Consider the following 138,748-nt stretch of genomic DNA (forward strand, 5'->3'; position numbering starts at 1 on the left):
CTGGCTCAGCTCAGGCTGCCTCCTGCCCTGATTACCCGTGACCTGGGCTCCTTCCAGGGGCACGCGTGGCCTCCTGTTGCCGGGTCTGTTGGCCACACCCCAGGCCTCTTGGCTGCCCCCTGGACGGTGGTGTTGGACGCTGTTGGTCCCTTCCTCTCGCAGCACCTTTGGATTCCCTGAGATGACCCAGGGCCTCCTCTGTCTCCATCATCTTTGCAAACGGTCCCCCCACCGCATCACGTTTCCCTCTGGCCCACGTTTCCTGGATGATATTCTCCATCTCACGTACGCAGTTGCTTCCCGACGTCTGAGGCTCATTCTGAAAGGTCAGGGCGAGGTCAGGATGAGAGGTCAGGGCAAGGTCAGGATGAAAGGTTCAGGGCGAGGTCAGGATGAAAGGTCAGGGCAAGGTCAGGCATGTCGGGACATGTCCCGGCAGAGGGCGCTGTAGACAAGCCCCAGAGACGGGCTGGCAACCAAGCTGACCAATCAGGAGCCAACACGAAGCCCTCGCCGTCCAATCAGGAACTGACACGGAGCCCTTGGACACCAATCACCGCTGAGCCCGCGTTTTCTTCCTTATATGGGAGGCCTGGCCCGGACTATAAAACCCTTCCCTACCCTCACAGACTCCGCAGACTCCCTTTACCCCGCAGACTCCCTTTGCTTCGCAGACCCCCCCTCGCTTCCTTGGTTACCGGCCCCCGGGAGTTCTGCCCGAGAGTGACCGCCCAATAAAAGGCCCTGATCAACGGTCCAGAGGGGTGGCTCCTTCTTCCCGCGGCGTTTCTTACACATTCTGCACCTGCCGCTGCCCGTCAGGTCGCTTCCTGGACGTCCCAGAGAACTCGAAGTGGCTGGAATGGTCACCTCAGCCTCAAAACCTGCCCTTCCTTCTTTCTGCTCCAATCCGGAAAAACAGACCAGAAACCTTAGGACTGGCTCTTCCGGAGGCAGGCGTGGCAGAGGGGCTGGCCAAGGGGCAGATACTTGTATCACAGGAAATAAAAAGCCCAAGAGATGGGTTCCAAGGCAGCACGGAGGCGACAGACGGGAAGACTCAGTGAAGCGGGAGACGGACACTAGGAACTGTCCCTTCTGGACAACGAGAGAGAAAGCAGACGGGAAAAGAGCGAGCAGTGTCTGGAGCTGCTCTGGGACCCACGGAACTGTAATGAGAAGCCTGACATCCATCGGGCTTCCAGGTGGCTCGGGGGTGGGGAATCCACCTGCTAAGGCAGGAGCTGCTGGTTCAATCCCTGGGTCGGGAAGATCCCCTATGGCAGCCCGCTCCAGCGTTCCTGCCTGGAGAATCCCACAGACAGAGGAGCCTGGCGGGCTACAGCCCATGGGGTCGCCAAGAGTCGGACACGACTGAGTGACTAAACCGCAGCAAGAGTCGCGTCATCGGAGTCCCAGAGAGAGAGGAGAGAAGACGCCGGGGCTGAAGAGAGTCGAGGCTGAAATGCACCGGACTCGCCAGGAGACAAAAGGCTCACATCCAAGCAGCAGAGCAAAGTCCAGCCCGCAGAGACCCAAGCTAGGGCCCGCGCTCACCAAACCCTAAGAACTAAAGGCAAGAGGCCTGCCAGCAGCGAGAGGGAAGCGAGGTGCTGCGTGTAAGAGAAACAGCCCGCGGGACAGCGGATAGCTCCCGATTCCACGAGGACAGAGGAGGGTGGACAACCGCTTTCAAGCGCTGAAAGAAAAGAACTGTGAACCAGAACCTGACTTCCAGCAAACACACCCTTCAGGAGCGAAGGAGAATCAAGACATTTTCAAATCAAGGGATGTTAATCGAATTTTTTTTTCCCCAGAAGACCTATCCTCAAAGAATTGCTAAAGGGAGTCCTCTAAACAGAAACAAAATGATTAAAAAAAAATGATCCTTGGACTACCAGGAAGGAATAAAGAATATGGTGAGCAAGAATGTGAGGGAATAAAATAGGCTTTACTTTTCCTCTTGAGTTTTCTAAATTCCATCTGACGAGCAAAGCAAAAATTATAACAATCTGATGTGGTTCTCAATGTATGTAGAGGAAATATTTGACAATTGTAGTATAAATGGGGGAGAGTGAATGGATATAAGGAGATACTAGGTTTTTATATTTCACTGAAACTGGTAAATGACATCAGCCTTGATCTCTGTGTGCGAGTGTGTACGTCTGTGTGTGTGTATACATGTATATCCAGTCTTGGAGCAGCCGCTGAAAGTTTATACGGAGACACTCAAACACAGTATAGACAAGTAAAAATAGAACTGTAAAAAGATCCTGTTCCAGTAACCCACAGGAGGGCACGAAAAAAGACAATGAAACGAAAAACAGCGATAATGGGAAACGAGTTACCAGTCCTCACAGTGAATGTCCTAAACATGCCGATTAGGAAGCAGAGATTAGCAGCCTTTTTGCTGTTGTTGTTGTCGGCCACGTGGCATTTGGGATATTAATTCCCTGACCGGGGTTAGAACCGGCACCAGCTGCATCGGAAGGGCAGAACCTTGCCATGGGACCACCAATGAGACAGTGACAGGCTTCATTTTCCTGGGCTCCAAAAATCACTGCAGATGGTGACTGCAGCCATGAAATTAAAAGATGCTTGCTCCTTGCAAGAAAAGTTATGACAAACCTAGACAGCGTATTAAAAAGCAGAGACATTACTTTGCTGACAAGGGTCCGTATAGGCAAAGCTTTAGTTTCCCCATAGTCATGTACAGGTATGAGAGTTGGATCATAAAGGAAGCTGAGCCCAAAGAATTAATTCTTTCAAACTGTGGTGTTGGAGAAGATCCTCGAGAGTCCCTTGGACTGCAAGGAGATCCAACCAGTCAGTCCTAAAGGATATCAACCTTGAATATTCATCTGGGGGGCTGATGATGAAGCTCCAGTACTTTGGCCACCTAATACAAAGAGCCGACTCGTTTGAAAAGACCGTGGTGCTGGGAAAGATTGAGGGCAGGAGGAGAAGGGGACGACAGAGGATGAGCTGGTTGGATGGCATTGCTGACTCAATGGACGTGAGTTTGAGCAGACGCCAGCATAGGGGGACAGGGAGGCCTGTGTGCTGCCATCCATGGGGTCGCAGAGTCGGACACGACTGAGCAAGTGAACAACAACAACAAGCGGGGAAGTTTCCAGAAAGACTGATTTTGAAATGACTCAACTCTGTTGCCTGTAAGAAACTCACTTAAAATGTGAAGACAGTCTACATGGAAAATCCCAAGAAAGCTACAAACAAACAGCAACAAACACCTCCTGAATCTAGTGAGCGAGCCCAGCAAGGCCAAAGGATGCAGAATCAACATCCAAAAATCAGTTGCATTTCCAATCACTGGAAGTGAACCCACAGAAACCAAAATTTAAAATACATTTAACTTTAACTTCACGACATCTACAATTATTTGAGAAAAGAAAGGTGTGAATTTGACAAAACATGTACAAACTCATATACTGAGAGCCATACCGCACTGAGCGAGGCGAAAGGCCTGCAGAAATGGAGGGGCAGTCCACGTTCCTGGATTGAAAGAATCAGCACCGCAGAAGTACCAACCCTCAGGAAGCTGGCATGCATGTTTAACAGAGTTCCTATCAGAGTCCTGCCAAGAGTTTTCACAGGCATGGACAAGATTGTTCAAGAATGTACATCGGAAGGTAAAGGAACTTATCTTCAGCTTAAGAACTTTTAAATAAGCCTAAGGTGGGAGGAACCCATTTCAAGACTTAAGGAATCAATAGATACAATATTGATGACTGGGAGGTGCTGATAAAGAAATAGACGCAGACCCATGGGCCAGAATAGAGAATTCAGAAATAGATCTAACGGGTTTGGCAAAGGACACAAAGCAATTCAAGGCTTGTGGGGGAGGCAGCCTATTCTGCAGATTGTGCTGGAGCAGTTGGACAACAGAAAAAAGAACGAAAGCACTGGTCTTAATCTCACACCTTATACAACAGTTAGCCCAGACTAGATGAGAGGCTGAGATGGGAAACAGAAAGGGAAAAGCAGGAGAAAGCCTTCAGGTGGGGCACTTGGCAAAGCACTTTTAGACTTGACTCCGAAAGCACATCCCATAAATAAAACACTCAGGAACTGTATTTTATAAACATGAAAACTTTAACTTTGTAAAAGACCATGTTAACGGTTCAAAAGGCAAGCCACAAGTGAAAATATTTGCAGATCACATATCCAACAAAGGATTAGTGTCTAAAATATATAAAGAACTCTCAGGACTCAACAGTAAAAACAAAAAGTCCAATTAGAAAACGGCCAAAAGCCATGGAGGAGCATTTCAATAAACTGGGTATATAGATGGCAACTAAGTATATGAAAGGCAATCGGCAACGTGAGTCATTCGTTATTATCGTTTAGTGACTAATTCACATCTGACTCTTTGTGACCCCGTGGACTGTAGCCTGTCAGGCTCCTCTGTCCACGGGATTCTCCAGGCAAGAACGCTGGGGTGGGTTGCCATGCCCTCCTCCAGGGGATCTTCCTGACCCAGGGATTGAACCCGCGTCTCCTGCTTCGGCGGGTGGATTCCTCACCACTGAGCCACCTGGTAGGCCCACCATGAGCCATCAGACAGATGCAGATTAAAACCTAATGAGATACTACTGCGTATCTAACTGGCAAAACAGAAGCGAAAAATAGAGAGACCCTGCATGCTGACGGAGGGTGCTGAGAGACTGGCTCTCTAGCGTGCTTCTGGTGGGAATAAGAAATGGCACAACCATGTCTGCTCTGAAACACATTTCGGAGCAATCGCTTACAAAACCCAACAGGCAACTTCCACAGGGCCCAGGAGTGTAACTCCCATTTATCCCAGAGAAGGAAAGATTTACATTCATGCATGAATATTTACAGAAGTTTCATTCATAGCAGCCAGACACTGAAGCAACCCAGATGCCGTTCATGCGGAACAATGCGGTCTGTCCGTCCCGTCGGATCCTGCACAGCAACCTGGAAATGCTGAAAGACAAGTGAATCCTAAGAGGTTACACGCTGTGAGATTCAACTGATAAAACTCCTTGAAATCACAAAGTTTTACAGCTGGAGAATGTCGTAAAGTGGCTGCCAGGGCTTATGGAGGGAATCGGGACAGGAGAGAAGAGGGTGTCACCACAGGGACCTTTGTGGGGCTGGAAGGCTATGAGGTTTGTCAACATCCACTTCCCCCTTGCGCTGCTGCCCTAGAGTTTTGCAAGACTTTCTCACTGGAACAAAGGGTGCGCACCATCTCTCTATTATTTCTGAATCGAATCTATGTTAATGTAGTTGAATACGAGTCTATAACCTTCTCAGAGTAAAAAGTTTAACTAAAAAAGCCGATAGAGAACGGCGCAATCTCACCCATCCCCCAGAGCCCCACCCTCCCGACCACCTCCCACGGCCTCATTTCTGTTGGTAAGCGAGCTGGGAGAAGCTAGTAGAGAACAGAGCATTTTTATCTTTCTTAAGTTTTGACTGTCCCGGGCCCTGGTTGCTGCGTGGGCTTTCTTCTGTCGTGGTGAGCGGGCTTCTCATTGAAGCGGCTTCTCTTGTTGCAGGGCAACACGGGTACACGGGCACATGGGCACGTGGGCTTCAGTAGTTGTGATACCCAGGCTCAGAAGTTTTGGTTCCCAGGCTCCAGGCGCAGGCTCAGTAGCTGTGGCGCATGGGCTTAGCAGCTTAGATGTGGGATCTTCCTAGCCCAGGAAGGTGAACTCTTCCACGGAGCCGCCTGGGAAGCCCTCCCCAAGCTCTGAACCCCCATTTCCACTGGAGTTCTGTGAACAACTGTTCCCCAGACTTCCACACTGTGTATGTAGAGTCCTGAAATGCTGGTAGCCCAGCTGGTGAAGAATCCGCCTGTGACGCAGGAGACCCCGCTTTAGTCCTGGGTCGGGAAGACCTGCTGGAGAGGGGCAGGCCACCCACTGCACCATTCTTGGCCTGCCCTGGTGGCTCGGCTGGGAAAGCATCCGCCTGCAATGCAGGAGACCCGGTTTGATCGCTGGGTTGGGAAATCCCCTGGAGAAGGGAAAGGCTACACACTCTAGTATTCTGGCCTGGAGAATCCCATGGGCAGAGGAGTCTGATGGGCTGCAGTCCACGGGGTCAGAGTTGGACTCAACTGAGCGACTTTCACTTGACTTCACATTAAAGGGGGCTTGGTGTGCTTTGGGGTCCCCCAAAACGTCCCTCGGGCCCCAGCCTGGCTCTGGGATGAATTCCAGTCCAGGTACCAGCCATGTGGCCAGCTCCTGGCTCCCTGCTTGGACTCGGCCGCCTCCAGAACTGGCCTTGCCTGGGGCCTGTCGCTTGGCCAGCCCCCTCCGTCAGAGGCCTGCGGCCTGCCACCAGGCAGGGCTCACACCCCAGCTGTTGTCTGCTTTAAGTTAGCTCGTAGGCCTTAAGCAGCCGGGGCCTCCCCACACACGGGCCATGTGACTCTGGAGGACAGTGGCTCTTTTCAACACTGCTGTGGTGTCAACTTGTTTGTGACCGAGGGAAGGATGCGGGGGAGGTCACTGTGAGAAGGGCACACCTGACTGTCCTGGGGGCAGAGGTCCTGTCCTGGGCGGCCAGTGAGGAGACCAAGGCTCCCAGGGCGAGTGTCGGAGCTGGCGCTGGGCCCAGAGGGATCTAGGCTCTGGTCCAGCTGCCCCCACCCCACCCCCACCCGCCTCGTGGACAGCTGCACCCAAGGGTGTTCAGACTGTCCCTGGCCTGCGCCTGACCCTGAGGCTTTGTGTGTCCCCCAGGGAGGGTCTCTGGGGCCAGGCCTGCCCTTTTTGGCCTGGCCCCCACCTCCTGGAAATTGTGCAGAAGTCCCCCCACCGCGCCCCAGCTTTTCATGTGTGTCTGGGTGTGTGGGGTGTGTGTGTCTGTGTCCGAGTCTCTCTGTGTTCCTTTTCATGCGTGTTGCGTGGGTTTGTGTGTCCATCTGCGTGTCCTGAGTGTGTACGCGGTGTCCACGTGTGTGATTCCGGAGGGGGGACGCCCGGGCGCCTGTGTCGCCCCTGCATGCGTGTCTGTGCGGCGGGTGTGCGCGCGAGGTGTGTGCGCGCGTGGGTGTGGCGTGCCCTCCCGCAGCGCGGCTGTTCGGGGCGCGCCAGTCCCCCGGGCGCCACCCCGGGGCGCGGCCGGCGGGGAGGAGCGCGCGGCGAGCGGGCCGGCCGCACACGTGGGCCCGGCGCCGCCTCCCGCGGCCCACCCCCGGCCGCCCCCGCCGGGAGGGAGCCGGGATAAGTGGCGGCGCGGACGCCGCGCCCTGTCTCCGGAGCGGCGGCGCGCAGCTCTCGGTCCCGGCTGCAGACGAGGACTCGGCGCCCGTGGCCCGGTAACTGCCCGAGTCCCCGCCCCGAGCCGTCCCTGTCCCCCGGGGGCGGCCGCCCCGCGTCCCGCGGTCCCCGCGGCCCCGCGCTCGGCGTGGGCTCCCGCGCCCCTGTGCGCGTGTGCACGAGCGCGCGCGTGTCTGCGTGTGCCCGGCGCGTGCGCCCCGCTCCCTGGCGGCGGCCCCGAACCAACTTGTCGCCGCCGTCAACTCCGTGTCCGCGTGTCCGTCCCCCGCAGGCAGCCCTGCCGGCCGGGCTGCGCTCCTGGCGCCGGCGGACGCGGGCAGGCGGCAAAGTTTTTTGGGGGAGCCTGGCTGACTTTCCTGGGGGACCCGCGCTCGTGCGTGTCCGGGGGTGGGGATCTGGTCGCGCGGAGCTGGTGCCCTGGCTGCCTCCCGGGAGCCCTTCTCCCAGCCGCAGGGGTTTGTTTAGGGAGAGTGATGGGGGGCCGGTGCTGGGTGGCTCCGCCCGCTCACGGGGGGCAGCCCTGGGCTCCGCGCTCCTAAAGCCAGGCGGGATCCGGGGCCGGGCGCTGGCTGGGAAGCTGGGGAAGCGTGGGGGGCGCCCCCCGCCTAGATGAGGGGGCTGCCCGGGCTGGTCTGGCCCTGACGCTCGGGGCTGTGTGCTGGCGGACCGCAGGAGGACGGACGTGATGCAGACAGGTTTGTGGCGGCACCTTTAGAATTTCGGGCAGAAGGAATTAACCAGAGCGTCATCCACCCCGTGACCGCGCCCCTGTGAAACTTCCTTGGGGGTTTTCGCATGGATGGGTGTTTTGCAGCTGGGTCTTTATGCCCACAGGGCTGACTGTCATCTCCACTTGATTACAGCTAAAATAGTCCTTAAGATGAAGTTTCCTGGAATGATTTAAAATAAACACAGATGGGAGGGGGGGAGAAAGCTGTAATGAGGCACTTAAAGTGAGCATTTTTCTTAAGAACAAATGGGGTTTTCAGTATTAAATATATGTATCTGTAAAATTTTTGAAATGGAAGGGTTTTGTTTTTTTTTTAAAAAAAGCAAACTGCTTTAAAAAAACGTTAGTGACTCTGAACAAGGTCTCCCTCCTGCTGTCTGTGTGCTCTGCCGTCTCTCTGACCTTGCACCATTCCCTGCTTCCTTCCCAGCACCTGAAGATCCTTTCAGAATGCCAGAGGAACGTTCCCCCAGGCTGACCCCACAGAACGTCCCCTACCAGGACCTCCCTCACCTGGTCAACGCGGACGGACAGCACCTCTTCTGCCGGTACTGGAAACCCTCAGGCGCGCCCAGGTCAGTCTGCCCCCCGCCCGCCCCCAGGGGCATCAGGGGTCCTGCCCCCTCCCCCTGCCTATGCAGCTCCTGTGAGGCCACTTTCTCCACGGCCTACTTCTCACGCCGTTTGAACACTGAGCCCAGCAGGCTAACAGAGCTGAGGGCTTACGCTTCATCTTTTTTAAAATTAAGAAGCAGGAGCTCCATTTCGAATATGACAAGTCGGATGTGAGTTCTGCCGTATGGCGTTTTTCACAGGACTTTATTTTTTGTGCTGGAGTAGATTTCCTGTTGTGCAGACATGCCTTTAAAATCCAACCCAACAGTGACCGAAAACCACCTGATCAGATAAAATCAAAATGATGTGTATATATAGTAACTTTTGTTCTCTGTCCGGTTTGACTGTGAGCCTCAGAGGGTGTGATTCGTGTGTCAGAGAAGGAAGGGGGTCTGCCTGTCTCCTGATGTCTTGCTAGCTCAGTTGCTTGGTACATTTCCCGTCAGGGATTATGTCTTGCTGTTAGAAACAGGCGTTGGGACGACACACAGTTAGACAGCTGGTCTTCTGCCACTTCCCTCCACTCGCATGAAACGGGGAAAACCCTGCTTGTTTGTGTTGTTCAGGGAAGGAAAGGATTTGGGGTAGCCAGCTGGCCTAGCGACCAGTGAACGTCTCCTGTTCCGCACACATGTTACCTGCTCCAACAGGCCTCTGGTCCCCGGAGGCCCACGTGCGGTGTGGGGTGTGGGCTGGGTTGCAAGATTCTGTCTCCTCACTGTTACCCAACCCAAGCACAGGTTTGAAATTCCTCCTCTGGCTTGAGCAAGGCGTGTATAGTCCAGGTAGCTCACATTCAAGACGCGAAAAGCAACAAGAAAGCAGAGACGTGAACTGTGAAGACCTGCTTTAGAGTCACAGCTTCAGGGCAGCTGGATAAACTGCTGTCAGTGGGCGGTTAATAGTCCTGAGGTCTGGCGCTGTCTTTCTTAAAGCTCTCCGGAGGAGAGCGCTGGACGGGGCGCGGGTGGGTGTTGATGGGGCGGGCGAGGTCGGCAGGCGGCCGCAGGCTCCCTCTGGCTCACAGCGGCCCACTGTGGCTTTAACTTCTAACCACCCTGCGGTGCACTGCGCGTTTATTAGCTCAGTGTGCACGAAGACAGCGAGACTGCGAGCCTCAGACTTTGGGGGCTTCCTTCGTGGAGGGGGAGGCTGTCCTCACTGGAGGTCAGCGGGGCAGAGAGCCCTCAGGCTTCCGACGGGGCGGGGCCGCCCTTCCTTGCACTGTGCTGGCCTCCTGGTCTCCACCCCAGTGGCCTTGGGCCCACTTCCTTGCTTTGGCTCCAGTTAGCATCGGACACCCGCCCCCCACCTCCGCCAGTTGTGTTTAAATCTCTTGGGGTCAGTGTTTATCTCCTGCTGGGAATGAGAATGGGGTGGGTGGGGGCCGCACTGGGGTTCCGGGCTTTGCCAGAGAGGGCCCCCCACCCGCCTGCTCGTCTCCCCCCTCTCAGATGGTGCAGGTTCGTGAGCTTCCTTGGGGGGCAGCCCCCCCCCCCGGGTCGGAGGACCTTTAAAACCCATCCCCGCCAGTCCTGACCCCTCGGGAGGTCCTGGAGGCCCGGCGGTGACAGACGCTGCTGCACCCTGGGGGCCCGGAGGGATCAGGCCAGGCCGAGTGGGGTGGGCCGGGGCGGCCTCAGGACAGAGTCTGTGCCCGCTGGTGGGGCCGCGTCTCTGCGCCTGGGCTCAGCTGCTGTGTCAGACTGACCGCCCTGCCCTCCTGCGGGTGGGCCACAGGCCTGCTGCTTCCGGAGCGGAGCGGCCCGCTGGGCTCAGCCTGCCCCTCCAGGGAGCACCCTCCAGGGTCTTACCCCGGGGTAGCTCAGAGTCTTCTGTGCTCCTATCCTCGGGGAAAATACCACCAAATGTCCCTTCTCTCAGCTCCTTTTTACAAATGTTTTTACAAATGTCCCAGGGAGGCCCTAGGGACCTCAGAAGCCCCTGCCTTATAGACGGTGCCTGATAGAGGGGTCTTAGTCATCTTGAGTCCGAGGCTGAAAGCCCGCTTCTTGGTCACGCCAAGGCAGGTTTGTGCTTGTCTGGTGCAGAGCTTTGCGGTGACGATGGATACTGACCGTCCTTAGGTTGCAGCGGAACGGGCTCCCGTGAGGTGGGTCTCGGGCCTGCTCTGGTCTCTGCACTGGTCCTTCAGATGTGATCTCAGGTTTATCTTCCAATCAGCCCGCGAGGCAGGTGCTGCCCTTGTGAACCCTTTCAGAAGCTGGTCCAGCTGCATTTTGTCCACATTCCTCTGGTTCCAGTGAGCGCAACAAGACGTCCGTCCAAGGACTGTCTTCCTGAAAAATTCTTGCGTGTTTTTGTTAGGATGAAGGTCACTCCTTAGGGAAAGGAGTGATAGGATCTTTCATTGTGATTGTGCTCAGCAGTGTCCCCGTGGACGGTAGCTTTCCGGGCTCCTCTGGCCATTTCCTCTTCCAGGGGGTCTTCCCTACCCAGGGATTAGACCCACGTCTCCTTTCTTAACCACTGAGCCACTTGGGAAGCCAACAGGATCATTATTCTCCCTAATTCTTTGCTGGCAGTAGGGTAAAATGTGATCTGTTCTGAAACCCCAAATCTTCTGTGCCCCTGGGGACTGGCTGCCTTGTCGAGACTGGGAACTGTGGGATTTTTGAAACCCTGGCTCTGCGGCGGGGTTTCCCTGGCGGTGTTCTCGGGGTCACGGAGCCGGCCGGGCGGGACGTGAGCTGCTCCGCCACGGCTCTCGTGCGCTGGGATGGCGTTTCACTCCTTTGGCTTCAGATCACCACTCAGCCCGCCTGAAGGACAGCTTTGAATTTCCTTCTGAAGTGACTCAGCCGTCCTGGCCCCCGAGGATGGCTGACAGGTCAGCAGCGTCGGGGCCCCAGCGGTCTGACACTGCAGTGCCTGGTTGGATGGCTTGGCTCCAAGGAAGTCCTCCCTTGGTTCTGCCAGCTGAGGAGGGCTGTAGGGACGTGTGATCACATGGCTGCAGACCTCGGGGTGTTCAGGGCCCAGTGTGGACGCGTCACACCCGTCTGCCTGGGCCTGACCGGGCAGTCTGAAGCAGACCCTTGTGGGATAAAGGCTTGGATCCCCTGTGTCTTCCCTCCGAGCAGGGGCTTCATCGTGCCCAGCCTGCGCTCCGTCTCTGGGGAGCCCCCAGCCCCAACACGTGGAGCCAAGCAGGCTCTCTTCCTGTCGGCTCATTGTTGCGACAGCTGGGGTCCCCGGGGGCCACTTCAAAGAGCGCCATTCCTCTGCTGGCCGGGGGCCTGGTGCAGACACCCGGGTGCCCCCCCACCTTGAAACAGCTCCAGATCCGGGTCCCCTCCAGGGGCCCCTCAGCCTGGGACCCTGAGGCCCCTTTCCCCTTCCTGCCTTCTCGAGGGGGTGGCCTTCCTCTGAAGGAGGGTGGCACGGTGTCCTTTCTGGAGCCTCACTGTGGGCTCAGAGCCTTGGCCGCTGCTGGTGGGCCTGGAGTCCACAAGCCGAGGCCTCTACCTTCTCCCTCTCCGACGTGCCCTGCTCTGCCCTCGGTCACGCTGACCACGTCTCCACGAGACCCTCGGCGTCTGCCTTGGGAGTTGCGGCCAGAGCCGTCTCAGGACGCTTCCTCCCACCTATGCAAATTTACCTGAAGAAGAAGCAGCTCTTGCCGGGAGCTGGGATATATTTAAAGGCTGGAGAACACCCTCCCTTCCTGCCGCCCTCGTACCGTCCTCCCATCAGCCACCAGCCCCTTGGGTCTGGCGCCTGGGGCTCTGGAGACGGAGCTCCTCCGGGCCAGCCAGGTGCAGGCATGGAGTGCGGAGCCTCTGCCACCCGGCCGGACCCCACTGCCCTCTGAGGCCCCGTTCCCCTGGGTCAGCTCATCCCCGTCCTCCCCTCTGCCCCCGGTCTGCTCTCCGGGTTGTGTGCCCCCCGCGTAGGGTGTGGGCACCGTGCTCTGGGTGGTGCTCCCCGGGGTTCTGTGTGTCTGGGGGGTCTGCCTCCCTGGGGCCCCTGCTGCTCCCGGTCCCTTGCAGCCCTGCTCCCTGAACTCCTACCGCCCGTGTGACTAGGCCTGACGCATCGCTGCCTTGGGTTGGCATGTCTCCGGGGCCAACCAGATCCCACCCCTTGTTTCCAGTCGCTCAGTCGTGTCTGACCCCATGGGCTGCAGCGCGCCAGGCCTCCCTGTCCATCGCCAACTCCTGGCGTTTACTCAGACTCATCAAGTCGGTGATGCCATCCACCATCTCATCCTCTGTCGTCCCCTTCTCCTCCTGCCTTTAATCTTTTCCAGCAGCAGGGTCTTTTCTAATGAGTCAGCTCTTCGCATCAGGTGGCCAAAGTACTGGGGTTTCAGCTTCAGCATCCATCCTTCCAGTGAACACGCAGGGCTGATTTCCCTTAGGATGGACTGGCTGGATCTCTGTGCAGTCAAGGGTGTCCTATCCCTTAGGCTCCACCCCTTACTTGTCCCCGAAAGTGGCCCTAGGGGCCCAGTTCTGGGTGCATCCTCTCTTCCCACTCAGCTGTGGTCACACTCCCGCCCAACAAGCCAGTCAGGAGTCACTGGTTTACTGATGCCGGGGAGCTGGCACCAGGGTGGGGAGACAGTGGTGACGATCTCTGCATCTGAGGAAGAGGGAGTGGTCACCATACGAAGGGGAGGTACCTCGAGACCAGGGGGAGGGTGGTTCCCTGGTGGCTCAGTGGTCAAGAATCCACCTGTGATGCCAGAGACCTGGGTTCCGTCCCTGGGTCGGGAAGATCCCCTGGAGGAGGGAATGGCAACCCACTCCAGTAGTTTTGCCTAGAGAGCCCCATGGACAGAGGAGCCTGGCGGGCTGCAGTCCATGGAGTTGCTAAGAGTCAGACAGGACTGAGCGACTCTACAACACTAACCTAGAGACGGGACAGCTGCCAGGCACGGTGCGAATTAGAAAAAGGGCTGCGTGGGGTCGGCACGGCCCCTCAGCTGGGAGGTTTGGTGAGCAGAGCGCAGGCTCCCATTCACCCTTCCAGCCAGCACCCTTGAGCGGTCTTGCTCCGGTGAGAAGGATGTGCAGGGCCGGGAACCACGGGAAGCTGGAGACGGGGAGAGGCCAGGCCCTGGGGTCCTGCTGGCTATGGGCAGGCTATGGGCGTGAGTTTGCGCCTTGGTGGGTGGGCAGCCATGGACCGCCTTCAGGCCCAAAAGTCGCGCAGTCGGGCTTGTGGCTTGAGCTCAGCTGGCAGGAGGTGTTCGCCGTGATGCAGGGTGCCGGCGAAGGGGGTGAGTCAGCTCCTCGAGGTGCTGGGGTCGGAGCTTGCCAGGTGGTGATGGAGGGTTCCCAGGGGTCTCCCCGGGTGCACGGGGAACGTGGGGTCCCCTGCATAGCACACCTTCAGCTCACTCTCCTCCAGAGACGCCGGGGCTGCTCTCTGATGGTGAGGACCTGTGGACCACCAGGCTGTGGGACCTCCCGCTGGAGCATCCCCGAGAAGCCAGTAAGCAAGCAGGGACCAGCGGGGCGGCCGGCAAACCTCCCCAGTGAGATACCGACGCGGGGGGCGGTCAGTTTCCTGAAGGCCAGAGAGGAATCCTGTCTCCCTTTGTCTCCCCACCACAAGAATCAGAAAGGGCCTTAGACTTCTCTGAGTGGGCTCCTGATATTTCCACCTAAGCGCGGAGCCCGTGGTCCTTACTCTGTGTTGTACGGCAGCGACATGGCTTTTAGTCCCAGCTCTGCCTTCCAGGCCTACCTCAGCTTTCTCTCGCCTATTTTAAGAATTTCCCAAAGTTCCTTCCTCGTGGATGGAGCCGCCGGTCCTCCTCCTGGTGTCTCCGCCTTTGTTGCAGCAAACTGCCTGATGTTTAAATAGGGCATCTCTTCTGGGTTTTTTTTTTTTAAGACTCTTCGAATAGCAAAGATCTTTTGATGGCGAGAGGACACTGCTGTTCTTGCAGCATTCTCGCAGTTGGTTTTTCCAACAGCTTCGTTTAGGCATAATTTTTTCCACTTGCTATAAGCATGTTCTGTGGATACAAGTCGGGCTTTGTTTTTCAGCGGAGTTGAGGGAAAAAAAAATTGCAAAATAAGCCGCTCCCTGAAAGGCGGCCATTGTCCACCGTTGTGCGTTGCTCAGCACCTTTTAGGTAGAGATGCCCATCCGGGCGCACTTTGTCCCCGAGCGCCAACGAGACGGCGCTCCTCCTGCCAACGGCCCTTCGCGTGTGACTCTGCTGAGATTACAGTGTGACCCTTGTCCCACATTTAGGGTCAGCCAAGTCTTCCGCTGGGGGGTGGTGCTTTCGTTTCACCCATGCCTGCTCGCTGGGGTGGAGGTGGGGAGGCGGATTCAGTTCAGTCCAGTCGCTCAGTCCTGTCCGACTCTTTGCGACCCCATGGACCACAGCACGCCAGGCCTCCCTGTCCATCACCAACTCCTGGAGCTTGCTCAAACTCATGTCCATGGAGTCGGTGATGCCATCTGACCGTCTCATCTTCTGCAGCCCCCTTCACCTGCCTTCAGTCTTTCCCAGCATCAGGGTCTTTGCCAATGAGTCAGTTCTTCACATCAGGTGGCCAAAGGACTGGAGTTTCAGCTTTAGCATCAGTCCTTCCAGTGAATATTCAGGACTGATTTCCTTTAGGATGGACTGGTTGGCTGCCTTACCTTCTGCAAAAAGGTTCAGAGGAGCTCTTACCGTGGAGCCGCCGCTTTGTCAGCGTAGGGAAGGAAGAGGGCAGGAGGGTGGCCAGGAGGGCAGCAGGAGAGCGCGGGTTCGGGATCTGCATCCTCAGGGGGCGTCAGGGTGAAGGGGAGCTGGGCCTTCCTCTCCTTGAGCAGAGTCCTCAGAAGGCTCCGCGGGCAGGATGGACACAGCGAAGGGACCCCTGCGCCCTTCAGGGTCTCAGGTCTGGGCTCGTGGGCACGGCCCCTGGAAAGCGGGTCTCAGAGGAAAGCTGACCGGAGGAGGGCCTGGGTCTCTGAGCTCTGAGAGTGCTTCTCAGCCCTGCTTTCAGGCCCCTGGTGCACACGTGTGTCCCTGGCCCTGAGATCCGGGCCGCCCTTGGCGGGAGCTCAGAACCGTGTCTCCCCCCGGGGACCCAGGTGTCTGAGCATGTGGCTGGCAGGGCTGAGCACGAGGGGACCTTCAGAGGTGGCAGCTCTCCCCAGCCGTCGGGGCTTCCCGGGGGTGGTGGAGGCTTTAGGGGGTGGGCTCTGTGGACCTCGGAGAGCCACGGGACCTGAACGTCCCCCCTTTCTCGGAAAGCACGGTGGGCTACCCGCTCCCCAGCCCCTCAGGGTGGGGGCAGTCCGGGACCCCAAGGCTCAGTGCCAGCTGCGTCACCTGTAGTGGGGAGACGACATCAGAGGGTGAGCACGCCCCTGGGGGCTGGCACGGGCCGCAGGGGCATCCCCAGGGCTGGCATCCTTCGGCCCCGTGCCTCCCCGCTGTGGGTTAGACCCCGGGGCGGCTTTCCCAGGAGGCGTCCACAGACCTCCTGCTGGGGGCCGGGCTCTCAGAGGGCCTCAGAGGGCACGGCCTTTAGGCGTTCTAGGTGCTCCGCTATGTTTATGCTGTTCAATCCCTCGTCCCTCAGGGGAGACTGGTGTCTTGGGGCCACACAGCAGGGCGGTGCCGTGGACAGTGGCGGGCCTTGGCAATGGTAGACCAAATGGCAGGCCTTGGAGGTAGAACCCGCCTGAGTCACACGGTTGGGGTGGGGCTGGAGGCTGTCCCTGGACCCGAGAGCCATTCTTCTCGTGGTTAAACAGGGGCCCCTTTCCCCTGGGTGGTCGTAGCGTCAGACGCCGGGCGTCTGTGGGGTCAGTGCCTGGCACAGTTTCGAGATCTGAGCGTGTGGGTCGTCTTGGGCTCCCCCACTGCCCACCCAGTCGGCTCCTCCACCGTGCTCACTCCACCCTGCCCGCCAGCATCAGTCACAGGCACCTCCCTGACGTCCGTCTTGACCTCCCTCCGCGTGGCGCAGGCTGTGTGCTTTCCCCAGCCTCCGGGCTAATTACTTAGCAGTTAGAGCCGTCGCTGTGAGATTTCAGACACCGAGAAAGCATCCATTCTGCGGGTGCTTGATTTACAAAGTCGTGGGGGAAGCCGCTGGTGGTGCAGTTCTTTCTGAGATAACATGCAGTTAGCAAACTTGATGCTTCCATTAATGTCACGTGAAAACCTCTGTGCCCATGTTGGAGGTGGGACCCTTGACCCGCTGGAGGACCGGGACCCTTAGGGAGGGGGCCTGGGGGTCAGCGCGCCCAGGCCCACCGGTTCTCAGCCCCGTCGGCAGCGGCCTCAGCGCTTGGCGTCTGTTTTCTTTCCGGGCCCCGACGGCGTGCTCGGGTGTGTGGAGGTGCTGGCCCCTGGGCTGGGCTTGAGTTGCGAGGGCTGCCCTGGCCCCTGGCGTGTCTGCAGGGGCAGCGTGTCCGGAGGCCTCTGGTTGGCAGCCCGTGCTGGGCCCCGTGGGCGTCTCTGTGTGCCTCTGGTCAGCTGCTCCCCCGCAGGGCAGGCAGCCGGCTGGGGCTTGCTGGCCTCGAGTGTCTGCTCCTGGCAGGCTCTTGGTCTGTTCTTCCCCACGTCCCCTGGGGCATCAGGGTGGCAGTGTTTCAAGGGCAATGAGAGAGCAACAACACGCTTTCCAAGTCTCTGCTTGGGTCAAGTTTGCAAGTGCTCCGCGGGCAGAGTGAGTCAGCCCAGAGGCGGTGGAGGCCTGTCCACGGAGCAAGGTCGGGGGAGGAGGTTTCGTGGCTATTTTTGACTCCGTCGCTGGGAAGGGACTTTTGTGCCGAGAGCTGGGACACCAGGGTTGGAATTTTGTTTCTGCCTCTGAGTGGCTCTAGATAAGATGGCATCCGGTAGGCTTTCCAGCAGGTTCCCAGAGTTTGCGATTTTATATAACTCTGGGCCAGTTTGCATCTCACGCTGGCGACACAACCTGTGAGCTTCTCCAGGGCAGAGCTCAAGCTTCATATTATCCCGGCTTCCTCAGCTCTCGCCCTGGTAGAGTTTCATGTCCAGCACAAACCAAGAGATCCAAACACGTGTGTTGAATGAATGCGTGAACTTCCTGTGTTTATAAGGTAAGACAGTTTGGCGGGGTGAGCCTCAAAAGTCCCTGCGGCATGGTTTTCTAGGAAAGGAACAGCATTTCCACCGAGTGTAGACCAGAGGGGCTTAGTCTTTGTGCAGGAATCAGGGCACCTACCATTCGGAAGCAGCAGTGAAGGGAGTTAGCGACAGCTAAGAAGAGAATATTCCCTACAGGCAGCCAGTCCCCTGGACTACTAGGTGGCTGTGTCTTAACCATTTTAACTTTGAAGTAAAGTTTGGAAACACACCCGTGAGCGGGCCTGCAGGACAGCAGAGAGTGTTTTCTGTGCTCGGGCAGAAGTCAGCACGGGCGCCAGAATCCGGGGTGGGGTCCGCTTCCTCTGACCGTGCGGGCGACGCGGCAGGTGTTAAGTGAGCTGCAGGTTGGAAAGCGATGGGGGTCCTCCGAGCGGCCTGAGGACTCGGGGTCCGCTTGACCGCAGACCCCCGATCGCGTGAGCTCTCTCTGAGCTTCTTGTGCGTGCCGGGCCTCATTCTGGTTTGGAGACCCCGAGGTGGTTCAGCAGCCCCTCTGCCTTGGAAGACCGCTCCCCTCACGTGGCAGGGAGACGGCGCCAAGCCCCGTGGCAGTTTGCTCGTGAGGGTCATGCATTGAGGAGGTGGGGAGGGGGCGGTCCAGGGACAAGTTTAGGTGACTTAAACCGAGCCTTGGAGGTGTCGAAGGGGACTGGAGGAGCCGCTTCCACACGGGCACGGAGGCATGTTCTGAAAACAACAGGGAGTCTTTTCGGCCTGACGTCCGCCGTTCACGGCGGGAGGTGCGTTTGGAAGGGCTGGTCCGAGAGCTGGGATCTGAATGGCCGTCGTGTTAGTCTGCACAAAGCGCCACAGACCCGCTGGCTTAAACAGCAGAACGGTCCTTTGCCCCGGGACCGAGGAGCCGGCGGGTTGGCGTCTGGTGAGAGCGGCTCGCGTGTCCAGTGACGTCTCTGCTGTCCCCCTGCCGACAGGGCGGACGCTCCCCGGGACGCGCGTCCTGACTTTTCAGAGAAGCTTGTGCTTCTTTGTGGTTTCATGGCAGACGCCCCAGCTCGTCTGAAGTCGCTGTGGGCTCGGCCCTTGCCTTGGTGTCCCCTGTCTTAAGACCACCTGCTGTCAGCAAGCCGCACTGGCCGACTGGCCTGAGGCAGGTTCAGACGTGAGCGTGGGCAGTGCCGGGGGTGAAGTCTGCCCGTGCCCTGCAGACCCAGCAGGTGCCCGCCTTCCTTCCTAACTTTTGTCCCTGGGGTACCACTCGTGGTTGCCTTTAATCAGGCGTGAATGTCCCCTTTCCCAGCGCTGTTTGCAGGAGCGGCAAGTAATGGTCTGTTAGTAAAAGACCGTTGGAACAAGCGTCTTCGCGGCAAACGGTGCTGCAACAGTTGGGTGTGTGCGCGCGCTCAGTTGCTTCGGTCGTGGCCAGCTCTTTGCAGCCCCGTGGACTGGAGCCCGCCAGGCTCCTCTGTCCACGGGGTTCTCCAGGCAAGAACACTGCAGTGTCGCCATGCCCTCCTCCAGGGGATCTTCCCGACCCAGGGGTCGAGCCTGGGTCTCTCATGCCTCCTGCACTAGCAGGCGGGCTCTTTACCACCAGCGCCCCGTGGGAGGCCCCGGCACAGTTGGGTATCTGCGTACAAGAGGATGGAGTTGGCCTCTTCCTCACACCGTGTACGAAAGTGAACTAAAGGACCTAGACGTGGAAGCAGCAACTGTGAAACTCTTAGAGGAGAACACAGGAGTGACTCCACCACCTTGGATTTGACCGTGGTTCTCAGATGTGACCCCAAAAGGGCAAGCAGCAAAAGAAAGAAAATGACTTAGTGGACTTCACCAGAATGAAAACCTTTTGTGCTTTAAAGTACACTTTGAAGAAGACGAAAAAACAGATCACAGAATGGGAGAAAATGCTTGCAAAACATCTGTGTGATAAGGGAATTGTATCTGAGGCATGAGAAGAATGCTTGTAATTCAGTGATAGAAAGATAGCCTCCCTGAAAAAATGGGCAAGGGGCTTGAAGAACATTTCCCCAGATAAGGTGTGCTGACGGCTAAAGAGCGTGTGAGAAGATGCTCAGCATCAGCTGTCATCGGGGAGATGAGGACATGTCAAAGCCACGATGAGGTGCCGCTTCCCAGCCACTCGGATGGCCGTGTGATAAGGACAGCGCTGAGCTGGTGGGGATGTGAAGTCTGGACCCTTGGGGCCTGCTGAGGGGATTTACAGTAGTGGAGCCGCTTTGGAAAACAGGCTGACAGTTTGGTTAAAGGTTAAACACTGTTACCTTATGACCCCACAATTCCATCCCTAGGTACGTGTCGAAAGCAACTGGGGACTAACAGGTCATACTAGCATATTCGAAACAGGTAAACAGGGGCCTGTGTTGTGGCGTCAGGAACTGTGGCCGATGTCTTCTCATCACCCACCGTGGAAAAGAGCCTGAAAAGGCACAGGCGTCACTGAACCGCTTTGCTGTGCGCCTGAAGCACTGTGGATGGGTGGCACTTCGGTTTTTTAAAACATTGGAAACGTGTCCACACACTTGCACACAAACACTCCTGACAGTGTTATTCCTAATGGTCAAAATGTGGGGACGAGCTGGATGTCCGTCCCTGGTGACTGGATGAATAGAGTGTGGCGAGTCCACACGGGGAATATTCGGCCATGGAAAGGAAGGGGATGCTGGTGCGTTGATGAACCCGCAACAGTTACGCTGCAAGAAGGTGGCGGGTTAATACGATTCCATTTTCATGAAGTGTCCAGCCTAGGCCAGTCTTCGGAGACAGAAGGCGCGTTCACGGTGGCCGTGAGCTGGGGTGGAGGTTGGGACAGCGAAGAGTAGGGGTTTGTTTTCAGGGTGACGGAGATGGTCTAAAATTGATTACGAGGTTGGTTGTACTACTCTGTAAACATGTGAAAACCACTGAATTGTATACTTTGACAGAGCAGATTATATTATCTGTGAATTATGTCCCGTGACAGCTCTTACCAAAAAAACGCAAGTACCTAAGAAAGCGAGTTAAGCGGTGTCAGGCAGACATTTTTAATGATGTTTACCCAAAAGCCTGATGACCCAGAGTTGCTCAGGGTATGTTGGCACAAGGGGGAAACAGTGTGGAACGGTGATCTCAGCCATATTAAAAAGACAGTGACGGGAAGGAGGTTGGAAACACGACTATAAAAACAGAATGCGAGTCCTCGAGCCCCGCGCCGCCTTCGGAAAGGCCCGCGCTCAGCCTCGCACCTCGCTGGGCTCCTCCTGGGCTTCACCTGCTGGAGCCTCACAGCGTCACGTGGGGCTGACGTCGCGCTCGCTGCTTCACTGACGGGGGAGCTGGCCCCAGAGAGTCGGGTGCTAATGGACGCGCAGCCGGGGTCTGAACGCGCGTCTCTGTGCTCTACAGGCACTGCTCTCTCCAGCACCCAGCTCTGCCCTGTAAACACGTACAGAGCCATCTGAAGCGCCCGTCTGTGTGCACAGGTGCCTTGTAAACGCCCCCGACGGATGGGAAGACTGAGGCTCGGCAAGGGGCTCCGACCAGGGGCCTGGATGGCGCGACAGGAGTGGAGAGAGCCCACGGTGCCCGGTCCCTCCCCTCCACCCACGTCCAGCTGCAGCGGCGGCTCTGACGACGCACGCCTGGCTGGAGCTGCCTCGCGGGGTCTCAGCAGAGCTCCGAGGCCTGAGCTCTGTCCCCGCAGAGCGGTGAGCCTGCCCCCTAAGCTCGTCTCTGTGCTCCTTCCCTCTCCTGCATTCTCAATAGATTCCCAATTGTTGATTGCCATCCGCTTGGCATTTCACCGCCCAGAAGGACTTGGAGCCATCTGCAGACTTGGAAAGTTCATGCTGTTCTCCTTCCAGGGAAAGAAAAAAAAAAAAAGACTGTTACATAAGATGGATTCAAGCACATTCTTACAGGAAGGTTGGAGCCACTTGTCAGGCCGCAGGCCCCCTGCCCTCTCCCCCCGCCGTTGCACCATCCAGGTGCAAAGTCACACGCTACTCTCAGAACCGTGCTTCCTCGCAGAGCCGTTAAGAAGGATCCCAGTGTTGCCCCGACGTCCATGGACAGCTCCAGGCGCCCCTTCGGGCCTGAGGAGAGGTTCCTCCTAGAGAACGTGCAGGCCTTCCTCTCAGGGTGTGTGCTGGTCGCCCTGCTCTCTGTCCTCCCAGCAGGGAGGGGGTCATCTCCGGGGCAGGCACCCCCGTGCACCCTCCCCACCTCCCCCAGCATCCCTCCAGCGGTAGCCGTCTCTTCTGCAGCCTCCAGGCTCTCCCCTGCTCGCTCCGCTTGGGTCTTTGAATTTTGTTGAAAATAAAACGTGCTGTCTTCCCACGAGCATGTCCATGGTACGACGCTGAGAAATGAAGGGAAAGTAGGGAGCTCGGACGACTGATGCCCCTCTGGACGGTCCTTGGTGACCTCGCAGACTCTGAGGAATTGGAAACAGCCGTGCGGATAGATGGTTAGTCCCCGGCTCTGCAAATGGGGGGACAGAGGAGCTGGGACCGTTCGCTCCCTCGCAGGGACAGGGTGGCTGGGGCAGGACCCGGAGGTCTGAGCCGAATGAGAGGCGAAGGCCCACCCGCAAGGAGCCAGGCGGGCGAGGCAGTGAGGGACGGGTGAGGGGTGGCACAGGGCGTTGGCTAACCCTGCCCGCCCGGCTCTGAGCCGAGGTGACCTTGGCCTGGTCTGGACGGAAGCCTGATGTCCGGGGAGGAGGCGGCGTCCGCCCACCTGCCGTCCACACCCTCCTGCTCTCGGCCACTCTCTCGCTGGCCTCCCTGGCAACGGGGCTTCCTGTTATAAGAGCGCCTGACGTGTGTCTGCCTGCGCGGGCTTCCTCCGGTTGCAGAGGCCACTCCGTGGCTGCGGTGTGCAGGCTTCTCCGTGAAGAGCCTTCCCTTGCTGCCTACCGCCAGCTCCAGAGCACGAGGGCCCGTAGCTGGGTGCACAGGCTTATGCTCCGTGGCGTGAGGCATCTTGCTGGGTCGCGGATCAGACCCCCATCTCCGCACTGGCAGCCGGGTTCTTTACCGCTGAGCCGCCAGGGAGGCCCACGCCGGGGCTTTCTGCCTCCTCATCCCCCAGGACCGCTTGGAGGTTGGCCTCCTAACTGACCACCTCTTACGGGGGTCACCTCTGTGTGCGGCCTCGCTCCTCTGGGTGGTCTCCAGACGTCCGGTGGTGAGAGCGGGGCCCGGTGCCCCCCGGAGCCCGGGGAGCCGCACTCCAGTCCCGTGCAGGCCGCCTGTGTGCCGTCGGCCGCAGCGCCGACTTGAGAGTCCCGTCTTTGCTGTTCCCTTGGACTAGACCTTCTTTTTCACTGCACGTCCGTTTTGGGCAGGAAGTTTATTCTAACTCGGGGGCTGGAAAGCTAGCCTGAGATGCCCTCAGCACACGGGGAGCATGGGGCACAGGAACACCCCCTGGCTGTGTCTCAGCTCCGGCTCCTCTCGGCCCAGAAACCGGAGCCGGCTTGTGCTGGGGAGCGGTTTCAGACAGACCGGCACCTCGCCGAGGCCTCCCTACCCACCCAGAGGACGCGATGGGGGGGATTAGGCGACCCTGACGGCCCGGTGTCCATCACTTACTGCCGGGCCGCCAGCGTTGGGCCCAGGCGCCCATCTGTGTGGGAGCCCGTGAGACGGGAGTGCTTGCCCTGTGATGTGCCGCACCGCGTGGTGAGCGCTGAGGTTTTTCCCGTCCCTTCCAGGGACCAGTGGTCTGGCCTCTGCAGTGTGAACACGCCTGCGATCACAAGTCCTCCCCGCGGCCCGCTGCCCGACGAGAGCCCGCCGCCGCTCTGTCCTTTGCGGGACAGGACACCAGAGCCCTGCGCCCCAACGGCGCCTCTGCTGCTGTGTGTCCAGCTGAGGCCCTGGGAGGCGGTGGAGGCCGGAGCACTGCCTGGGCACCGACCGGGGGCCTCCGGCAGGTGGCGGCCCGCTGCTGGGACCCAGAGCCCACGCGGGTCCTTCTCTGTGCAGAGAGAAGACCTGGGCTTGGGACGGAGCCCAGAGCTCTCCCGAGAGAAGCCGGTCCGTCACCCCAACCCCTGGCCTAGGTTCTCCACATCACAGCCCCTGGCGCAGCTGTGATGCTCGCCATTAAGGGACCATCCTGAACATCAGGCCGCGTGCTTCTGCGGGCAGGCTGTTAGTGATTTCCCTGAGGGCCGGTTCCAAACACTGATCCGGACGCCAGCCCCCTGAGGAGCCCTTCGGTGTGAGGACCTTTTCAGGGTGGCAGGCGGGCGGTGGCCGCAAGGAGACACCGCTGAAGACATCGCACTGTTGGTGTCAATGAAGGGCCGTGTTCTCCTGGCTGCTTATGGTACAGACTGCTTTGCCGTGGAACATAAACCACTCCCCGAGGCCACACCCCGGAAGTGTAGGAAATTCTTTTCAGGAAGGAGCTGTCTGACGTTGAAGGAGTGATAATTTCCACGTGCGTTTCCAGCTTGGTTTATGGGAGGCAGGTATGCGCCTCTCATCCCTGGAGTTCTCGTGTGTTCTTCACGTCCAGCAGATCCTGGGGGCCTGGTCAAGCATGGCCCGGGTCTCCAGACCCCTCTGTTCATCATATCTTGAGCACAAGGACTGCAGCGGCTCAGTGCCTCTGGCAGCATCTGGTGCTGTTTGCATTTGGGGTCTTCCCTGGTGGCTTAGATGGTAAAGCGTCCGCCTGCAATGCGGGAGACCCAGGTTCAGTCCCTGGGTCGGGAAGATGACCTGGAGAAGGAAAGAGCAACCCACTCCAGCACTCTTGCCTGGAAAATCCCATGGGCGGAGGAGCCTGGAAGGCTGCAGTCCATGGGGTCGCTGAGGGTCGGACACGACTGAGCGACTTCCCTTTCACTTTTCACTTTCACACATTGGAGAAGGAAATGGCAACCCACTCCAGTGTTCTTGCCTAGAGGATACCGGGGACAGGGGAGCCTGGTGGGCTGCCGTCTATGGGGTCGCACAGAGTCGGACATGACTGAAGCGACTTAGCAGCAGCAGCAGCTAGTACTCTTGCCTGGAAAATCCCATGGACGGAGGAGCCTGGCAGGCTACAGTGCCCGCGGTAGCGACGCCCTGCCTGACAGACTCTCTAAACAGCGCTTATTTGTCTGGCTGCCGCGCCCCGGCTCTTTGCTGCGTCGGGCGGTCCTCTCTCTGGCTGTGGCATTCGCGCTTACTCGCTCCGCCGCGTGTGGGATCTTAGGTCCCCAGCCAGGGGTCAAACCCGCGTCCCCTGCAGTGCAAGGCCGGCTCAAGCGCTGGAGCACGGGGGAGGTGCCCTGACTATCTCCTCCGGTTGTTGCGGCTGCTGCTTCCCAGCCTTGCTGAGACGGCGTTGATGTGCGACGCTGCATGAGCGTAACAAGGTGTGCAGCTTAATGAAATCACGTGGAGTCTGAAATGAGTATCACAGGAGCTCGTGTCTCATAAGATGAGGAAAGCGGGGGGGCTTCTCCCCTTCTGATGGGAACTCTGAGGCTCTGTGCTCGTCACAGCTCTCCAGCAGCGGTCACTATGCGCCATGCCGGACATGGCGCCCCAGGACTTGACTTCTGCTCGGGAGTTTGAGTTCATGCCTCTTGGCCTTCTTCCACCCCTCCCAGCCCCGTCCTTGGTGACTGCAAATCTGACGCCTTGTTTTAAGAGTGTCTTTCGTCTTGCTCTCCTCCTGATTTTGGGGTCCGCGTCCGAGTGACGCCGCGCGTTGCCCTCTGTCTGAGACTCACTCATGCGGCATAATGCCCTCAGGCACCCGTGTTGCTGCCAGTGGTAGAACCCCCCCACTTCTCGCGGCCGAGTCCTCGTCCGCCGCACGTGCACACCACGCCTTGATCCCTGTATCTGTGGGTGGACACTTCGGTCGCTCCTGTAACGTGGTGACTGTCAACAGTGCTGCCGTGAACAGGGGGGTGGTGCAGATATCTCGGGAATAGAGTCTTTTCATTTCCTTTGGACACGCTCTCAGAAGTGAAAGTGCGGATCCCGCGGCAGCTTTAGTTTTAACCTTTTCAGGAACCTCCATACTGTTCTCCACAGTGGCAGCAGCAGTGTAGAAAGGCCACCTCTCGCCACGGCCTCGCCAGCGTCTGCTGTTTGTGGACTCCTTGGTGGTCGCCCTGCGTGAGGCGGCGCCTCAGGATGGCTTTGATGTGCATGTCCCTGATGGCTCGTGGTGCTGGCCATCTTTTCACATGCCTGTTGCCCATTTGCGTGCCTTCTTTGGAGAATCCTGACCCCATCCTCAGCCTGTGTCTAGAGGGCCTGGGGCTTCAGGAAGCAATTCCACGCTGCGGGGGCGGGGGTGGCACGGCATCCCTTGCCCCCCTGCCCTGACCGTCCTCTCCACGGCGCTTCACGTGGCCTGGCGTGTATTCACGTACTGATTGTTCTGGCCTCGGCCAGGGACGCGGGGCTCCACCAGGGTAGGGACTTTGTCTAATTCAGGTGTGTGCTCAGAGCCTGAGCCAGACCCCGAGCTCGTCAGCCTCTGTCACTGACGGAACCGGTGGCTGAGAGAGGGGTGAGCTCCGGGCTGGGGCAGGCGGCCCTGCGGCAGGCGTGCGCCACGCCGTGCGGCCGGTGGGGCCAGAGCAGCCTCCCAGGAGAGATGCGTCTGTGTCTATGTCTCTCTCTGTCTGCATGTAGACGGATAAAGGGTGGGGGGATAGATGGATGCATGCATGCGAGCTCACTCCTGTCTGACTCTGGCCCCGTGGACTGCAGCCCACAGGCTCCTCTGTCCATGGGATTCTCCAGGCAAGAACACTGAAGTGGGTTGCCATGCCCTCCTCCAGGGGATCTTCCCAACCCCGGGACGGAACCTGAGCCTTCAGCAGGCGGATTCTCTACCACTGAGCCACCTGGGAAGGCCAGATAAATAGATACGATAGGGTGAGCAGCGTTTTCCTTTTTCTTTTTTGAGAAAGCAGGTGCTCTTAGAAACTCGCTGGAGCCTTGCAGCATCCGTCCTCAGCACTGCAGGTCTCGCCGCCCTGCTTGTTAGGAGCTCGCCTTAGCATGGACGTGAGGGCAGAAACATCAGCTGTGGCAGAAAGACAGTGGTGAACCGCACGGGACTCACCTAGCATCTGCTTCCTGCTGCAAAGGATGACCGACGGGGCCCGGCTGGGTCATGCGGCAGGAGGGCCCCCCACCACCAGCTTTGTGGGGCGCACTCTGTGTCGGCCTCACTGCTGGCCCTGTATCGTCCCTGCTTCCTAGGAAAGGCAACGGGCTTCAGCAGCTGGCCCACGGCACAGTTAAGGAACCACAGAGGTGGGTCTGCACCCACACCCTCTGGCCCCTGCCTAGGTGACGGGCTCGTCCGTGAGGGTCCACGGTCGTTACGGTCCAGCCTGAGCTTTGTGGATGAGAAACCCCGCAGCGTGGTGCTCACGTGAGACGTATGTCTGGGTCTGTCTCCATCACCTGTCCAGGGGTCCACACGGTCAGGCGGGGGCCCAGCCCCTTCTGCCTTGTTGTTCCCCACCCCAAGGGCTGGTCCAGTGACCACAGCCAGGTCCTTGGTGTCCGCGCTCCAGGGCGTGGGAAGGGGGAAGAAAGAGCCAGCGCAAGGCGGGTATTGTGGAGGCCACACACAGCAGCTGTGTCCGTGCCTGCGGTCACGTGGCCACGCCTCGTTGCGGGATGCGGGCTCTGTGGCCTCCGCCTGGCGGCCGTGTGTGCAGGTGAGGCTCCCGGGAGCGGAGGTGAGCCTGGGGCCGAGCAGGGAGGTGCTGTCTGCCTGTCACTATGCTGTGATCGTTTGTCCATCCCACAGCGACTGTTGACCTGTCTGGGGGCTGCCAAGAAGCCCGGTGACGTGGCTGGGAGAGGCGCTGTTGGCTGTGAAACGGGGACGAGCCCAGGGGGCCGGGCCACAGTTGCTCATGCCCGCTGCTCCCATACGTTTGCCCCACTGCCCCCAAGACAGGGCGTGAGGCAGGGAGCTGCAGAGAGGGTGGGTGGGCTCACCTGGGCGGGGCTGGAGCCAGGAGCGGGAGCTGGGCCCCGGGACCCCGGCGGGAGGGGCAGGACTCCGGTTCGAGGCCGCTGGGGACCATGTCTACTCCTGCCTTTTCTGATGGCGAGTGTGGCCTCAGCCCCTCCCAGCTTGGTTTAGTCATCTGTACGTTACGGGGCTCCTGGGCAGGGCCCGCCGGGGTAGCAGGTCCGGTTTGGGGTGGTGGATGCTCCCAGCTGTGTCTCGCATCCCTCCAGCCGCTTTGGGCCCTGGACCCTGACGGTTCGTTCTGTGTGTTGGATGGTCCGAGCTGGGCCTGCCTGCCCCCCACCCTTGTGGGAACTCTGCTGCCCCTCGTCCTGAGTCTTGTTACCTGTGACCCCAAGCTGCCTCCCTGCTCCCTGGCTCAGCTGGGTCATCCAGGGTCTTGGCCGACCTGACCATCTGCACCCTCCTGAGACCTCCGTGGCCGGATCGCTCTGTGGGAGCCTGAGCACAGAGCCTCAGGACAGGCAAGGGTGCGGAGCGCGCGCCGGACGGCCTCGCAGGGAGGGAGGGGCCCCCGAGGTGCGGGGCTGAGAGCGAGTCAGCTGCCCGAGCATCGCGGGGACAACTCTTGGCGTCAGCAGGACGGGAAGCTGCACAGATTGGAGTGGGAGGGGCTGGGGGCAGGGTGTGGAGCTGAGAGGCTGCTGTGATCCTTGGGTCTGGGGTAGCGGGGGCTGGGGGCGGCAGCAGAAGCCTGCAGAGGACGCACGTGAGTGGTGTGGCCTTCCGGGGGGCGGGCCCCGGGCTCCGTGTCCAGAAGCTTCAGGCAGGGCCGCAGTGGTGGGCCCAGGGCTGCCCGCGACGCGGCTGGAGGCTCAGAGCCGGCAAGGAGCCCTGCCTGTCTTCTCACGGACAGCCTCACGTCCCACCCGAAACCAGAGTGCCGTCTGCCGGGAGGAGTTTGCGGTTTTCCTGCAAACCCCGTGAACCCACCAACCCGCTGAGCAGCCTGGTGTCTGCTGGGCGAGGTTCCGGGTGATGGAGGCTGGGAGGTATCACTTAACTGCCTGAAAAGCAAAGCAGCAGCTTTTCCCAGCCCAGCGTGACCAGGGCCTGTCACACAACCACGCCTGTGGTGGGCGAGGCCGCCCTACTGATGATCAGGAGAAGGGGAATAAAGGCCACAATGAGGTTCCCTCTCCCAGCTGTTCAGATGGCGGGTCTGAAGGCCACGCGGGCAGAGGAGGGCTGAGCGCTGTCGGTGAGAAGGTAAACCAGTCCTGCCTGGTGGAGCTGACGGTCCTCACCCGCGGGCGGTGACTCTGCCACCAGACAGGGACCCCCTGGCCCGTAAGCGCCAGGAGCCTCACATGACAACCGCCAGGGCAGGACTCGCCGCGTCCCCGAGTGGAGCCCGTCCAGACGTCTGTCCGCAGGGGACTCTGTGCCGTGTTGGTGAACACTGCCACACACAGCCACGTGGGTGAAGCCCCACAGCTCCAAAGCCAAAGAAACGACTCAGAAAGACTGTGAGGACGGGTCTGTTTGATACGAGTTCGGACGTACTCGGAACAGACTGGCGTTTACGCAGCACTCACGTGGCTAAGTGCCGAAGAGAAGGAACCAAGGTGCTCGCGGCAGTGAGGGCAGGGCGCCCCGGGGCTGGAGGCATGCGCTCCCGCCCAGCACCCCGTCTGCGTGCCCACCCTGCCGTGGCTGCCCACCCACCCAGGGCGGCCCACGGCGAGGGGCCACACTGACCTCGGCACGCCCTGCGCTGAGGCTGGCGTCGGCAGAGGACCAGGCTGGGAGCTCTCAGGAGGCTCTCCTGGGCACATGCTGCTGTTCTCGCTCAGGCGTGTCCGACTCTTTTTGGCCACATGGGCTTCGGCACGCCAGGCCTCCCCGTCCATCACCATCTCCCAGAGCTCACTCAAACTCACGTCCATCGAGTCAGTGATGGCGTCCAACCACCTCATCCTCTGTCGTCCCCTTCTCCTGCCCTCAATCTTTCCCAGCATCAGGGTCTTTAAATGAGTCAACTCTTCGCATGAGGTGGCCAAAGCATTGGAGTTTCAGCTTCAGCATCAGTCCTTCCAATGAACACCCAGGACTCATCTCCTTTAGGATGGACTGGTTGGATCTCCTTGCAGTCCAAGGGACTCTCAAGAGTCTTCTCCAACACCACAGTTCAAAAGCATCCATTCTTCGGCACTCAGCTTTCTTTATGGTCCAACTCTCACATCCATACGTGACCACAGGAAAAACCATAGCCTTGACCAGACGGACCTTTGTCGGCAAAGTAATGTCTCTGCTTTAATCTGCTGTCTAGATTGGTCATAGCTGTTCTTCAAGGAGCAAGCGTCTTTTAATTTCATGGCTGCAGTCACCATCTGCAGTGATTTTGGAGCCCCAAAACTAAAGCTTGTCCCTGTTTCCGTTTTCCCTCCTACTTGCCAGGAAGCGCAAGGACCTTCTTTCTGTATTGTCACTGTTACTTTGTTCTGCAGGCTGGCGCATTTCAGGATACCGGCGGCATTCAGCATAAATGCCATCCTAGGCGTGTGAGTGAGGAGTGAAGACGGTCGCGGTGAAAAGGATGGTGCGGGTCTCATTCCTTCTGCCCTGGCTCTGCTCTCAGAGGGCTTCCGGCTCAGAGAATGGCCGTGTGCTGAGCCAGACCAGATCAAGGCTCGGGAGGCCGGGGGGCAGGCCCACTGTGGGCCGAGGCAGTCCTGTGCGCCGGGGACGCTTGTCTTTGCCTGCAGATGTCACAGCCGTGGGCTGGGGAAGAGCCTCGGCCCTGCTCCGAGGGGCCTGGTCTTCCTGGGGATGGCCACATGGGGTGGGGGGCAGCGGGAAGCCAGCCAGCAGAAGCCGGCAGAGACCCAGGAGTGCAGTGCACCAGCTGGTCCGGCCCCCTCTGCTTGCAGCTGGTTGCTGCTGAACTGCTTTTGCGCGTTTGTATAGAAACACACCTTCGCTGTGGCCTGTGGTTTCCTTGTGGACGGCTTGCATCATCCCTGCTCAGGGAGGCCTGTGCTGCGTGGGGCTCAGGGCTGGTAGACCAGGTGTCCCGTGACACCTCCCTGCCAGGGCCCCATGGGCCTCTGTGTGTGGCCATCTTGAGGGCTGTGTGACAGCTTCCCTTTGGTGGCCCAGGAGTCAAGGAGGCCTGTGCTCAGACTGGAGCTGCCATGTCCCTGCCACGTCCATGTCCCCCACCTGCTAGACGCCCAGAGGGCGTGAGGCCACGCACGGTTTCTCCTTGAAGCTCGCTGGTGAAGGGCCAGCTGTGGTCCCGAGTGCCTGAGCCTCGATGCCCCACATGCAGGTGACCTTGTCCTGGGGCGGGGGGTGGAGCTGGGGGTGGAAGCGGATCAGAACCAGCCTTTTCTGACCCGCCGCCACAGAGCTGGGGGTGGAAGCGGACCAGAACCAGCCTTTTCTGACCCGCCGCCACAGAGCTGGGGGTGGAAGCGGACCAGAACCAGCCTCTTCTAGCCTGCCGCGCAGCGTGGACGCAGTGTGAGCCCGCAGTGTGGGGCTGGGAAGGCTCAGGCCTCCTGGGCTGGCGGCGTGTGCTCTGCGTGCAGCAGGCGTGTCCCCTGCACCGTTTCTGGGGCGCCTCCTGGTGCGGGGGTTCTGCTTGGGTGTTCCGTCCGCCCACCCACAGCAGCTCCGAAGTAGGCGGTGCTGGCTCGCTCCTACCGTGGGAAACTCCTGCTGGAAAGAGGTCAGTGAGGAAGGGCCTCAGATGAAACATTAGGCGTGGTTACAGTTATAAAGTGTGATTACAGTTGTAAGCTGTAGTTATAAGTTCATAATTAAAGTATAAGTAATGACAAACTGAATTTAATGTCTATGGAGAGGGAAAGCATGGAAGGAAATACCGTGTCCCTGACGGTAGCCCTGGGTGGAGGGATTCGCGTGGGTTTTATTTTTCCTGATGCCTGCTGCGTTTTCCCGAATGAGCCGTGTCCCTCTTTCAGGCTCTCGTGGGTGAGGTGTGGGCCTGAGTGCTTCCCGAGTCATCCCGGTGGCGGTTGGTGGCCTGCTTTGTCACCTCGTAAATTCAGGAGCCTTAGCTACCGTCCCCCCAGGGGTCCTGGTGGCCCCGGGGGCAGTTCTGTGCCCACCGCTGTAGGATCCGGGCAGACCCTCAGTCACCTCTCAGTCCCTCAAACCAGACGCATCTGACCTTCAAAAGGACGAGCGCGAGGTGAAAATCGCCAGAAATTCAAGAGTTCTAGCAGTCCCACCGAAGGACATGGTTCTGAGGACTCAAGAAAACATCTTATTAGGAGACACTTGCTGCAAGAACTTTAGAAACTTTCCGATAACTTCAACAGGATTTCAGAAGACTTACCTATAGAATGTTCTGTAAAGTAAGAACAGGCCCTTCCAAGGAGGGATGGGTCCCTGAGATCCAGAGCCTAGCGGCCTAGCGGCACAGTGCAGAGCCTAGCACACAGGCTCTCAAGGCGTGCCAATCTTTGAAGTTTTTAGACAGAATTATATTTGTGTTTGGCCTCCCTGGTGGCTCAGAGAGTAAAGAGTCTCACTGCAATATGGGAGACCTGGGTTCAATCCCTGTGTCGGGAAGATCCCCTGGAGGAGGGCACGGCAACCCGCTGCAGTGTTCTCGCCTGGAGACTCCCATGGACAGAGGAGCCTGGAGGGCTACAGTCCACGAGGTCGCAAAGAGTCGGACGGGACTGAGCGACCGACGCTTCACTCACTCCGCGTTTGTGTCGTAACCTGCACACACAGCCCTGGTTTCTCTGATATCTCAGTGCTGTTGGCTTGTGAAGAGTTAGCTCAGCGGGCTTTTGAAACCATCCACGTTGTGCAAGTCTGCCAGGCCAGGCCTTCCCCTTCCGGTGGACACACGGGTTGCAGGCGGAGACGCGTAGGGGCCGGGGCAGACCCCAGCCGAGGTGCAGGGTGGCCGTCGTCCTGCTCGGCACCTGCTTCCGCTCTGACTGCCTTACCTGTGCGGTGGGAGCGCCTGTGGTTAGCCTGCTGGAGCCAGGGGGGGTGAAAGTGCATTCCTGGCGCAGGGGGCCCTGGTTGCCTGTGTAAAAACCCAGATACACAGACCCGAAGGCGAGGCGGTGTCTGGGCTTATCCTTCCCAGCACACGCACCTTGGCGTGTTCTCAGCTGACTTGATCTGCCCAGTCCTGATGCAGGCTTCCCGGGGACAGAAAGCCACACGCCATGGGCCAGGCACTTGGAGAACACAGTCGCTTACTTCTCACGATGCCCCCGTGAGGCCGGATGGGTCTTCCTCTTTTACCCCTGCCTACCTGAATGGCACCCCACTCCAGCACTCTTGCCTGGAAAATCCCATGGATGAAAGAGCCTGGTAGGCTGCAGTCCATGAGGTCGCTAAGAGTCGGGCACGACTGAGCGACTTCACTTTCACTTTTCACTTTAATGCATTGGAGCAGGAAATGGCAACCCACTCCAGTGTTCTTGCCTGGAGAATCCCAGGGACGGGGGAGCCTGGTGGGCTGCCGTCTATGGGGTCGGACATGACTGAAGCGACTTAGCAGCAGTAGCACCTGAGTCCAGGAGTGACTTCCTCAGATGCCAGAGGTGGGGTCTGAACCCAGGGAGAACCGACTTTTAAAGCACGCCCCTTTTTGGCGACTTTTTTTGTGCCCCTTTGCATCAAGTCTTAAGATGTTTGTGGGCCGTCGCGTGTTGTCAAGGTGAATGAATCGGTTGTTTCATTCAAGTGCCTTAAAGCCAGATCCACGGTTCTCGGTCTCCTTAGAGAGAGAGGCGTGGGCTTGGACCCACACGTGGCCCCGGGCACGATGCCTGAGAAAGGTCGGGGACCTTCCTCCCTCCCGTGGGGACGAAGCATCAGCGACCGGAGCCACTTGCAGAATTTCCGGGCAAGGGAGGCAGACGGTCCAGCCTCGGAGTTCACAGGTGGGATGAGTGGCCCCAGGGTGTCCGGGAGTCGGTGGCCAAGGAGGTTTTTGAGCAGGACGAGGCGCCCTCGCTCAGCAGATCGGAGTCTGTCCACATCTGCCAGCCAGGGCAGTTCGGGGATGGGGGTGCGGACGTGGCCGCCTGCCGCTGTGTGGGGTGATTGGCGTGGACGTGAGCCGTGGCGTCACGGGGGGCGCTGCAGGGTGTGAACCAGGCAGGCGGGCCAGGCGGCTGTGTGTGGGGATGAACCTGGAACGGGTCTGCCCTTGTAGATGCCGCGCGAGCAGGCTCCTGACGAGGGCCGCAGAGCATGGGGCGTGGGGGAGCCCAGGGGTCTCTGCTCGGCCGTCCTCTGTTTCGGGGCGCCTCTCAGCTTCGGGTGGGGATGTGCGCCTCGCTGAGAGGAGGCGGGAGAGGGCCTCCGGGGGCCCGGCAGCCACGCCCTCAGCGGGCAGTCTGGGGGAGCCGGCCACGCTGTGCAGCGGTGAAGGGAAGAGCGGGCAGCCGCGAGCGCCAGGGCCTCGCCCCGCTGGGTCCCAGCGGAGCAGGAGGCCATGTCCTCGTCCTCACGGGGGCCCCCAGGGCGGGTGGGCAGTGGGACCTGGAGCGGGAGGAGGTGGCCAGGCTCCGAGAGCCGGGTCATGCAGGAAGGGGGCGGGCCGGCCAGGTGTCCCCTGGGGGTGGCCCTCCCTGCTAGGGACGTGGGGCAGCACCCTGGGCCGTTCATGGGACCGCCCCTGCCCCCCCGGCTGACTGCACTGGAGAGCCCACAGCAGAGGCGCTCGGGCGGAGATCTCGGGGTCGTGGACTCAGAGCCGACCTCTGCGGGGGACCTCAGGCTCCAGCTGCTGCCCGGAGGGCCTCCAGGATGCTGCCTGACCGCCCCCCGGGGCATGTCCATGTGGGGTGTCTCCCCCTTACCACGTGGCCCCACATGGCCCAGAGCGCAGGGTTCACGACCTTGAGCTGCTTCGGGCGACCCCCAGGAGCGCGGGTTGCACACTCTGGGCCCACGCTGGCCATGCCCACCTCCAGGCCTCTGTGAGCGCCGGCACGGTTGGGCCGGGATCTGGGCCACAGCGAGTTCCAGCTGCCAGCGTTGACTGTTATGTAACGGCTCACTGCCCCCAGCGTCCCTCTGGGTTATTTTCCATAAATTCTCTCAATCAGGCCTCACGAGGCCCAGGAGATGGGCAGTTATCGGTCTGTTTTACAAATGAGAGGTCTATTTCGAGCTCCCTCTGAGATTTTTAGACCCCTCACCAGCTCTCTTCTATTCCCGTCCCGTCGCACACTGCTGGTGCCTCGGGAGCCCCGCCAGGGAGGGACGGGCCGGTCCCCGGCTCTGGGAGGTGGCCAGGCGCTGGGTTTGTGTCCTGCCGGGCCCTGCGCGCTCCGCTTTCCTTACTGGAGGGCCCCAGCCACCCTCGCAGTCCCACTTTCAGGTCTGATGACAGACGGGGAGGGAGGGCATGGATTTTTTTTTAAGTCAGGCAATTCCGCAAGTTAGGAGCGGGGTGGATGCAGACGATACTGTGACCAGCTGGTTTCCTGAGGGGGAGGCCCTGGAAATAAGTGAGCGCAGCTCCCCAGGAGGCAGGCAGACCCTGTCCCCCCCACCCGCACCGGAGGACCCTACAGGGGTCGGTGGGGCTGGCGTCCACGATAGCTGCCGCCTTCTGGGTCTGCAGACACCCCCGCCCCGGGAGCTGCTCCTGGTGGCCCCTCCCACCAAACATGTCATCCTTGGTCTTCCTGACTTTTTCCTGATGACATGAGTGCTCAGATTTCCCGTGATGAGGCGGGGGTGGCCAGGAAAAGGTGAGCGGGAGGGGCTGGCATTGGCTCCCTTGGCCGGGCCTCGCCAAGCGTCTCACGTCCGCCCCCTCGTTCTCCCGACGGCCGCGTGCCTCCCCCGCGGGTGTGCAGACGGAGGTGGGAGCAGGTCCCGGCTGAGGCCAGAGGCCTGCCGGTGATGTGGGGGTAGACGCCCTGCCCCCTGGCCCTGGTCTGTGTCTCAGAAGCAGGCGGACCACCCTTCCAGGGGTCCCTGGGCAGTGTGGGCCCAGGAGGGGCTCACCGTCCAGTGCGTGACGGTCAGCAGAGCAGGTGGTAGGAGCCGCAGGCCACCTGCGACGGTTTGCACGTCAGTTCTCTCATTTCATCCCCAAACCCTGTCAAGGGGGCACAGTGGCCCATTTCACAGGTGGAGAAACTGAGGCCCACAGAGCTGCGGGGACCTGGCAGAGGCTGACACCCCTGTGCCACCGAAAAAGCAGGGCCTCCTGGGACAGGGACAGGCAAGACACACCTGTCTCTGTGTTTCCCTCGTGACGCCTCTGCGTTTGGTGGTTTTAGGACTGTCCCCATTTTACAGGTGAGAAAGCCGAGACCCAGCGAGGTCTGTCCCTCAGAGCATGAATAAAGACTGAAGAGAGTCAGCTTGTCAGGTGGAGGGGAGTCTGCTCTGTCAGACCTGGGCGCAGAGGTGGCTTGTGACTCTGAGTGCGCATGTCGAGGGCGGCATATGCTTCCCCGGGAGCTGCCCCTCCTCCCTGGGGCTGCGTGCCAGGCCGGCCATCTGCTCTGGAGCCGGGCCTCCCTCTCCGACAGTCACCTTCTCCCGGAACAACCGGCTCCCAGCGGGCTGCAGCCGGAGAAGCAGCGTCAGGAAACGGACCTGCCGGCCCCTCCCGCAGCCCGCTGGGCGGCTTGTCCGCGTGAACAGCCCTGCTGGGCTTTCTGCAGCCGCTCCTCCTGGGAGCGTGCGGGCCAGGGAAGGAGGGGACGCCTGGCTCTCCTGGGCTCCTGCTGAGGGTCTGGCCACCAGGGCTCCTGGGCAGACCCTGTGCCCTGCCTCCGTGCTCTGTTACTGCAGCCGCTGGAGCTTCAGGAGATCACTGCCCGGCTGGCCCCTCCTCTGCGTGGAGCACCCCCACTTCTCAGGACTGGCCCCCTTCTTCCTGGCCCAGGGTGGGCAGGGCCCCGCACAGGATGGCTCTCCTCCCCGCTGCGCGAGTCTCCTCAGCCCGCCTCCCCGTCTGCTCCCTGCAATCCCGCCCCGTGGTCCGCACCCTGTTCCCCGTGCCTCTCCTAACCCGCATTCTCTGCCGGGCCTGTCTCCCCCGTGGACGGCCAGCTCTGCGAGGGCAGGGCGGGGCTGGGTGTCCCTCTCCCGCCCCTCGCGTCGGCATTTCTGGATGCCCCCAGCGGAAGGACGGCCGTGCCCGCGCCCTGGGAGTGTCCAGCGGCCTTGCCCAGGTGTCGACCCTGGCGATGCCGACTCTGCTGCGTTGTCCCGGCCTCATCTCCGCTCTGCGTCCTCAGCTTCCCAGCTTCGCTGGTGTTTGCTTACCGGCCAGAGCCGAAATGGTGTCTCATGAAACCCTAGGCCAGCAGGGCTGCGGGCGGGCAGCAGGCAGGGGGGAATGTTCCAGGGGGCTGGCGGTGTGCCCTTTTCCCAGAGGACACAGGGTACACACTCGGGCTGGGAACAGCTGGCTGTGTGTGTGTGGGAGCAGGGTGGGGGCCTGGGAGCGCAGGGGGACGGCTGGGCCTCAGATGTGGTCCTCGGATGGACCGGCAAGCAGAGGCACAGCAGGTGGGGGAGATGGCAGGGGCTGCCCGCGGAGGGGGTGCCCTGACGGGCGGGTGGGCGAAGAGGAGCCCCAGCCTGTGTGGAAGGTCTGAGCCTGGGGGCTGCGGTGGGCGGAGGGGTCCAGGCAGGGGGATGGGGGGGCGGTCACGCGGTTCGTCCTTCCCAGGCTGCTGCTGTGCGCTGGCGTCTAACTCAGCTGAGCGCATCCTCGGAGACGAGACTCACGGACCCACGAAGCTTTTGCCCTGGAGGGACCTTCCGGTCGGGGGAGGAGGAGCTGATCGTGGGCGAGTCATGTTGATGGCAATGCGCGCTGAAGACCTTATCCCCTAGGCAGTTAGAAGAAGCCTGAGACCCAGGGCACAGCCCAGCAAGGTCAGGAACGGGCGTCCGCATGGCCTGCTCTCAGCAGCCGACTGTGTGCATCCCTCCCTTGCGCCCTGTCCCTGGTGTCACGTTAATAGCGTGAAATCTGCTATGTTGAGAGCATTTATACCATGGAAATTGGCAGACAGTACAAATCGGGTCCATCCACCGTGGTTATTAAATGCTTAGTAGCACGCCACCGTCCGTGTATCTCAGCACTGAGAAGGAGAGCCCTCGGCCGAGGAGGGAGGGGATGAGGACATGATCACGGAGCAGCAGCAGCTTTGTTGTGATGCAGCGGAAAGAGCAGAGGGCTCTGTGGCTTGGGTCCAGGGAACAGTAAATGTGGGCGCCCTCAGGGAGCTGATGCATCATGATGGGGGTTCAGGCAAGAGCTGGATCCAGGAACCAAGGACAGCCCCCCACACACACGGCAGCAGCAGCTCGGATCCAGACAAGGCCAGTGCAGGGCACGTGTCTGCAGAGAAGCCCGACCTGGGCCGGGGGGAGGTGGGCCTGCGGGTGCGTCCACCTGTGGGGAGAGGGCTGCAGAGCGTGTGGACCTGCTTGTTTCTGAAAGGGTGGCGACAGCATGCGCCGGAAGCTTCCACGTCAGCCCAGCGGAGCCTGTGGCTTCCCCGGCACGTGCCCCTGGGCGTCGAGTGGCTCCACGTCTCTGAGCAGCGCACAGAGACTTGGCTGCAAGTCTCCACGCCCACAGGGCAGCCTTCCCGCCCCTGGCATCCCACACGGCTTCTGAGCAGCATCGCTCCCGATGGAGGCACCTCTCCACCTTGGCTGCCCAGTGGGACCTCTGGGCGCTCTGTGACCGTCAACCACCCGTTAGCCAGAGGTGCGTCCGGGGTGGGACGCCGCCGGGCTCGGTGGAAAGCTCCTCGGGTGACTCCCAGGGTGGAGAGCCGCTGGATGAGATGTCCCTCCGGCCTAAGAGCGGTGTCTTCCACACCGCCAGCTTCGGGTGGGCTCTCTCAGCAGGCCATTCCAGGCAGCGATGCTGAGCGCCACTCCCGGGGACGTGAACGGAGCCCCTGAGGGGCTCGTGTGTCCCGTGGGCCCTGACTGCAGGGAGAGGCTGGCTGTCGCGTGACCCGGCTTGTCCACCGGCATTAACTGTGGGCTGAATTCATCCCGCCGCTGCCGCGCTCCCCAGGGACTGCAGAGTGCTTCGTCTGCTCCTTCTGGAGCGCAGCCCCTGGTGCAGCTGGAGGTGACGGCTGTTCCGAGTTTCCGGCACACGCCAGGGGACCTGAGACAGCCCCGCTCGCAGACCCCGAGGGTCGGGGGGCAGGTAAACCGGCCCAGACCGCTGTCTGGTAAAGTGGGGGGAGCTGGGCATCGTGTGCTGCGGTGAAGAGGGTGGCAAACGTCTCCCGTATTTTAGGAGCAGGGTGGGGAGGACGGATGGCAAAGTCAGACGAGGTCAGCTCCGCTGCTTCGTGCGCTGCTCAGAGCGTTCCGTCCACCCTGGCAGATGGGAGCCGCAGAGAGCGCGCAGGAGCTGGCCCACCCGCCACACGCACACGCGCCGGTTGCTGCAGAGCGCCGCTAGGCTGGCACAGCCCTGGGTTCTGCTGGCAACATGATGGGCAAGGCTCCTGGCCTCTCGCGCTGACCTCAGAGGGGAGGAGAGAGACAGGAACCAAGCCCGCAAGTGAACAGCAAAGCAGTGGCGAACTGTGGAGTGCGGCGAGGGCCCGGTGCAAACTGTGGTGTGCCTGGAGGGCCCGGTGCAAACTGTGGTGTGCGGCGAGGGCCCAGTGCAAACTGAAGTGCGGTGGGGGCCCAGAGCAGGTCAGAAAGGCCCAAGGGAGGGAGGCCAGTGCGGGGAGGTCTGCCGCGAGACCCACGCACGAGGAGCAGCCGGGGAGATCTGGGAGAGAGTGCTCCGGGGAGACTGGACCAAGGGCCCTGAGCCGGATGGGCTGGTGCTGCTGAGGAGACTGGAAGCCCCTCGTGAGGATGGGTGGGGAGCAGGGAGGTGCCGGAGGTCTGGAGAGACAGAGGGACAGGATGGCTTGTCCTCTAAGCCCCTGAGGCCCGCTGAGACCTGAGAGCCGGGGGGAGGGGGATGCTCTGATCTGCATTTTACCAGCGGCTTCCCTGGTTTTCAGTCTGGGCTGTGAGGAAGGTTAATTTTGTAGGGTAACAAGGAGGATCTGAAATCCTCTGTGTGCGCTTAACGGAGGGAAGACACATAGGAAACACTCAGCAGGACGGCAGCTGCTGTCCCAGCCTCCTTCCCTCACCCCCCCTCCCCCGCCCCACCTGCTTTATCTCACCACTCCCCTCCCCCATGCCCCTCCCCCCTCCCCCTGCCCCTCCTCCCTTCCCACTCTCTCCATCCCCTCCTCCTCCCTTCCTACCTCCCCTCTCCTTTCCCACCGTCCCCCTCCCCCTTCTCCCCCTCCCCCTTCTCCCCTCCCCCTTCTCCCCTCCCTCTCCTCCCCTTCTCCCCTCCCCCTTCTCCCCTCCTCCCCTTCCCCCTCCCCTTCTCTCTCTGGCTCCTGGCAGTCCAGGGGAATCTAGTTGCACCGTCCAGCATCTGAATGCCCTCCTGTAACCCCCTCCCCACACTGGGTGAGTCTGGGGCCCCGCCTGTGTCCCCGGATGGGCTCACCACGCTGCAGGCTTTCGGGGGGACCGGGTGCCCAGCCAGGCTCTGCCGCCAGTCCTGTGGCTTCCTCTGCTCAGGTTTATCTCAGAGCCTCACACCTTCCTCCGTCCTTGATTCACTCGAGCCCCGTCTGCAGCGTGCCCAGCGCAGCTCGGAACCGTGCCAGGCGCAGAGAAGCAGAGACTCCGTGTGTCCTCAGCGAGGCTGCGGGGGTGGGGAGGATGTGTGCGTGCGGAATGAAGCGAGGCGCATGACCCTGGGTGGGGGGTGTATCTGCGTCCAAGTGACAGGCCGCCCCGTGTCCCCACAGCTCAGCCAGCGCGGGCCAGGAGCTGTGGCTTCAGGGCCCAAATGGCAGCCGTAGGCCTGGCCCCCCCACCCCCGCCCCCGTCCCTTCTACGCGGCTCTCCTCTCTGGGGTCACCTGCCCTCTAGGGCCGGCTCGCCTGGGCCCGGAGGCCCGGCTGGGGCCTCCCGGCCACTCACTACGGCCCTGACCACGGTGCCCCGCTTGCCTCCGACCCAGGCGGCGCCCTCAGCGGCGCTGCCAGCCAGGAGCCCGGGACCCCGCGGCGGCCTCCGTGCTTCGGCCTCCCTAACGGCCGTCTCTCGTCCCGCAGGGCGCTGGTGTTCGTGTCCCACGGGGCCGGCGAGCACTGCGGCCGCTACGAGGAGCTGGCGCAGATGCTGGTGGGGCTGGGCCTGCTGGTCTTCGCCCACGATCACGGTGAGTACCGGCCCGCTCCGGGCCCCCCATCCGCCTCGCCCCACCCTGCTCCCTCCCCGGGCACGTCGCTCTGCTTCCCGCCCTGACACCGCGAAAGGCGTTCTCCGTGGGCTGCTTGTAAGTGAAAGACAGTTCTGTAAGCAAAAAAATGAGTGTCTGGCCTGCAGTTTCTGTCATGGCCGGGACTGAATGCAGGCTGATGGGAAGGCTCCACTGAAAACCCCCGGAGTTGGGATCCGTTTGTACGCGAACTCGTCCCAGGCCACGTCACCCTCTCTCACGTCCATTAAGCGCCCTCCGTGAGAAACCAGCCCTGGTTTCCCCTCGAGGGACTGTGGATGATGCTGACTCAGCGCAAGCTGGTTCACAGCCTGCAGAGACCTCCAGGCGTGTCCAGGGCACTTCAGACCAGGGGGACAGTCAGGGCCTTGAGGGCCGTGCGGGCCTGAGAAACTCCCCGACACGGGGCTCGTTCACATGCACACCTGTGCACGCACACGTCCGCAGGCCAAGTATTTAGTTCTTCCTCAGTATTGAAATCCACAGCAGCCACCAAAGCGCAGCGTCTGGTGCCTGAGTCTGCGGCTCTCTCACTGGGTGGGCGGTGTTCTCCGTGTCTGGGACGGCCCCCAGCCGAGATCTTTCTCTGCCTGAAAGTGAAGCTGGAAGAGTTCTCGTGACAGAATGTGGTGATTTCTGCGCTGCTGCAAGGTGGAAATCCATCACTGTCGCGCAGATGCAGAAACCGTGCTTGTGTTCCGTCCGGTATGGAAATAATGAGCTGCAGAGGGGGTGGGGGGCAGTGCCGGGCCTGGGGGGTCCTGGTGCTGGGGGACGCTTCGGGCGCTCTGTGTATAGGAACTGCAGCTGGGCTTGTGGTCCGGTCATGTCTGGCTCTTTGCGACCCCATGGACCACAGCACGCCAGGCCTCCCTGTCCATCACCAACCCCCGGGGCTTGCTCAAACTCGTGTCCATCGAGTCGGTGATGCCATCCAGCCATCGCATCCTCTGTCGTCCCCTTCGCCTCCTGCCTTCAATCTTTCCCAGCATCGCGGTCTTTTCCAGTGAGTCAGCTCTTCCCGTCAGGTGGCCGAAGGATTGGAGCTTCAGCTTCAACATCAGTCCTTTCAGTGAATACTCAGGACCAGTTTCCTTTAGGACGGACTGGTTGGCTCTCCTTTTGAGTTGCGGTGCTGGAGAAGACTCTTGAGAGTCCCTTGGACTGCGACTTGGTTGCCAAGAGCCCTTTTCCAGCCAGATACACGCAAGGCCCTGGTCCTTTTAACTGAGAATATTGACCGAGGCCTTGCTCACCGTGGGCTTCACGTTCCGTCGTGCTCAGCAGACGTTCCCAGTGATCTTTGTGGCCCATCTGAGAGGGAACATTCGAGGACTAGCCTGAGTTTCACAGCGGGATGCCACGCTGCCGTTATTTACTCTGGTGCTCCCCACATTGTCAGGCCCGTGGTGGGGATGACTTACTTTCTATCACATTCGTCTCCGGTAACATTTGTTACAAGGAGCTGAACAACAAGGGGGCGTTCTGAAAGCAAAGAGTATTTGTATCAGACAAACACGAGACAGCTCCAGCGGAATTTTGAGATAATCTGGTTTTGTCCTGGCATCAACCACCCTCTTGTCAGCTGCCCCTGGCCAGATCCGTGGGAGCGGGTAACTGCGTCATGCCTTGTTTGTGTGTGTGATCGTGGAACATTGAAAAACAATTGGAAGAGATTTTTTTAAGAGTAAAGAGAGAAAAGAAACAACCCCCGCTTTGAAGCTGAGGCCTGACTCTCACTGACTTCCAAATATAGCTTGACCACGGAGGCTGGCGCTCACCTTGCTTGATTGATTGAGCGGTTTCTTGCAGTGACTCACGGGCCGTCTTGCTGGGGTCCAGCCCCGGTGGATCGAGGGAATTCGAAGGGTGGACGGTGTTGGTGAGGAGACTTATTTGTTTATTGATATAAGATTAGATTAAGAAAGAACAATGTAGTAGGAGAATCAAGTGGAGGAAGAGGGCTGAACAGCTTGGATTACGCGGAAGGCCAACACAGTTCCAGACAAGGAGTTTGCACCATCTACGGAGGGCCACCGGCGCTCGCTTGAATATCTAAGGGTGCCCCGCCTTAGGCTCCCTGTCGCGTGGGTCTTAACAGCCAGGGCAAGTAAGTAGGCTTGGCGAGCCTCTGCGCCCCAGATGGGAATTCAGCCTGAAATTAGAGTAAAGAGCAGAGGGAGGGAAAGGGAGAAAAGGAGACACACACACTCACACACACACACACACACACACACACACACACACACACACACACACACGGGGGAAACCAGTCCAGCAACTGGCCCGTCCTCTATTGTTCGAAGGCCTTTTATACTTTTGATAAAACATGGAGATCAATGGGTAACACAAAGTTATGCAGCGTTAGCAGTCCAGACTCTTATCAAAACCAGGCTTTTCTCTCTGCATACCTAATTGTATACACAAGTCGTAGGTGATTTACATCATCTTCTGGCCAAAAGGGCCGATTAACATTTTACAGGCTTTTTTCTGATAAGGGTTTGTCAACCAGAAGACTTATTTGTGTTGATCTTCCCAAAGTCCGGTGCCACTCTCAGAAAGCACTAAATAAAGTTACATTCTTACATAGCAAAGATACAGCAACTTATAACAAGTAAAAGGAGTACAGTGATTTATAACAAAAGAAAAGTAATTAACTCAAAAGTCCAGTGTTGCTAACATCAAAACTACTATGTATCCTTTTCCACATCCCGTTTACATTGATTAACATCCTCCCAGGTGCCTAAAAGATGAAGGATATGGAGGCCTGGCAGCAGTCATTGAGTCAACTGTGAAAACCCGTCACCAATATGATTTTTAGCTCTTTAGAAAAGGCTCTGTATCTTTAAGACGCTTTTAAGCTTTGTGCCTCTCGCAGTTGGGGGTCTGTAAGCAATTCCCAAGCTGTAAGAGGTCCAGGGAACCTGTTAGGCAAGCTAGAGAGCTATCAGAGGAGTTTAACTGAAACATCCCTTTCAAATGCAGACGACTAAAGCCCTGATTTGACTTTTTCCAGAGAATATCAGAGGAGTGGAAAAGCAGGCAGATTCTTATTTTGGGGGGTGGATGCTCAGGAAATTCCAGGGGGAAAACCTGAGGTCTGATTAGCCTTGCCATCAGAGCTCTGCCACATGACCTTGTCACGGGTGGAATTCCTCACGCGGGCTCCCAGCACCGTCTCTCTGGCAAGTACCCGGTGGAGGTACTTTTACTCAAGACGTGAGCTGCGTGACGGTCCTCGTCTGGCGCTGAGGGTGGCCAAGGCTCCCTTCGTGGGAGAAGCGGGTGCAGGGGTCCTGTGCGGGCTGGGGAAGCAGCTGCTGGTGGTCAGCGCCCGGAGCCCCCGTGTTTCTCGTGGAGAGGCGGGCCTGGGGGTCCTAGGGGGCTGGAGCCCAGGCCTCTGGTGCCTCCTTCCTCTCTCCATGCGGCTGACCCGTTCACACCAGGCTGACCCCTACGGAGAGGGGCTTCGTTCTTTTCTGCTTAGCTGTTAAATATGAGCAGGCCTCCATGGCGAGAGTGTCAGAGCAGTGATGTGGCCAGTTGGAGGGAGAGGGCCCAGGGCCTGGCGGACGCCACCTCCCTGTCTCTGGGGTCTGCAGTCATTTGTCACCCCTCTGCCCCGGGGACCCGCCCCCCACCACCCACCTGAGGCAGACACGCCTGTGTCCAGCCACCTGGAGTGCGATCCCAGCCGTGGACCGCAGACGCCCAGCCATTCCCAGCCTCAGTTTCCTCATCTACCGAATGGGCAGGCGGTGTGCTGATAGAATGGGAGTAGGCATGTCTGGGGGCAGCAGAGGGTGGTGCCTCCTCTCCACTCTGCCAGCTGCGAGGCCCCCTCCGGCCCCCTCGCAGAGCAGCAGGCGCACTGGACCGGGGGCGTCGAGGCCAGAGGCAGCGGCGCTGGGTCCTTGGGTCCCCTTTCTGGCCGCAGCGGCTCCAGGGGAGATTGGCCGAAGGACAGACAAGGCTTCTCAAAGCGAGCAGGCCTGCCAAGGGTGGGTTCAAGGCTGGTTCCTGGGACATGATCCACAGAAGCACGGCTTGCTGCAGATCCTATGCTGACTCGATTTTAGGGTAAATCTGGTTGCTTGGCTGAGCTCCGGGGTTTCCTTGTTCAGATGGAAGCCTGGGGACGTTGGGGCCGGGTGGCCGGCTGCGTCTCCCCACACGCCCGGTGGGCTGCGAACACAGGGTGCTCAGCTAGCGTCTTGCTTAACTGTTTTGTTTGACCTTAGACTTTTATAGGCAGCCTCATGGACACAGAGGACTCTGCCAGAAGTGAGAACTTCATTCCTGCCGTTCATTAAGTGCCAGCTGCGTGGCAGGCTCTGGCTGGGGCCCTTCTCATGCTTTATCTGCAAGCCTCGTAACGCTTGAGTCCATCCCCCTATTTCAGAGGTGATGGTCTGAGGCCCTCCTCGTCCACACACGTACCGGCGTCAGACCCCTGATCTTGGTAAATTATTTCAAACGAGGGGTTGTTTTTCTCCCAGGACGAGCAGAGCCCGAGGTGGGTTCAGGACACCGCCGTGTCTGTCGGCCCGAGGCTGCGTCTGCAGCTCTGCTCAGCTGCTCTTAGCACGTGGCTTTCATGCCCACGGGTACTGGCTCTGGCCTGCGGTCTCGCAGGAAGGCGATGCAGGCAGCGGTGGAGAGGCCGGGCTGGGCTCCTGCCGGGAGAGCAGACCTGTCTCGGTGCTTCCGCCGAGTTCCAGCCACACTGTGTGCAGCGACCGGGGTGGGTGGGGGGCATCCAGCTTGTTCGCTGTGTGTTTGCTGATCCCGACCAAACCGGGCTCTGTGAGCAGGAAGGACGCAGCGTGGACCCTCCAGGCACCTCCCCTCCTCTGCCTGCCACACCGCGGGCTCATCGTTGAACAGAGCTTTTCTCAACCGTCTCCACCCTGTGTATTTTGTGAGCCGTGTTTAACTCACAGCGGCACCTCTCTATCTCACCCGTCCCCCTCGGCTTTCCGAAGCTCCGGTGAGGAGGACGTTGCCAGGGTTATTGGTGCACCACGTTCTGATGCGGTGACCGTTTCAATCAGGTGGACGTTCCTGACCGTGCATTAGCCCTGGGTCAGGTGCTGTCGAGGGGGAGCACGTGGACACGGGCCCTGCCCCTGTTTGCAGCCCCCGTCAGGGTTCTCACTATCCGCGGAGGAAACTCTCCCTTCTGCTGACGGCAGCAAGCTCCCGGCGGGTGGAGACGGCCGTCCCGCCCTTGGTCCCACAGCCTCCTCCTTGCTGAGCAGAGTGCGGAGGCGTCACCAAGGTTTGTGGAATGAAAGGAGGAGTGCATGGCCCGGGGTAGACGCGACCAGAGTCGCTGTGAACGGCGGCAAACGCCCGCATGCGAGTCTCCATGTCCGCAGGGCGGGGAGGACCCCGCGGCAGGGCCAGGACTCTGGGCTCTGGCGGCCGAGGCTGGGGCAGAGGAGCCCCGAGGCCCGTAACTCAGGTGCTCAGGTGGGCTCGGCCTCTTGCAAGTACACAGCCTCCCAGCGCCAGGGGCTGGCGGGATGCTGGGTTTTGTGGGATGAGGAGGAGCTTGAGAGGAGAGGAAGGGAGTGGAGGCAGCACCAGTCACCAAGAGCTGTGGTTCTCATCGGGTGCCCCCAAAACACTGGGGAGTCGCTCCCAGGACCCCTCGTTCCGTAGAGACTGATCTCTTGGTGTGGCCGGGCGTGTCGGGACCCTTGAGACGCCCCCCGGGTGAGTCTGATGAGCAGCTGTGGTTTGAGAACTGCTGTTCCAGGCAGGGGAGCTTGTGTGAGTGAAACCCAGATACACGGGGGCATGGGCGCGTCCTTCTGCGGGAGTCCCGGCCTGGACCCTGGAGTGTAGCTCAGGAGCGGGAGGGGAGCGAGACCCCAGCCTGCGACGCTCCGGGCTCCGAGATGAGACGCCATGGACCTTGAAGCTCAGGAAGGGACCCTCAGCAGAGGGCGACCAGCCCGGGAGACGAGGTCCAGGATTCGGCCAGTGGTGGTGGGTACTGGCAGGGGTGGGGGCTCCAGGGGGCAGAGGAGGTGGAAGGACGGGCTGGCAGTTTCCGTGCTGTTCCAAATGCGGCGCCGAGAAACCCGGGCTCGCGTTCACGCCGGCCCCGGTCACCAGCTGCTCTCGGTGACTCACTGGAAACCCCTCGGAACAGGAGTGGGGGGCCGGGGGGCGGGTGGCCCCAGATCCACCTGCTGCGGGCGGCGGGTGCCCTTCCGTCTCCGGGCCCTTCCCACGGGCAGCACCCTGATTGCACCCCGTGCGTCCCGGATTCCACTGGCGGGGTGGGACCCGGGTTGCCCTGTCTTTAGTGACAAAGGAGAAAAGAACCATTTCTCACTGATCAGCAGTGAATTCATTATCTGCAGATATTTAGGGAAAGTGTTCAAGGCAGTTGGTCTGTTTCTTTTTAAAGAACTCAGCCAGGGGCGGGGGCGTCTCAGAAGAGGAAGTCCTGGGGGAGGTTCTGCCTGGCCCCCAGGGTGGGGCCCTGCCCAGGCAGAAGCCGCCTTTGGGAAATCCAGGGGGAAATTGGTGTGGGCATGGCCTCCAGGCGCGGGCAGTTCTGAGTCACGGTCACTCTTGGGGTCAGTTCTGCGCTTCTGGCAGTCGGCGTCATGCGCTCTGTTTGCAAAGTTTGACTCATCTATTCTTTTTCTCGCCTTACTTAGTAAATGTGAAAGCGAGATTGATGCCTGAACAGTCGCGGGGCCCGGCCCCGGCGGACGGGCGAGCCCGCTGCGGCCTGTCAGGTGCGGGAGGGGGGCCCAGCCGCCTCCACGTGGCGTCCAGGTCTTAGAGGTCCCTCCTGCTCCGTCCTCAGTCACGTCACACATCCCTGACCTGCCAGCTCGGACTTGCCTCTTTCTTGCATAAAAACAAACTCTGTGAGTCTCTGTTTGAAGTGAAAGTCACTCAGTCGTGTCTGACTCTTTGTGACCCCATGAACTATACAGTCCTTGGAATTCTCCAGGCCAGCATACTGGAGTGGGTATCCTCTCCCTTCTCCAGGGGGTTTTCCTGACCCAGGGATCGAACCCAGGTCTCCCACATTGCAGGCAGACTCTTTACCAGCTGAGCCCCAAAGGAATCTGCTCATCAGTGAACTGGAGCTGATGGTGGTAATAACCGCAGTGAGGGTGCCCGCGGCTGTGGGACGGATGGACAGAGGGCGGGTTCACGTCGCTGGCAGACGGTCCTGGGAGGCCGGTGGAAACGCAGACGCTGGCTGGCCCCCAGGTTTTGGGATTCAACTGGGCAGGTTCCAAGAAGGTGCCCGGGTCACTGCTGCTGTTTCTTCTATAGAGCTTAATTGTTTTAATGTTTATTTACTTTCGTTGAAGGCTTCGTGTTGCTGAGCCAGGTCTGCAGCGCGTGAGATCTTTAGGTGCGACCTGTGAACTCGTAGTTACGGCCTGTGGGATCTGGTTCCCGGAGCAGGGATCGACCCTGCATTGGGAGTGTGGGGTCTTAGCCACTGGACCCCCAGGGAAGTTCCTAGGATTTACTCTAAATAAGGCACAGCGTCGACATTGTTAGCACTGGGCAGGGGCGCTGTATCTGTGCAGGAGGCAGATTGGGCATCTCCTATAGCAGATGGGGTCCGAAAACCTCCCGCGTGAGGTCTGTGCTGGGCTGTGGGCTGTGGAAAGGTCGGGGACCTCCCGCGGAGCCTCCGGGGTCCCCCGGGGCCTGGTGCAACTGTCCCTGGGGTTAAGGGGGCGGTCTTCACCCTGGGGGTTCGTCATGGGGAGAAGCGTCAGAGGACACGGCTGGAAACCTTGGGCGGGGCGTGCACCCTCCGAGAGCCTCCTGTGACTCACAGCATCTACCTGGAAGGAACGCGGGGCGGTAGCTGCCGGTCGCACGATGGATGCTCAGTAAACATCCACGCTGCACCCCGCCCTGGAGACCCCAGCCCTCTTCACCCTGGACATGGCCTTCAGGAACGGAGCCTCCTGGTCCAGCCCCCAGACCAGCGGGCCAGTCTCCATCCTCGGTCACAGGCGGCTCACCCTCCCCACTTTTCTTGGTCCAGCTCCGTGTCGCCCTCGACGGGTGTCTCTGCCACAGAGCAGCCTCTTTGCCCGGGTCTGCCCCTGTCATTGCCGTTTGGTCACTCAGTCGTGTCCGACGCTGCGACCCCGTGGACTGCAGCATACCCGGCCTCCCTGTCCATCACCAGCTCCCAGAGTTTGCTCAGACTCATGTCCATCGAGTCGGTGATGCCATCTGACCATCGCATCCTCTGCCGCCGCATTCTGCTCCCGCCTTCAGTCTTTCCCAGCATCAGGGTCTTTTCCAAGGAGTCAGCTCCTCGCATGAGGAGGCCAAAATATTGAAGCTTCAGCTTCAGCATCAGTCCTTCCAGTGAATGTTCACAACTGATTTCCTCTAGGATGGACTGGTTGGATCTCCTTGCTGTCCAAGGGACTCTCAAGAGTCTTCCTCCATCACCGCAGTTTGAAAGCATCAATCCTGTCTTTATTCACTGCTGGTTCCATCTCTAAAGATATTTAGACAGCGCTCACTGGGGAAGGTGCCCTCATCTACTCATGCATAGAAGCAGGAGACGAACGCGGGTGGGGATGCAAGCTGGCAGCCTTTTTGAGGGTTAGAAGCAAGTTCCGGTCTGAGTCCTGAGCAGGGCTCCTTGGGAGGGGCTGTGACAGCCGCTTGGAATGCTCTGGAAGCCCAGTGTTTTCTCATCTCAGGGCGGGAGCCGCCTGATAACCTGCCACCCGGTTACCTTTCAAGAGGAATTTCCCCCGAGGGACTGAGAACCACCCACGTGGCCGAGACTTTCTGATAAGGAGGAGACAGACCCCAGTCCTTGCCTCTGGAGGAAGCGGTTTCTGGGGTGTTCCAGTGAGTCACCTGCTGGAAGAGGAAAAAGTCGAGTTGCCTGCAGGTGATGCTGTTAGGAAGGAAGGGGGGTAATCCAGAAAGGAAGTTCTCAGCCCCCTGGATGCTCTGTGCACAGTCCAGGAACCCGGAAAACCGTTCGAGGACCTGACGGCAACGTGCACATAACAGAAGTCATGTTTGACCTGGCGTCGGGAAGGCGGGCATTCAGGTCAGCCTTGCTACAGCGCGCTTGGTCCCCGGGTCACCGTCTGAGTAGTTTTAAGGGCTGGGCTGGGCTCTTTGCTGCTGCCGCGTGTGGGTTTCCATAGTTGAGTGGGGGCTGCTCTCTAGCTGTGGTCCGCCAGCATCTCATTTGGGGGCCTCTCTGGCACCCCACTCCAGTGCTCCTGCCTGGAAAATCCCATGGGGATTTTCCTGGTGGGCTGCAGTCCGTGGGGTCGCAGGAGCCGGACACGACTGAGCGACTTCACTGGGTGGAGGAGCCTGGTGGGCTGCAGTCCTGGGGTCGCAGGAGCCGGACACGACTGAGTGACTTCGCTGGGTGGAGGAGCCTGGTGGGCTGCAGTCCGTGGGGTCGCAAGGAGCCGGACACGACTGAGCGACTTCACTTTCACTTTCACTTTCTGCTGAGGATCAGGGGCTTCCGCGGTTGTGGCGTGCAGGCTCTGGCGCCTGGCCTTAGTAGCTGTGGTTCACAGCCTTGGTTGCCCTGTGGCACGTGGGATCTTCTTGGACCAGGGATCGAACCCGTGTCCCTTGCCTTGGGAGGTGGTTTCTTGATCCCTGGACCACCAGGGAGGCCCCCCCAGACGCCTTCTGCCTTGGAACAGGCTGCAGCCGGCTTGTTGTTCAGCTGCCCGGTCGTGTCTGCCATGGGCCTGGCTTCGGGTCACACTTACTCTGGGTTATTTTTTCCCATCTGCAAATACTGGGTCTTTGCCTGAAGACGTTCAAGCCGGGTGGATCGGCACGTGTCCCCAGCTAGTGTTTGTGACCCGGCAGATTCTTCCTGCGCACGTGAGAGCAGGACCCTGGCGCGGCCGGGGTGAGAGACGGGGCCTGGAGGGGATGCCCGGGCCCAGGCCCCAGCCCCCCGTCTCAGCAGCAGATGGTGTGGTCAGGGTCCCAGGCCCCCTTCCTCATGAGCTGGGGCTGCAGAGGGTGGTGCCTGGCGCAGGGTGCCCGTGACTGCCACCCGCACTGAGAGCCCGCGGGGCCCAGGGCTGCCGGGCAGGAGTTCCTCCCCTGAAGGCTCATGGCTGAAGCTGAAGGAGGGGTCGTAGCCACTGGGCTTTGGGTCCCCGACAAAGCTGCAGCCGCAGTCGACCCATCTCCGCCTTCCGGGCGTGCAGGTGTGGGTTCAGGGTCTCACCTTGATCTGCAGGTTGGCACCAAGACCCCAGGTTCCCAGGACTGGGTCCCCCACACGTCCCCGCCCGCTGACCTTTCAGTAAGTTGAAAGTAGAAATAGTTCTGGCTGCAGATGGCGGGGGAAGGGAGCTGCTGAAAGAAGTTCGCAAGCTCAGGGGCCAGGTCGTTGCTGCTTGTGTCCCCCGGGGGTGGGCGAGGGGAGGCTGCACCACGTGCCGCGCAGCAGTGGGGGGAGGGAGCCCGGGGGAGGGGCATCGCCTCCACCTCTGAGATGCAGCCTTTCTGAAGTGCGAGCTCAAGCGGCATGTGACCGGCCGCCTGCCGCCAGGAGCTAAAAATAACCGGCTGTGATGCTTCCAGGGATGGGGCGGGAGGAGGAGAGGGGGGCAGCTGGCACCCCCCTGCACCCCGGGAAACGACCCCTGCTGCAGGCGGGAGGCCTCATGGGCCTCTGGGGCGATTCTTAACTGTGCATGTCACCAGCCTGCAATGATAAACGCCCAGCTGCACACACGCGCCCCTGCCCAGGGGGCTCTGTGGCCTTTGCTGGGTTTTGCTCTGCGCGTGGCTTCCACGGTTGGAAGAAGGGTCCCTTCCTCATCCCACAGCCAGCCGGGCAGGGCCTCCCTTAAATGCTGTCCCGTGAGTGGCGAGAGGGAGCAGTCCGAGGCCGCTGGGGCCCTCGGGGGAGACTCAGGCCAAGAACAGCTCGTGATCTAGCCCCTGGGGCCTTGCGCGACTGGGGCCTGCCTGGACATTCAAGGAGGAGGCCCGGCCTAGGAGGGCAGGCAAGTCCACACAGGAGAGCTGGGCTCCCAGAGGCCGTGCCAGAGAAGTGAGTTTGCAGGACGGATGGGGGTGGGGGGCGAAGGTGGCCGGGGGCCGCGCCCAAGGTCGGCCCTGGACGGACTGTGTGCTACGCCACTCCGGGCCTCTGTTTCTTCATCTGCGAAAAATGAGACCAGCAAGGCCTGCAGCGTGGGCTGGACCAACGCAGACCAAGCGTGCCACCGGCGTGAAAGTCGGGGTGCAGTCTGCCCCGGCCACACCATGGAGCAGCTTTCCTGGGAGCTCCTGGTTCTGGAAGCAGAGGGTGGGAAGCAGGGGCCCTGCCGCTGGAGACAGATGCCCCCAGCCTCTCACCCTTCCCGATCCAAGCCAGCCAACCGGCCCAGCACCCCGAACGAGACACAGCATCGGGGAGGAAGGGCGTTGCCTGGGGAGTCCCGGGAAGCAGGCAGGCTGGTCATGGCCTGGCTGGGGATGCCCCTGACTGCAGGCCCCCTCTCAGTGTGGTCAGCCTCAGACGTGCCCCCCAACTCTAAGCACTCAGGCCAACAGTGGCCAACGGCCCAGGCTTCCTGACTCCTGCCCAGAACATTGCACCTAGCAAGGTCTCTGAATGTCTGCTGAATCCGAGGCATCTGATGGAAAACCACGGTTTCTGTGGGTTTGCCCAAGTTCAGGCTGGTGAATCATGTGCGTGTGTACAAATCTGGGCTGGAAAGTCGGCTCAGGCATTCCTGCTGGGGGAGAACCGTCACCTCCGTGCTAGTCATGATTTCCGCGGGTCTCTCCTCGTCGACTCCTGGCAGCAGGGTGGTGGCAACAGGCGGCGTGGCTGCGAGGCGGCTTAGAGACGGGGAGCAACCTGCTGAAGGCCTCACAGCCTTCCAGGAGAGACAGCTGGGCCAAGCCCCTGTGTTCTTGCCCTTGCCAAGGTCTTGACTTCCAGAGAACTGCTTTGGGGTAGGGGCCGGGGTGTCCGCCTCCCACCGCCCCTCGCAGGGTTCTGCTGGGAGAGGCTTGACTCCTACAGGGGGACCGGGCTCCACCCAGGGACCGACAGTGTCGGAGTCAGTCCTGGGAGCAGAAACATGGTCCTCCCACCCCCGAGTCCTCAGACAGCATTGCTGCGTTTCCATCCCCTGAGCGCCACGGGGCGGGGGGCCAGGGGGTTGTCACTGGCGGCGTGAACCCAGCCGGGATGAGCTCTGTGCGACGCCCTTGGACGAAGGCAGAGGGGCCTGGCTCAGGGCCTGGCCCGTGTTTCTGGCAGTGTGGCTGGGACGAGTCAGTTCACCTGCCGGAACCTCAGTCTTCCCATCTGAGCAATGGGCCCGTCTGAGGGATGGTCCATCATTGTGCCGGCACAGACTCTGCAGTAAGTGTGTGGCTCCTCCCCTCCCCTCCACTCTGCTCTGCGTGGAGGCTGTGACGGCCCCCGCTCCGCCGTGCTTCCCTCCTTCAGCCCAGAAAGCCAGCTGGGCGGGGACCGTCAGCATGAGGGCGAGGGGGCCGGCTCTGCCCCCCTCCCTGAGTTCCCAGAGTCCTGGAGAGGGGCCGGGTCATCGTGCCACCGTAAGGCAATGATTCCTTTCCTGGCTGCTGTGCAGATGCACCAGATCAGAAAATGGCTGAGAGAGTTTATTTGGTGGAAACTATGTCTTTTACCAAAAAAAAAACACGAAAGGAGAGGAATCACGTGTGCTGCTTCATCTCAAGGTCAAGGGAGTCCAGGGTCCCTGGGAGGTGCTGAGGCCCAGGCAGCTCAGGGGCCGGCCAGGCCCCCCTCGTGCACGGGCTCGAAGCCTTTGGTGGAGCGTTCGGCACCATCCCTGTGCTCTGACGTCTGCCGGCAGGAGCGGCCTGTGCTGAGACTGCCGAGTGGCCCGGGTGGACACGGACGTCCCTCTCGAGCTCGAGGCCTAAAGGAGGTGGGCTGACCCTCACTGGACACGCGGTGTGCGGGGTGCGACGCTGAGGCTCTGGTTCACGTCTGTGTGGGGACAGGTGTGGACGCTGTCCAGACATGAGCTGGTCTCAGTGGCGGGATGGCAGCGTCGCGACCCCTGACCCCAGGTGTTTCCCCTGCAGCTGGAGCGTCTGCCTGCTTCCCCTTTAGCAGTGACTTATCATCATGGTGAAGCTGCTGGCTTCCCCATCAAATGCGTCCGACTTCAAGGCCCCCTTTAAAGAGCGAGCGAGAAAAGGAACTCTGAGTGCTGTCTCCGCTCTCCTGTCTCCAGCGACAGGGCTGCGGAGGGAGGCGGGGGCTCTGTGTCCAGCGCCAGGGCCGGGGCTCGGGAGGGCTGGGAGTGAGGGTCAGCGTGTGCAGAGGACCTCAGCGTCGCCTCCTCGCGCCTGAGCCTCCCTCCCTCTCGGTTCATCGATTTGTTTGCTCGTTCATCCCAGCACTGCCACTCCGGGTTCACACCGGCTCCGCCCTTCAGACCCTACGTGGAAATGAGTGACTTCAGAGCGTGTAACTGGGAGGGAGAGAAAATTGGCTGGGGTGGGCGGTGGGGCTGGGGAGGCTGGCCTCCCCGAGGTGGTGGCAGCTGAGCAGAGACCAGGAGGGGGGTGCGACTGCCAGGGCAGGGGGCGCCTCAGGGTGGCAGGAGCCTGGGCGTCACGAGACGGCGTGCGGGAGGCGACACGGGGAGCGGCGCCACCTCGGGCCAGGGGCCCCGGCCTCTTGCCTGTCACTCAGTCACTCCACAGCCCCACAGGCTGCAGCTCTCGAGGGTCCGCTGTCCTCCACCATCTCCCGGAGCTCGCTCAAACTCATGTCGATCGGGTCGGTGATGCCACCCAACCATCTCATCCTCTGTCGACCCCTTCTCCTCCTGCCCTCTGTCTTTCTCAGCATCAGGGTCTCTTCCAAGGAGTCAGCCCTTCGTATCAACTGGCCAAAGTACTGGAGCTTCAGCATCAGCACCGACGGAGCAGGACGTGGCTAGACCACTGGCGAGAGAGGGTGAGATGGTTGGACGGCATCACTGACTCAAGGGACATGAGTCTGGGCAAACTCTGGGAGATAGTGAAGGACAGGGAAGCCTGGCGGGCTGCAGTCCATGGGGTGGCAAGAGTTGACCCTTCTCAGTGACAGAACGAAAGTCCACCCTGGAATGATGGCTCTGTTGTGTCATCAGGAAACCAGCTTGCTTCCGTCCTGCCGGAGAGATGTGTCCCTCTTGGTCCACAAAGGCAGCTGGAGTCCCAGCCATCACATCATGTTTCTATTTCAGGCATTAGAAAGGCTGCCTGCCTCCCCTCTCTCTAGCCTCATCTGCTGATTGCCTCTTACCTCTGAATGCCTAGACCTTAGTCAGGGGCTTCCCTGGTGGCTCAGCTGGCAAAGAATCCACTTTCTGTGCGGGAGATCTGGGTTCAGTCCCTGGGGAAGGGAGAGGCTACCCACTCCAGTATCCTGGCCTGGAGGATCGCAGGGACTGTGTAGTCCTTGGGGTCACAGAGAGTTGGGCGTGACTGAGCGACTTTCGCTTCACAGAACTTAGTCATGTCGCCACACCCATTGCAAAGCTGCTAGAGAGGCTGGGGCTAAAGAGTTGCTTCAGCTGGTTTCACAGCTGGTCTGAATAAAATCGGGGTTGAAAAAAGTGAAAGTGTTAGTCACTCAGTGGTGTCCAACTCTTTGTGGACTGTGGCCCACCAGGCTCTGTCCATGAAGATTCTCCAGGCCAGAATGCGGCAGTGGGTGGCCTTTCCCTTCTCCAGGAGTTAGGTCACTGCCCAGAAGGGAGAGCGTGGATGCTGGCAAGCGGACAGCAGCCTGTGCCAGCTCCTCTGTTCCCAGGAAGGGACCAGTTTTCCATTAACAGTCGTGAGAGATGTGAGTCCCTGTGTAAAGAAGTAATCGGGTAAATATTAACTGGTTCGTGGGCAGGGTACGATCCTGTATCAGTGAGGGCAGTTCCAGCGATGCAGCTGGGTGACCCTGCCTCCCGTGGAGAGGTCTGGGCTCACGGGAGGCTCGTGGGGGGGGACTTGCTCTGGAAACGGTGACACTTACCCCACAAGTCCGCCAGCCCCAGCTGCACTGCTGGCGGCCGCCCTGAGCAGGCACTGTGTCCCGTGTTCCCGCCCCGTGCTGCCGTCTCGCGTTGGCACCTGCCCTTCACGCGCCCTCTGACCCACGCCTGGCCGTCGTGTGAGCGTGTGGGCAGGGGGCTGAGACGCAGGCCGGGGGCCAGGACAGCGCCCTGCGCTGCGTGGGGCTGCACTCGCGTACATCCACCCCCAGCTTTGCTCAACGGCCATCCCCCTGTTGCAGAGAACAGAGCGCGGCGCACGTGAGCCCGCTGCTGACTCTGGGTTTTCCCCGGCTCCCGGGTCACCACGGCTCGTGGGAAGTGAAATTGTCTGAATTCGGGTTTTACCTTCTGCTTTTCTCGCTGAGGTTGAGCAACGTTGGGGCAGCCCCCACCCGGCCGCGGCTGGGGCTGTGTCGGCAGGGAGAGCGGCTGGGGTCTGACCAGGGTCTGACGGCCCTCGAGTGGTGCAGCCCACCGCCCCCCCGGAGGCTGGGGGTGAGCACCCCGTGAGACCTCGTTCCTCCTGCTCAGGCGCTCCCACGGGCTCTGGCAAGTTTGGGGACAGAAAGTGAGACTCGTCGGGGATGTTCTGGTTTAAAGGGCACGCGGCGCGTGAACACAGGTGCTGGTCCGCACACGTGAAAATCTCCGGACAAGCCTGCCCAGAAAACCCCTCCCTTTTCCACAGTCCCTCCCTTTGGTCTCCTCCAAGGCCGAGGAGGACTTGGGGAATGAGGGCGAGACCCCCGCCCAGGACCGCCCTCCCCTCCCAGGACCCCCTCCCAGGCACCACTCAGGAAGCGCCCTGCCAGGCCTGCAGGGTAAACCCCCTCAGGTGGCAGAGTGCAGCTAGCCAGCTGTGACCAGAGGCTGCGGTCTCCTCTCCCGGGCCAGGTTGCTGGGGGGTGGCCAGGGGTTTGGGGGTGACGAGGGGAAACCCGGGTGATGTGTGTGCAGAGCGGAGACCCCAGGGTGGACGCACTGTGTTTCTAGGTAGCCTTCTCTCCCCGCAGCACGAGGCTTAAGAAGGCTCGCCTAATGGTTGACGGCGCTGGAGCAAAGTGAACCCTAAACGGGCAGCTTGTCTCCCTTGGTCTGGATGCCTCCCCTTTCGAGGGGATCCCAGGAGCTCAGTGGGAACCGCGTAGCGCCGTGCGCGGGCCCCGGGGTCGGAGGTCACTGCGGGGGCTGGGTTCCTGGGGGGAAGTGCAGGATGAGGAGGCACCGAGAAGTGGGGTGAAGCCGGGGCGTGGGGGAAGGGCAGGCGTCCTCCCCTTCCACCCCAGCGGCTGGAATGGCCACAGGCAGAGCTCTCGCCTGTGGGGCACGGGGCCTGCGGCCCAGGAGGCTGGAGCCAAGTGCGCAGCTGGGCAGAGCCCCAGAGGCCGCGAGGTGGTTGTGATGGGAATGCCACCTCCGGGAGGACAGGGCCTGGCCGGTGCTGGCCAGTCCAGACTGGTCCGGGCCTGCCCACCCCAGCCTCCACGCCAGAGGTCGCCCCATCCTTGAGGACAGGGTGTCGGGGGCCCTGCTGGGCGTGGCGAGACCTGCGCGTCTGGGGACGGGCTCCTCGCCGCCCTGACGCCCGCAGCCCTGTCGACGGCGGCTCCAGGCCACCTCGTTTGCAGAAGGAACGTTCCTGCCCTGGACCGCACGCTGCCCTTGTTGCTGTTGGCACCTCCAGCGAGGAGGGCGGTGGCAGAGAGCTGACGGTGTTTGCCCAGGCTCCCAAGCGGCACAGTGAGACCCCAGGCCTCGCAGCGTCTGACGCCGGTTCACTGAGCTGCAGGCGCTGAGCCTGGCCGCCGACCCGGTTGGGTCACATAGCTCGAGAATCCAGGGAATGTGGCTGGAACCAGGGATCTATTCCGGCTGGGAGACTCAGCTGTGGACTCAGGCTTGACCCCCAGGACGTCCCCCGGGGCAGGAAGAGGGTGTGGAAGCGAGTGCACCTCCCCAGGGCTGGGCTTGCCGCTTCTGCCGCTTGACACCCCTGCTTCTGTTTCGTGGGTCTTTTTTGTATTTTCTGATCTGTCCGGGTTCCTTTTGCGCTTTTCTGTGAATAGCGAGTCTTCCATTTTTGTTTCGATTCTTTTCCTGCTGGTGAGAATCTGATGTTTATTTTATTATGCAAAAGTAGGGAACCTCTTTTTTTTTTTAAATATAAGGCTTTTGACTCAGAAAAATCAATCAGGGGTACAAGAACAAGTAAACGGAAGGAGATTTTTTCCTCTCGGATAAAAATAGCAGCAGTGTGCCTGCCTTTTAGATTAAGACAAGAAAGGCGAGAAAGGTAAAGCCATTCGACAGTCCCATGTTCTGTGGGCTTATGGCTGTGGGGAGAGGGAGGAGGAAGCCCGAGACAGGGGTGCAAGCCTGCTCTAGTGAAGAGGCGGGAACAGCCCTGGCGCCCTCCTGGAGGGGTGGCTGGTCCAGACCTGGGCACATGCAGGCCCCCTGAAAGGAAGGAGAGAGGTCTGTGATTCCAGCTTTGGACAGGCCTCCAAGGCATATTGTTAAGGGAACCAAATGGAGTCCTGTTTATGGACAGAAAGAGCCCAACACAGACTTATCTGGAGGTAGAGACCCGCGTGCGACTGGAGAACGCTCCGGGAGTCCCCCGGCCCAGGATCAGGGTGAGCAGTGCTGAGGCTTCGTCCGCCGTGTGCTGCAGTTCAGGCGCCGTGCGCCCCCGTGGCCCGCAGCACGCCAGGCCTCCCTGTCCTTCACCGTCTCCTGGAGTTCACTCAGACTCACGTCCATCGAGTCGGTGATGCCGTCCAAGCATCTCGTCCTCTGGCCTCCCCTTCTCTTCCCGCCCACAGTCTCTCCCAGCATCAGAGGCCTTTCCAGAGAGTCGGCACCGTTGTTCACATGCTTTGTAATTCACAGTGAATAACTTGAGGGCTTGTGGGCCTGGTGTCATCTGCGGCCGTGCCAGTGTGGGGCCCGCCATGCCCCGGGGGTGGGCTGGGACACCCAGACGTCCACCTCAGGAACCAGCCTCCAGCCAGGGCCCTGCCCCGTCTGAGGACAGGTGTGCACTGAGCCAGGCTTCCCCACCCGGGCCAGTGAGACAGCGGCCAGTCAGCCGCTCAGCTGCCGCGCTGACTCAGTGCCTGCCGTTCGTCTGGCTGGTGGCCCCTGAGTCTGGGCAGCGGGTGTCAGGCTGGGGAGGCGTCCCCTGGTCGCTGGCCAGTGGGGTTTCTGGAAGCTGTGAGACCTCTGGAGCCTGGGTGCAGGCCTGGCCAGGTGTCACCTGGGCTGCGTGCAGTCAGAGTAAGTCGTGAACAGGTATCCAGTCCCGAGCAGGGTCGGGTCCTGCCAGGGGGAGCGGGGGCTGCTTCCCCGCCAGCCCAGAAGGGACCAGGGCAAGCCCACAGGTGTGTTTCCGAGAGGCGAAGACGGCAGAATGAAATGAAAAGCGCCTCGTGGAGCGGCTTCTGATAATTGCTTTTTCTGTCCCGGTGGCGCCTAGGGGATTGTGCTGATGGCCCTGAGCAGGCCTCAGCCGCCTCGTGGCTCCATTAAGGGCCCTTCAGCCCGACTGTCATTCCCTCCTCACCCCCCACCGGCTCCTCGTCTCCAAGCCCGCGACACCTCGCCCCCCCCGCTTTCATGCCCGAATGCGCCAGCTCCAATTACAGGCGCTTCTCAGGAGCGGATATGATTGCAGAGCTGCTGGCTTTGTTTTCAGGCTTTATGTGTCTGTACCGATGGACAAGTGTGATGTTTCAGAAAATAAGACAGCCTTAACTTTGCCCCCTCGCCCGGTGTGACAAAAATACCAGTTCACTGTGGACATTTAGGAAAATACAGGACACCAGAACAAAACCACCTTAATCTGATTACCCCCAGAGACCCCCACTCTGCGGCGCGTTCTTTCAGCTGCGTGCGTGTGTCTGCGTGGTGTCACGTCTGTGTGGTATTGCGTGTGTGTGTTCTGGTATGCGTGTGGTGGTGTGTGGTGTGTGTGTGGTATTACATGTGCGTGTGGCATTTGAGTATGTGTTGTGTGTGTGGTGTTACGTGTGTCTGTGTGTATATGACTGTATGTGTATGTGTGTATGACTGTGTGTGTACATGTGTGTGGTTTTGTGTGTGTCTGTGTGTATAGGATTATATGTATATGTATGTGTGAGTGGTATTCTGTGTGAGTATCTGTGTATATGTGAGTGTGTGTGTGGTATTCTGTGTGTGTCTCTGTATATGTGAGTGTGTGTACGGGTGTGTGGTATTCTGTGTGTGTGTACGGGTGTGTACAGGTGTCTGTGTGTACGGGTGTGTGGTATTCTGTGTGTGTATCTGTGTATATGTGAGTGTGTGTGTGGTATTCTGTGTGTGTGTATATATGATTGTGTGTCTGTGTGTGTATGTGTGTGTGTGTACGGGTGTGTGGTATTCTGTGTGTGTGTCTCTGTATATGTGAATGTGTGTCTGTGTCTGTCTCTGTGTGTGTGTGTGGAGATGACAGAGCCCAGAGTGGACCGCTGTCCGCGCCGTGTCCCTGGGCCATGGGCTGACCCCCGCCCCTGCGGTGTGCTCTGGGCCCTTGGTCTTTCCTCTTTCCTCTGCTTTTCCCCGAGTTGCTTCTGCAGGTGTGAAGTGTGAGCGAGGCGAGTGGAAGCTGATGGGCGCAGACTGGGGGCCGTGTCCTGGGCTGCACTGGGGAAGGGGCCGGGCCCAGAGAGGGCGAGCGTCCTGCTCGGGGCCACCCAGCAGGCCGGGGGCTGGCCGGAGCCTGGACTCCTAGACGGGGCCCAGCCCAGCTTGCTGGCCCCCTTGTCTCGGAGGCCTTCTCCACAGCAAAGCCCCGAGGGCCTCTCTCGCTCGGGCTGGACTCGAGACCCCCTTTCAGTCCCTGTGGGCCTGCTGGTTAACCTGGGGGGAGCCCCTCGTCAGCGACCCCGACCTCTGGCCCCCCGCGGTCCCTGCTTCCCTGAGGCGTGGCTGGGACTCGAGGCTCCAGCCCCCGCAGCCCGTCTCCGGGGTGCGGCGCTGCGGGTGAGGCCGTCAGAGCATCGTCGTTTGCCGACGCCGGTCCCGGGCCCCGGAGGCACAGGGAGGAATCGGGGGGCCTCCTGGGGGGCACACAGGACGAGGAGGGCTGAGTGCCACGGTGGGGCAGGAAGAGATCCCAAAGGAGCGTGTGTGGAGCCTGGAGTGGGGGGAGGACGGAGCGAGGGGCCCTGGGGACGCGGCCCCGAGCCGTCGGAGGGAGGTGCCCGGGGGCCCCAGGAGGAGCGGCGGGACCCGCTCGCACCCCGAGGTCACTCCCTCCTGGGGCAGGGCCCCTCAGGTTTGCAGACCCCTCCCGGCAGAAACACAGAGGCAGGGCAGGAGCAGACGCATGCTCCCCGCAGGCCCGCAGGCCCGGCAGGCGGTGTGCAGACCCCTGCGCTGGAGGAGGCCGGGGGCTAGAGCGCATGTGGTCAGGGAGCCTGGGGGTCGCTCGGCGAGGAGGGCGGGGCTGGGGTGCGACTCCCTGGCAGGGCTGAGCAGGAAGAGCGAGGCGGGCCGGGGGTCCCAGCAGCTGCACGGATGAGGTGTGCCGTGGGGGAGAGGGTGGACCCCTGCTGGCACCCAGGCACCCCTGGACAGCCCTTCTGCTCCTGGACTCGCCACCGTGAGGTCGACACGAGGCACAAAGGAGGAGCAGTGATTGCCGGCCGGCGATGCGGCTGCGCAGGGACCTCCTTCCTCGTTTACTCGCCCAGCAGTGCCCGCTTGAATCGGGGCGATTTTCACCGAGGGGAGAATCAGGACCACGGCCGTGAGGCAGGTCCACATCCGAGCTCACCGCCAGATGCAGCCGGATTCAAACCCAGACCTGGCGCCAGCGTTCACATTCTTCCTCCAGAAACTCTGCCAGTCGAGCGCTCACAGAGCCGGGGAGAACACACGTCGGAACAAGAGCCCGTCGCATCCACCGGCTAGCAAAAAGACGGTCCTAAGGACACGGAGTTTAAAAGTGGAGTATCTGGGGAAACCAGGTCAGGTCGGGACTCAGCCTGATCTGACCTATGGTTGCCCATCCCTTGGACCCTCTATGAAATCTTGTTTTCTTAACATTAAACCTTTTCCTGAAGTTCCACGCCCATGGGACTGCTGGCCTGGTGGAGTCTGCCTGCAGCGCCATTGGGAATCAGCTGCGCATCCTGTTTCTCTGTCGAGCACGCTTATCTCTCGAGCTCGTTGCGTCCTGGAACCTCTGTCCCAGCCTCTCCCGCCCTGCAGCTGCTGCCTGTTTGTGAAGCTCAGGCTCTTCCTGTGTGTGTTCAGCCTCCACCAAGATCTGGGGGAAAGGTCTGGCCTTTCTGGGCAACTCTGGCTCACCTGGCCTCACGCAGAGCCCCACCCGCTCATGAGATGGAAAAGGAGCGTAACCCCGGGGAGGGGTGGCCGAGCCCAGGGGACCGGCCCGCCCAGCCGTCCCGCCGCTGCTGTGAAAGGGAGGCTGCCTCGCTTGATGCTGAGAGCCGCAGCTACGACACTTTCTGTCATGCTGTTCCCTCTTATTTATGCGGTGGAGAGGAGGATGTTTTCAAATACACCCTCTAAATATGAAATCCTGAGAATGCATTATTTCTAAAATGCTACACCATTAACTGCCTCTCAGCTGGTTACATTATAACGCGTGTTGTTGTAACAGCTCAAAAAAAAAAAGAAAAATTCCGAGGCGAGATGTGTTTCCATAGCCCATATGCCGAATCCTGGCACCCTTATACCTTTTTTCAAGCTGTTGTCAATTAGGGGAGAAATTAATTTCTGTCTCGCTGTCCTCCACACCATTGAGTCTGCGCATGGATGCTGTGGGAACCCCCTTTCTCCTGCCGTCCAGGGGCGCTCGTGCGGCGGGCTCTGGGGGACGAAAGCACGTCGCTCCAAGTGTCCGTGATGGAAGCCTGGACCATCCGCAGACAGAAGAGGGAACAAACTGTTCCAGGCCAGCAAGCTGCAACCTCGGCCTCTTTCTGGAGAGGGTGAGAGACGCAAGCAGAACCTCCCGATCACGCGGTGCTTACTCCCTGTCCGGCCGGGGACGGACACCCGCCAGCGGGGCAGCGCCAGGTTCTGTCCGGCCCCTTCTGCTCGCCGTGGTCTGTCTGCCCGGGCCTCTGTCCTGTGCTGTCTGCTCTGAAATAAGAAGGGCGTTGCTAGCATCTGTGCGGTGTGTCGGCTGTGATGACCGGGTGTGGCGCCTCTTAGCTTAAGGGCACAGTTCTTCTGCTTTTGAATCCTCTTTGGCCTCCTGTCCTTACCCTTCGGCACAGAAGGCTGTTGCGTGTGGGGTTTCTGCTGTGAGATGTCTCAGGAGCTCAGAAAACAAGCCAGACCTTCGTTCGAAATGAAGGGCTTTGAAAGTGTCAGTTGCTCAGCCGTGTCTGACTCTTTGCGACCGCCATAGACGGCAGCCCACCAGGCTCCTCTGCCCATGGGATTCTCCAGGCAAGAGTACTGGGTGGGTGGACATTTCCTTCTCCAGGGGATCTTCCCCACCCAGGGACTGAACCTGGGTCTCCTGTGTTGGTAGGCGGATTCTTTCCCTGCAAATGCAGGAGACCCAGTTCGATGCCCGGGAAAGATCCCATGAAAATGGGCTTTGAAACCGTGATGCTGAATCCTGAATAGCACGATCTCCCTGCAGCCTGAAGTCGGGAGGGTCTGTGGAGGAACTGGCTTCCTCTTTCCCGCAGAGCAATGAGGGGGGACGGGAAGCAGGAGGCGCAGGGCGGTCTGGGGGAAACCTGCCGGCCCTGGGACGGGAAGCTCTCCGTCGCGCCCCCTCTGGGTGCGCCTGATGCGGCTCGAGCTTTCACAGAAGTCCTCCCAGCAGCCAGGACCCCGGCTCGCCCAGCCTCGGCTGTCCTACGCGCCGTTGTTCGGGTCAGGCACGTGCTCTGTGGTGTCTCCCTACCAAAGGCCGAGGAATGAGTTGCCCTAAAAAAGGAGAGAAAACCATCTGATGGCATGTTCTGCAGCCCCAAACAGCAGCTTTCTGTAGGGTTTTCACCTGGAAGCAAAGAACCAAAATGGGAAGAACGTGGGTTTGTGATACCTCCTGAAATAGAGACAGAGCTGTAACTCCCTGAGCTGACAGGGATGTGATGGAATCCACACTTCCGTGCTGGGCTGGGGACCACGGAAATTCTCGAGTCGGAGAGTGTTGTCGAGGCTATAAATGAGGACTCCCCGAAATAGTCGTATCTTTCAATCTAGACATCCTGATTTGGCAAGTTTACCCTAACGATTCTATAAGCATCTGTGAGAAGTTGTCCATCTCAGTGTTGTTTAGAATAGCAGAGATTGTCGACGACCTCAGCGCCCTGCCATTGAGAGCGACGTGAACTCCGACTCGACCCCGAGAGGGTATCATGCAGTGTAAGTCACAGTTGCACGTCATACAAGTGTGGGGGAAACAATTCACATAGTCCACGTGTTGCGTGAAACGTCACTCCCCCCCAGAGCCGCAGAGCCTAGCCAAGACTGGACCCTAGCAGGCAAGCGGGACGTGTTGGTCCAGTCGAAAGGGTCAGCTGCTGCCTTCTTCCTTCAGTGGCCCTGGAGGACGCTCGTCAGCTGCAGGACAGTCTTCCTCCCTGGCTACGTCCTAACACACACGCCCTGGATGGGAGATGAGGCTGTTGACTGAGCGAGGAGTCTGGTCACACTCCCCGACTGCCCTGGTCAGGGATGCTTGTGGCCACCTCCCTTAGGGCCTTCTGCCCCTCTGTGAGGCCCCTGGGGGTCCCCACAAAAGTCCGCCAACAGAGAACACAGTCCTTGCCGAGCAGGTGGCTTTGTCTTGTCTGGGACGACTCGGGCTGGCCAAGAGGAGCCGGGAGGCCATGCCAGCTGAGATAGCGGCGCAGACAGGTCAGGGGCCCCCGGGGGCCTCAGGAGGGGCCTCGTGGCTGTGTGGGTCATCAAAGACATCAGAGGTGACCTCGAAGGGGTGCCTCAGAACTTGAGCTCTTTTCCTCCAAGGATGTACGTGCCCTGGAGGGCGTCACAGGGCAGCTGGTACCGTTTCCCTTCGGCCTTCGGCCGTCTCGGAAGTGAGGCCGGACCTGACGTTTACTGCTGCTTGGCCAGGGCGGGGCTGCTTTGTTGCTTTTTTGTTTAAAACATTTTTAAAAGTAATTAGAAATCATTTGTTCTGCTGTGCTAGGTCTTAGTTGCAGCAGTCGGGACCTAGTCGTCCCCTGACCAGGGGTTGAACCCAGACCTCCCGCATTGGGAACATGGGCTCCCAGCCACGGGACCACCAGGAAAGCTCCTGTCGCTCTACAAAAAATCTGGTTTTGTCATCTCCACAGCTGATATTTGCTGTCCACTTTGTGCGTAACCCAGACCTGCGCACTTGACGTGGTGGCCTTGGTTCATCTTGCCCACAGTCCGAGGAGGGCACCCCCGCTCTGGGGGGTCCCCAGGGAGTCGCAACGCTGCAGGAGGCCGGCACCCTGTGGGAGCCGGGTTCCGTCTAAGACACCCAATCCCGAGCTGTCCCTGGGCCCACGCCCGCCTCCACTGACGTCTCCCTGGCTTTTCCCAGGCAATCCGCTGGGACCACGGGCAGCTTCTGTAACCGGAGCAAGGACGCGGGGCTGTGCTGTTTAAGTCAGATTTTAAATTCAAGCCAGCGGGTCCAGGTGTTTTGTTCATTCCACACGGCGTCGCCCCAGAACTTGTTTTCAGCACCGCCTTGTGGAACTTTGAGTACTAGGGCGGGTTTTTGCCTAATTTTCACCTTGGTGTGTTTATATCCTCGCCACACGGCTGTGGTCATCCTGGCCCCACGGCGTCAGGGGGCTCAGCCCCTTTGGCAGGGTTCCCGCCGCCACCACTGGCCTGGCCCCCCAGGACTGGGCTCGGTCCTCTGCTGGGAACTGAGCCGCACGGCCCCAGAGGGCCCATCTCTGACCCTTCACGGAGGGCCCATCTCTGGCCCTTCACGGAGGGCCCATCTCTGACCCTTCACGGAGGGCCCATCTCTGACCCTTCACGGAGGGCCCACGGTCAGGCCAGCTGGACGCCCGCCTCCAGCAGATGGCTTCTGCCCAAGGCCTCCCCTGCCTGGGGCGTTGCTCTGACCGCACGGGTTGGGCGGGGACACCGAGGCCGGAGTCCAGCCTCTGCCCCTGCCCCCTTCCTGGCATCGTAGCTGAGTTTGAACTTGCGGGAAGGAACGCTGGCTCAGTACCCACGTATGGGGGGCAGCCCCCTGCCCCGGGCCCTGCCCCGGCCTCAGCGTGCAGAGCTGGCCCCGGTCCAGGGCAGAGAAGCCGTTTCTTGTGCGCGCTCGCTCTGCGGTCGCTTCCGTTGACTCCCTGTGGTTGAGAAACGCCGATTACCTTCTGCCTTTTCTGAAGGGGTCCTGACTGGAGCTGGTGTCAGTTGCTGCCGTCTCCAAAGCTTTGAGAGACCCCACTTCCTAACATTAACTGCCCAGTGTCTCCCATCTTAGAGGAATCTGGGCTCTCCTTTCTCATAAAGTGCCTCAGCTGCCCCAGGCTCAGTTGCAGCTCGTGGGTTCTAGGTCCCTGACGGGGGCGGGACGTGAGCCGCCCGCATCGGGAGCGCGGAGCCTTAGCCGCCAGAGCACCAGGGAAGTCCTTGCTCTCGTTTCTGAAGCAGTTCGCTTCACCGTGGCTGAGCTCCTTTGCTTTGTATTAATGTGCTGGTCTTCATCGCAGTGACCTCTCGTTGCGGAATACAGGCTCTATAGCACACAGGCTTCGTAGTTACGGGCTCTGGAGCACAGGCTTAGGAGCCGTGGGGCATGGGCTTAGCTGGGCTTCCCCGGGAGCCCAGACGGTAAGGAAGCTGCCTGCAGTGCAGGAGATCCGGATTCAACCCGTGAGTCAGGAAGGCCCCCTGGAGGAGGGCATGGCTAACCACTGTAGTGTTCTTACCTGGAGAATCCCATGGGCAGGGGAGCCTGGCTACAGTCCACGGGACTACAAAGAATCGGACATGACTGAGTAAGCGTGCAGGCACCAGGGAAGCCCCCCTTTTGCTTTTTAAAAGCACACAGTTGTTACCGTTTCAGTAGAGGTTAGACTTGGGTTGCCCAGGTTCTGCATTTTTCCGTGGATTCCAGAAGCTCCACACAGCTGTCAGGTACCACGTCGGAGCGTCGGTCCTCTTGTGGGGCCCAACAGACCAGCTCACTGTTTTGAAGGAAAAAGGGTCTGTTAGATGTTAGACTTAATTTCAGGTAGAAAATAAACCACGGTTACACAGAGGACGCTGGTGAGGAGGAATAGAGATCAAACGTGCAGAAGGGTCTCTGAGGGGAAGATCGTGAGCACCAGGACAGCTTGGGGTTTTCTCCCGAGACTGTATGTGGAGGAGAGGAGGCGGGGGCCAGTGTGGGTGGAGACCCGCCGTGTGCCGGGCCTGCTGTGCGGGTTCCCGCACCCCCACCCCCTTCATGAGGCGGCGAGGTTTACAGACGGGCTAGTGGCCAGTGCCGAGCGAGCGTCTGAAAATTGGTGTTTCATTCCCTTGCTTGTTTCTTTTTAATGCAAACACCTTTTTCTTTTTGATTTTAGCTACGCTGGGCCTTAGTTGCCACACGCAGGATCCGAGTTGCAGCGTGCGATCTGGTGCCCTGGCCGGGCATTGAACCCAGGCCCCCTGCCCTGGCTGAACCCGGACACCTTACGCGCCCTGTTCAGTTTGTGTTTAATTTCTAAGGTTCACTCATGTCGCTGCATGTTGCTGTTCGGTGGCTGAGGTGTGTCCAACTGTTTGCGACCCCATGGACTGCAGCGCGCCAGGCCTCCCTGTCCATCACCAACTCCCAGAGCTCGCTCAAACTCATGTCCATCAAGTCGGTGATGCCATCCAACCATCTCATCCTCTGTTGCCCCCTTCTCCTCCCACCTTCAATCTTTCCCAGCATCAGGGTCTTTTCCAAGGAGTCAGCTCTTCGCATCAGGTGGCCAAAGTTTTGGAGTTTCAGCTTCAGCATCAGTCCTTCCAATGAATATTCAGGACTGATCTCCTTTAGGATGGACTGGTTGGATCTCCTTGCAGTCCAAGGGACTCTCAAGAGTCTTCTGCAGCACCACAGTTCAAAAGCATCCATCCCTCTGCGCTCAGCTTTCTTTAGGGTCCAACGCTCGCATCCATACTTGGCCTTGACTAGACAGACCTTTGTCGGCAAAGTGATGCCTCTGCCGTTCAACACGCTGTGCAGGTTGGTCGTAGCTTTCCTTCCACGGGGCGAGCGTCTCTTGCTTCCATGGCTGCAGCCCGCCAGCGGCACGCAGCTGCTTCCTGAGGCTCTGCACCCTCGCCATCCCCCTGCTGTAGCGTGGCCCGTTGCTGCAGGGCGCCCGCTCCCCAGCAGGGACAGTGGGCTTCGGGGAGCAGTGTTGCCCGTCTCCTGCTGCTGCCCAGGACTGTCTCCTGGGTGTGTGACCTCCGGGCTGCAAAGGACAGAATTTCAAACCTGTGAGATGCAGGCTGTCTTCCAAAGTGGCAGTCCAGTGTCCCCCGGGTGACGTAGACAGGCTACTGACTCCCTTTAGGTTTGGACCCGGGGCTCGATTGGTGCCCTCCCTGCCCCTCACCAGGCTGGCTTGCGCTGGCACTCTACCGAATGGCTGCATTCCCCTCTGGGTCCGCGTAGCCGTGACCCCTACGCGAGGCTCCTCCTGTCCAGTCCTGTGGCTCTCGAGGCCGGAGGGGCCACAGTGACCATCTGCCTCGCTGCTGAGACATATGTCCTGCAAGAGGCCCATGCCTGCCTCCTGCTGGCCTCCTGTGGACCGGCCAGGAACGTGGGCCTGCAGCCTGCTGGGGTGGACGGGAGTCTGTCCTTTCACTGGTCAGATGCTCCCAGGGCCTGGGTCCATACGGAGCATCCCATCTTCGGGGAGCATCTGGAGGAGTGGAGCTGAGCAGCGGGGAGAGAATTCAGCTTGTGCAGACCCTCCAGTGCGGCGTGTGGTCAGCCGTCAGGGTCCGGCTGTGGACCCTCGCCAGGCATGTGTGTGGTGGGGCCCCCCGTGAGGGAGAATGGTGAAGCTGGGAGCCCGTGCTCTGACATCCAGTGGGGACAGCGCGTCCCTCGGGCTTGCCCTGCCAGCCTCTGTTTTCAGTCGCAGGCGCGTCTTGCCCTGATGGTAACAGTAGGGACGTCCGAGGTCGATTTGGGGGAGCAGGGAGGACCCAGAGGCACTGTGCTGGTCCCCGCCCTGCAGCAGGCGGCCTCTGGGGCTGCGTGTCCCCAGGTCGGCCCCACCCGAGGACGGCAGAAGCTGAGATTCGGGGTCTGAACCCAGCGCTCAAGTCTGTGTCCGCCCTCTAACTCATCGGGGGGCGAGCTCCCGCCAGTGTCTGCGGGTCAGTTTTTTCAGCAGAAAATGTGGGAGAATTCACAGGTAGTTCGCAGAGCGGTGAGGATCACGTGACAGGCACCCTGGGAACGGGCTGTGCGGATTACAGCCCGCTGCGTCCACCCCGGGTCTTGTCGTGACTGGTTCTTTACGCTTCGTCTCTCTCCTTACTCAAGGCTGCGTTTCATCAGCTCTTCCGTCTGTAAGAGGAGGAGTCCCAAGTAGAACTGGTTCCCTGAGAAGAGGGGCGTCGGACCCTCGTTTCCTCCAGTCCCGGGGTTAACGGGACCCCCGCCTTTCTGGATAGGGCCTCAGTCTTCAGCACGTGGTGCCACCAGACCACTTGGAGAGAGAGATGTTTTGTCCGAGACAGAGACGAGATTGCTGAAACAGTCCACAAAGGCTTAAGCACTTCTCGGACACAGAACGCGGTGCTAGTGTGTTCCGGGGACGTGGGCTGGCTTTTGATCAGATGTGGGATCAGGTTTCGTGGAGTCAAAATCTGATCAGGTTTTCATCAGGAGACGCATGGAGCTGACCGCCAGGAGGCAGAGTTTATTGTACTCAGAGATCCCCAGAACCAGGAGCAGGACCACTCGGGGCCACTCAGGGAGGCACGGGGGCTGGACCGCAGGCAGAGGGAGGCGGTGGGGGTTGGACGGGAGGCTTTGTGCAGTTTCACCGAGAAGGAATGGTGCGGTGGGATGAGCAGGGAGAGGATGGGCTGGTTTGGGTACCGTCAATGGGCTAAGGGGTCTGGGGGCTGCCCCTGGTTGTCCGGTCCGTGGCCCTGGGAGACAGGACAGTGAGTGGCCCGGGGCGGTGGGCTCTGGACTGGTGGGTTTGCTTGTGACAGGCCAGCTCACGAGTCGGTTCCTTCCCGTGTCCAGAGATTCACTAATCTTGGGAGCGGCAGTCCTTCCAGGGTCAGCTTCAACCAGACGGTAAAGCGTCAAAATACAGGGGATTTGACAAAGCGGAGCACAGCAGAATCGGGTCAACAAGGCGGAACCTGCTGGGCGCAGGCCTGTGGCTCTTCGACTTAGAACCTGTGACGGAGGGGTCACTGCGCCCACGGCCCTGCCGCTCTCTGTCCGTGTCGTAGGGGTGGAGAAGCCTCATCAGAGGAAGTGGCCTCAGTGGCGGGTGGCCCTCATGGAAGTGGCCGCAGTTCATTCAGCGGGTGTGAAGCCGGCGCCCGCCCCCGGCCAGGCCGTCACGAGGAGCCAGAGGAGCATGCTGACCCACGGAGGGGACCCCGCGTCTGAGGACGGCCCAGCCTGCAGGCACGTGCGTGCCCGGCCTCCTGCTGAGGTCCCGGGCGGCCCGTGCTGTTGGCTCTCGGCGCAGCCCCCCAGCAGAGCCGTGTGCCCCCAGCTCGCGGAGCCCTCGGTCCATGGGGAAGGGGCGGTGGCGGGGGAGGCGGCCCTAATCAGGGCGCCTGACGCAGAGACCTGAGGTGTGTGGGGAGCACGGGGAAACTCGCGGCTGTGCGCCGGGGACTGCACGTGGGTCTCGGGGCTCCCTCCCGGCCGGAGAACCGGCGGGGTGGGCGCAGGCCGCCGTGCTCCACCACGGGGCTGGCCTGTGCCTAGGCCCACCAGCAGGACGGCGCAGAAAGCCAGAGGCAGGGCAGGCGCGCGCGGAAAAGGGCGCTCCCGTGGGTGCCGTCGCCCCTCGGCGCAGGGGAGAAGGGCGCCTCGTGACGGCGGCTCAGGCAGCTGCGGCGCGCCTGCCGCCCGAGCCCGGCCAGGCACTAGGACTGTGCGGCGCGCCCCAGGTCAGCGCGCTCTGCAGTGCTCACTGGCCGGTGGTGTGAGCGTCACCTCGCTTTTAAGAAGGAAAGAACCCCCAGGCAAGGGAGCCGTGTCTCACAGCACGTACCCCGACAAGCTGCGGCTGGATCAGGCTGCGCGGGGAGAGCGAAGCCGGCCGGGGGCGGGGGCGGGCAGTCGCCCAGCTCTGAACGTGCCTGCCGGCCCTGAGCGGCGCACTCACGAGGGCTGCTGCGAACTTCATGCCGTGGGTGTGCTACCCCCACCGAGAAACGCAACCGGAAAAGAACTCAGGAAAAATGCTGAGTTCCTTGACAGCCCTGCAGTAGAGAAGGCCTCCATAACCGAGAATCAAAATTCAGAAGCCATGAAGAGGAAAGATTGATGGTTTTCCCAAAAATCTTCCACAGCTAAACGCGACGTCAAGCTGAAGGACAGATGACCAGCTCGTGTACACAGAGCTCTTAAATATCAAGAAATGCAAAACCTCGATAGGAAAAAACCAAACAGCAAAGACAGAAATCCTCAGTTTACCAGGAAAGGAATACGAGTCACTCTTGAAACGTGAGAAGAAGTTTGACTGGCACGTTCTCCTGTCTTTCGGGCGTGAATCCAGATACCGAGTGATGTGCTCTGTTGGGAGGCCGGTAGATTCAACCCAGCGCGACCCCCGTGGACGACGTCAACCCACCGAAACGGTATCTGTGGGCACCTTTCGGCCAGGCAGACCTGGCCCTGGCCGTGCACCCCTGAGGTGCGAGTCCACGAAGGTGGAAGAGCCATCCCTGGTGACGCGGTGCAGGCGGTGGTTTGGTGAACAGGGATGGGACGTCACACACACAGTTTGGTCGAGAAGTGGCTGGGATGACTGTGGTTCACCCACACGAGGGGCCCTAGGACAGGAAGAGCTTGGTCTGTGTGCCATCGGAGGTGATCTCCAGACTGTGCTAGAATAGGGTGGCTCTGTAGCATGCTACCGTTTATGTAAAGGGAAGAAGGGCGGGAATATGGATAGGCAGATATTTTCTTATTTTTGCAAAAAGAAATGCTTTTGAGAGAAGACAGAAAATAATAGTGTTTAGCCATGGAGAACAAGAGGAAACAGGAGTAGAGATGAGACGTCGCTGAGTGGATCTTTTTATTTTTCTAACTTTTGTACCAGGCACATGTTTACATAATCAGAGAAGAGAATTAAACTGGAAGATGAAACAGAAAAATTTATAGTTGTAAAGAACAAACTTATTTTGAAATTAATCTAATCGGGTATCGATTAGTAACGTAGGCACACAGAGGAAATAATCGTGTTGACAATACTTTGGACTTAAACGTAATACTCTGTCCACATCGATACCGAACTACATTCTCAGGGCCGGGAGTAGGCTGGGGATGATTGTTTAGCGGGTACGTCGGGCGGCTTGGATAGCAAAGTACTGCAGATTGAGTGACGTTAAGGGTAGGGATTTCCGTCCTGAACGTTCTGGAGGCGGGAAATCCAAGATGAAGCTGTCGATCGGGCTGGTTCCTCCCGAGGCCTCTGCCGGTGTGCAGACGGCCGTGCCCTCCCCGCGTCCCCACTCGTGGGGGGGCAGTGCAGCCCTGTCCCCCGGCATGTCTGAGGCCTACTCTCTTCTCAGAAGGACACCAGGCCGAGGGGGCTCTGTCAGTCGCTCGGTGGTGCCCGACTCTGCGACCCCATGGACTACAGCCCACCAGGCTCCTCGGTCCTGTGGGATTTTCCAGGCAAGGATACTGGAGTGGGTCCCGTTGGTGGCGGCCACTTAATCCCCTCTTGAAAGACCGCGTCTGCAAATCCCACCACCCCCTGTGCTGCAGGTGTGGGCGTCAGCGTGTGAGCTGGGGGCCGCCCACAGCAGGCCCGCACGGTCTCAGTTTGGGGGTGATGGAGACGTTCTGTGGGGACGCGGTGATGGTTGCAAGGCAGCGGGAACGTCTGTGGAGATGTGTGGCCTGGGGACGATGGGACGTTTCACCTCCGTTAGAAGTGAAAACGAGCTTAAGGGGCTGGGTCTGCCGCTGAGGTGACAGGAGGGGTCTCCGGGCTGCACGGTCAGAGGCGTCAGAGGCGGGGGTGCTGGGCAGCAGCGGTGGGCACACGGGGGGGACGGCAGCAGAGAACAGGCTGGGGTCTGGCCTCACGGAGGGTTTCTGAGTCGGGGTCTCAGCGGCCCTGCTTTCCGTCCGTGGGTGGGGGGCTCGGTCACAGCGCCCCAGGGCAGGCGTGCTCCGTGTGCGTCCCTGGGCTGAGGATTGCCTTCTCTCCTGCACTCTGCGAACGCGCACATCCCACGGTTTCCATGGCGACCAGCATCCCTCAGAGAGGGGCGTGTGGAGGGGCCCTCAGAAAGGGACTCGGGGAAGGAACAGCTGGATCCGGGCAGAGGGCAGCGCCCGGGAGGGAGGCGGTGCAGCCTAGGCCCGCTGCCGCCTCGAGGAGACCGTTTCTGGCGCCCGCAGGCTGGTGCGCGGCTGTCCCCTCCTCGACCCCCGAAGGTGGGAGGGAGGGGACGGGAAGCGGCCTTTACCTGGCGCCACGCTGGCGCTCGGGCGCGCGCCCTGAGGCTCGAGGAGCTGGGGGCCCCTGAGGCTCGAGGAGCTGGGGGGCCGGCTCGAGGAGCTGGGGGCCCCTGGGGCTCGAGGAGCTGGGGGTCCAGGGAGGCCTCCTGGCTGTGTGGGCTGGCTCTGCAGCATTCGGCTCCTGGCTCGCCACCTCCTGGCTGTGTGACCCTGGGCAGGTTCCTTAACCTCTCTGTGCTTCCATTTCATAATCTGTGAAATGGGTTTGGGGGTGATGGAGAATGTCCCACTCGAGAGCGTGCTTGGGAGGGTTGTGGGGGTCCTCCCTGGAGAGTGGCGGTCGTTCCGGGAGGAGACCGCCGGGCTTGGCGGGGGGCACCAGCCTCTGCTGACAGTTCTGTGCCCGTTTCCCTTCCAGTTGGCCATGGGCAGAGCGAAGGCGAGAGGATGGTGGTGTCCGACTTCCACGTCTTCATCCGGGACGTGCTGCAGCATGTGGACGCCGTGCAGAAGGAACACCCGGGGCTGCCCGTCTTCCTTCTGGGCCACTCCATGGTGTGTAGGCCTCGGAGGGGACCCGGGCCCAGCGTCCCCAGCGTCCGCCCGCCTGGGGATGGAGGGGTCGCCCGCTGCCCGGCCGGCGTGGCCCCTCTGCGCACGCTGCACGCGGGGCTCCAGGGGGGTGTTTGCTCAGGAAACAGGGTGGGGTCTGGAGGTGGCCCCAGAGAAGGGCTTCTCCACCCGCTGCTCCCCGTCAGGGCCCAGGGGTCAGTCTGCTCCCGCTTTTCGGGGTGGGCCCTCGGTCCATGCTTTCTGCCGGTTTCAGAGTCATGCGGTTCCCACTAGGACAGGCGTCCCCAGAAAGCAGTGCTTAGAGGCCATTCTTAATGCCTTTTGCACAGACTCCTCTCAGAATCTTTAAATCGTCTGTGAACTTTAAATCATCTGTGAACTTTAAGTCATCTGTGAACTTTAAATCATCTGTGGTCTTTAAATCAAGCCTCCTCAAACCAGCAGCACGCAGGCCAGGCCTGCCTGCAGGCGCCCAGTCACGCTGGCCGGCAGAGGACTTTGAGCTGCTGGATTCTACACCCTGGGGGACATTCCCCTGCCCGCCTCCCCGCCCGGCCACCGCCCAGCCCTGTCCCTGCCAGTCTCCTCCCGGCCTGGCGCTCGTGAACGTCTGGATATCAGCCCCTGGTTCAGATCCGCTCGTCAATAGCCACAGCCACCCGCCTTCAGCACCTCCTGTGTCCACTAAGTGTTTTCCTTGAAACCTGGATTCCTGGGCCCTTTAACTGAACCCAGAAAAAAAACAAAAAGTGTAGCAGTCTCTTACTATCCTCTGATTTTCTTTTCAATCTCATATTAAGCCTGACGGACTGGACGAGTTGGGGGTCTGCCAGCTTTTGGCTTGAAATGAAATAGAAATGAGTCTCTGTGGCACTCAAAGCTCTCAGGCGGGGACCTTGTTACATGCCCTGAACGTTTGCGCTTGGGGAGCCCTGGGGAAACACAGGGTGACCGCGGGCCCAGCTCACCCAGCGCTCGAGGGCGCCTGCTCCGAGGCCGAGGCTCTGGGCCCAGCGCACGCCCCTCTCCCCACAGGGCGGAGCGATCTGCATCCTCACAGCCGCGGAGCGGCCGGGCCACTTCTCGGGTATGGTCCTCATCTCCCCGCTGGTCGTCGCCAGCCCAGACTCGGCGACACTTTTCAAGGTAAGCGGGCCTCCTGCTCCGTGAGCCCCGGCAAGCCCCCCTGGCCTCACAGCTCGGGTCCGGGGCGAAGGGGCCTCTCCCGAGGTCGTGACGAGGTCTGGACGCAGCGAGCATCGTTGTGGCCGGCCATTTCTCAAGTCAGGTGTAGTTTTCTCCCAAACAAACAAACAAATCGCTTCCTGTCTGTGCGCTTCTCGGCGGACGTTCAGAGGAGGACAGGCCTCGCCGCTGTCCACGGCTGAGCGCGGGGCTCTGACCCACGTGGCTCCTCGGGGGCGTTTTCCTGACCGTGACGGTCCTCGTGGAGCTCGCTGCGGGTTGCGGCCTGGGCTGGGCTTTGCCCCCTGGGGAAGCGGCAGAGACCACGGCTTGGAAGCAGCCAGATTGTGGATGTGGGATGCTGACGAGATCTGGGCCCAGGTTTCAGAGACTTGAGACCCGGGGAGGCTGGGAGACGCGGGGCCCACCCTCTGGTCAGTCTCTCCCTGACACGGGGGCCGGGCTGGCAGCTGCTACCCACCAGCCAGTGCTCAGGACTCAGAGGCAGGAGGGCCAGTGAGGTGGGGGCTGCGGTCGGTGACGGGGCGGAGGGGCCCTGCCCCGATGCCCCGGCGGGCCCCTGAGGACCCAGCGCCACAGCCGTGACCCCAACCCTGGACGTGGGCGTCCAGCGGAAACAGTCAGCATCTTGAAGCAGGGCTGGACCGAGCCAAGGAGAAAGCAGGGCCTCTGTGAGTGCGGAAGCAGAGAACACGCCTCTACTCAGTTCTCCGAACGGGCCAGACAGCCAGCTCCTCTGAGTTTTATCCTGTTCGAGGGAATCACCCCTGACTTGCTGAAATCAACTCCAGTGGATTTCAGAGTCTGGCGGAGGCGGGACTGCCTGGAAGGATGGGTTCATTCACAGACTCCCAGGCGAGGCTCCCGGGCTTGGTCTCCTGGCCCCCTCCCCTCCTGGTCGTGATCACGTAACCTGCGACCGGACCACCCGAGGGTCCTGGTCAGAGAAGAGAGTGAGCAGGACCGGGGTCCCGGGTGGAGCCCCCACGGCGCTCCGTGGGCTCCATTCCTGACACGCTTGCACGGCGTGTGCCAGGCTCACATGTGAATCGTGCCCTCAGCTCCCGCTCTCACCCCAGGGACGGGGAGGTCGCTGGCTGCGGTTATGCTCGGGACTCTGGGGCTTGGAAAGGACCCTCGGCTCCCTGGGTCCACCCCCCACCCCTCAGGGCTGTCCACTCCCCCGCAAGGGTGTCTCCCCAGAGGGGACGTGCCCCCCACCCCAAAAGAGCCCAGGACCCTGGGGGGTTTCTGATGAAGGGCACAGGGGCGGGGGACGGGGGCGGCCAGGCCCCGGCGGGGAGCCCACCCAGTGCCCCCTCCAGTCTCGGGTGGACTATGGGCTCCTGGGCAAGGCCTCTGTTGGGATCTCTCCCAGCAGGTGCTAATAGATGTCCTCGTGGGCAGGGGAACGCAGGTCCCAGTTGTTAACCAGGATTCATGAGAGTCCCTGTGGCCCCGAGGCCTGGGGGGCATCCCCTCCCCTCTGTGAAGCCTGTCACTGCCCTGGGGAGGGAAGGTTGGGCAGTGCTGACCCCTGAGGCCCAGGGGCGCCCCCTTCCCTCTGTGAAGCCCGTTGCTGCCCTGGGGAGGGAAGGTCGGGCAGTGCTGGCCCACAGAGCCTGCGTCTGCGGTCACTCTCTGGCCTCGCCTCACTTGAGCAGCTTCAGAAGGAAATCTCAGGCTCGTGGGGCTCTAGGTGACTCCAGTGGACACGAGCGCGGTCCTGCAGTGGCGGGGGCAAGGCAGAGGGCGCAGGCCCAGCTCCCCCGCTGGCCGCGGCCGGGCGGCGGGCGTGTGCATCTCCGAGGGGCACGCGTGCAGGCGGGCGTGTCCTCTGTCCTTCGTGTGCTGTGCGTGCGGCCAGTGGGCGTGGCGGGACGTCCTTTCCCCCTGAAACCACCAGGGATCAGTGCTCTGGTGAGGCCTCCCCTCCTGGCCTTTGGGTTTCCAGAGGTTCAGTCTTCCGGACCCCAGAGACAAGTTCCTAGAGACTGCTCTTCTGGCCGAGGTGGACGGTGGGGTAGGGGGCTTCCCTGGGCCCCGAGGCTGTAGGGTGCAGCGCGCAGAGCTGGGTGCTGGCCCGTGACTCCCGTCCCAGAGCGCGGCTCCTGGACAGGCCAGAGGCATGTTCGTGGCGGCCGGCTCCCCATGGGTCTCCCCAGCGACTCAAACGGTGAAGAACCCGCCTGCAAGGCAGGAGATGCGGCTTCAATCCCTGGGTCGGGAAGCTCCCCTGGAGAAGGGCACAGCTGCCCGCTCCCGCATTCTTGCCTGGGGAATGCCCTGGACAGAGGAGCCTGGCGGGCCACAGCCCATGGGGTCGCAGAGTCAGACGCAGCGTAGTGACTGATGTTTCGCTCTGTTTCTGATGTCCTGGAGGAGACAGTTCACAAGGCAGCACGAAACGCCGGGGCCTCGGAGCGCAGACGGCTCGTGGAGGGTGGTGCCCCGGGCCCTCGTGAGAGTGCCGGCCCCGCCCCCTCGTGTCAGCCCCGCCCCCGGAGCTGGCCCGCCCCCCGTGAGAGTGCCGGCCCCGCCCCCTCGTGTCAGCCCGCCCCCTCGTGAGAGTGCGGCCCCGCCCCCTCGTGAGAGTGCCGGCCCCGCCCCTCGTGAGGTCAGCCCGCCGCATGATGTCAGCCCCCCTCGTGAGAGTGCCGGCCCCCGCCCCCTCGTGAGAGTGCTGGCCCCGCCCCCTCATGAGAGTGCTGGCCCCGCCCCCTCATGAGAGTGCCAGCCCCGCCCCCCTCGTGTCAGCCCCGCCCCCTCGTGAGAATGCCGGCCCCGCCCCCACGTGAGAGTGTCAGCCCCCGCCCCCTCGTGAGAGTGCCGGCCCCGCCCCTCGGTGCCCCCCCCCCCTCGTGAGAGTGCCGGCCCCGCCCCCTCGTGTCAGCCCCGCCCCCACGTGAGAGTGCCGGCCCCGCCCCCTCGTGTCAGCCCCGCCCCCACGTGAGAGTGCCGGGCCCCGCCCCCTCGTGAGAGTGCCATCCCCGCCCCCTCGTGTCAGCCCCCGCCCCCTCGTGAGAATGCCGGCCCCCGCCCCCTCGTGAGAATGCTGGCCCCGCCCCCTCGTGAGAGTGCCATCCCCGCCCCCCCCTCGTGTCAGCCCCGCCCCCTCGTGAGAGTGCCATCCCCGCCCCCTCGTGTCAGCCCCGCCCCCTCGTGAGAGTGCTGGCCCCGCCCCCTCGTGTCAGCCCCGCCCCCTCGTGAGAGTGCCATCCCCGCCCCCTCGTGTCAGCCCCGCCCCCTCGTGAGAGTGCCATCCCCGCCCCCTCGTGAGAGTGCCGGCCCCGCCCCCAGCCCCAGCACAGCTGGTCCCTGCCCCACTCCCAGCCGGCTAGGGTACGTGCACCCTGGGGATGAGGTGGGGAGAACCCTGCACTCAGATCCTGGTGGAAGCGGGAGTTCATAGACACAGCAAGCCTGGGCCCCAGGACAAGGGTCAGGGTCAGTGGGAAGCTTCCTGGAGACGCCGCAGGGCAGCCGCCCCGGGGACACGGGGACCCCCACGGCCCCTTAATTTGTGCTGCACCCCCACCTCCCTGGGACGACATGCCGGTGGGGCTGCAGGGCGGCCCGGCGTCGCCCTGGACGTGCTCCCCGAGTGAGGGCTGGAGTGATCCTCCAGGTGACCCTGTCTGCCCTTGGCCGGAGGCTGTTCCCGGCGTCCCGCGTGGAGACGTGGGAGCAGTCTGTGCCCCCAGACACCCCTTCCGGAGGCGCCAGGGGCCGTGCACATGTCCCAGACACTCCCGAGTGACTCCCCCGCCGTCACTGCCCTGTGCGTGGCTCACAGATGGGAAATGAGGCTACAGTCTCGCTCGAGGTCAGCGCGCGCCCTGGCTCGGCCAGTGGGCATGGCGGGACGTCCTTTCCCCCCGAAACCACCAGGGATCAGCTGCCCATCTGGGTGTTGCTCTCCTGCTTTTAGTCCCCGGGGTCCGGAAGGCGCTGGAGCCGGGGGGCTGGAGGGGACACGGGGGGGGGTCCTGGGAAGGGCCGGTCATCAAGCCCAGATACAGTTAGACCGGGAGTCGGGGCGTGGCTCGGTCGTGACCCGGCCCCCGAAAGCGGCGCCGCGTGCACCCGGGGCCTTGGCCCCACCGAGGCACACAGGCTTCCTGTTGTCCGCCTGGGGGTGCGCTCACCAGCCCGCCCCCAGGGAGCCTCCGGGCTGTGTCCCAGCTCTGCCCTGTGCACCCAGGTCAGCCCGCTGCACCGCTGTGGGAGCGAGCAGCTGTGTGATCACCTTCCTGGGCTAAGCCTTTCAGCTGCAGAAGCTTCAAAGTGCTCTTCAGAGCCATCAGAAGCTGTGGAATCAGTAAAGGCGCCTGTGCAGGTCCCTGGCACTTAAAGGGGTGGGCCTGCCGCTCACCCAGGGGCGGGCCAGGGACGCTCGCTCACTTGCTCGCTCGTCGGGCGTGGACCTGGTCCTCTTCGAGGGTGAGACTGTTGGGGTTCCCCCTGCCCCCTGGAGTCCCCACTCAGTGGCATGGGGTTTCCTCACTCTCCCCAGGTGCATGGGGGCCCCTCTGGGGGCCATTAGGGTTCTCCCTGGAGGGTCTGGGTGCCAGGCCGCCTCCCGGCAGCCCGTAAGGCTGCAGCTCGTTGTCCCCACTTTTGTGGTGTTATTAAGTCGCTGAGTCGTGTCCGACTCTGCGGCCCCATGAACCGCAGCTCGCCAGGCCTCCCCGTCCATCACCAGCTCCCGGAGCTCACTCAGACTCACGTCCATCGAGTCAGTGATGCCATCCGGCCATCTCATCCTCGGTCGTCCCCTTCTCCTCCTGCCCCCAATCCCTCCCAGCATCAGGGTCTTTTCCAGTGAGTCAGTTCTTCACATTAAGTGGCCAAAGGATTGGAGTTTCAGCTTCAACATCAGTCCTTCCAATGAATATTCAGGACTGATTTCCTTTAGGATTGATTGGTTGGATCTTCTTGCAGTCCAAAGGACTCTCAAGAGTCTTCTCCAACACTGCGGTTCAAAAGCATCAATTCTTCAGCGCTCAGCTTTCTTTATAGTCCAGCTCTCACATCCATACATGACCACTGCAAAAACCGTAGCCTTGACTAGATGGACCTTTGTGGGCAAAGTGATGTCTCTGGTTTCTAATATGCTGTCTAGGTTGGTCATAACTTTCCTTCCAAACAGAAACTGAGGACCACAGACTCTCTGGGTTCTGAACCGGAGGTCAGATGCAAGCCTGCCCAGTTCCGAGTCTCTGCTGCCTCCTCCTCCAGGGCTGGGGTCTCAGCTCCCAGGCTGTCCTTGGGCCGCGAGCGCTGAGGTGCCCTGGGGGGCTCTGTGGCTACACGGACCTGCCTTAGCCCACTGGCCTCACGATGAGGGTGGGATTCTCCTCCCACAGCCGTGGCCGGGTCACTCCTTCCTGAGCGGGATCCGGGGCTCTCTCCATGCGCCCGCAGGATCCTCAAATAAGTTTCGAAGAAGTGTGCCAGTTGACAATAAGAACCGTTGTATCGTGGATGCCAGCTTCTCTGTGGGTGAGCCGCTGCCCCACCCCTCCTCCCGGTGGCCATGGGCTCTCTCGGTGGATGGTGCTGGGGCAGAGGATGGCGGCAAGTAGCAGGGACCTGGACAAATCGATCCTCCCCGCCTGGGGTCTGCGGGCTCTCCAGCCCCCTGCCTCCCTCCTCGCCTTGGACCTCGGGGCCCTTCCTCAACCCCAGCTTCCTTGATCACCAGTCAGCCACTCTCTCTGCTTCTTCCTAATGAAAAGGCTAAAGAAACAAGCCCACCCTTAAAGAGTGTGTGCGGGGTGGTGGTTCCAAGCTTCTCCCCCACCTCCCCTGCGAGACGGCGTTTCCCCGTCTCTGGTTTTGTGGGGAGCAGGCAAACAGGCACCCAGGTATTTTTTTTTAGCTGTGATCTTAAAGCCATCAGAGATTCGTCTCTGCTCGATTGAGTTTTGTTAGAAACGTGGCCGGAACATACTCCGCTGGTTCAGAAGAGCTCAGGGTCTGGGTGGTGCCCACGTCTCTCACCCTGGGCTCCTTGGAAAGGGCAGCGTGCGGGTCAGGCGTGGCCCTGTTCCTGGTCCTGCCCGTGGGGGTCGGGGACACTGCCCCTCGTGGAGCCATGCTGCTGTCAGGAAGGGAGGGGCCCGATGGCGGGGGGCTGCCTGGTGCAGCAGCCAGGTGGGAGGAACAGGGCTTGGGGGGAGACCTCGGGGCTTGTGGGGAGACCGGGAGCTCTGTGCGGCGGAGTCCTTGCCAGGACTCGGGTGGGTGTCCGGGAGGGAAAGTGAAGGGGCAGCTGGACAGAAAAGGCCGTGCTGGACGAGGCAGTCAGATGTGCAGGGGCGGGGGGAGGCAGCCTGGTCCCATCACACGCGGCTCCCAGGGGCCCAGGTGTGACGGGGACACACGCAGAGTCAGCCTGCAGCCCCTGCGTCCCCGGGGAGCCGTGGTGGGTCGTCAACAGCAGCAGAAAGCTTCGGAGCCGCTCAGCAGACTCTGGGCCCCACCTGACGTTTCCCCCATGACTCCCTCGGGCCACTGTCCCTGGAGGGGGCGTGCCCCGAAAGCCCACCCCCGTGGGGCGGGGCCAGTGAAGGCAGGGTGCCCGGGGTGTCCCCTCTCTGCGCCTGGAGCACTTCACCTCCGTTTCCGCCTCGTTCACACTCTGGCCTTTGGAGGCACAGATCTCAGCTCCTGGGGTCGGGCTCACAGAGGAGCCCCCAGCCAGGAGCCCACAGACCGTCCTGTCTGCTCAGAAGCAGCCAGTCCCTTCCTTCCAGAATTCAAGCCCTCCCTGGCCTGTACGCGAGCCTGGGGCTGGCCCACTCCCAGCCTGACCCCTGACCCTGCCAGATGGGTCCTGTCCAACCCACGGCGCTTCAACAGATGCGGGAGCCTGACGTGGGCTGGATCGTGGGTGTTTGGGGCTGGGTGGGTGAACGCCCAGCACTTGGAGGCCACCGGTCCACATGTGTGAGGAAGGACCCGAGCGTGGGGTTGTGGTGAGGTCAGAGGTCGCCCCGTGGGTCCCCGGCCATCTGGGGCCCAGCTGTGCGAGAGGTTGTGAGGCCCCTGAAGGCCAATGAGCGAGCTTTCGGGGTGTGGGGGTGCTGGAGGGACAGCAGACGAGCACAGGCCTCTCGGGCACTGGGACCGGGGACGGCCGCACCCCAAGCCTCTGTCCGCCCCGTCCAGCCGGCCGCGGGTGGTGGCGCTCAGCCTGCGTCCTCGTTTCTTAAATGATGGTCAGCCCTTCCCTCAGGGCATTCGTGTAGAGATCCCAAGACAGGAGCCCCCGGGACCATGCCGACACCCCGCGGTCACTGGTAGCCAAGGGGCAGACCCCCCGTCAGCCCTGTGACGGCCGCCCAGACCCGGGACTCACCACCCACCGCTTTCCAAGCGAGTCTAATCTCAGCATTTCACAGCTCGCCTTGGAAACAGCATCTCTCCTCCCTGGGTGTCTGCAGAAACAGAAACGGCTGGCCCCGCCGCAGACGCGTGAGAGCCGGTTCACGCGTCTCCTGGATAAACACCAGCTCTGGGGGGGTGGGGATGGGGCTGGCCTGGACCTCAGTCCGGATCACGTTGGGGCAGCGTGTGTTAAGTGCCTACTGCATGGTGGCGCCTTGGCACACAGCGACCCCGTGGGCAGCTGAGGGACAGGCCGGTGGTGCACAGGCCCCCGTGCACGCAAATGCCGGGAGCCAGGCCTGTGCCCCCCTGCTGCTCCGCCTCTGCCTGGCCTGGTGGCGGTTTCTGCCCCAAGACAGTAAGCGGTGCCTTCTGATCAGGGCGCGTCCTGCCTCAGCTCGGGTGCCTGGGTGCTTCTGCTCTGCAGAAAATTCGAGATCACCGCCCAGAGTGGTCTGGGAAGGTGGCCGCACACATTGGGAGCAGCAAGGAAGCAGATGGCTGTTGCTGTCCCCGCCCGGCCGCCCCCTCCCAGCCCGAAAGCCAGGCCCGGGAGGCCATCTGGGCGGGGCAAGCAGGGGTCCTTGCCTGCCCGGCCGGGATCAGGCCCGGCTGATGCCCCGTCTGGGTGTCCCTCTCCTTAGTGGCCTGAGGCAGCCCGCGGGGTGGCTGGGCCGGGGTCCCACGGCGCTGACTGTAGCTTCCCCTCGTGTCCAGGTCTTCGCTGCGAAAGTTCTGAACCTCGTCCTGCCGAACATGTCCCTGGGCCGGATCGACTCCAGCGTGCTCTCGAGAAATAAGACAGAGGTGAGTCTTTCTGAGGAACTGGGGGCAACTGGGGCTGGTGGGGGGAGCTGGCCACGGCCCAGGCATGGGGGGAGTCCGGGCGTCGGCCTGGCCGCGGCCGTCTGCAGCCGTTCCCCCGAGGCTCCGTGTCAGGCGCCGTCTGGCTGCAGGGTCTGGTGGGAGCGGCGGCAGTGGTTCTCGAAGCTGTGCCCACGGGTGTGGGGCGCCTGACCAGGTGGGGCTGTGTGTGCGGCAGCCAGGTCTCGTGGGCTTGTGAGGGACAGCAGCAGTTCAGAGTGGCTTCAGCAGAAAGAGGGGTTTGTTGGTGAATGTAACGGGAGGCTCCAGGCACGGCTGGACCCAGGGGCTCAGAGTCTTAGCCCACTGTCTCTCTGCCCCTACCTCGTGTGTCCCTTGGTTTGGCCTTATTCCCAACCAGACTTCCCCGAGTGGAGGCGAAGCTGGCCACCAGCAGCCAGTGGGCAGGCAGCAGAGCCTTCCAGCAGCAGCTCTGAGACTGTGTACCTCAAACTGGCCGAACCCAGACAGAACCCACAGCACCTGGTTTCAGGGCCTCGTGAAGCTCAGGGTTTTGATGTCTCATCACAGAAAGAGTTCAGGGGAGACCCAGTGAGGGGCAAGGAGTGGGTCTACCCAGACAGAGAGAAGCAGCCTCCCCAGGCAGAGCGTGGGCCATCGCGCAGGGCGTGGTGCCAGTCAGGCCGGCGTCCGTGTCCACGGGTCCCTGTGGAGGCCAGGGCGGTCCATGAAGGTGCTGGTCAGGGCACCATGCCCCCGCCCCTCTGGTGAAGGGCCAGCACCCCGTCCCCAGCCTGCGAGGATGGACCCTCGAGCTCCAGGCCAGGTGGCTGTCTCGTCCTCAGTCACCCACCGTGGCCCGTGTTGCAGGGGCAGACAGGCTCTCCCCAGGTCCCAGGGCCTGCCCGGGGTCGCCTCCCTGAGAGCTATGTCTTGGGGGGCAGGACCCTGCAGGCTCACGGCCGCTGGACAGGCAGTGCCCTGGACAACGGGAGCATGACGCCGAGTCGTCTCCTGCCTCAGTTTCCCGTCTTCCGTCAGGATGCTGAGCTGGGGGTGTGTCTGCTGGTCAGCCCTGGCTTCCTTGGGGTCTGGCAGCATGATGGAATGTGGCCTCCTGGCCCTCTGAGCCACTCAGCTGGGTGGGAGTCACCCCAGACACGCAGGCAGGGATGTTCAGGCCACGGCTCCAGCTCCCCGGCCTCGAGAGCCCGCTGTTGCTGAGTCTGGCTTGGGCGGGACTCCAGAGGGAGCCAGTCCGCCCAGTCATCCACACCCCATTTGAATCAGAATTTAATTTTAAAAGCAGTCCCTCCAAACCGCCATCTTGGAGCCACATTTGACCCACCAGGGTTGAGAATATTTGAGTAAAGAAAGATGTTCATTCCAAGAGGCAGACCTGTGTGGTGAGAAGCGTGGCATTAGAGCCAGTCCTGACAGGACCGGGGCCGACATGAACCCAGTTCACAGATGAGGACACTGAGGCTCGGAGGGTAAGCCTTGCCTGAGGTTGCAAGCCAGTTGGGGCAGAGCTGCAACACAGAGCCTCTGATTTCACAGTCTGTGCTTGGCACGTCCTGGCAGCTGGGGTTTACGAGCGTGGAGCTCCTGACTTGTACTTCCTGGTCCACGCGGCGCGCGTGGTGGGCGAGGGTGCCGGGGACCACCGCTCTGTGTGCAGGGTCACTGCGAGGTGAGGCCCATGGGCAGGGCCTCCTCCAGCTGCTGCAGCCAAAGGATGACTCTGTTTCAAATGTGCGGTTTCCAGTGAAACCACTGATTTCTGCATCAGCCTCTTCACACTGTTCAGGGCTTCTCAAGGCAAGAACGCTGAGGTGGCTTGCCGTTCCCTTCTCCAGTGGGCCGCGTTTTGTGAGAACTCTCCACCGTGACCCGTCCGTCTTGGGTGGCCCCACACAGCACGACTCGTAGTTTCAGAGTTACACAAGGCTGTGGTCCGTGATCAGTTTGGGTAGTTTTCTGTGACGGTGGTTTTCATTCTGTCTGCCCTGTGATGGAGACGAGTAAGAGGCTTGTGCAGGCTTCCCAATGGGAGGGACTGGCTGTGGGGGAACCTGGCTCTTGCTCTGATGGGCAGGCCCTTGCTCAGTTCAGTTCAGTTCAGTCGCTCAGTCGTGTCCGACTCTTTGCGACCCCATGAATCGCAGCACGCCAGGCCTCCCTGTCCATCACCATCTCCCGGAGTTCACTCAGACTCACGTCCATGGAGTCCGTGATGCCATCCAGCCATCTCATCCTTGGTCGTCCCCTTCTCCTACTGCCCCCAATCCCTCCCAGCATCAGAGTCTTTTCCAATGAGTCAACTCTTCGTATGAGGTGGCCAAAGTACTGGAGCTTCAGCTTCAGCAGGCCCTTGCTTGGTAAATCTTTAATCCAGCCGTCTGCTGACGGGTGGGGCTGGAGCCCCTGCTCTGCTCAGGACTGCTGCTGCCTGTGACCCCAACCCCGCGGCAGGCCACTGCCGACCCACGCCTCTGCCAGAGACCCCCACAGGCAAGTCCGGCTCCGTATCTTCTGGGGATCACTGCTTCTTCTTCCTGGGTTCTGGTACGTACACAGAGAATTCCAGGAAAACATCCACTTTTGCTTCATTGACTATACTAAAGCCTTGGACTGTGTCGATCACAGTTAACTGTGGATAATTCTTCAAGAGGTGGGAATAGCAGACCACCTTACCCACCTCCTAGAAACCTGTGTGCAGGTCAAGAAGCAACAGTTAGAACTGGACATGGAACAACGAACTAGTTCAAAATTGAGAAAGGAGTGCATCAAGGCTGGATAGCATCACCCTGATTATTTAACTTCTGTGCAGAGTACATCATGTGAAATGTCGGGCTGGATGAAGCACAAGCTGGGATTACTGGGAGAAATACCAACAACCTCAGATATGCAGATGACACCACCCTTTTGGCAGAAAGTGAAGAAGAACTAAAGAGCCTCTTGATGAAAGTGAAAGAGGAATGAAAAACCTGGCTTAAACATTCAAAAAATGACGATCACGGCATCTGGTTTCATCACTTCATGGCAGATAGATGGGGAAATAATGGAAACAGTGAGAGACTTTATTTTGGGCTCCAAAGTCATTGCAAAATCACTCCAAAATCATCACAAGCCATGAAATTAAAAGACTCTGCTCCTTGGAAGAAAAGCTATGACCAACCTAGACAGCATATTAAAAAGCAGAGACATTGCTTTACCAACCAAGGTGTGTATAGTCAAAGGTATGGTTTTTCCAGTGGTCATGTATGAATGTGAGAGTTGGACTATAAAGAAAGCTGAGCGCCGAAGAACTGATGCTTTTGAACTGTGGTGCTGGAGAAGACTCTTGAGAGTCCCTTGAACTGCAAGGAGATCCAACCTAAAGGAAATCAACCCTGGATATTCATTGGAGGGACTGACGCTGAAGCTGAAACTCCAATACTTTGGCCACCTGATGCAGAGCCAACTCATTGGAAAAGACCCAAAGCTGGGAAAGATCGAAGGTGGGAGGAGAAGGGGACGACAGGGGATGAGCTGGTTGGATGGCATCACTGACTCTATGGACATGAGTTTGGGTAAACTCCGGGATTTGGTGATGGACAGGGAGGCCCGGCGTGCTGCAGTCCATGGGGCTGCAGAGTCTGACACGGCTGAGAGAGGGAACAGCCGCCAACTGCTGCAGCTGTGCGCGGGGGCGGGGGCGTGGGCGTGGGCGGGGGGCGTGGGGGGGGGAGGGGCGGGGCGGGCGGGGGGCGTGGGGGGAGGGGCGGGGGGGGGGGGGGGGGGGGGGGGGGGCGGGGCGGGGGGAGGGGCGGGGCGGGGGCGGGGAGGGGCGGGGCCCTCGGCCTTTTGAGAGCTGAGAGTACCCGGGCAAAAGAGGAGAAAAAGATCACGAGGTGATTCCAAGCACTCTCAGTTTGAAAGGAGCAGATTTCAGAGCTTCTGTCTCCTTTGTAAAATCACGAACACGGCCCCGAAGGCCTTACCCCGAAGGAAGCGTCTGGGTGACCGCCTCGCGGGCGGGCTTCCCCGCGCGCCCACCGCCGCGTCCCCGTCCACGGTCGCACAGCGCCATGTGTCCACGGGGGGGGCGCTCCAGAACCACCGCTCAGGTTCCCTGCTGGGCAGACTCGGAGCCTGGGCTCCGGCTGGAGTACAGGATTGTAGGGAGCAGAGAGGATTAGCTCCTGCCAGCGGGCGCTGGGAGCTGCCCTTTCCACATTCTGCCGAGCTTTAAAAATAGCAGCGCCGAGGGGCGGGGGAGCGGGAACGGGCGGAGCAGACACCTCGAGGACCCAAGGCGGCGGAGGCTCGCCCTCCGTGGGACGTCTCCCCTGCAGCCCGGCAGCCCTGAGGCCCGGGGCCCGGCACTGAGGGCCCGTCGGGCTTGCTGAAGCGGGACTCGGGGCGCGGCTGCAGGCCGGCGCGGACGCAGGCTCCCTGGCGGGCTCATCTCTGGGGTTCGCTGCGGCAGCCAGGATGGGCGGCATGACTCCCCACCCGCACTTGACAGCCTGGGACCCGCAGGCGCACACAGGCCCCGGCGCCGGAGGAAAGGCAGGGCCCCCCGGCGTGGTCTCAGCACCGCCCGCGGCGCTGTCTGGTTGCCCTGCTTCTTGCCACAGCTCCAGAACCTCCGTCTCACGAAACTTCAGCCCAGAGAGGCCAAGTCCCTTCCCCAGGGACTCGCAGCTGTTCCGTAAGGATTTGAACCTATGTCGGGCTTTGTGGTGAAGAATCCAGCTGCCGGTTCAGCAGACGCAGGTTCAATCCCTGGGTCAGGAAGGTCCCCGGTGGAGGAGATGGCAACCCAACCCCTCTAACCGCGCCTGGGGAATCCCACGGACAGAGGAGCCTGGCGGGCTACCGTCCCGGGGTCGCAGAGTCGGACAGGACTGGAGCGACTCAACCACTCTCACCTCGGAGCTCCTGGCTCTGCAACCTGGAAACAGCAGCCGCCGCTCAGCCTCTTCTCCGTTCTCCTCACATTTCGAACCCCGTCGAGGTACTGAGCATCCAGCCTCCACCGCGGCTTCCCCAGAACGCCGTGAGCCCCTCCCACTCGGGAGAGCCATGGATGTTCCACGCGGCTGTCCGGCCAAGGCCGCAGGCGGGGAAGGCGCGGAGGAGGAGCCTCTGACTGCTCACGGCAGGGCCCCAGCCCCCTCCGGCTCTTCCGCGGGGAGCGCCCCGTCCTGTGCCGAGGCGGTCTGCCTTCCAGAACCCAGCCTGTGTTGTCGCTGCACCAGGACGCGCTCCAAGCGCCTCCTGGCTGGTTGGCACGCACGCTGGCCGGCCGTATGGCGAGTTCCGGGCCCCCGGGGGGCGGAGCGGGCGCTGGCCTTGCTCCCACTCACAGCTGCAGGGGGCTCCGCTCCAGGCACCCACCCCCGCCACCCAGCGTTTCCGGCGTGCCTGCGTTGAGGATCGCACCCTGCTCCTGTGGCCTTTGTGGCTTCTGCCCACGCGGCCGGGAGGCCGCCTGCCCACGGCCTGGGGGCCTTGGCCACGCTGAGGCATTGAATCATCACAACAAGGGCTGCAGACAGGCCCAGCCTCCCCCGCCGCCCCGGCGGACCTGGCTGTCACTTCCCTTCAGGCCGGTCCTGCTCTGCGTCTCGTCCCCGCGCATGGCTTATCCCCACAAAAGACTCGTCTGTTTCCAGCAGCTGAGGGTCTGCCAGCGCCTTACAAATAAGCCTCGAGCCGCAGGAGGAGCCTCTCTTGGCACAGACCTCTACGCAGGGGTGACCACGGGGGCCTGGGTCAGCCGGTGCCCGCATAGAGGTCTGCTCACCCCCTCCCCTCCCCGTGTTCTCCACTCCCTGCCCCGCGCCCCCTGCGACTCTGGCAGGAGCATCTCTGAGCCCCAGAGAGGCTCTGCGCTTCCCCGACAGCTCAGCTGGTAAAGATTCCACCTGCAAAGCAGGAGACCCCGGCTCCACTCCTGGGTCAGAAGATGCCCTGGCGGAGGGAAAGGCTGCGCACTCCGGGGCTCTGACCTGGAGAATTCCGTGGACTGACTGTATGGCCCACGGGGCCGCAGAGAGTGGGACGTGACTGAGCGGCCTTCACTTTCTGAGAAGTCAGGCAGGGTCCGTGCGCGCTGCCCGAGTTCCCTCCTGCAGGACCGGAGGGTTCTGGCGGCCAGGACGCCCGTGTGCGCGGGCCGGGCTGACCCCTCAGAGACCCGGTGCTCCTGCTTTGTAGCTCCCCCTCGAGGCCTGTCCACTCTGACGGCCACTGGAAGAGGGTCACGGAGACGTGGTCGCCCAGGAAGGCCTCTCTGGGGTTAGGGTGGGGGCTGGCTGCTCAGGTGCTGCAGGCCTGGCCTTGGCGGGGGAGGCCCCGTCTGCCTCCTGTCCGGGGTGCGACACTGAACCTCGGGCGGGTCTAGGAAGACCTCAGAAAGCAGAGGCTGCTGGCATTGGGTCGGCTGGCTACCTGAGGGGGCTTGGTCCCCTGAGCCTGTTGCCCTATTCGGGGGTGTGGGCTCTGCCCTGCCCTCCTGGCCGCCCCCTCCGCCCGCCCGGCCTGCCCTCCCCCCGGCACCCAGGTCTCAACCCGTCAGCCTGTGCACGGGGCCTCTGTGCCCCAAGCATGGGAAAAGGGCCCGGGGCAGGAAGCCACTTGGGCTGTCCGAGCAGTTAGCCCAGAGCCATGTCCCCGAGGGGCTTGGCGGCTGGTCAGTGGGCAGGCACCAAGCCAGTCAGGCAGGATGCGGTCTGAGACACCTGCCCCGTCTCTGCTCCAGCGAGCAGGCCCCTCGCTGTCCCCTCGGGGGTGGGTGGAGTGACACCAGAGACTAGGGCAGGGCCAGGGAGCCCCCCAGGGCTGGCTCACATCCCGAGCTGCAGGCAGAGCCAGTGTCAGAGGGGGTCCTGAAAGGCGGCTGGCTCAGGAGGGTGGACCTGGCTGCCCAGCGTGTCTGGCACAGGGGCGGCTGTGGCCTTGGGTGCACAGGGCAGTGGACCGGCCTCTCAGGACGGCAGGTGGCTGCTGCATGAAGCCCAAAGCCTCCTTGGGCCCCTGTCCCTGCACTGACTGACCCCTAGCAACTCAGCGGGTTAACCCTGGTGACCCTGTGTCAGGGGAGACTCATACGCAGACCTGTGCCAACCCCCGCGCCAACCGTGGTATCGTCGCCACGTGAAACCGTCGACGCCAGCCTACGACGTGCTTACGGGAAGGGGCACAGACTGAGCCTGAGCCTGTCTGGGGGCCCTGGGCGTGGAAGGGAGGGTGAAGGGCCGGCCGGCAGGAAGCCGAGGCGTCTGGGGCTGTGCAGGGGGCGGCTCCCCGGGGTCTGACGGACACCCCTCTCCCCGCAGGTGGACATCTACAACTCGGACCCCCTGGTCTGCCGGGCGGGGCTCAAAGTCTGCTTCGGCATCCAGCTGCTCAACGCGGTGTCGCGGGTGGAGCGGGCGCTGCCCAAGCTGACGCTGCCTTTCCTGCTGCTGCAGGGCTCCGCCGACCGCCTCTGCGACAGCAGAGGTGCCTACCTGCTCATGGAGTCGGCCAAGAGCCAGGACAAGACACTCAAGGTGAGCAGCTGCCGCCGCCCCGCATCAGGAAGGGCGGGGTCCTGCCCTTGGGAGGCCCGTCCCGGGTGCTGGTGAGGCGTCAGCTGGCCGTTCACTCCCCGGGGAGCGCCCTCGTGTCAGGCACAACAGGACGGAAAAGTGTCATTTCTGGTGGGGAAGCCCCCCGAGTGTCTTCCCTCTAGACCGGGAAGCTGGCTGGCTGCAGGGACGGGGAGAGAGCGGACCCACAGGCTGTGTCCGCACTGAGTGGTGGCCAAGCCTGAAGGGGACTCTGGGCGGTCGGTGGGGCAGACAAGCCTCAGGACACGTGTGCGTGGCTCCCACCCTGGCACCCTCCCCTCGGGCACGGCCACATGGGTGCCCGATCTGGGGCTGCCTGCTGGGCCACGGGCACAAAGGCGGTCCCTGCGGTGCCGCGCCTGCTGCGGGGGCCGGGGTTGTAGCTCTGCTCTGCCCTGAGTCCTCTGCCTGCCCGCCCCCTCCCCAGCTCTGCTGCGAGGGTCAGCCCTGGCCAGCCGGTGGGCAGAGGGGGATTCAGATGAGCCTGGGATGGGGGCGGGCTGGAAGGAGATGGTATCTGGGGGAGGTGGCCCTGGGGACCGCAAGTCCTGTTCTGATACTCCTGAAACCTGGACAGAGGACTGAAAGCGGGGGCTCAGAGGTCTACACCCCCGTGCTCACGGCAGCCCCGAGATGGACGCGGGCCCGAAGAGCCCAGTGGGGTCCATCCCGACAGCAGGACATTACTCAGCCTCGGAAAGCGGGCGGGTGGGGGTGGGGGGGTTTCTGATAGCTTCCTGGTGCCACGTGCATGGACGCGCCTGGAGGAGGGCTGTGCTCAGTGAAACGAGCCGCTCACAAGAGCGCATTCCACCCCCAGGAAACGAGCAGAGCTGATGAAAGTCATCACGGTAGACAGCAGAGGGAATCCGCTGTGGCCCTGTGGTTGGGACTCGGTGCTTTCAGCTGCCGGGGCCCTGGTCGCAGAGCTGAGAGCTCAGAAGCCATGTAGCTTGGCCAGGAGAAAGAAGGAAGAGAAAGTAGCGCGCTGTCTCCAGGGGCAGGAAGCAGGGCGTGGAGCGGGCGTGTGGCGGGGCCAGGCTTTCGCTGTCACGACGAGCGTGCTGCAGAGCCGCCTGGGATGCCGCGCGCCCCCAGCCGCACACGCAGCGGCGGTCACGGTGGTCAGTTTCCTGTCACGTGATTTTAGTGCGGTCAGCGAAAGGAATGTGGAGACGCCTGTTAGAAATTGCCGGGAATGGCAAGGAGGCTGCTGGTTACACACGTGGAGAGTCCGGAAGGAGGTGGGACTGGAGATGTAGATTCTGAGGCGTCGACCACGGGCGGCTCCTACAGCCGGGGGCCTGGACGGGGTTCTGGGAGGCGTGAAGGGAGGAGGCCAGAGCCCCCCCAATCCCACAGCCAGCCTGCAGCTCGGGGTGCCGCGTGCTGCCAGGACCACCGCGTGGGGGAGGCTGGGGTCCCGCGGGGAGACGAGCACAGACAGGGCGGGGTGGCGGGGGGACGGTGTTTAAGGAAAGGGCCTGCGACCGAGGAGGGACGTCCGTCTGCAGACTGCCCGCTGACCAGCCCTGGCACAGGGCAGGGGTCCTCTCTGGGGGCCTCGCCACCCGCTGTGGTCCTGACCGCCCATCTCTCCTGGTTGCAGATTTATGAAGGTGCCTACCACATCCTCCACAAAGAGCTTCCCGAGGTGACCAGCTCCGTCTTCCGGGAGATAAACACGTGGGTCTCGCAAAGGACAGCGGTGGCGGGAGCAGGGTGCCCACCCTGAGCCCCCCGGCCAGCTGCGGGGCCACTGTCAGCAGGCGGGCAGAGGAAGGGCAGGGGCTGGCTTCTCAGACGTGGCTGAGACACACACACACCCCCCACAGATTGGAGGAACCCCTAGCACCGCTGACTCAGACAGTCTCACCACCTGTCAGGCTGTCCACCACAGCATCTGCCTTAAACGGTGGACGCTTTATGCAAAAACTAGAGCTCACGGCACTTTCCAGAGAACGTGCTGGAAGGCCTGAGGCCACACGGAGCCCTGCCCCGCCTCTCCTGCCCTGCAGGGTCCCAGGACCACCCCCCCAACCCCAGCAATAACTGGAGGGTGCCCTCCTGCCACCCCGCACCCTGGCTGTGCCCCTCTGGCCATGGGACGCGGGGCGGGTCCACTGCCCAGGCTGACTTGCATGCCTGCAGAGGCTGGGAAGTGCCCGCGGGCCTACACTGGCCTGTGTCGGCTCTGTGAGCCCTGGGGGCCGGGCTGGGCTGGGGGGCGGGGGCCTGGGCGTGGGAAGGGGGCCCCCCCACGCCCCTCCTGGGAGCATGGGGGCGGCCGCTGCTCCGACTGCTTACCCGACGCTCGGAGGGCCACTGTGCTGGACGTCTGTTCAGACACGGAGACCGTAGGTGGGAGGCAGGGGTCTTGACGGTGGAGCCACTTCCAGGGGCCGGAGCCGGTCCCAGGTCGTGCCCTGCCTGAGGCCCCAGCAGGAAGGGTGATTGGGGCCCCCGCAGCTGCCCCTCACTGGTGCCCCGCCTATGCCCCCCACCCCTCCCTGTTCTGGCTGGTGTGGTAATCGGGGCCCTGCCACCAAGGGGGTGCTTTCAGTGTCCGTGTGAGCGTGGTGGGGGCACTGCGCCCCAGGAGGGGAAGGCGCGGCCCCTGGATATAGGGCTGGGTGGGGCTCACCCCAGTCCTCCAGTGTCGGGAGCTGCTGCCCCGCTGCGCCCTGCTCTTCTGGGGAGGTCTCCCGCCTCCATTCCAGGGCCCCCCACCGCACGCTGAGCCAGAGCAGGCCCCCCAGTGAAGGAGCCCCATGGGCTCATGGGGGGACCGGCCAGGTCCCCACGGAGAGCGGCTTCGTCGCCCTGTTTCTCTTTGGAGGAGGAAAAAAAATGTAGAAGACGCCCCGGGGGCTCCGCCCGCTGCCCTCCTGCACCAAGGAGCCGTAGAGACGCCATGCACCAGCCCACACCCAGCCACCGCTGCGCCTCATGCGGAAGCGTGTCACCACGGCGGGCCGCTTCCCACGCCAAGTGCCGGGCAGGCACGTGGTCTGACCAGGAGTCTATCAACGCACGGACTTATGTTCTTTGAAAGCTTTCAGAGGTGCACATTCAGCCGTCTTCAGCGATCTGGTCAAAGAGTCGCCCCATTTGAAAGATGTTCCTCAGATCCGGGACTGTTTTCCTCACCGGGGCGGGCCAGGGCACGCCCTCCATGGTCAGGGTGCAGGTGGCCGTGTCTGGGGCCCCGTCCTGGCAGTACCAGCGAGTGCTCAGTCGGTCGCCTGCCATGCTGAACCCGGAGCCCCTGGGCCGTGCCCGCCTGGCCCTCAGCGGTGCAGGGGAGCCGGGTGTGCACAGGCCTGGCCCTGAGGCGGGCGGAGCACCGAGGCCAGGGAGAGGCAGGCAGCCGAGCCCATGTGGACCCGTCACTCAGGCCGCCTGGGCCACAGGAAGTGGTTCTGTGCGGAAGGGCTTTCCAGGAGATGCTGCCCGCGGCCCCCTGGGCCCACTCTTGGTGGGGACGGGGTGCTGACCCCGGCGCCCCCTCGGCCCTGGTGCTCAGACACCCCACAGGCCCCCACCCCCCTCACCGACCACTGACACCCCCCGTAGGACCACAGCGACTCCACACAGTTTCCTGGCTTGCTGTCATCCCCACGGCTCAGCCGCCTGCCTCCCCGTCCGCTGTCAGTGAGGCCCTGTGTGTTGGGTAACAGATAGTGCAGGGCCACACAGCTAACCCTAATAAACCACGGTTTCTGACGCTGTCGTCTGCCTGTCTGTCTGATCTACTCCGGGCGGCCTCCTGGCTGACCACACTCTGTGGGCCCCCGACTCCTGATGGGTTAGGAAGACGCCCTGGTCCCCCGACCTGGGGCTGTCCCGCTGCCTCGCCCACCCCAGCTCCCCCGCGGCTGAGGCAGCGATCTGCACGTCCGCCTGCATCCTGTCCCCCGAGCCCCAGGCGTGTCCTGCCGACGGGCTCCCTCCAGCCCTAGGCCCGACCCCGCCCACCTCCTGTCCCGCAGGGTGGCCAGGGTGAGTGTCTGGGGACTTGGACGGTGGCTCTTCCGGCCCCAACCCTCCAAGCCTGTCGGCCCAAGGCCAGCCTTCGGGGGACCCTCAGAGCCCTGTGCCCTCTGGAACTGAGCTGCGGGAACTGGGTCTTCATAAAGGTCTGGTCCCTGGGTCCAGGGCCAGTATTGCTGAGAGCTGGGGAGAGGTGCTGTCTGGGCCGGAACCCGGTGTTGGGGTCGTGGGTGCAGGCCCACTTCACGGCGGACACCCGCGCCCCCACCCAAGGCCGTCCCTCCAAGGGCCCTGGGTTTACTGCGCTGCTGCTGTCCTGAAAGTCTCAACCGCCCTGCGCGTCTCTCTGCCCCGAGTCCCGGGCCACCCGCAGTCACCGCTCTGAACTCCTGCGGCGGGCGGCCGGTCCCGCATCACTCGGGTCTGCGGCTGGGTCTGCCCTGCTCGTCTGGGGCGTGCTCCTCTGCCGGCTCGTCTGCCAGCCCCTCCTGTCGGGTGCTGTTTTCCATCTCTTGACCTGGGTGAGGTGGGAGCGTCCTGGGCGTCCCCCCTCCCCGGGCGCTGACGGGGGCTCTGGTGGGCTGGGGGGTGGCCCGGCCCCTGCCCCGTGTCGAAGCTGCTTGCGAGCGGGATCTGGTCACGTGGCGGCCGCTTCCAGGATCCTAGGGCCCCCGGCTGGTGCCAGCTCACTGGGGGCAGAGTCGGCCCAGAAGTCTGGGCTGCGCCCACCCCCTGGTGGGGAAGCCAGGCCTGGGGTGGTGGTGCCCCCTGCAGGCAGGCGAAGCTGGTCCTGGAGTGGGGGACCACTGGTGGGGGGCGCGGCTCCTGACAGGTGGGAGGCCTGGGGGATCCCGAAGCTTGCGTTGGCTGCTAGTGTGCAGGGCTGGGGCCCAGCTGGTCCCGGGAGTGGGGGGTCATCTGGGTCTGCTCTGCTCTGGGTGGGCCAGGTCTGGGGGTGCGGGACTACGGTTTCCTTTTTGTGATTTTTATTTTACATGGGAACATAGCTTTTGCCAAAAACCCTATGAGTTCAGCCGCTCAGTCGTGCCTGCCTCTGTAGTCCTCGGGGTCGCAGAGTTGGACACGGCTGAGCAACTGAACTGATGGTGTTTTGGCTTCCCAGGCGGCGCTAGTGGTGAAGAACCCACCTGCCAGTTCAGGAGACCTGAGATGTGGGTTCGATCCCTGGATCGGGAAGATCCCCTGGAGAAGGGCATGGCTACCCACTCCAGTATTCTTGCCAGGGGAATCCCCTGGACAGAGGAGTCCGGTGGGCTACAGTCCGTGGGGTCGCAGAGTCAGACACAGCTGAGACGGCAGCACAGCACGTAACCGATTCAGGGCTGCGCTTCAGGGGCGCAGCCGAGTGATCCGGTCTCACACCTGCAGACGCCCTTGCTTCCTCGGACCCCTTTGCTGTGCAGGTTCTTGCCGAGTTCTGAGCAGCACCACGAGGTCCTTGTTGGCTTTTGTGTGAGTCGTGAATCTGTTCATCCTAACCCCTAATCTATCCCTCCCCGCGTTCCCCGTTGATAACCATGTCTTTTAAATCTGAGTCTGTATTTTGTCCATCTGTATCATTTTTTAAAGATTTCATGCAGAAGTGATTGGTGTCTTTGTGTGACCTGGCAGTCTCCACGCCCACCCGTGTTGCTGCAGACAGCGTGGTGCTTTCGGCTGAGCCGCTCTCCGCGGCAGAACGCGTGTGCGCGTCGTCTGCATCCACTCCTCGGCTGACGCCTCGTTTCTAGCCTTGGCTGTTGTTAGCAGGGCCGCTGTGAAGCCTGGGCTGCACGTTTCAGACTGTGGTTTTCTCTAGATGGTGCCCAAGAGTGGGACTGCCGAGTCATACGGTAACTCTACGGTTGGTTTTTTAAGGAACTTTCACACTGTTCTCTGGAGTGGCTGCACCAGTTTACATTTCCACCAGCAGTGGAGGTGGGCTCCCTTTCTCCCCTCTCTCTCCAGCGTCTACCGTTTCTGGACTTCCTGATGACGGCCATCCTGGCGAGTGTGAGGCGACGCCTCCCTGCAGCTCTGACTCGCATCTCTAATAGCCGTGATGCTGAGCAGCTCCCCCCGTGCCTCTTGCCTGTCTGCCTGCCTGTCTTCGTTGGGGAAACGTCTGCGTAGACCTCCTGCCCGTTTTTATGGCTGCTTGCTGCTCTGACACTGAGCTCTAGGAGCCGCGTGTGCAGTGTGGAGGCTGACCCCCTGCCAGTCGTATCGCTTGCGAGTCTTTCCTCCCACTCTGTGGGTTGCCTGTTCCTGTCACGGCTTCCTTTTCTGTGCAAAAGAAAGTCCCGTTTATTTTTATTTTCATTACTCCAGGCAATGGACCCAAGAAGATGCTGCTGTGATTCATGTCAGAGGGAGTTCTGCCTGCTTCCCTCTAGCAGTTTCACAGTTGCCAGCCTTATAAGCAGGTCTGTGACCCACCGAGTCTGTGTGTGTGTGTGGTGGTGGAGGAGGATGTTCTCATTTCTTCCACATGGAGCTGTCCAGTTTAGACCCTGCTTTCTGTGTCCGTGTCCCCCTCTGGCGGGCGAGGCTGGCCTAGCAGCCTCCCTGGAGGGCGGCCCGCCCAGCCCCATGGGTGGACGGTGCTGTGTCCTGGCCGTCTGGTGGGCAGGGCTGTGTCCACCAGGGGGGTTAAGGGGGGTCTCAAGGCGGCTTGTCTGCTGCCGGCTGGGGCTGTGACCCTGCCCCGGGGCTGTGTGACTGAGTCTCCAGGCTCTGGGTCTGACGGGCCTGGATCTCAGCCCAGCGGCTGTGTTCACGGGGCCAGTGTGTCCAGGCGAGCCCCAGCCGCCCTCTCTCTCCAGGAGACGCTCCGTGGGCAGCAGGTAGGTCCGGCCCAGGCTCCTGCCCGGCTCGGCCTGCGTGAGGTTCTGTGCGGCTATGTGAGTGAGTCTGTGGGTCTCTGCCTCACGCCTTCACAGCCAGATGCTCTGGGGGCCCCAGGGTCACACCCCCGCATGGGGCGCAGGGTGGGCGCCCAGCGCTCACTCCCGGGGGACGCTCTGCAGCGTCACCTCCCCCAGGGTGGGGGGCTCCGCCGTCTCGCTGTGGTTCCTTCTTCATGTCATCAGCGGTAGGTCATCACAGGTAGGCTTTGGTCTTCGCCGCAGACGGCCGGCGCGCTCGTGGGAGGAGGTGGGCCCAGGCCGTCTCCACGCTGCAGCCTTGGATGTCCTGAGACGACGTCTGATGCCGTTCTCGCCGTGGGGCAGGTCCCGTGGGAGTCCAGAGCTGGCCTTGCCCCCGGGCAGAGGCCCCCCCGCCCCACGTGGCGTGTAGACCTGAAGGACGGCCGACCCGCTCCCCTGAGCGCGATGGAGCGGGTCGCCCTTCCGGTCGGCAGTCAGGGCTGAGGCAGGAGGCCCGTATCCGCGGCTCTGCTCCCGTTGCTTGCTTACTTTCCTTTGGTGCGGCAGCCAGCACTGGCTTCAGGCCTGTCTACTCTGGGAGATGCTGTGGCCACTAATCCCTGTTCAGCATACGGAAATGCTTCCCTGGGGTGTGGGTCGTGAGGAGTCTTCCTGGGCTGTCCCCACCCCTCGGACGCTCCTGCCAAGGGCTGTCACGTGGCCTGTGCCCCGTGGTCATGGGGGCTGCTCCCAGGACCGGGTGGGGTGGCACGGCTTGCCCAAGGGCAGCAGGGCAGGAAAAGCCGATGGAGCACCAGGCGAGAACAGAGTGGGCGCCGGAGGGGGTGTGTGAGGCAGTGCAGCCAGGGGCTGCAACGCCGAGACCAGCCGCTGGGCGGCGCCCACGGCCCTGGCTGGAGCGTCTGGAGCCCGGGGCGGACGCAGCCCCCGAGGGGGCAAGCTTGGGGGCGAGGCAGGCTGGGGGGCAGCCGCACCTGTCTCCCCTGCCCTCACGGCCCTGCCTGAAGTGCGGGGCTTCCTGCCCGTGCACCAAGGTGTCAGCTCCTGCTCCTGCCAAGGCGTACTCCCGGCCGGCAGGGAGAGCAGAGAGGAAAGGCGGCTTTGCAGGCTCTAGGCCAGAGCCGTCCCCTGCGGGCCTGGCCGCAGCTGAGGGCAGGGGAGCTGGGGGAGGAGCCAGGCGTGCGCCTGAGGCTCTGCGGGAGGGAGACCCGGGCTGCATCCACCCGCAGAGGCCGACACGCAGGTGAGCAGGTGGGGGGCGAGGCGGGGCCCCGACTGGGGCTGCGGTGCCAGGAGAGACCCTCAGAGCCCGCCCGGCAGCTGCTGCAGAGACTGAGAGGCCTCGAGAAGAGCACACAAGGGTCCGAGACCCACAGGTGGAGAGGGCTGAGCCACGTGCCCAGCTGCGCATGTTCCGCCTTCAGGAAGAGTTCCCGCCGAGGCTGTGGGCTGAGCCCACGCACCCCGGGGCCCCTCAGGACGCACACCAGCGTGGGGGGCTGGTGGCGCCACCCCCGCCCCCCCCCCGCCCCCACACACACGGCAAGGGCAGGTGAGACTCAGTGGGTGGACCCCACTCCTGCAGGGGCCCCTCAGGACCCCGGGACGCACACCAGCGTTGGGGTCGGGGGCTGGCGGCGCTGCGGCTCTAGCCCAGGGCCCAGCTGCCGCGGCACAGGTCCCAATGGGACATGCAGCCAGGCTTCCAGAAGCTTCTCCCTCATCAGTCCCCACCTAAGGCTGCGGCTCAGACCTTACCCAGGTGAGAGCCGCTGATGCCCTCAGAACTTCTGCTCCAGGAAGGCGGGCGGCTCCAGCCCTGGGACTGCACGCCCAGCTTTCTGCCGCCCCCAGCCCCTCCTCAGCCTGCTGCAGGGAGACCCGGCCCTGAAGGCTAGGCAGTTTCCCAGGTGAAACAAAGCACACATCCAGAGCCTTCGCTCCTGCGGGTGGGAAGGCTATTATAGAAGGGCAAAAACTATTCTGGGGTTAGGGCCAGAACTAGGGTGAGGCCAGTGAAGCTCTTGCCTTGGGCACTTAACTTAGGAGCACCAAAAACCTAGGTAATCAAAATAAGCGATATTTTAATGTCATTAGGGACCCAAATGCCGACAATCCACACAGAAACATCGGCCGTGGCTGTGCTCTGGTGCCCCCGGGATGACGGGGCAGCGTCCGTGCTGTCAGGCCGTCTCCTGGGGGCCACAAGCTGCTCCTACACTCCGTGTTACCGAGAACTTCTCCTGTTGCTGCGTTTTTCCTTGGTGGTTGGTCTACTTCCCCAGATGTGAACACTGCTGGGGTCTAGGCTTGGGATAGAATGCACGGATCATTTTCACCAGTAACGCCTGAACACTGATTCGAGCGTTCGCTTAGAAGCAGGCATGGGGAGCTGGGCTCCAGGCTGAGGTCACACAGACAGTGACTTCTGTCCTTAGCCCCACGGCAGTAAGAACAGCGGGGCTCACTAAGTGTGTACCAGACCGCAGACGGCTTGCCTCGTTGCCGGGGAAGCAACTGCTGGCTCCTCCAAACCTGTCCTGGCCCCCGAGGGTGGGGGACAGGCTGCCCTGGCCCCCGAGGGTGGGGGACAGGCTGCCCTCAGCAAGAGGAGCCTGCCTGGCAGGGGGCCGGTCCCGGCAGGCAGGTCTCAGGGCGCCAGCCAACACCATCTCTTGTCGATGAGGCCCCCTACCCCGTCCTGGCACACAAGCTCCCACAGTGAAGTCAAGCTTTACTGCCATGCTGACACTGTGGCCCCCTCGTGGCGGCTCTGTGCAAATAAGCCAGCTCCCCCAGGGAGACATGGCAGGAGGGGCGGGGGCTGAAGGAGGAAGGCCCTTAGAGACCCTCACCCCAGGATGCCCTGAGTGGTGCCCAGCCCCAGAGCTCGGGGGCTGGTTTGTGCTGAGAAAGGCCTCATCCCCAGGCGAACCTCCTGGGGCCCCAAGCAGAGTGGAGAGAGCCGCTGCAGCCACCGGGACGCCCCCGGCTCCCTGACAGCCCCGTGTGGCGGTCAGCAGTCCAGGCCGATGGACACCAGCAGCTCCTCCAGCACCCGCAGGCGCTGTGCGGCCTGCTCCATGGCGTGGCGGGTCTGCACCAGGCTGCCCATGTGGAATCGGATGTCGTCCACCAGTGGGATGGAGTCCGTCTCCTGCCGGCCGGCCACGGCCGCGGCCTCCTCCCGCACGGCCTCCACGAAGTCCTCCTGATGCACCAGCTGTGGACAGGCTGGATCAGGGTCCGTCCGCCGCCCAGGCCCGGCCACCCGGGGCCCACACTCACCTTCTCGATGACCCTGGCCATGTACTTGGTACACTGGTCCTCCAGGCGCGCCAGGCCGAACAGCTTGGCCACACGCCACACCCCCACCACACTGTCCTCATCCAGCAGCTGGGCCAGGCTGCGGCCACACAGCTGCTTCAGGCCCGGCAGCAGATACATGTCGGCCATGCTCAGCACGTCGTAGGCCAACTCTGGCGGCAGCTGCAACGACGGAGGGTGAGGAAGGGCACCTGGAGACTGAAGGCGGGCCCCTGGGGCTCACGGCACACGCCGGCTCGGCCCTGAGACCCACACGACCCTGAGACCCGCGCCTGCTGCTGTGGGGCAGGCCCCCACTCAGGCGTCCCCTCGTCCAGCAGTGGCCGTGACGGGAGCCTACGGAGGGTGCTCTGCCCCACTGAGCCCCCCCAGCTGGGTGCTATCCCTGCCCTGGACATCACCGCAGAGAAGGGAGAGAGAAGCCCTCCTCCTCAGCCGCTGTTTCTTGGGGTCTCTATGACAGGGACCGCACACACGCCGGCTGCCTTCGGGGTAGCTGAAGGCATCCTGGGGTCCCCAGCACACTCTGGCTGGAGGCGCAGTCCACACGGGCACACGCTCCCCTCGCTGGTCGGACGTATGACGCACCTCGGTGTGGTCGCTGTACACGTAGTACAGCACGTGTGTGAAGACCTCAGGCGAGACGCTGTGCAGGGTGACGGCCGGGAGGCCGCCTGAGGCCTCCAGCTGCTCGCTCTCCTGGAAGTGGTCGTCCAGCAAGGCCCGGAAGTACTCGCTGCGGCCACAGAAGAAGGCCTGCGGGAGGCTGGGCTCAGGCAGGGCTGCCCCGGGAGCAGGGCTGGACGCGCGTCTGCGGGCGAAGCCGCCTACCTTGTGGCAGAGGAAGTCGTAGCTGCCCACGCGGAAGCAGACGTCGGGGCAGCTGCTGAGGCCGGCGCAGGGGAAGGGCAGCTCCCCGAGGTCGCCCTGGGGGGAGGCGGGGCAGGCTCAGGGCAGGCGCGAGGGAGAGCAGCCTGGCCCGGGCCCATCCTAGCTCACCCTGGAAGGTGACGCTGTTCCAGGGGTCGAGTTAGACACGAGAGCCGACAGAGCGAGAGAGGGGCTCAGAAAAGGGAAGCGCCAGGCTCTGGGCCTAACCTGCAGCCCAGGGCGGGGCCTTACCCGGAGCTCAGGGGGCAGGGCGCAGTCAGCCAGCAGGGCCAGGTCCTCCCGCAGCTGGGGGTCCGCCTGGGGGGGCTCGATAGTCAGCACCTTCATGCACACACCCGGCTTGGAGGCCACTGCGGGGAAGAGCGTGCCGCTTCAGGGAGTGGGCCGCCTGCAGGCGCCCGCCCGAGCCCAGGGCCTGAGGCCGGGACGGCCCCACTCACACTTGGCCTCCAGGGCACCGAGCAGGCCCCACAGCTGGCACTGCCGGGCCAGGCGCTCACAGTCGCTGACATGCTCCACGCCGACGTCCAGGCAGCCTGGGTGCAGGGACAGTGCGGGGGGAGACTCAGGGACTGAGGAAGCCCTCGGCTGCCCCCCGAACCCCCAGGAGGCGGGTGGTCCATCTGCCCAACCACTGGGCTACAGGGCCGCTGTCTGAGCTCTCAGGCCCCAGGACAGCAAGAGGACCTCAGACCATGGGTGGACAAGCCGACCGAGGAGGCAGCTGCACCGTCCCACCATAGCAGACGAGCCCAAGAGGGAAACGGCGGCCCCAAGGCCATGTCTGGTGCCGCAGCCCCTGCCCACCGAGCGCGGCTCACCTGTATACAGGTACTGCAACAGCGCCCCGAAGGCCACGGGGTTGATCTGTGGGCAGAGACAGGGTCAGAGATGGCCACACCACACGCGCCTCCCCCAGCGCCCGCTGACGCACCAGGGGGTGCCTGAGGACCACCATGCTCTTGCCCTTCCACTTGGTGTCGAGCATGTGGGCGAAGTAGGTGCTGCGTGCGCCCAGAACGCCGCGATGCGCCCGGAAGGACTTGCCGTGCACCACGAAGGCCACGTCGCTGTGGAGGCCCTGCTCCAGGAGCCTGTGGGCCGCGGGGGGCTCAGCAGTGTGCCCAGAGTCCCGTGCAGCAGGAGAGCCCTCCCCGGCGCAGGCCCCGGCAGGCCGGCTCACCGCAGCAGGAAGCTATAGTAGAGGTCCCGCCGCCGGAAGGAGGCCGTCACCTGCCTATAGTCACGCAGCGCCCGGCGGATGGCGTCGCTCTGCGCGCCGTAGAGGCAGCGCTCACCGTCGAAGGTGTTGGCCTCGCAGCGGGCTCCTGAGGGCAGCAGAGCTGCCTGTCAGCGGGGCCTAGGGCTGCCCACCACAGCTGGGGACGGGGAGGTGCTCGCCCTCCCACACACACAGACACACACACGGGGCCCCGGGACCGCCCTGCCCCAGCACCCTCCCCGCCAGGCCCTGGGCACACGCCACCGGGCACACAGACACCTTGGAGGCCGGCCTGACCTATGCTGGGCCCCGGGGACACACCACAGACAGACGGTCCCCTGTCCGCAGAAAACTGGGCTCCCAGGGGCAGGAAGACACACACAGTTGGCTTCAGGGGCTCTGAAGAAAGCTGGGAAGGTGAAGGGTGGCTCTGCTGCAGCTGCCACAGGGGTGCGGTGGGGGCACCAGGGCAGACAAGGAGCCGGCAGCTGAGCCAGGCGCGCCCCCGGGAAAGCGCCGTCCGAGCAGAGGGAACGGCCTGTGCCCAGGCGCCGAGGAAGAGCAGTGGTGCCGGCGGGGCTGGCCGGGGGCAGAGGGGCACACTCCACGGGGCCGCTCGGACGCAGCCAGGCTCTCCAGCTTGCGGGAGGCGCGGCTGGGAGGCCCTGTGGGACTTCACGCAGGTCAGACTGGCCTCCCGGGCGCTGGGCAGATGCTGAGCTGGGCCCTGGAGATGGATGTCGGGGGACGGGTTCTGGGAGCACCCCTAAGGGGGTGCAGGAATGCGCCCACCGCCCACCCTGCACTCACCGTTGGCCAGCAGGTAGAGCACCAGCTCCTCGTGCCCACAGAGGCAGGCGTAGTACCTGAGGGGATGGGGCGAGGGCGCCGTCAGGCCCACAGGCCGCCACCCCGCTCCCCTCACTCCCTCCCTGCCCGGCACTCACAGGGGGGTGCTGCCCCACTCCCCCCTGCCCGGCACTCACAGGGGGGTGCTGCCCCACTCCCCCCTGCCCGGCACTCACAGAGGGGTGCTGCCCCACTCCCCCCTGCCCGGCACTCACAGGGGGTGCTGCCCCACTCCGCCCTGCCCGGCACTCACAGGGGGTGCTGCCTGCCGCCCACATGCTGCCCCTGCCCGGCACTCACAGGGGGGTGCTGTCCCACTCCCCCCTGCACGGCACTCACAGAGGGGTGCTGCCCCACTCCGCCCTGCCCGGCACTCACAGGGGGTGCTGCCCCACTCCGCCCTGCCCGGCACTCACAGGGGGGTGCTGCCCCACTCCGCCCTGCCCGGCACTCACAGGGGGGTGCTGTCCCACTTGTCCCGCACGTTCACCTCCACTTCTCGCTGCTCCAGCAGATACCTGGCAGGGGGGACGGGGTTAGAGAAGACCTGCGGGAGGGGAAGGAGGGAAGCCTCCTCTAGTGAGGGCAGGTGAGGCAGAGACAGCGCAGGACAGGCGCTGAAGGCCAAGCAGCCAGGACAGGGTGTGGACGTGGGAGCGTGGGCGTCAGGGGCCTGGGCGCTGGAGAGGCTGACCACCCGCTGACAGCGCTGGGAGGGGCCGCCCAGCAGGAGGCCTGCAGGGTCCCGGAGGCGTGGGAGGGAAGAACGGGAGACTCCCTAAGGTGGGCGTCAGGAGACAGGGCGGCAGACGGGCGGGGGTAGGGGCGACCACTGAGGATGCTGGAGGCCTCGGCACATGCCCAGGCGGGAGGGACCCAGTGTGTTCTGAAGAGCACCAGGCTTTGGAGGCTACGTAAANNTGAACAGGTCCATGCAACTCTCTACCCGACAACCTTCCTACCTACATCCCAGGGACAAACAAAGACCCAGAGGCGGGCCCCCTTGGCTAAACTTGGACAAACAGATCCACTATGGAAATTAGTAAGGCAGCTTATGCTACCTTAAATCAAACCCATCCTGAGGCAACTAAATCCTGTTGGTTATGTTAAACTTAATTCCCCCTTATTACGAGGCAGTAGGCCTCAAGGCCTCTTACGACCTGGCCAACAGCACCGATCCTCCCAATGTCGATGGGGAGAACGAAAAGTAGGCCTTACAATGAGAGAAGTGTGGGGAAAAGGGTTATGTATGGGCAAGGTATTATCAGAGAGGTCTCCACTGTGTGGCACATGTCATTGAGCCTACGGACTTGCCCATAGCCAGGTGGCTAATACCACGGATGGGAGGATGGTGGGTCTGTTCACACACGGGGCTGACTCCATGCTTACACAGGCTCAATCTTTGACCCCAAAGAGGAATTCTGTGTTATGGTAGCAGTCGTGCCAAAGATTCTGTACCGACCAGAGGAAACAATATATGATTACTGGCCCAAAAATTGACTAAATCGTCAAGAAAGAACTTACAAAGTCAAGAGGGAACCTCTTACTGCCATAACCATAGCAACTATGTTCAGTCTTGGAATAGCCGGGGCCGGAACAGGAATAACAGCTTTGTCCCTGCAAAGCCAAGGATTTAACTCCCTGACAGCAGCCATAGATGAGGACATCACCCGTATAGAGCAACCTATTAGTTATTTAGAATCATCTTTAACTTCCCTATCTGAAGTAGTTCTGCAAAACAGAAGAGGATTAGATCTGCTCTTTCTGCAACAGGGGGGACTCTGTGCTGGCCCTAGGAGAAGAGTGTTGTTTTTATGCTGATCACACAGGAATAGTTAGAGAATCTATGGCCAAAGTAAGAGAGGGACTAGCCCAACGTAAACAAGAACGTGAGGCTCCAACAAGGATGGGTTGAGTCTTGGTTTCAACAATCCCCTTGGTTGACCACCCTAATCTCCACCTTGCTGGGACCCCTGCTAATACTTCTACTGATGCTTACCTTTGTGTATTATCAATAGACTTCTAGCCTTTGTAAAGGAACGCATAAATACAGTACAGCTGTTTGTGCTTCGGCAACAATATCAAACTGTGTCTCAGGACCGAGAGGAAGATTCCTCTATATGATCTAAGGACAGCGGGGAATGTTAGGGACCAAACGACGGGCTCTAGGACCTGAGTCATGTTTACCAGAGAGACAGGATATGCGCTCATCCTGCCTCACCAATCATGTAATGCCAGCTACTCCTGTAACTGAGACAAAGAACTGGCCTGTATATAAGCCGCCATACTTCTTTGTTCGGGGCTCTTGTCGGATTCCACTGTCCTGGAAGAGACTTGGGCCCTAAGCGCGCTAGGAATAAGCTCCCTTCTTGCCTTTGCATTACTGTGGTGGACTTGCTCTCTCGGTCGGTTCGGAGATACGGGCTCGGTGCATAACAGGCAGGAGGGGTGGTGAAGACATGGCCGGCCCAGCTGCAGAGTCGTGAGAAACGGGGGAGAGGAGCAGGCCAGAGGGTGTAGCAAGGGTTGGTCTACCGGAACGTCCAGGGAAGTAGTGGTGCGGGCAGGGAGTCCAGGGGACCCGGGCGGGAAATCGGCCACCACGGGCGAGGACCGCGGGCAGCGCTGTCCGCAGGTTGGGGGGAGGGTCCTCTCTGGAGGCTGTGCTTCACGGAACTGACGTGCATCCCTGGAGAACGTCTGAGAGGTCCGGGGGCTGTTCTGATGGGCACGGCGTGGTGAGAGGGCAGTTGGCTTCTGTCTGGGGTGGGGCCCGCTGCAGCTAAGGGCTGGAACCCTGGGCTCCCCACCACCCCCGACAGGAAGCTGCCCCAATTCACTGGCCTCAGGAGCCCAGGGCTCGCAGAGGTGGAAATCACTGACAGGTACTGAAGCCTGGAAGCGAGCTTTTTCTGCCCAGAAACACAGGGTGTGTTTGCACGGCTGAAAGTGCGCTGAACACAGTGGGGTGTGCCCTCCGTCTACCACTTCCTGTATTTCCAAAGGAAATGGCTCCAACCTTACCCTCGAATCCTAACTTCTTCACGACTGTGTGATGTCTGCTGACGTCACGCGTCCTGGGACGTCACCCAGCTGTCGACGACATGATGACGTATATCCTCTCCTGCGTGTACAAGGGTATGGAGCCCTGAGAGATACAGCTTGAAGTGATAATCAGTGATTTTTAAAAAATTTTGAAATCACAGACTCCCAGGAAGTTGCAGAGACGGAGCAGAGAGGCCAGGGAGGCGGGAGGCGGGACTTTGGACACGGCTTCCGGAGGCCTGTGGCTGGGGCCTGCTGGCTGCCGGGCTCCCCTCTCAGCGGGACGGGGCTGAGGGAGCGGTGGGGGAGGCTGCCCCCTAGCGAAGCGAGAACCGCCCCGCCCCGCCCCCGCCCCGCCCCGCCCCGCCCCCGCCCGCCCCGCCCGCCCCCCGCCCCGCCCCGCCCCGCCCCGCCCCGCCCCCGCCCCGCCCCGCCCGCCCCGCCCCGCCCCGCCCCGCCCCGCCCCGCCCCGCCCCGCCCCGCCCCCGCCCCGCCCTGCCCCGCGCCCCGCCCCCGCCCCCGCCCCCTGCCACAGGCCGCTGCGGAGCGATGGGCCGGGTGCTCTCCATCCGGTCTGCTGTTTCCCTGGGCTGCCCCCTCCGGGGCCTCTGCCTGGAGACGGCGGCGTTTCCTGCAGCTTCCTGGGTGGTTTGCTCACCCCGTCCGCATCTCTGGGGGCTGGCCTCTCTCAGAGCGGGTCTGAGGTCCGCGAGGGAGCCCACCGCCATGCGGTTCTCAGCCCAGGGCCTCGCCCACGTGCCTCCTCCTCCTCAGAGCCTTCCTGTCTGTGTGTCCGCGTGTCTGTGTAGCTCCCAGGCTGTTCCCGTGTCGCGCTCCAGCAGGACCACCGGGCGCGTCCTGAGGGGGACCGGGGGTGGTAAGCGGAGTGGCCGGCATCTTTCCTGCTCACAGTCTAGTTGGAAACACACCGTTTTCCCCGTCCTTCTCATCTCAAGGTGTCTGAACTACCCTCTCAGGACCAGCTCTCCACTTGCGAAGACCGAACGACGACACGTGTTGGCAGCCCCGTTTCTGTGGTCGTCCGGATGTCCTTCTCGTCGCTTCCCCAGATTCACATTCCTCTGTGCCCCACTTTCCCAACCTGGACGCTGAGCTTTTTCCCTCTCAACACCCCTGGTTTCTGATCAGTGTCTCACCCTCGGGGCACCCTTTTGCCGTATCCTGTAACTTTGTATGTAGAGCGCTTTCCTTTAATTCTAAGAATTTCAAGATTTGCGTTAATTCAAAGGGTAATTTGAGGAGTATGTAATTTCATTCCCAGGAGTGGAAAGCTAACCCTTTATTTCAGAGATGCAAATATACCGCGAGGTTCAGAGGTTTCTTTCTACTGAGGATGATAAGTCTCATCACGTGAGTAGAGGGCAGGGGCTTCCTTCTGTTCTTTCTGGTGATTTTCAATCTTTTAAGTTTTAATTCTGGAGAACTGTGGTCACCGTTTCTTCAAATATTCCTTCTCCATCAGCTGTGTTCCTTCTGAGCCCCGAGAGGCAGCCTGAGCCCAGCCTTTGTCCCATGCTTCCTGTACTTACTGCTTACCTGCTGCCTCCCCCTGGGGCCCTGCCCCTGCTGCTCAATATCGCTCCTTTTTAGTTCAGTTCAGTAGCTGAGTTGTGTCTGATTCTTTGTGACCCCAATGGACTGCAGCACGCCAGGCTTCCCTGTCCATCACCAACTCCGGGAACTTGCTCAAACGCATGTCCATTGAATCAGTGATGCCATCCAACCATCGCATCCTCTGTCGCCCTCTTCTCCTCCTGCCTTCAATCTTTCCCAGCATCAGGGTCTATCCCAGTGAATCAGTTCTTCACATCAGGTGGCCAAAGGATTGGAGTTTCAGCTTCAGCATCAGTTCTTCCAGTGAATATTCAGGACTGATTTCCTTTAGGACAGACTGGTTTGATCTCTTTGCAGTCCAAGGGACTCTCAAGAGTCTTCTCCAACACCACAGCTTAAAAGCATCAATTTATTGGCGCTCAGCTTTTTTTTATAGTCCAACTCTCACACTGATACATGACTACTGGAAAAACCATAACTTTGACTAGATGGACCTTTGTTGGCAAAGTAATGTCTCTGATTTTTAATATGTTGTCTAGGTTTGTTATAGCTTTTCTTGCAAGGAACTAGCATCTTTTAATTTCATGGCTGCAGTCATCATCTGCAGTGATTTTGGAGCCCTGCAAAACAAAGTCTGTCACTGTTTCCATTGTTTCCCCATCTATTTGCTATGAAGTGATGGGACCGGATGCCGTGATCTTAGTTTTTTGAATGTTGAGTTTTAAGCCAACTTTTTCACTCTCCTCTTTCACTTTCATCAAGAGACTCAGAATGGCCAGACAGAATGGCTATCATCAAGAAACCCACAAATAATAATTTCTGGAGAGGGTGTGGAGAAAGACAGACCCTCTTGCACTGTTGGTGGGAATGTAAATTGGTACAGACACTATGGAAGACAGTATGGAGAGTCCTTTAAAAACTAGGAAAGAAACTACCATATGGCCCAGCAAGCCTACTAGTAGGCTTATACCCTGTTGTTCAGTCACCAAGTTGTGTCCAAGTCTTTGCGACCCCATGGACTGCAGCATGACAGGCCTCCCTGAGGAAAACCAAAATTGAAAAAGACACACGTCCCTGATGTTCTTTGCAGCACTATTTACAACAGCCACGACGTGGAAGCAACCTAGATGTGCATTGATGGATGGATGGATTAGAAAAGCCGTGGTATATATACAAAGGAACATTACTCGGCCATAAAAAGGAACGCAAGTGAGTCAGTTCTAACGAGGTGGATGAACCTAGAGACCTTTATACAGAGCAAAGTAAGTCAGAAAGAGAGAAACAAATGTCATATATTAACGCATAATATGGAATCTAGAGATGGTATGGATGAACATTTGCAGGGCAGCAGTGGAGACAGAGAAAGAACAAACTTATGGACGTGGTTGGGGGGAAGGAAGGAGAGGCTGGGACAGATGGAGAGCATATAGTGAAAGCTTACACTGCCATATGTAAAATAAGACAGTTGGTGGGAATTTGCCGTATGACTCAGGAAACTCAACTCAGAGCTCTGTGACAACCCAGAGGGGTGGGAGGGAGGTTCAAGAGGGAGGGGACATATGTACACCATGGCTGATTCACGCTGATGTATGGCAGAAAGCAACACAATATTGTAAAGCAATTATCCTTCAACAAAAAATATTTTTTTTAAAAAAGTAAATACACTGGAAACACTCCCCTTAAGTCCAAGATAAATGGTCTTCTGCCAATGACTCAGTCCTGCATTGATTGAGAAGACGTCCCCTTTCAGACCAACAGGTCAGGTGGGGATGATAACCGACCAGAGCCCTGGGTGAGTATGGTGACCGTGGGTTTGAAGCCTGGTTCCAGCACTTCCTGGCATGTAGTGGGCAGGTCCTGACACTTCTGGGCCTCGGTTTCCCACCTGACTTCCTGACCCACGTAAAGCTCTGCAGAGGGTGCTGATCCAAGTCAGCTGTGTCCCTCAGGTTTCTCCAGCACCTGCCCTGGCCGACACCGAGCACCTCGGGGCACAGTCAGACCACTGGGAGCACCGGCCGCCCAGCAGAAGCACTCACACTGCCCACCGTGTAGTGGCCTGTGGCCTGAGGTGGTCGAGGCCTCGACAGGCACATGCAGAGCTCGACACACAGGTGTCAGGGGCCCGGCCCCAAGCCTTGGTGATCCAGCCGACCCGTGGGCCTATCTGCTCACTGAGTGACCCCATGAGCCACGCTGTCCACGCTGGAGATGAGCGATGAGCCAGTGTGCGAGGGGGCACGCCTCCAGAGGCTGCTGGGGCAGCCGGACCCAGGCCCCCAGCGCCCCCAGCGCAGGGAATGGTGACCAGCAGGCAGTCAAGGTGGGGCTCTGAAGCTCCCTCCTCACCTTCCCAAGGTGCCTCAGCCTGCAAGGACCCCATCCAGGCCCTCAGCCTGTCCTATAGGACACAAGCCCTGGAGGTCCTGTAACCTGGGGTCTGAGGGGCCTAGTTCTGGGCACTGGGCACTCGGGAGGCGCTGAGAAGCTGTGGGACAATGAGCCACCAGCAGGAAGTCTCAGCGCTGTGATGGGAGGAGGGGATGTTCCGGCCTGAGATTCAGGACATCAGAGGGGACCCGGCCTCGGCAGGGCAGCCCAGGGGAGCAGGGGTGGCGGGGGGCAGAGAGGGAGTCAGGCTGCTTCTCCCACCTCCCCAGCCTCCAGTCTCCCCAGCATGGCCCATTGCTGACCCTCCGGGGAGGTGAGCCAGGAGACTCGGTCTCTGGGGCAGCCCAGAGCAGGGAAGGACACGGGACCTCAGCTTGTCCCCACTCTGAATCTCACAGTAGGGCAGGGCTGGCCCAGGCAGGCATCAGTCACAGTGAGTGGAAGTGACCAACAAGGGGTGTCATGTTTGGGGGTTGCTCTAGTGAGGGCCATACTTCTAGGGGGGCTCAGTGATAAAGAATCTGCTTGCCAACGCAAGAGACGTGGGTTCGATCCCTGGGTTGGGACGATCCCCTGGAAGATCATGGAGGTCATGGAATCCCACTCCAGTGTTCTTGCCGGGAGAATCTCATGGACAGAGGAGCCTGGCGGGCTACAGTCCATAGGGTTGCGAAGAGTTGGACACGACTGAGCAATAACCAACAAGAAACAAAGACTAACGAGGGCCAGCCAGCCTCGGGGTCCCGCAGGAGACAGAGCAGGAGGGGGAACCCACGTCAGAAGCTGGAGCGGAGGCACACGGGGGCTCCCAGGGCCGCATTCCAGCTCCATTTCCAAGCTCTGTGCACCAGACGGAGCGTGAACTGCGCGTGAGGAGCCGGGGCGGGGGGATGGCAGAAGCGGGTTCCTACGTCCAGCATCCGAGGTGCAGCCTCCACCAGCCCAGGCTCTGCAACACTAGGGTCGCAGACAGCAGTGTCCTCGGGACACCAGAGAGCGAGCCAGGGGCAGGGTGGACGGCCCGAATGCCCATCCTGACGTCTCTCTCACTCACGAAGACAGGCTGGTGGGCAGCGGGGGTGGTGACAGTGACGTCATGCAGAGACAGTGATGTCAGCCAGCTTCATCATGTTGTTCTACCTCATTACATCTAGTTTATATTCAGTGTATGGCGAGAGGCACCAAATTCTCAAGTACTTTAGTGATTATACTTAATATGTGACACTTCCTTAAAAAATACACTAGTTGAGGTAACAAGAGCAAATTTAAAATAACACACTGCATACAGGAACGCGGAAAGCCTTCCAAGTTGGCATAAGAATGGCCAGAGGTCGGGACTGAGTGTCTGAATGTCCACCCAGACATCCCTGCACGGGGTGGGCTAAGCCATGGAAGCTGGCCCCTGACCGGGCAGGAGGACCTCTCCACCATGCAGAACAGATATAGCAAATGCAGCAGCTGCCCAGTCATCGAGACACCTCTAAAGAGGAATTCTGAGACACGCGTATCACTTCCGGTTCATCACGGAGACCGAGAGCTCCAGGGGAAGTTAGAAAGGCAGCCGCAGAAGAAACCCAAGGACACAAAATGAAAGAAAAAGATACAAAGACAAAATCCACAAACATAGAATAATGAAGTGATTTTAAAAGGTGAAAAACCAAAACAGTATTTGTTTTTTTAAAAATACACAACACATTGGGAAGACTAAGAAAGATGAGAGAAGATATATGTAAGCAAAACACAGAACTACAAAAGCAAAGAACTGCAACATGTAAGTAAGTGTCATAAGCAAAATGATGGCACCCTTACTACTAAAGAGCCCCGGGCACAGACAGTTTTACAGATGAATTTCCCAAACTTCTTCATAAGAACACTCCAGAATCTTTCTTTAAAGGAGGACAATTTTGAAATTAATTTTTGGAAGCTATTATTACCTTATATTCAGAACTGGTAAAGTCAACACAAGAAAACACATCTAGGTTATTTCCCCATCATGTAAAATATCCTAAATAGCACAGGAACAAACCAAATGTAAAATGTCTTACAGGAGAAAACCTATGACTAGATGTACTTTACCCCAGCAATGCAAAGATAATTTTCCACATGAAATAATTCACTACATTGTTAGGCTACAGAAGACAAAAAATGACTACCTTAACGATTACACAAAATTGTACTTGGCAGATTACAGAGAAAGGGTTTGATAAGATTTCAGTATATTCTGAAGTGTTAGAACTCTCAGAAAAATAGAATGGCAAGGAATAATGCTGAACTTGATAAAGCCTATATGCTCAATGCATGCCTCTCTAAGAAAACAAGAGATCAGGCAAACCAAAGATTAGCCAAGGATGTAGAAGTGAGCCACACACTCAGCAAGTGTGATCTGACGGACACACATGGAGCTCTGCTTCACCGTGTGCGCATGAGAGTAAGTCCACAAACTTTACTGGGTTTACAACAATAAATTTTGAAGAATTGGTTTACTACAGGCCACATTCTCCAGCAGGGGAATCAGGTTACAATCCATAACAGAAACTAACTGTAGTAAGTATCTCAGTGTGGGTGTCCACGTGCTTTGCTCTCAAAGTTGTCCAATGTGTCCAAGTCTTCCCTCTGACTTCGACTCCCACTAGAAAATGAAATGAAGGGATGCTTTACTTTCTAAAGAAAAAAATAACTGCCAACTTAGAAAAAAGGGTTGGCAAAATGTCCCTTAAAAGTGAAGGACCAAAAGAAGACATTCTCCAGGCAAACGTAAGCTGAGCGAGTAATTCACAAGAGCCCGAAGCCAAAGAGACACAGAAGGAGAGAAAAACGATGCCAGTTGCAGGCGTGGAGCTTCGGGAAGGAAAGGATCAGGCACGGGAGACAAATGGAAAACGTAAAAATAGTGATTATTTAGGGCTAAGCAATTGACGCTGTCTTGTCAAGTTTATAACAGAGACGTAGAGTGCAGAGTACATTACAGCAGCTAACAGCAGCCCGCAAGGGAGAAGTGGGAGACTGGAGTTGGACTGCATGGTTTGGAAACTGGTGCAAATACTTGTACCAAGTAGACAGTGATCAATGGAGGGTCTGTATTTTAATCTTTAGAGTAACCGCCAAAAGAATGATACACTGAAGTATAATTTAAAGGTAATAACGAGATACAGTGGAGAGATTTTTTAAACAGGCGCAGGAGGAGGTATGGGCCAAGAGAGCGCAGTGGGATGGTGGGCAAGGGCAGCTGCATGAGGGGCCACGGTAAATGCATATGGACTAAACAATCCAGCTAAAAGAGACCACGAGCCTGGGGTCAAAGCTTTCTGAGGACGTGAGGGCGATCTGGTTGCAGCAGCTGCCACCCCAGTGACCGCAGGGTTGACTCAGCTGATCTGGCTGGGCAGGTGCATGTCCCCACCCTCCCTCACCGCCCCATCTGTGTCCCTCCTGAAGCTGCTCACTCGGCCAAAGAGGATGACCATTCCCAACAGAGGAGGACCAGACTCCCGTCAAGCGTATACGAGTATACGCTCCCCTGCTAGAACCTCCAAACAAGCTCTCAGGAAGCACACTTGAATATAACAGCGCAAAGTGCAAGTAAAGCAAACACGAAAAAAAAGAGCAGGTAAATCCCCAGACAAAGCAGACTCTAATGCAAGAAGCATTGAACAACGTCAAGTGCAACACTCTATAAGAATAAAAGGGACAAATAGTCCAGACAATAAAACACATAATAACATATTTTTAAAATATAAAGCAACAATTGACAGAACTAAAAGGAAAAATAGAAAATTGCAAAACCATAGATTTAAATTCTCTCAATAAGTAATAGAACAAGAAGACATGAAAAAATAGAAGATGTGAACAAAATAATGATCTGACTTGACCTAATTGACATATGTAGCATATTATACCAAACAATTGAAGAATTTTTTTAAGTACACAGAAACGTTTACTAAAATACAGCATATGCTGTGCCAAAAGCTGAGAGTTAGTATGTTCAAAAAATTAATTTGAGATGGAAACATGAAAGGTGATACAATAAAACTCCAAGAAAAAAATATGAGAATATGTTCATGACTTGGAAGCAGACAAAGAATTAAACAGGCTTAATAATTTTAAACAGATTGAAAAGCACTAATAAAAAATATTGACAAATCAGACTTCTATAAAATGAAAAACTTCTGTTCACCAACAGACACCATTTAAAAAACCACAAAGAGGGCTTTCCTGGTGGCTCAGTGGTAAGGAATCTGCCTGTCACTGCAGGAGACACGGGTCTGGTCCCTGCTCTGGGAAGATCCCACGACAGCTAAGCCCGTTCACCGCAGCTACTGAGCGACGGAAGCCCACACGCCCTCGAGCTCGCGCCCCGTAGAAAGAAGAGGCGCAGCGATGAGAAGCTCCTGCACTGCAAGGAAAAGAAGCCCCTGCAAGCTGCGGCTAGACAAAGCCCGCACAGCAACGAACCCAGGGCAGCCAAAGGGGAGAAAGCCACGGAGAATATTTAACCAGCACTTGCATCTAGCAAAAGACTTTTCTGTGGAATATATAAAGAACTCTCTATAAACATGCGCACTCAAAGAGCACAGCCCCAACCCAAGGGAAAAGTGAGGAACTCTCACTTCTCCAAATATGGCAAATGACCATATGATCTACCCTAATCCCTTCCCCCCAAAAAAGCCAGGTATAAAATACACTGTTAGGCAAAAATAAAATTTTAAAGTAAGAAAATTAAATTGAAAAAAATTTAAAAACACACACTTTTGAACACTTAAGGAAAACCCACACTCTAAGGCCAGCTGGGAATGCATGTACGCTCTGCAGACTGCGTACTGTCAGGAGCGATGACGGCCCGGCCGTGCAGGACAGCGCCCTCATTCTGTAGAGACGAACGAGGAAGGGTCAGGCATCCGTAATTTACTGTGACACCGTTACCAGATTAGTGGGGAAAGGACAGACTGAGAGGGGGACTGAGGAACAGACCCAGGGGACATCACTTGTAAGAATATCTATGTGACTAGAGACAGAAATTAAAGAATTCACAGGAGGAACAATCCACGAAGGTGGAGGGTACATGGGCGTCCATTCTTCCTGTTACTCCTACCATTGAAATTCTCCAAACACAAACAGGAAGCGGGGCAAGGAAACCATGGGGGTGTGGGGTGTGGAGGAGCTGTGGGTCTCTGTGGCCCGCAGCCCCCGACAAGCCACTCCACCGAGGGCCCTGGCCCAGATGGCAGGCGACATTTGCTGTTCTCTGGGCATCAATGTACCTGGGGTGGACGGTGGTGACAACCCAGTCCAGGCTGGTCCCTAGGACACTGGGACAAGTGGCCTAGCAGCCTAGCTACCTGAGGCCACGCCCACCCCCTGTGGCCTCCCGAGGGGCCGGTCCCCTGGGCACCCGTCACCAGAGGTGCCTCAGATTTGTCCAGACTTTGCAACCAGTGCAAAAAGAGAAAGTCACTGTCTGCATCCCGTCTAAGAGACACCTCAGCCAGGCGAGAGTGAGGCACGTGCACCCTCTGTAGAAGCATCGTCCAGAGCCCAGGGCTGGGGCACCATGAGGAGCAGAAGGCGTGACCTCCACGCGTGACAAAGAAACCGCTTCCAGAGCTAGGACTGAACACCATCACCCTCAGGTCCCAGGAGACGTGGGTTCTTCAAGCTTAACAACCTTCTAACATAGCGATTATTCCAGATTCCAAAACTGTATCAAGCAACTTGAGCGTTTCATTTTTACCCCCTTCAAAATGCACTTTTAATGATTTCTCTAGGAATCAGTAAAGAAAAATACTTCTGTTTCAGAGACTGATGTTGTACAAAACGCTGCCTGAGAAAGTGTAGCTTCAATGGTAAGCACACATACGACAGTCTATGATATTCTAAGTGAGTAACTTCCACTTAACCTTCGAGTTGCCTTATATGAATATTGTTTTCATTTTCATTAGTCCTCCATTGTAACACCTGTGGTGAACAGAACAGTAATTGGAGGATTATAGACAGACCTATGAGGCACAACCATGAAGAAGATTCTGGTTTGTCTGCTGGCAGAAAGAAGACAAATAATATTTACTTGATTTTCCCCTTAGTAAGAATTGTTTTAGAAGATACAGAAATAAAACATCACATATTACTATGGAATACATCTCAAGTGATACATTTAAAGAACATTTTACAGCATTAAAAATTATATTAGAAAAGAATGAAGGCTAAAAATGACTTGAGCGAGCGCCACCTACATGGGGTTATGAAACAATCAGCCCACAGTGAGTACGGGGAGCAGAGAGCGCCTTCAGAAGACGCAAGAGAATTGCTGAGTGAACAGTGGGTTCAATAAAACCAAGAGACCTACATTAAGGTTTCTTCTTTTAATATATGAAATATTGAGAAAGAAAAGTGGGATAGCACAGATAATCAACAGAGTAGGAAATAATAACATGAAAAACTTTCGGTAACAAATTCGAAAATGAGATGGAAGTGTACGCATGTGAGCGAGGCTGGGTCTTTCTAACGAGTGAAGCATGAACCCAGCTGGCAGCACAGCATCGTTTCTTTGAATGTAAGACGCCCATTATCACACGTTTACTAAGAATGGCCCGTGCGCCCCATCTGTCACAGCAGATCTGGAAGGTATCTGGGCGGCGGGCACAGCAGGGCTCATTGGACGCCACGGCCCCTAAGCACCGGAGGGCATGGTTTCCAAGCACCTATCAGAGCTAGAAGAGGCGGGGCGGGCCCGGGAGCCTGGGCGTGGGGGCGGGGACCCTGGGGTTCCGGCTGAGGGTCCACGCAGGGGGAAGGGGGCAGAGGGCAGAGTTCTGGGCTGCAGAGTGGTTTGGGGGCCCAAATGCTGAACCTGGACAGCCCTCCTGAGGGAAGGACTTCCAGCGTCATCTTCACGTGGGAAGCAGCTCTGGACGGTCTCCCCACTGCAGTCAGGCGGGCTGAGCAGGGCGGAGGCTGCCACCCCCGGTGGGCACCGGGCTCGGGGGTGTCCCCACCTGGAGTTGGAGGGGCCGAGGAGTATGGGCTGGGGGCTCCACAGGGTAAGGAAACACCCTGGGGGTCCAGGGGGCCGAGTGCTGGCTCCCCACACACCCAATCTGGGCATGAGGCCCTGGGGCACCCATAGCAGGCGCTGGAAGGAGTGAGGAGTATGGGGGTGGGGGTCCCACAGGGTAAGGAAACACCCTGGGAAACCAAGGGCCTGAGGGCTGGCTCCCCACGAGGGGGGTCAAAGCTGCAGACGCCCCAGGCCCAGATGGACGGCCCTGAGGCAGCTGGAGGGGGCTACCCCGTCCAAGGATGGTTGGCAAAGGGCACCCGCCTGGAACCACAGGGTCGGGGAACTCCAGCCAGGGGGCCCTCCGGTCAGGCCGGCAGGCGGGGTCCCTTACGTGCTGGGCTCCCCAGAGGGAACGGTAGGCACAGGCAGGGCCCACGACTGCCGAGGGGGCCGGGTGCACGGCCAGCGCCCCCATGGCTGCCTCCTGCACGCGCACGCGTCCATCTCCGGGAGGCCGCCGTCCTTCCACCGGCTGACTCCTCGGGGTGCCCCGGCGGCTCCTTGGAACCTGCGGGTAAGCAGACAGGAGGGTCAGAGAGGGTTCGGGGACTGGGGGAGAGGTCGGGGGTGAGGGGGGAGCTGAGCGAAAGCACAGATGGCGCCGAAAGGGTGACGCAGGAGTGGCCCTGCCCAGGGGGCCTGCGTGGCCCCTTTATCTGGGCATCTGGCATTCAGCCCCTCGCCCCACCATGCAGGCCTCAGAGGACAGAGGCTGCAGAACCCCAGCGGCCAGGGGCTCCCTGTGGCGGGGCCCGGGCCTTCAGGCAGAATCCGCCGGGCAGCAGCTTCCCCGGCACTCCACGCCTCCTCTGGGGCCCAGACGGCAGCCCCCAGCTGGGGAGGCCGGCTCGGGGCGCAGCCGGGGCGCCAGGGCCGGGCTGGGCGCCCTCTGCTCCGGGCGTGGCTGGGCGGGGGCCGGAAGCGGAGGGCTGGCTCCAGAGTGGGCCGTGGGCCAGGAAGAGCCCCGGGCTGCCCCGCGGCGATGGAGGGGGGGCCCGGGCAAGCGGCAGAGCGGCCGCCGGCCGCCCTCTCGGCCTCCGCCTCACCTGGCCCTCCGCCGCTGCCTCCGCCCAGCAGGGCCCCGGGGCGCGCCCCTCACGCTTAGGCCAGGGCAGCCGAGGTGTCCCAGGCGGTTCCGGTCCAGGAAGGCCTCAGGTCCGGGGAGGTTCGGCTCTGAGGAGGTTCGGGTCTGAGGAGGTCTTGGGTGTGAGGCGGTTCGGCTCTGAGGAGGTTCGGGTCTGGGGAGGTTCGGCTCTGAGGAGGTCTCGGCCCTGAGGAGGTTCGGGTCTGAGGCGGTTCGGGTCTGAGGCGGTCTCAGGTCCGGGGAGGTCTCGGGTCTGAGGCGGTTCGGGTCTGATTTCTCAGGTCCGGGGAGGTCTCTGGTTTGAGGCGGTTCGGGTCTGAGGAGGTCTCGGCTCTGAGGTCTCAGCTCCGAATGGTTCGGGTCTGAGGAGGTTCCGGTCTGAGGAGGTTCGGGTCTGAGGAGGTTCGGGTCTGAGGAGGTTCAGGTCTGAGGTCTCAGGTGCGGGGAGGTCTCGGCTCTGAGGCGGTTCGGGTCTGAGGAGGTCTCGGCTCTGAGGCGGTTCGGGTCTGGGGAGGTTCGGCCCTGAGGCGGTTCGGGTCTGGGGAGGTTCGGCTCTGAGGAGGTCTCGGGTCCGGGGAGATTCGGGCCTGAGGAGGTTCGGGTCTGAGGAGCTCTCGGCTCTGAGGAGGTTCGGGTCTGAGGTGGTTCGGGTCTGAGGTCTCGGCTCTGAGGAGGCTCAGGTCCTAGAAGGTCTCAGGTCCGGGGAGATTCGGGCCTGAAGAGGTTCGGCTCTGAGGAGGTTCGGGTCTGGGGAGGTTCGGGTCTGGGGAGGTTCGGGCTGGGGAGGTTCGGGTCTGAGGTGCGGCTCTGAGGCGCGGCCGCGCCGAGGCCGCACCCAGGCCGAGCCCCTGCGCCCCCGGAGCCCCTGCGCCCCCCGAGGGCGCTGGTGGGAGGCGGCGTCTCTCGGGCGGGACCCGGCGGGGCGGGGCTCGAGCCTCGGCCGATGGCCGCCTCCCGGTGGTGCGGTCAGCGACCGCGGGGCGCCTGGTGGGGTCACGGGCGGCCCTCGGGGAGGGAGCGGCTGGCCGGGCCGGCGTCCCCGCGTGGGAGAGGCCGCCTCCTCGGGCGGAGGGCGGGGACGAGCGCGGAGGCGCCGGCCTGTCCCCGACTCTGGCGGCCGGACGCGGAGCCCCGAGGCCCCGCAGGGAGGCGGGAGGCGGGAGCCAGAGGCGGCGGCTGCCCCTCCCGGGCGCTCGCGGGGGCCTGGAGAGGCGTCGCCGCCGCGGGGCTGGGACCGCCCTGCACTTGCACAAGCGGGACCAGCCCGCGTGCTCCGGACGCGCGGTGCTGCGGGGTCCAGTCGCTCGGGCCTGCGTGCGAAGGCCGCCTCCGGTCTGACGCGCAGCGAGCGCCGATCGGCGCCGGCTCGGCAGCAGCTCTCTCGACCCCCGCGTCGTCCTGCGAGCCGCGCAGAGCACTCCCGCGGGGTCGGGACAGTCCCGCTGCGGAGAACGCGGGGCTGCCCTCCCCACGTGCGAGGCCGGCACGGAAGCCTCAGGGCAGCAAGAAGGCCCGGGAGAGGCTGTCGGGTGGTGGAGCGGCCGCTGCTCCAGGCGGAGGCCCGGGCTGAGCTGAGGACTGCGGCAGGCAGGAGCGGGTCCCCTCCGCTTCCACCGCTGAGGCCGCCCCGGGAGCCCAGGGTTCGCGCTGAGCTGCTTTGCTCCAGCGCCCGGGCCTCCAGGCCACACCCCCGAGGCTGGTGCACCTGCAGACGCCTCCACGAAGGCAGCTCTGCGCGAGTCTTCCTCAGACTTCGCTGGATCCTGGACGAAACCCTGCCGCCCTCCTCGGGTGGCCTCCGTCGGAGCCGGGCTCCCGGCGGGCACTGACGTCACTGGCCGGCCCTGTCCTTTCGGGACCAGAATGGGGCGTTCGCCCCGCTGTCCAGCCCTTCGGTGCCCCCCTCATCTCCTCCCAGGCCTCTGAAAAGAGTTCACGGGTAAACAGCAAACGTTCTCCAGTGAGCACTGTGGCGTCACAGGGGGGTCCTGAGAGGCGGCCTTCCCCTGAGTCTTCAGAACAGTCTTTGCCTTGATTTACATTTTCTCTGATGCCCCCGTCACCACATATGCTCCTGTGGAGTCGTCAGTATCACCTAACAGATACAACAGTATTTGTGTTGTTCAGTAGATAAGTCATGTTGGACTCTGCGACCCCATGGACGGCAGCACACCAGGCTTCCCTGTTCTTCCCTCCCTATCTCCCCAAGTTTGCTCAAACTCAAGTCCGTTGATGCCATCCAACCATCTCATGCTCTGTCATCCCCTTCTCCTCCCACCTTCAATCTTTCCCAGCAACAGGATCTTTTCCAATGAGTCAGCTCTTCGCATCATGTGCCCAGAGTACTGGAGCTTCAGCATCAGTCCTTCCAATGAGTATTCAGGGTTGATTTCCTTTACAACTGACTGGTTTGAACTCCTTGCTGTCCAGGGGACTCTCAAGAGTCTTCTCCAGCACCACAGTTCAAAAGCATCAATTCTTTGCCACTCAGCTTTCTTTCTAGTCCAACTCTCACATCCATACATGACTACTGGAAAAACCATACTTTGACTAGACTGACATTTGTTGGCAAAGTGATATCTCTCCTTTTGAATATGCTGTTTAGGCTTATCATAGTGTTCCTTCCAAGGAGCAAGCATCTTTTAATTTCATGGCTGCAGTCACCATCTGCAGTGATTTCACAGCCCAAAAAATAAAATCTGTGACTGCTTCCACTTTTTCCCCTCCTGTTTGCCATGAAGTGATGGGACCAGATGCCATATCTTGGTTTTGTTGATGGTGAGTTTTAAGCCAGCTTTTTCACTCTCCTCTTTCACCTTCATCAAGAAGCGCTTTAGCTCCTCTTCGCACTCTGCCGTAGGAGTGGTCTAGTCTGCATCTCTGAGTTGTTGATGTTTCTCCCGGCAACCTCGACTCCAGCTTGTGCTTCATCCGGCGTTGCATTTTGCGTGATGTACTCTGCATATAACTTAAATAAGCAGGGTGACAGCATACAGCTTTGACGTATCTCCATTTTTCTTGAAGAGCTCTCTAGTCTTTCTTCTGTCGTTTTTCTCCACTTTTTTGCCGTGTTCATTTAAGAAGGCCTTCTTTTCTCTCTGCATTATTCTCAGGAACCTTGCATTCAGTTGGGTGTATCTTTCCCTTTCTCCCTTGCCTTTTGTTTCTCTTCCTTCCTCAGCTTTTTGTAAAGCCTTCCCAGTTCAGTTCAGCCACTCAGTCATATCAGACTCTCGGCAACCCCATGGCCTACGGCACACCAGGCCTCCCAGTCCATCACCAACTCCAGGAGTTTACTCAAATTCATGTCCATTGAGTCAGTGATCCCATCCAACCATCTCATCCTCTGTCGCCCCCCTCTTCTCCCACCTTCAATCTTTCCCAGCATCAGGGTCTTTTCAAATGAGTCACCTCTTCTCATCAGTAGGCCAAAGTATTTGACTTTCAGTTTCAACATCAACATTCCAATAAACATTCAGGACTGATTTCCTTTAGGATGGACTGGTTGGTTTTCCTTGCTGTCCAAGGGACTCAAGGGTCTTCTCCAACACTGGAGTTCAAAAGCTTCAATTCTTCAGCGCTCAGCTTTCTTTATAGTCCAACTCTCACATCCATACATGACTACTGGAAAAACCATAGCTTTGATTAGATGGACCTTCGTTGGTAAAGTAATGTCTCTGCTTTTTAATATGCTATCTAGGTTGGTCATAACTTTTCTTCCAAGGAGTAAGCGTCTTTTTATTTCATGGCTGCAGTCACCATCTGCAGTAATTTTGGAGCCCAAAAAAATAGTCTGACACTGTTTCCACTGTTTCTCCATCTATTTGCCATGAAGTGATGGGACTGGACACCATGATCTTAGTTTTCTGAATGTTGAGCTTTAAGCCAACTTTTGCACTCTCTTTCACTTTCATCAAGAGGCTCTTTAGTTCTTCTTCACTTTCTGCCATAAGGGTGGGGTCATCTGCATATCTGAGGTTATTGATATTTCTCCCGGCAATCTTGATTCCAGACCGTGCTTCATCCAGCCCAGCGTTTCTCATGATGTACTCTGCATAGAAGTTAAATAAGCAGGGTGACAATATACAGCCTTGACATACTCCTTTTCCTATTTGGAATCAGTCTGTTGTTTCATGCCCAGTTCTAACTGTTGCTTCCTGACCTGCATACAGATTTCTCAAGAGGCAGGTCAGGTGGTCTGGTATTCCCATCTCTTTCAGAATTTCCCCCAGTTTATTGTGCTCCACACAGTCAAAGGCTTTGGCATAGTCAAGAAAGCATAAATAGATATTTTTCTGGAACTCTCTTGCTTCCTCTGCCTTTTCTAAAACCAGCTTCAACATCTGGAAGTTCACAGTTCACATATTGTTGAAGTCTGGCTTGGAGAATATTGAGCATTACTTTACTAGTGTGTGAGATGAGTGCAATTTGGCGGTAGTTTGAGCATTCTTTGGCATTGCCTTTCTTAGAGATTGGAATGAAAACTGACCTTTTTCAGTCCTGTGGCCACTGCTGAGTTTTCCCAATTTGCTGGCATATTGAGTGCAGCACTTTCACAGCATCATCTATCAGGATTTGAAATAGCTCAATTGGAATGCCATCACCTCCTCTAGCTTTGTTTATAGTGATGCTTCCTAAGGCCCACTTGACTTCACATTCCAGGATGTCTGGTTCTAGGTGATCATGATTATCTAGGCCATGAAGATCATTTTTGTACAGTTCTTCTGTGTATTCTTGCCACCTCTTAATATCTTCTGCTTCTGTTAGGTCCATACCATTTCTGTCCTTTATCGAGCCCATCTTTGCATGAAATGTTCCTTTGGTATCTCTAATTTTCTTGAAGTGATCTCTAGTCTTTCCCATTCTATTGTGTTCCTCTATTTCTTTGCACTGATCACTGAAGAAGGCTTTCTTATCTCTCCTTGCTATTCTTTGGAACTCTGCATTTAAATGGGTATATCTTTCCTTTTCTCCTTTGCCTTTTGCTTCTCTTGTTTTCACAGCATTTGTAAGGCCTCCTCAGACAGCCATTTTGTTTTTTGCATTTTTTTCCTTTGGGGATGGTCTTGCTCCCTCTCTCCTGTACAATTCACGAACCTCTGTCCATAGTTCATCAGACACTCTATCAGATCTAGTCCCTTAAATCTATTTCTCACTTCACTATATAGTTATAAGGGATTTGATTTAGGTCATACCTGAATGGTATAGTGGTTTTCCCTACTTTCTTCAATTTAAGTCTGAATTTGGCAATAAGGAGTTCTTGATCTGAGCTACAATCAGCTCCCGGTCTTGTTTTTGCTGACTGTATAGAGCTTCTCCATCTTTGGCTGCAAAGAATAGAATCAATCTGATTTCGGTGTTGAGCTTTTGGTGATGTCCATGTGTAGAGTCTTCTCTTGTGTTGTTGGAAGAGGGTGTTTGCTATGACCAGTGCATTCTCTTGACAAAACTCTATTAGCCTTTGCCCTGCTTCATTCTGCACTCCAAGGCCAAATTTGCCTGTTACTCCAGGTATCTCTTGACTTCCTACTTTTGCATTCCAGTCCCTTATAATGAAAAGAACAACTTTTTTCTAGAAGGTCTTGTAGGTCTTCACAGAATCATCAGCTTCAGCTTCTTCAGCATTACTGGTCAGGGCATAGACTTGGATAACCATGATATTGAATGGTTTGCCTTGGATATCAACAGAGATCATTCTGTTGAGCAAGTGGCCAAGAGGAGATACCCCATGTCCAAGGTCAGGAGCAGCAACTGTGAGGAGATACCCCATGTCGAAGGTCAGAGAAACCCCAGTAAGATGGTAGGACGGGCAAATTCTCATTTAGAATCAAACCCCATTCCTGCCAGAGATGCTCAGAGAACTCAAACAAATGTTGTGCGCACCAGGACCCAAGGACCCCACAGAGACTCAGACAGAACTGCGTTTGAACCCTCTTCCAACAACTCAAGAGAAGACTCTACACATGGACATCACCAGATGGTCAACACCAAAACCAGATTGATTCTATTCTTTGCAGCCAAAGATGGAGAAGCTCTATACAGTCAACAAAACAAGACCAGGAGCTGACTGTGGCTCAGATCATGAACTCCTTATTGCCAAATTCAGACTTAAATTGAAGAAAGTAGGGAAAACCACTATACCATTTAGGTATGACCTAAATCAAATCCCTTATGATTATACAGTGGAAGTGAGAAATAGATTTAAGGGACTATATCTGATAGATAGAGTGCCTGATGAACTATGGACAGAGGTTCGTGACATTGTACAGGAGAGAGGGAGCAAGACCATCCCCATGGAAAAGAAATGCAAAAAAAAACCCAAAATGGCTGTCTGAGGAGGCCTTACAAATAGCTGTGAAAAGAAGAGAGGTGAAAAGCAAAGGAGAAAAGGAAAGATATAAGCATCTGAATGCAGAGTTGCAAAGAATAGCAAGAAGAGATAAGAAAGCCTTCTTCAGCGATCAATGCAAAGAAATAGAGGAAAACAACAGAATGGGAAAGACTAGAGATCTCTTCAAGAAAATTAGAGACACCAAGGGAACGTTTCATGCAAAGATGGGCTCAATAAAGGAGAGAAATGGTATGGACCTAACAGAAGCAGAAGATATTAAGAAGAGGTGGCAAGAATACACAGAAGAACTGTACAAAAAAGATCTTCACAACAAGATAATCACGATGGTGTGATCACTCACCTAGAGCCAGACATCCTGGAATGTGAAGTCAAGTGGGCCTCAGAAAGCATCACTACAAACAAAGCTAGTGGAGGTGATGGCATTCCAGTTGAGCTATTTCAAATCCTGAAAGATGATGCTGTGAAAGTGCTGCACTCAATATGCCAGCAAATTGGGAAAACTCAGCAGTGGCCACCGGACTGGAAAAGGTCAGTTTTCATTCCAATCCCAAAGAAAGGCAATGCAAAAGAATGCTCAAACTACCACACAATTGCATTCATCTCACATACTAGTAAGTAATGCTCAAAATTCTCCAAGCCAGGCTTCAGCAATATGTGAACTGTGAACTTCCAGATGTTCAAGCTGGTTTTAGAAAAGGCAGAGGAACCAGAGATCAAATTGCCAACATCTGCTGGATTGTAGAAAAAGCAAGAGAGTTCTAGAAAAACATCTGTTTCTGCTTTCTTGACTATGCCAAAGCCTTTGACTGTGTGGATCACAATAAACTGTGGAAAGTTCTGAAAGAGATGGGAATACCAGACCACCTGACCTGCCTCTTGAGAAATCTGTATGCAGGTCAGGAAGCAACAGTTAGAACTGGACATGGAACAACAGACTGATTCCAAATCGGAAAAAGAGTACGTCAAGGCTGTATATTGTCACCCTGCTTATTTAACTTCTATGCAGAGTACATCATGAGAAACGCTGGGCTGGAAGAAGCACAAGCTGGAATCAAGATTGCCGGGAGAAATACCAATAACCTCAGATATGCAGATGACCCCACCCTTATGGCAGAAAGTGAAGAGGAGCTAAAAAGCCTCTTGATGAAAATGAAAGTGGAAAGTGAAAAAGTTGGCTTAAAGCTCAACATTCAGAAAACTAAGATCATGGCATCCGGTCCCATCACTTCATGGGAATAGAAGGGGAAACAGTGGAAACAGTGTCAGACTTTATTTTTTTGAGCTCCAAAATCACTGCAGATGGTGACTGTAGCTATGAAGTTAAAAGATGCTTACTCCTTGGAAGAAAAGTTATGACCAACCTAGTCAGCATATTCAAAAGCAGAGATGTTACTTTGCCAACAAAGGTCCGTGTAGTCAAGGCTATGGTTCTTCCAGTGGTCATGTATGGATGTGAAAGTTGGACTGTGAAGAAGGCTGAGCACCGAAGAATAGATGCTTTCGAACTGTGGTGTTGGAGAAGACTCTTGAGAGTCTCTTGGACTGCAAGGAGAGCCAACCAGTCCATTCTGAAGGAGATCAGCCCTGGGATTTCTTTGGAAGGAATGATGCTAAAGCTGAAGCTCCAGTAATTTGGCCACCTCATGCGAAGAGTTGACTCATTGGAAAAGACTCTGATGCTGGGAGGGATTGGGGGCAGGAGGAGAAGGGGACGACCGAGGATGAGATGGCTGGATGGCATCACCACTGACTCAATGGACGTGAGTCTGAGTGAACTCCGGGAGCTGGTGATGGACAGGGAGGCCTGGCGTGCTGCGATTCAGGGGGTCGCAAAGAGTCGGGCACGACTGAGCGACTGAACTGAACTGAACTGATGTGTAGAGTCGTCTCTTGTGTGGCTGTAATAGGTGTTTGCTATGACCAGTATGTTCTCTTGACAAAACTCTGTTAGCCTTTGCCCTGCTTCATTCTGTACTCCAAGGCCAAACTTGCCTGTTTCCCCAGGTGTCTCTTGATTTCCTACTTTTGCATTCCAGTCCCCTTGGAATAAAAGGATATCTTTTCTTGGTGTTAGTTCTAGAAGATCTTGCAGGTCTTCAAAGAACCAAGCAGCCTCAGCTTCTTTGGCATCAGGGGCTCCCTGGTAGCTCAGATGGTAAAGAATCTGCCTAAAATGCAGAAGACCTGGGTTCAGTCCCTGGGTCGGGAAGATCCCCTGGAGAAAGGAATGGCTACCCACTCCAGTATTCTTGCCTGGAGCATCCCATGGACAGAGGAGCCTGGCTGGTTACAGTCCATGGGGGCTGAAAAGAGTTGATACAAGTGAAGTGACTTTCTTGCACATGTCCCTATTATCTTTTCATAAATAATTTTATACATGTATGTTTGCTCAGGGCCTCCCTCAGCTCAGTTGGTAAAGAATCTGCCTGCAATGCAGAAGACCTGGGTTCAATTCCTGGGTTGGGAAGATCCTCTGGAGAAGGGAATGGCAACCCACTCCAGCATTCTCGCCTGGAGAATTCCATGGACAGGAGCCTGGCGGCCTACAGTCCATGGGGTTGCGAAGAGTTGGACACAGCTTAGCGCCTAAACCACCGTGACCATGTTTGCTTACGTTGTTAGTGAATCACAGCTGTATCCTCCCTCTGAGGAAACAAAATTCTCAGCATCACTTTTGTACTATCTTCTTGTATACCCCTAACGGGAGGAGGCGGTGGCACCCACTCCAGCACTCTCGCCTGGAAAATCCCATGGACAGAGGAGCCTGGTAGGCCGCAGTCCGTGGGGTCGCGAAGAGTCAGACACGACTGAGCGACTTCCCTTTCACTTTTTACTTTCATGCATTGGAGAAGGAAATGGCAACCCACTCCAGTGTTATTGCCTGGAGAATCCCGGGGACGGGGGGAGCCTGGTGGGCTGCCGTCTATAGGATCGCACAGAGTTGGACACGATTGAAGTGACTTAGCAGCAGCAGCAGCAGCATACCCCTAATAGCCTATATTGATACTTGAAACTGTAGCTTGATCTTGGTACATATTTTTAATGAAGCATTGCTTTTATTTTTACTTTTAAAATATTTGCTTTTTTACTTGCCTGGGCTGGGTCTTAGTTGCTGCACACAAGTTCTTGAGGTGCGGCTTGTGGGATCCACTTTCCTGACCAGGGACTGAACACGGGCCTCCTGCCTTAGGAGCACGGAGCCTTAGCCACCGGATCACCAAGGCAGTGCCAGCATGTAATTTCCTTAATCAGAACTTACTTACATTTAACAGTAGCTGTCAGCAGGGGCTGTTCTCTGCTGCGCTATGACTTACTCACTTTCTTTCTGGGTTCATTTCTCTTCCACATGTTTACTCTACGACTTCTACGACGTGATACACGATTCACACAATTCTCTAATTTCCTTTCTGTCACTCACTCTGCACATGGTTTGGAAAGTCTCTACCTGTGGAGACTTGGCCTCATTTTTGACTGACAGCTGGCTGGCTACAGGGCTCAGGTCCAGAGTCACTCAGTCTCAGCACTTTGCCACCAGTGTTCAGTGAGCCTCTCGCCTCCACACCCGCTGCTGAGGACGGAGATTCTTTCAGACCCGTTTCCTCTTGAGCATTGGTCTCCTGACAACAGGAAGGCTGGTCTTCCTCCGCTCACCCTTTCACAGCTGACACATCACTGGAGGGCAATTATGGTTGCTTTGTTTGCTCTGTGGAGGTTTATTCTGATACACGCTTGGTGTCATCTTTCTCTTTGAAAAAAAGTTTTTTCTTCACTTTTAAAAAGCGCAAACATTTATTATGTTGATTAATGAACCATCAATATCACCAAAGAAAATCTATTTCTGACATTTATAATGGGATTCAGCCAGAAATAGTCAAGACAACTTTCAGAAGACTAAAGATGGAGAACTTACCCCATCAGATGTTAAGACCTGCTATGAAGCGATAGGCCGGCTACAGGCCATGGGGTCACGGAAGAGTCATAAAGTGAGAGCAAGTTACCAAGTCGGTGTTGCTTTACGCAGTTGTCTTATATAAGCTGCCTTATGTTTATGCAGTAGACAGTTAGTTTATGGAAACAAAGCAGTGATTCTCTACACAAAAGCCACTTATGATGTGAGCTAAGTTACCCATGATTCACCAAATAATTGAAATATCTTTCAATAAATGGTGCTGGAGCACATGGATGTATTCATATTAAAAACATGCAACCCACACATCACACCACACACAGAATTAGTTTGAGATGGGTCACAGACCTAATTTCAAAGACAAAATAAGGAAGCTTATAAAGGAAAAAATAAGAATGTCTATTTTTTAGTTTTGATTAAGGTATTGTGAGTCTGTAAAATATTAGAATCAGAGCAAGCTACATGAAGTATATATGTGAGTTCTCTGTGCTATTTTTGCAACTTTTCTGTCAATCTAAAATTAGTTTAAATTTACATTAAAAAAGTAGAGCATAACTTTATAACTATGAGCTAGCCAAAAGATTAAATAATTTGTAAACTAAAGTTATTAACCAAAAAAAAAATAAACACTGATAAGTTTGATGCCTTTGAAATTAAAGCCTGTTCATCAGAAGACACCATAGAGAGAATGAAGACACAAAACTAGGGCAGATGTTTGTAATACATGTACCCAGCCCAGGATATGTAAGCAGAATACAGAAAGAATGCCTACAAATCAATGAAGAAGAACACACAGCCAAATTCAGAAGTGGGTTACGCTTCGCGAAGAGAGCATCCTGCTGATCAGCAGGGGCACGGGAATGTGTCAGCATCAGTCTTGGGGAAATACAACTTAGCCAAGAAGGACACCGGTACACACCTCCAGGAACAGCTCCCATCAGAAAGACTGAGGCTGGGACCCCCGGGGGCTCCAGTGGGTAAGACGCCGTGCTCCCAATGCAGGGGCCTGGATCCGATTCCGGGGCAGAGAACGTGACCCCTCGCGCCACAGCTAAGAGTTCACGTGCCTCACCTAAAGCTCCTGCATGCCTCAGCGAAGACTGAGGATCCCGAGTGCTGCAACCAAGGCCGGGCACAGCCAGACAAAGAGCAGATGCGGAAAAAGACCGACACTATCCCGCGTGGACAAGTATGCGCAGGAACCGGGAATCCTCCGAAGTTGGCGGCGGGACTTAAAATTGGAATAGCGCTTTAGAGGAGGAGAGCATGGCAACCCACTCCAGTATTATTGCCTGGAGAATCCCCATGGACAGAGAAGCCTGATGGGCTGTTGTCCATGGAGTCACAAACAGTCCGACACGGCTGAGCAACTAGGCACAGCACACAGTGCTTTACAAAGCTGCTTGCCAATACTGTGTAATCCAGAAGCTACACTCCTAGGTTTATATCTCAAAAAAAGAGAGAAAAATTGCATGAATCCACATACAAAAAAAAATATGTATAAGAAGGCTTTTAGCAACTTTCTTCACAAAAGGTAAAATCAGAAACAACTGAGATATCAGTCAACAGTAAATGTATAAATACACTGCGATGTGTTCAGACAACAGAAGGACATGAAGCAATGGAAATAAATGTGCTGTTGCTATAGGCAACAAGGAGGAAGAATCTCACAGACATCACAACCAGCAGAGGAGCTCATCCCCTGTGGTCTCAGTGGTGGAGGCTCAGGAGCAGGAGAAGGGAACCATAGAGACAGGAGTGCTGGTAGAAGCTGCCTCGGGGTGGGGTGGAGCGGGCTGGGGGGGCAGCAAAGGGACCTTCTGGGGCTGCGTGTCATTTACATCTTCATCTGAGCAGTGGGTGTGTCTACATGTGTAAACATTCACTGACAAGATGAGATCCCAGAGACCGGGGTGTGAAAAAGGAGCAGAAAGAATATTTGAGGACACAATGGCTGAAAACCTAACAAATCTAACCAAAAAAAAAAAAAAAAAAGAAAAGAAACTCCATGTCTGAGAAGCTTAATGAATTCCAAGTAAGATAAATTCAGAAAGATCCATACCTGGAAAGATTATAATCAAACTAGGGAAACCCCCAAACAAAGAGAGACTCTTGAAAGCAGCTCAAGAGAAGCAACTCATCACCTACAAAGGATTCTCAATGAGATTAACAGAAATCTTGGCCATGCAGGGTGGAGTGTTCAGAGACCTGTCAGTCAAGAATTCTATATCCAACAAAACTACCCTTCAAAAATGAAGAATCAGTTAACACATGCCCAGACCAGCAGAAACCACGGATTCATTGCTAGATCTGTCCTACAAGAAATACTAGGAGGAGGGGGTCCTTCAGGACGAAATGAAAGGACATGAGATGGTAACTCATTGCTAGATCTGTCCTACAAGAAATACTGGGAGGAGGGGGTCCTTCAGGACAAAATGAAAGGACGTGTGATGGCAACTCAAGTGCGCACGGGGACGTAAGCGCTCTGGTTCATGCAACATCGATAAAATGCTGTGTGAACACATTTTTTTGTTTGCGACTCCTTTTTCCTCTTCACCAATTTCAAAGACGACATCAGGGCAGGGGGGCTGGGAAGGTAGCCAAGAGGGTGGGGGTGCCCTTGTGAGGGGATGTGAGGAGGGAAGAGCTACCGTGGCTCGACCGCTGAGCATGAAACATGAAGGGCCAGCAGTCCTCTGCCTAGGGCGTGCTGACCCCCTTCTCCTGAGGCAACAGGGTCTCCCCCTCCCCCCTGCCCAGCCCGTCAGACAAAATCTGCTCATCGCCCTCGGACCCCTGCAGTCCTGGGATGCCCCTCTCTGGCTCTGTGCCTGGAAAGACTGGCCTCAAACCTTCCGGGCAGCATGGCAACTTCTGCTGAGGCTCTGGGGCTCCAAGTAGCAAGGCCTGCCCCCCACAACATCACTTCTCATCCGGGGGGGAGGGGCCTGGGTCCACCAGGGGTGAGAGGCGGAGGAGTTGGGGTGGGGAGGGTGGGCTTGGACCAAGTGTGACTCTGACGGAGAGCATGGGACCAGCGTCCTCTGTCAATGGTCTGCGTCCCCGCGATCCCATCAGTGGCTGGAAGCCGGTTAGATTGATCTGGTACGAGTTTATCCTAGAAATAAAGGTGCAACAAATGGGCCTGTGTTGCATGTCGGCAGGGAGAGGGGCTGGGCACACAGCTGACGGGGCTGTCAGAGGTCAGGGAAAGACAGGGAGGGGCTTGGGGCTTGTCTGGAGATGGAGCGGTGGGGATGGGGTCCTTGTCGGGGGTAAGGGGGGAAGGGTGTGGGGGCCTCATGGGCCCGGAAAATCCAGCCCCAGGGGGGACCAGACCCCTCCAGGCACTCACAGGGCCAGAAGCCGGGGGTGTGGGGGCGATGGAGTTGGACCAGCAGGCCACTGGACCCTCCAGGCCTTCTTGGGGTCTCTCCCTTCCTCCCTGGCCCTGCCCCCCTACAAGGGGCATTGTTGCACAGGTACAGAGAGGAACATTCTTAGCAGGCATCCGTCAGACCTGGATTTACACAGTTTTGGGGAAACTCCCTTAAAAACGATTCAAGTTCAGGATGCAAAATTGCTAGCCCCCCTCAGCCCGGCCCTGGGAAGGGGCTCTGCCCAGACCCATGGCCCCACCTCATGCCAACCCCCTGTAGGACTGAAGTAAGGTGCGCCCTGCCCCTTACCGGGCTGAACCAGCGGGATCGGGGGGCCTGCAGAACAACACAGGGTGACATGTGGCTGTCACTGCTGCGAGATCGACTCCAAGAGCCCGTGTTTGCACAGCGCCGCCGAGTCCAAAACGGCCCCAAGAAGGAAAGAGAGCAACGGGTGGCCGTGAGCTGGGAAGGGCGGTCACTCCCCACCAGCCCCACCCGAGAGTCCACGCAGAGGGGAGATGGACAGACAGACGGAGGCAGGAGCTGGGCCTCCAGCCCCACGAGGGCCGGCACTGGGGGCCCTTCCAGGGGGGGCTGTGGTCGTTGGCCGGACGACCTGGAAGACGTCACAGCCCAGGACGCACAGGTGCTCAGACCTGCAGGGAGGAAGGACCCTCGCCATCTTCCCGCAGGCGTCTCTCCCCATCGGCCCCCGGTTGATGGGGTGCTGTTGAAGCCCCTGTGTTTACAGGGCTTCCATCTGGACATTCTGAAGCTGCTTCTTCAGGCCAGCGGAGGTGATCTCTTCCCGGGGAAAGTGCTGTTACCAAAACCAAGTGGGCCACTGTGTCTCTCTGAACACTTCACCCTGAATCATATTTTCCACATAATTTTGTTTCATCTTTCTTTCTGCAACGTCTGTCTCTTGTACCTTTCATATTGTCTTTCCCCATTTCTCTCTTTTTTCTCCTTTCCCCCATTTTCTCCCATTTCTCTCCTACTGCATTTTAATGCATCCCTCGTAAATAAAGTAGGCTGTCTTTGTGTCTTAATCCAATTTGAGAGTCTCTGTATCTTAGTAAATAAATATCCATTTACATCTATTCTGCCCAGCTTTTTTTTTCTACTTACTGTGATTTTTTTACTATTTTTCCTATCCTGACGTTCAGTGGGTCATTTAATTCATTCTGCCTTGAGAGTTACACCTTTTATTTCTGTTCCAGTCGTGATCTTTACCTTGTTAACGCGTACACACACATTGTTCAAATTCTAGCGTTAACCAAATCTGTTTTCTTCACCCCCTGATAGACGCACCTCTCAGGTCCTTCTGTCCTCTGAGTGACTCCAGTCCCCAGCCCTCCCCACCAGACCCAAGGCCACCATCGGCACCTCGCACCCACCCCGCGCCGTTCCGCTCTGCTGTTTCCATGGACACTGTGCCCACGTCTTGAAGGTTTCCCACCCTTCCGGCACGTTAGTGGGGTCTGTCTCTGGGAGCCATGAGACGCTCCCCTTTCCCTCCCGCTTCTCTCTTACTCTGCTCTACGTGTTTTCAAGTTTGTTGTTGCATATGCCGAGGGCCACGCTCGATGTATTTCCTCTTTGCCGGCTCCTTGATTCAGAGCAAAATGCACAGCTCAGCCATGCACCTCCGGGCCCCTGTTTTATGCCCTACGTGGGGCCCCAGAGGCTGGCCTCAGTGGACTGTGACCCTCTCTGGTTCCAGGAGACCAGAGGGGCTGAGTAGGGGCTGAGCCCCGGGGCCCAATGCACTCTCGCCTCCTCGGGGGCTGCGGGTTGGCCGCAGCGCGTTCCTTAGAGACCCATCGCTGCCCCTCCTGTGGCTGCACCGCCTGGTCCTGGGCCCCACCCCCGCCCCCGCCCTGCAGGCCCTGGGAGCTCAGCCCCCCTGCTGGTTCCTTCAGCCCCGCCGACACCTTGTGGGCCAATGTCTGTCTTACTGGTCGCCCCTCTGTGACCCCGTCAAGCGTCTCCCCCGGGAACACGGCAGATCCAGGGCTCCTCGGCCTCACGTCCTGCTCGGTCCTGGGTTACGACTGCGGCTCCATCCCTCCTGTGTCCCTGTCTACCTGTCAATCCTGACCTGTCAGGAGACAAGTTCACCCATCCTCCCCGCGTCACCACTGTCCCCCGACAGGGACAATCTTCCTGGTCACTAAGCCGCTGCCTCTAAGCAGCGCCCTGGGTCCTCCGCTGTGAGGCCCCATGGTCCATGGCTGCCCAGCGCCCCAGCCTCCTCCTGGCCTCTGGTCGCCCGCAGGCTGCTCCACAGCCCTCCCGCCAGAGCACAGGGTGGCTGCTGGCACTCCCACGTCTCAGCACCCGGGGCCATCTCTCAGCCCCACCTCTGCCCTGTTGCCTGCGTCTCTCACTGCGGACGGTCCCGGGTCCACAGAGGCGGGCGGGTGAGCCTTTGGTGATGGTGCGGGGAGCTCCAGCACCCTGTGTCTGGTTTTGTTCTGTGTTGCCCTGCCTCACACGGGGTTCTCACTCTTGCTTTCGTCTGATTGGGCGGGGGTCCCTGGGTTCATGTCCCCAGCTGCTCTTCCAAACGTCCCACCTCTCACTCCTTTGTGCCGCGCGCCCATCTGTCAGCCCATGTTTCGTGTCCACAGCCTGACTGGCCCGTCTCCGTGCCTTCTGCCTCTGTTCTCCACGTGAGGAGGCCCTTGGGTATGTCCCCATCTCAGTCTCCATGTCTGGGACCACATGGACCCCCCATCCATCGGGGATGTCTCCCCCCAGGGAGGAGCTTGCAGCCCAAGCAGACCTGTCCCGCAGGCACCAGGCCTGCCTCCCTCTGCCCCGGGGCTCAGACCCTGTCCCCGGGACACAGGCACTCTTTCCCTGCTCAGAGCCGGCCCCGCGTCTGCGGCGACCCTGCTGTGGGTCTCCGGTCGACCCGGCCCTGGATCTGCGGTTGCGTCTTGACCTGTCGGGCCCCTCTAATTCCCTTCCTTCTTCACGCATCCCTGGGAAGTCCTGGCTTCCCTGGAGCTTGTCTCCACTGCCCAGTGCGAGAACCTCCTCCCTGCCGGGGGCGCCTACCGGCACCATGCCCTCTGGCACCGCGCCCGGGGCCTCGGCAGGAGCTGCCTGCTGCTGCAGGCGTCCCCTGTGCTTGGTTGGTGCTTACCTTCCAGTGACGGCGGCGGCACCAGCCTTCCAGTGACGGCGGCGGCACCAGCCTTCCAGTGTCTCGTGCGGATCCACAGACACATATGTTGAGGGTTTTGAATGCACAGGTTTGCAGAGAACGTATGTGAATAAAAGCACGGGGGGTCAGACGCTGTGAATGACACACGTGATGGGTGTCTGGGGGCTCCCCAGGGCCCCCAGGAGAGCCTGCTGATGCTCCTCGGGGCTCCCCAGGGCCCCCAGGAGACCCTGCTGATGCTCCTCGGGGGGGTCAGGTCCCAGGGCCACCCCTAGCTGCAAGGAGGCCTGGAAAGGGGGTGCTTTCCCAGCTGTGCAGAGAAACACACAGCCGCAGGTGAGGAGGAAGAGAGGGACCCTCGGGCCAGATGGCAACAGGCGTCTGCACGACGCCCGCTCTGCCCGTGAGACGCCGGGGCCCCGGGACATGAACCTCAGGAGGAACCGGGGTTCTGAGCACAGACACGATGGAGGCAGGGCGGGCTCCCTGGCCCCTCAGCCCCTTCTCCCTCTCTGAGGCTCAGAAACACCCCAGGAGGAAGACTTCACCTCCGTCCACTCATCCATCCAGGACGCACCATCTCTGAGCTGCAGAAGGCTAGGGCCGGCCACTGAGGTCTGTCCTGCCCAGCCAGCCAGGGGTGAGTGGACCCCACTGACTCACCAGGAGGACACGTTAGGGCCAAACCCGAAGGAGGAGTGGGCTGCTCCCAGGAGACATGTCCAGGCACTGGGGACAGCTTGAGCAAAGGCCCTGGGCCCTGGAGAGGCCGAGCTTGGGGCTGGAGCAAGATGGACCGACTGGGAAGAGCCAAGCCAGAGGCCGACGGAGGCAGGTCAGTCCAGACCAAGACCCCTGTGACGTGCTCCCAAGTTCAGCCGCCCCGCTGGGGACCCCCACTTCCTGGATGTCTGAGCCCACCCCTCCCCCGCCCTCCTCCCCAGCACCTCCCGCCACAGTCCCCGCTTCCTGCCCCCCTGCCCCTCCTCGTCCACGGCCAGCAGCCCCCTCTCTGCCCCAGCGCGGACACCGCATAAGCCGCAGGGCAGGGCCTCTTGTCCCAGTGCCCCCTCCCCACCTGCCTAGCACACCCAAGGCCTGGGAGCCACCGGCGTGTGTGCCAGCATCTCCCAGGGTAGGACCAGGGCCCAGGCGGGGCTCCTGGAAGGGGGGCAGCCCTCCCTGGCCTGACCTGCTCGGCCTGGACAGGACGCCCCTCATGCCCACACCACAGGGAAGGCCACGTGCTGAGCGAGGGCTGGCCTGGCAGAGAAGCCTGCTTGGAGGTGTGGGTGCAGCCAACAGGCTGCAGCTCCCAAGCCTCGGGACCTCCGTGCCTCATTGGAGGCTTGGGGCTGAGCCCAGAGGGGCTGGTCTCCCCGCAGGCGGTGTGGGCTCGGGGTCTGCACCAGCCGCCTCGCCATCTCCATTGCACTGTGTTCAGGCTCTTCCCCCCTGCCCCTCCCCTCCCCCCCCCAGATGTCAGCCCCACGCCCCACTCCTCCCCTCTCCCCACCCCTGCCTCCCAGTGAGCCCCACACGGCTCACTCCCTCTTGGTGTCTGCTCCCTGGGGACCAGAGCTGACCGGCTCCCAGACTGTGGCTGGACAAGCTCCGTCGTCTGCCTTGGCTCAGAGATGCCCCACCTGTGCCCTGGGGCCCCACCCACCCTGCTTCCAGGAGGGACTTAGAGCACAGCCTGCCCCCACCCTGAGGCAGGTCACACTGACACCACCCGCCAGGAGGGCCCCTGGGCAGGGCGCCGGGGTGCCCCCAGGCTGCAGGCAGGGCGGTGATGTCACCCTGAGGCGGTAACCATGGAAACAGGCCTCGAGCAGCTCTGGTGAGCAGTGTGAGGTGCGGGGACAAACCCCGGCTGTGAAGGCCAGCAGGGGTCCCCCATCTGGGGGAGACATCTCTGCTCCCCACGGCCCACCCACGTGCGAGCCCAGCACCCCACCCAGGCGCACATCCCCGCCTGCAAGCACTCACAGCACCTATAAGTACAGGCGTTTTGCCTGGGTGGCACGTCACAGGCTGCCTCTTACACACAAGGCTCAGAGACTTTTCCAAGATACACACTGGGATTCAGACCACATTCTCTGACTCCGGGTCCAGGGCGTCGGGGACCAGCTGAAAGAGCCACCCCGGCGTCTCACGGGGCTGGGCGGGAGGCCCAGTGTGACTGAGAGAGTGTGGCGCTGGGCCCGAGAGGGGACTCGGCTGAAGAAAGAATCAGAGCCTTGAAAAATACCCCTTGG

General features: G+C 59.6%; 2 protein-coding genes across 7 annotated transcripts; one reads left to right on the top strand and one right to left on the bottom strand.

The window, feature by feature from the left end:
• On the top strand, window positions 7,200-95,072 carry MGLL (monoglyceride lipase). 6 transcript variants are annotated; one of them, XM_018067056.1, is made up of 10 exons: window positions 7,504-7,981; window positions 8,447-8,591; window positions 40,825-40,931; window positions 54,889-54,999; window positions 74,158-74,294; window positions 75,348-75,458; window positions 80,946-81,023; window positions 83,631-83,720; window positions 91,205-91,285; window positions 92,955-95,072. In XM_018067056.1, the coding sequence occupies exons 1-10, from the start codon at window positions 7,972-7,974 to the stop codon at window positions 93,078-93,080; spliced, it is 996 nt and encodes a 331-aa protein (XP_017922545.1). In that variant the 5' UTR covers window positions 7,504-7,971; the 3' UTR covers window positions 93,081-95,072. The 6 variants fall into 6 exon arrangements, with proteins under 6 accessions (XP_017922547.1, XP_017922545.1, XP_017922541.1 ...); XM_018067052.1 differs by having other exon boundaries at window positions 7,508-7,981; window positions 91,070-91,285; XM_018067053.1 differs by lacking the exon at window positions 80,946-81,023 and having other exon boundaries at window positions 7,511-7,981; window positions 91,070-91,285.
• ABTB1 (ankyrin repeat and BTB domain containing 1) lies at window positions 100,294-105,036 on the bottom strand (the record flags this gene model as incomplete). The annotated part of the gene is given in 11 exon segments (XM_018067059.1): window positions 100,294-101,452; window positions 101,518-101,718; window positions 102,145-102,312; window positions 102,388-102,483; window positions 102,679-102,797; window positions 102,888-102,983; window positions 103,269-103,314; window positions 103,382-103,541; window positions 103,631-103,775; window positions 104,480-104,535; window positions 104,974-105,036. Coding segments are annotated over 11 exon segments (1,357 nt in total), but the record flags the coding sequence as incomplete, so codon positions are not given.

This window comes from Capra hircus, chromosome 22 (genome assembly GCF_001704415.2).
Source record: "Capra hircus breed San Clemente chromosome 22, ASM170441v1, whole genome shotgun sequence".
Taxonomy (NCBI): Eukaryota; Metazoa; Chordata; class Mammalia; order Artiodactyla; family Bovidae; genus Capra; species Capra hircus.

Excerpts from the sequence above, each read along its gene's own strand:
- MGLL (XM_018067052.1), top strand. Across the intron at positions 55,000-74,157 it reads TAGACCACTGGCGAGAGAGG|TTGGCCATGGGCAGAGCGAA; the intron begins GTGAGATGGTTG and ends TTTCCCTTCCAG. Across the intron at positions 83,721-91,069 it reads TCTCGAGAAATAAGACAGAG|GTGGACATCTACAACTCGGA; the intron begins GTGAGTCTTTCT and ends CTCTCCCCGCAG.